At 32.6% G+C, this 101,221-nt stretch overlaps 18 protein-coding genes across 26 annotated transcripts; 9 read left to right on the forward strand and 9 right to left on the reverse strand.

Moving 5' to 3' along the window:
- Nucleotides 1–12,486: 12,486 nt before the first annotated feature.
- On the reverse strand, nucleotides 12,487–15,764 carry LOC114193154 (probable alpha-amylase 2). The gene is made up of 13 exons (XM_028082860.1): nucleotides 15,593–15,764; nucleotides 15,450–15,509; nucleotides 15,336–15,363; nucleotides 15,110–15,147; nucleotides 14,883–15,009; nucleotides 14,549–14,775; nucleotides 14,320–14,465; nucleotides 14,113–14,225; nucleotides 13,799–13,887; nucleotides 13,527–13,649; nucleotides 13,243–13,278; nucleotides 12,967–13,065; nucleotides 12,487–12,878 (listed from the first exon to the last, which is right to left on the reverse strand). The coding sequence occupies exons 2-13, from the start codon at nucleotides 15,462–15,464 to the stop codon at nucleotides 12,684–12,686; spliced, it is 1,236 nt and encodes a 411-aa protein (XP_027938661.1). The 5' UTR covers nucleotides 15,465–15,509; nucleotides 15,593–15,764; the 3' UTR covers nucleotides 12,487–12,683.
- Nucleotides 15,765–17,956: 2,192 nt separating this feature from the next.
- Nucleotides 17,957–19,319, forward strand: LOC114193192 (glutathione S-transferase-like). The gene is made up of 2 exons (XM_028082910.1): nucleotides 17,957–18,296; nucleotides 18,372–19,319. The coding sequence occupies exons 1-2, from the start codon at nucleotides 18,089–18,091 to the stop codon at nucleotides 18,821–18,823; spliced, it is 660 nt and encodes a 219-aa protein (XP_027938711.1). The 5' UTR covers nucleotides 17,957–18,088; the 3' UTR covers nucleotides 18,824–19,319.
- Nucleotides 19,320–20,600: 1,281 nt separating this feature from the next.
- LOC114193292 (24-methylenesterol C-methyltransferase 2-like) lies at nucleotides 20,601–22,230 on the reverse strand. The gene has a single exon (XM_028083025.1). It carries the CDS (start codon nucleotides 22,110–22,112, stop codon nucleotides 21,039–21,041), a length of 1,074 nt encoding a protein of 357 aa, XP_027938826.1. The 5' UTR covers nucleotides 22,113–22,230; the 3' UTR covers nucleotides 20,601–21,038.
- Nucleotides 22,231–23,862: 1,632 nt separating this feature from the next.
- LOC114193551 (thioredoxin-like protein CDSP32, chloroplastic) lies at nucleotides 23,863–24,957 on the forward strand. The gene has a single exon (XM_028083392.1). The coding sequence runs from the start codon at nucleotides 23,943–23,945 to the stop codon at nucleotides 24,840–24,842; it is 900 nt and encodes a 299-aa protein (XP_027939193.1). The 5' UTR covers nucleotides 23,863–23,942; the 3' UTR covers nucleotides 24,843–24,957.
- Nucleotides 24,958–27,426: 2,469 nt separating this feature from the next.
- On the forward strand, nucleotides 27,427–33,078 carry LOC114195497 (general transcription and DNA repair factor IIH subunit TFB2-like). The gene is made up of 15 exons (XM_028085987.1): nucleotides 27,427–27,970; nucleotides 28,284–28,451; nucleotides 29,016–29,084; nucleotides 29,362–29,455; nucleotides 29,652–29,752; nucleotides 29,865–29,910; nucleotides 29,994–30,053; nucleotides 30,132–30,200; nucleotides 30,350–30,433; nucleotides 30,544–30,627; nucleotides 31,149–31,234; nucleotides 31,501–31,591; nucleotides 32,319–32,399; nucleotides 32,480–32,554; nucleotides 32,640–33,078. Exons 1-15 carry the CDS (start codon nucleotides 27,858–27,860, stop codon nucleotides 32,772–32,774), a joined length of 1,356 nt encoding a protein of 451 aa, XP_027941788.1. The 5' UTR covers nucleotides 27,427–27,857; the 3' UTR covers nucleotides 32,775–33,078.
- Nucleotides 33,079–38,836: 5,758 nt separating this feature from the next.
- On the reverse strand, nucleotides 38,837–40,874 carry LOC114195274. Of its 3 annotated transcripts, none has more exons than XM_028085689.1 (3): nucleotides 40,787–40,874; nucleotides 40,170–40,293; nucleotides 38,837–39,200 (listed from the first exon to the last, which is right to left on the reverse strand). In XM_028085689.1, exons 2-3 carry the CDS (start codon nucleotides 40,261–40,263, stop codon nucleotides 39,058–39,060), a joined length of 237 nt encoding a protein of 78 aa, XP_027941490.1. In that variant the 5' UTR covers nucleotides 40,264–40,293; nucleotides 40,787–40,874; the 3' UTR covers nucleotides 38,837–39,057. The 3 variants fall into 3 exon arrangements, with proteins under 3 accessions (XP_027941490.1, XP_027941488.1, XP_027941491.1); XM_028085687.1 differs by having other exon boundaries at nucleotides 40,746–40,834; XM_028085690.1 differs by lacking the exon at nucleotides 40,787–40,874 and adding an exon at nucleotides 40,599–40,729.
- A 2,528-nt stretch (nucleotides 40,875–43,402) lies between these two features.
- Nucleotides 43,403–44,467, reverse strand: LOC114193546 (uncharacterized protein At1g76070). Its single transcript, XM_028083386.1, has one exon. It carries the CDS (start codon nucleotides 44,344–44,346, stop codon nucleotides 43,612–43,614), a length of 735 nt encoding a protein of 244 aa, XP_027939187.1. The 5' UTR covers nucleotides 44,347–44,467; the 3' UTR covers nucleotides 43,403–43,611.
- Nucleotides 44,468–45,770: 1,303 nt separating this feature from the next.
- On the forward strand, nucleotides 45,771–48,567 carry LOC114193547. Of its 4 annotated transcripts, none has more exons than XM_028083389.1 (2): nucleotides 45,771–46,431; nucleotides 48,430–48,567. In XM_028083389.1, exon 1 carries the CDS (start codon nucleotides 45,956–45,958, stop codon nucleotides 46,421–46,423), a length of 468 nt encoding a protein of 155 aa, XP_027939190.1. In that variant the 5' UTR covers nucleotides 45,771–45,955; the 3' UTR covers nucleotides 46,424–46,431; nucleotides 48,430–48,567. The 4 variants fall into 4 exon arrangements, with proteins under 4 accessions (XP_027939190.1, XP_027939191.1, XP_027939189.1 ...); XM_028083390.1 differs by lacking the exon at nucleotides 48,430–48,567 and adding an exon at nucleotides 47,400–47,625; XM_028083388.1 differs by lacking the exon at nucleotides 48,430–48,567 and adding an exon at nucleotides 47,386–47,496.
- On the reverse strand, nucleotides 46,568–49,498 carry LOC114193545 (calcium-dependent protein kinase 29-like). Of its 3 annotated transcripts, XM_028083383.1 has the most exons (8): nucleotides 48,682–49,498; nucleotides 48,461–48,604; nucleotides 48,047–48,199; nucleotides 47,718–47,833; nucleotides 47,374–47,541; nucleotides 47,134–47,261; nucleotides 46,837–46,936; nucleotides 46,568–46,756 (listed from the first exon to the last, which is right to left on the reverse strand). In XM_028083383.1, exons 1-8 carry the CDS (start codon nucleotides 49,346–49,348, stop codon nucleotides 46,703–46,705), a joined length of 1,530 nt encoding a protein of 509 aa, XP_027939184.1. In that variant the 5' UTR covers nucleotides 49,349–49,498; the 3' UTR covers nucleotides 46,568–46,702. The 3 variants fall into 3 exon arrangements, with proteins under 3 accessions (XP_027939184.1, XP_027939185.1, XP_027939186.1); XM_028083384.1 differs by lacking the exon at nucleotides 46,568–46,756 and having other exon boundaries at nucleotides 46,836–46,925; XM_028083385.1 differs by lacking the exons at nucleotides 46,568–46,756; nucleotides 46,837–46,936 and having other exon boundaries at nucleotides 47,169–47,261; nucleotides 47,358–47,541.
- A 703-nt stretch (nucleotides 49,499–50,201) lies between these two features.
- On the reverse strand, nucleotides 50,202–55,248 carry LOC114194320 (calcium-dependent protein kinase 29-like). 2 transcript variants are annotated; one of them, XM_028084459.1, is made up of 8 exons: nucleotides 53,684–55,248; nucleotides 51,758–51,901; nucleotides 51,517–51,669; nucleotides 51,323–51,438; nucleotides 51,018–51,185; nucleotides 50,789–50,916; nucleotides 50,585–50,684; nucleotides 50,202–50,496 (listed from the first exon to the last, which is right to left on the reverse strand). In XM_028084459.1, exons 1-8 carry the CDS (start codon nucleotides 54,354–54,356, stop codon nucleotides 50,413–50,415), a joined length of 1,566 nt encoding a protein of 521 aa, XP_027940260.1. In that variant the 5' UTR covers nucleotides 54,357–55,248; the 3' UTR covers nucleotides 50,202–50,412. The 2 variants fall into 2 exon arrangements, with proteins under 2 accessions (XP_027940260.1, XP_027940259.1); XM_028084458.1 differs by lacking the exon at nucleotides 53,684–55,248 and adding an exon at nucleotides 52,386–53,607.
- Nucleotides 55,249–55,616: 368 nt separating this feature from the next.
- LOC114194321 (4-hydroxy-tetrahydrodipicolinate reductase 2, chloroplastic-like) lies at nucleotides 55,617–59,534 on the forward strand. The gene is made up of 8 exons (XM_028084461.1): nucleotides 55,617–55,994; nucleotides 56,108–56,345; nucleotides 56,925–57,058; nucleotides 57,166–57,240; nucleotides 57,913–58,014; nucleotides 58,771–58,880; nucleotides 58,989–59,076; nucleotides 59,239–59,534. The coding sequence occupies exons 1-8, from the start codon at nucleotides 55,773–55,775 to the stop codon at nucleotides 59,305–59,307; spliced, it is 1,038 nt and encodes a 345-aa protein (XP_027940262.1). The 5' UTR covers nucleotides 55,617–55,772; the 3' UTR covers nucleotides 59,308–59,534.
- A 5,217-nt stretch (nucleotides 59,535–64,751) lies between these two features.
- On the reverse strand, nucleotides 64,752–65,651 carry LOC114193683 (E3 ubiquitin-protein ligase ATL23-like). The gene has a single exon (XM_028083574.1). It carries the CDS (start codon nucleotides 65,471–65,473, stop codon nucleotides 65,084–65,086), a length of 390 nt encoding a protein of 129 aa, XP_027939375.1. The 5' UTR covers nucleotides 65,474–65,651; the 3' UTR covers nucleotides 64,752–65,083.
- A 7,633-nt stretch (nucleotides 65,652–73,284) lies between these two features.
- On the forward strand, nucleotides 73,285–77,668 carry LOC114194675 (ribonuclease P protein subunit p25-like protein). Its single transcript, XM_028085038.1, has 9 exons — nucleotides 73,285–73,481; nucleotides 73,647–73,769; nucleotides 74,546–74,626; nucleotides 74,719–74,807; nucleotides 74,921–74,995; nucleotides 75,994–76,055; nucleotides 76,124–76,183; nucleotides 76,524–76,706; nucleotides 77,285–77,668. Exons 2-9 carry the CDS (start codon nucleotides 73,647–73,649, stop codon nucleotides 77,362–77,364), a joined length of 753 nt encoding a protein of 250 aa, XP_027940839.1. The 5' UTR covers nucleotides 73,285–73,481; the 3' UTR covers nucleotides 77,365–77,668.
- A 1,149-nt stretch (nucleotides 77,669–78,817) lies between these two features.
- On the forward strand, nucleotides 78,818–83,541 carry LOC114194138 (probable 26S proteasome non-ATPase regulatory subunit 3). The gene is made up of 9 exons (XM_028084212.1): nucleotides 78,818–78,950; nucleotides 79,033–79,165; nucleotides 79,258–79,454; nucleotides 79,765–79,905; nucleotides 79,997–80,133; nucleotides 80,266–80,320; nucleotides 80,397–80,507; nucleotides 80,677–80,916; nucleotides 82,691–83,541. Exons 2-9 carry the CDS (start codon nucleotides 79,087–79,089, stop codon nucleotides 83,201–83,203), a joined length of 1,473 nt encoding a protein of 490 aa, XP_027940013.1. The 5' UTR covers nucleotides 78,818–78,950; nucleotides 79,033–79,086; the 3' UTR covers nucleotides 83,204–83,541.
- A 934-nt stretch (nucleotides 83,542–84,475) lies between these two features.
- Nucleotides 84,476–86,010, forward strand: LOC114194139 (expansin-A11-like). The gene is made up of 3 exons (XM_028084213.1): nucleotides 84,476–84,867; nucleotides 84,969–85,290; nucleotides 85,389–86,010. Exons 1-3 carry the CDS (start codon nucleotides 84,729–84,731, stop codon nucleotides 85,693–85,695), a joined length of 768 nt encoding a protein of 255 aa, XP_027940014.1. The 5' UTR covers nucleotides 84,476–84,728; the 3' UTR covers nucleotides 85,696–86,010.
- Nucleotides 86,011–87,483: 1,473 nt separating this feature from the next.
- Nucleotides 87,484–89,244, forward strand: LOC114195253 (peroxidase 64). The gene is made up of 4 exons (XM_028085655.1): nucleotides 87,484–87,721; nucleotides 87,912–88,100; nucleotides 88,404–88,566; nucleotides 88,683–89,244. The coding sequence occupies exons 1-4, from the start codon at nucleotides 87,518–87,520 to the stop codon at nucleotides 89,081–89,083; spliced, it is 957 nt and encodes a 318-aa protein (XP_027941456.1). The 5' UTR covers nucleotides 87,484–87,517; the 3' UTR covers nucleotides 89,084–89,244.
- Nucleotides 89,245–90,028: 784 nt separating this feature from the next.
- On the reverse strand, nucleotides 90,029–91,661 carry LOC114194043 (UPF0496 protein At1g20180). The gene is made up of 2 exons (XM_028084076.1): nucleotides 91,549–91,661; nucleotides 90,029–91,419 (listed from the first exon to the last, which is right to left on the reverse strand). The coding sequence occupies exons 1-2, from the start codon at nucleotides 91,589–91,591 to the stop codon at nucleotides 90,314–90,316; spliced, it is 1,149 nt and encodes a 382-aa protein (XP_027939877.1). The 5' UTR covers nucleotides 91,592–91,661; the 3' UTR covers nucleotides 90,029–90,313.
- A 4,566-nt stretch (nucleotides 91,662–96,227) lies between these two features.
- Nucleotides 96,228–98,058, reverse strand: LOC114195578 (probable cinnamyl alcohol dehydrogenase 6). The gene is made up of 6 exons (XM_028086094.1): nucleotides 97,887–98,058; nucleotides 97,688–97,801; nucleotides 97,382–97,609; nucleotides 96,995–97,283; nucleotides 96,760–96,913; nucleotides 96,228–96,643 (listed from the first exon to the last, which is right to left on the reverse strand). The coding sequence occupies exons 1-6, from the start codon at nucleotides 97,979–97,981 to the stop codon at nucleotides 96,444–96,446; spliced, it is 1,080 nt and encodes a 359-aa protein (XP_027941895.1). The 5' UTR covers nucleotides 97,982–98,058; the 3' UTR covers nucleotides 96,228–96,443.
- Between the last annotated feature and the right edge of the window lie 3,163 nt (nucleotides 98,059–101,221).

Here is a 101,221-nt window from a genome sequence, read left to right on the forward strand (position 1 = left end):
GCACGCGTTTATTATAGTTGCATGCGAAAGCCATGATCATTTGATTTGGTAGCTCATAAAAGTGTGTGAATGAAAAGGTTGTGCAAAATAAGGTGCGGTGTGTGATCTTTAGGATGCATGATTGCCTGCAATGCAAAGCAAAGCAAATGCAAAGGCAAAGAAAGAAAGCCTCGTATCCATGTTGAAGAAAAAGGCAATTCAGTGAGTAAACAGTAATAAAGATATCTGATTTTACTTTTCACCAACTTCCTCAATCCTTGGTCCACCAACTCCAAGTCCTGTGAGTTACTAGCCCCAGATTTCAGAACCAAAACAAAATCCTTTGGGGTCTTACGTTCTGCCACTGTTACCTCTCATTATAGCATAGCTGTGGGAGTAGTGGAAACCCCAGCTCCATCATCCATGCCATAATAATGAAATGGTCCCATAATTAACATAAATTCCTAGCACACTGTGCAATCGTACACACTTCGAACCATTTTCAAGCTGCGACTCTCTGAGATGCATTCATCTACACATCGCACCTCCCAACTCTGGGGGGCCATCCCCTCTCTGTCGCGTGTTTCAACTACACTATTAATCGCACCCATGAACTTCAAAATTTTCAAACAACAAAGGGTTTTGTTTTGATGGGAAACAGACAAGAGGTACTACTACTGACTCTGGATGGAGGTCACGCGCCATGGGAGAATGAGCTTTTGCATTGAAACAAGAGCGAGGGGGTTTTAATGTCAATATGCAATCATGAGCCTAACTTAACGTTCAGAGACCTCGTGGAGCCTAGAAACAAATCAACTAGACAGACACTAGGTTAGGGAACCCTTTCGCATCATTTTTCAAGTCCTGACACCCATCTGTCTCCTCTCATGCTGCTTACTACATATGCTGCCTATTATCTGCAAATAAACACCATCAATCACCCAAACTACCTTCTTTTTTCTCAATCAAAATGCCAATAACACACCCATGCATGGAACGGAACTCAAACCAGACATCTCTTTCATATGCAGTTACTTGTATTCTATCTAACACCACCAAATGAACAAATCCAATTATATTATAACCTTGGCAGATGAAATATCCCCCTGAAATTAAATGTAAAAACGCTTCTGCTCAAAACCTAAGAACATGTCATAACTCCCTGCACATGATGGATCCACGGTAAAAAGAAAAAAATGAAAACTTTCACCATTAACAGATCGAATGTAAGAAAAAAGCGATTAGGGTTTCCATCTCCCAACCCAACCAACGGATATTCAGTAAAGAAAGGACGCAGCACAACTTAACAGAAAGAAGCAAATTAGGGCGTGTTGGGATTACCCCACTCCCTTTATATCCGATTGAATTTCCATAGCAAAGTTGATGAAAGTAAAAAATAGCGCAAACACATGAAAAGAAAAATCGACAAGTTAACAATAAGCGTTTAGGGAAAGGAGAAGGGGGTGGTGATATGGATATGTTAGATCCATGAAGGTATTGTATGGAGAGTTGCAATTAGAAAATGAATAAGGGTTTAGGGGGGTTTGGTGGTTGTGTTGTGGTGGTTGGATCTCTTACCTTGTGGAGTGAAGAAATGATAGAAAGTGCAGATCGTAAACGGCGTAATAAATATCATGAAGGATTTACAAAGAGTGACTAACAGAACTGAGTTGGCAGTATGCCCACCTCCAACGGCATGGATGGATAGTTAACGTGTGTGTTTGAGAGAGACAGAGAGAAGAGAAGAAAGTGGAGGTGGACAGAATGCCAATAAACTCTGTTAGAAACCCTTTGCGAATCCCGCATGAAGAGAACGCCATGAATGAAATCTGTGCAGAAACACTCTCAGAAGAAGAAGAGGATGTGAATTGTGATGCTTTCAGACCTGGATGAGGCAGCTATTTAAGATGTGATGGAGCATGGACGAGAGAGAGAGAGAGATTAATTTATTAATTAATTAATTATTTATTTATTTAATAAATAATAATAATAATAATAATAATTAATAATTTGGGTTATGGCATTAATGAAAAGGAAAAAGGAGAAGACGTAGGTGCAGGAGCAAAAGATTGAGAAGCGCATATTTAGAAGGATGAAAGATCATCATAGTTATTCCATCCCCTCGTTCTCGATGCATCCATTCTCCTCACATTTCTCTCTCATACTTCTTACTCTTCCCAACCCTACTAAATCCTATATTTTAGAGCACATCAAAATAAATACTAAATGTCATCAAAAATCATAAATAATTTGTTATAATTTTTAAATACTAAAATTTTCTATTTTTCTACATCGAAGAGAAAAAAAGTACTCGTTGCCATTTGAAAATACTACCATCCCACTCACCTGATGCGACGGAAGAAAAAAATCTCTCCTACAAAATCTTTGCAATGAATTAAGCTATAACTTTTATTTCTTATGAATCCTAGTATAATTATCTCCTTCTCTCTGAAATTAAGATTGATAAATGTGTGATGATGTTGTTATAAATATTTAAACCATCATGTTTCAAAGTTGAATTATTTGTTATTGCATTAATCCTTGATGCATATTTTGAAGGTTACGTGTAAATTTTCAAACCTGTCACCAAATATAATGGTTCAATTTTGAAGGTGACAATTTTGAACAATGTTTTTTTTCAAGTGTACCATAAATCTTTTCTTCCTCATTTTTATCATCATTCGTACTCGTGTCATTAATCCTACCATTTTCACTCAATTCTATTTCACTTCCATCATACATGTCCACATCAAAAAATTCCTAGAAGAATATCTATATATGTTGCAAACAAAATAATAAAATACTATTAAAAAAATAAACACCCTCCTAGAATAAAAAACCATCAAAATGCAACAACAAACAGCATGACAGGATTCCTAATAATTCAACATTGAAACATGTTTTCAAATATACATTCTACAAAATATTTGCATAATTATATTTGATGTAACACTAGGTGAAATAATCATAGTATTTTTTGTCGCTTTTGTGTTTTCCAATGTAATGAATCATTATTCACACTTGTATTGCTGTGGTTAACAATTTTGTTTCGTATGACAAAAAACGAACATAGATTCAACACTTAAATAAACCATGTCACAATTACAATTTTAGAGTAATCTTATTGTAATATTTAAGCTTCTCTAATTTTGTTATTTTTTTTCTACAAAAGCTTAATTTATAATTTTTTTTAACTCGTACAAAGGGGAAAAGGGAGAAACGTTAGATCATTTTTATTTTTAAATAAAATTCGTTAAGAACAAGCAAATGACTCTTTAACAATCAATTTTAATGATAAAATATTGTTAGTCCCTGTAATGATCAATTTATATATCAATTTATAAAATAAAAAAAATTATTAGTTAGTAAAATAATTATTATTATAATTAAAAAATTATAATTAGTTGTTAAATTGACTACTAATTAAATAAAAACTAATTTAGAAACAAAATTGTGTGGTAACAAAAATTTTAGTAGCTAAAACTTAGACAACTAAATTTTAAAAATTAATTATAATTGTTTATTTATAACAGTGACTATTTTAGTAACTAATAATTTTTATTTTATAAATTAATATCTAAATTTGTGTATGTAGTGACTAACAACTTTTTCACTAAAATTTGGTGTTAAAAGACATTTTGTTATAGTTTTAATTCATAAATGTTTACATTAAAAAATTGTTAGTTTTATCTAATCAAATCATAATAATTTATTTACAATCTAGTTGAAACCTTAGACTAATCTAAACAATTTATTTAAGTCAAACAAAGCATTTATGCATTGGAATTTAATGAAAAAATATATTGATAGAAGTATCTCTTTATCCCCAAATATTCATAAGAGACTAATTTGGGAAGAATGTAGAAATATGTGAAAGTAGATTTTTTTTTTAGTACACGTAAGTATTAGGATTGAACAAAATATCATTTTCTTAGGAGACATGAATTCCTCTTACTTAGGCCAGTACATAGATTCGTAACTAATTCTAATTGATAATTAACACAGGGAGTCAATTCATTAATCATTTCACCTAAGCAATAACTGATTATAAATAACATAAAGATACGAATTTTTTTGCGTCGATGAGTATCCATAAAATTAGTCACCGTTAATTAGTAGATAGTAACTACTTACTTTATAAGCATAATTGTATGAGTAGAGGTAAGCAATTTTTTTATAGAGTCTGCAATCGGTATGCAATTACATATATCTTAGTTATTCATTTGACCAAAGTAGTGCTTAATTTAATATTTTTTGATGTTCTATTTTCTGTGGCCTAAAAAAAACAAAAATATGCGAAAGATTAGTCTTTATGAAATTTTGGTGAAGACGTAAAATAACCTAATATTTTGATTATTAATTTTGACTTTATTATTAGAACAAATTACTGAACGTATATAATATCTTACTTGATTTTTTCATAATATAATATTAAAGTTATGAATTAAAGTTTATATAATTAAGTACATTATTTGTTAAATTTATTAGAGATACTATTTGTTAAAGTTATGAATTAGAGATGTGTTACTGAAACTCCAAACCTCGAAATTAATGAATTTGTTGTTGTTGAAGTTTGTTGTAACTTTTATTCAACGTCTAAAGATACTATTTATGGGTAGTATAACAAAATACGGATCATGTCTATGGTCAACTTTTTTTTTTCTCTTACCAATAAAAGTGACGAGAGTTATATAAGTGTGAGATATATTTAACATATATTTACAAGACTGACCTTTTCTCTATTAGTAATTAGAAAAATTGAAAAGTCGTTATTTTTCTCCAAACATTCTCTTAACATTAATAGGATTGATTTTATGAGCACAATACCACATTAGTCTTTACAAAATGTTTTTTTTTATGATCGAATGCACATATTTTGAATTACGAATTAAATTGGACATATAGGGTAGTTATCGATTAAACTTCTTACCACTAAAAACATTCATATTTTTTATCAATTTTGTTTTAATTTTTTTTAGAAAATACTTATAAATTTTGTTATGAAAAAAAAATTATAGGAAATTGTTGTAAATTTTTTTACAAAATATTTTGTGTAAAATACTTTTCATAACAAATTTTGTAAGAATTACTTGCGAATTTTATAATTTTGTATGAAATAATTACCCATGAAGGAATTACCTATCAATTAAAATTCTTAGAAAACAATAGTAGGAAAAAGTCTTTTCTTGTAAATCTTTTTAACAAATTTGCAAGAAAATTCCCATATATGAGAATTTTTAGTAATATTTATAATTCAACTTAATATAATTTAGATAATAAAGTAGATTGAATATAAAAATTAAATTTATTTTAACTAGATAAAATTAACTTGATTTTTTAATTTAAATTGGAATAGATTTTCTCAGTGCATTGGATTAATCTTTTCGTATTAAAGTTAAATTTATATTTGAATTGAATTAAGTTTTGTTCAACTAAACCAAGTTTGACATAAGTTTGTCTAAGGTTGATCTAGATTGACCTATGTACAACATAAACCAATTAAACTTGAAAGTTTAATCCAACAAGCTAGACTTAGATTCAACCTAACCCAATGAGACTTAGAGGTTTAACTCAACCTAGAGTGAGACTTAGGGTCAACCTAACCCAATTTATCTAGATTGATTAAACTTTATTCGGATCTTGCTCAACTTGATCCAACTTGGGCAAATTCTTCATGTACTTCCACTTTTTTTTTTTTGCTTGCAACTCTCTAAAAGCACTAAAATATCAATATTCCTTTAATAAAAAGCAAATAAAAAACTAATTTTTATTTTCTACCCTTGTTTCTCCATAAACGTTGCATGACTTCATTGTATTCTCCATCAACGTTGCACCCTTTAATGATTCGATTTCTCCATTTCTTCTCACTACATAATCATTATGAGAAAATACACATTTAGTGTCTGTCAAATATAACACCACATTTAATTAATAAACATAATTAAAATAAAGCATCACACAAAAGATATAATTGCGCAGTCTCGGAGTTTAAACTTAACTCCTTACAGTTATCCAAGGCACACCACGATGCCAAAACTAAACTGATACAAAGTTCATTAAGAACAAAATAGTAAAGTAAGAGTTAAACTGGTACTAGGGCCACAGCCTAACAAGAAAGCCTAGAGAAGAAAAATCTAGAGAACTAGGCAGCGAAACCATCACCTCCCTGATGACCACAGGTGTTCCTCGCATCTGCTCACATCAATAAGTCGATGATCATCGCAAAAGAGAGAACCACATATACAAAACACACAACAAACAACAGAAGGGTAAGCTAGAGCCCAAAAGTGGTTTTATCATGAAGTCCGTCATACTTTCACAGTCAAATATACATTTATCATCCAAGCATGTTATGACCTTCCAATCAATACACTAAGACTCGACTCGACTCATCCGGATACAAATAACCTGGTCGGATTCAGCGAATACTTGCACTTGTGGTGGATACCTCTGCTCACCCCCGAGCTGTTCAACCCCGAGCTATGTGTTACAAGTGTTACAATGAATCAATTCCCTCACACACAAGGTTAGCCCTTAATGAGTTTTAGGCCTCCTGCTACTCTCACCATAAGAGTCAGTCCGCTCTAAGTGAGACTAACTGACTCCTTAGAGTGTTAGGATGCAATCCTTACCTTGAATCCTTACCAAGTTATATAGATGGGGCACCACCATGGACTTCCACTAACAAGGGTCATGGAATTACGTCCCGACCATTGAAGCACTACCATGGGGTCTCACCTAGAGGCTCATGGGATTACGTACTGACCACAAACGAATCATACTCAATCAATCAAGTAATATTTATCATGCACATAAATCTCATGTCAACCTCTATAACCAATCCTCATTCCCATCACATGTGGAGTCCATACCAACTCATCCTTCCCAAACCATGAATATAGAATTTCATCTCATACCAATACCATGCCACTTTAATTACCAACCATCTCATACATGCCACATGCCAATGTCATGTTAAACTTATCAATCACAGACCATAAACCATTATACTCATACCCATTCGCCCAATTCATGCTTTTAAAAGTAATTGAATAAATCCACAAGTTCAAGTTAAAGTAAGGAATTAAAATTCTGCAACAATTCTCGCTTAAGCTAGACTGATCTCGCTTAAGCTAGACTGATCTCGTTTAAGCTAGATTGGTCTCGCTTAAGCTAGAAATTCTCGCTTAAGCTAAAATCTCTCGCTTAAGCTAAACTGATAGCTTTTCACTGGTTTCAACATGTAAGAACACAAAATCCCAAACAACAAAAATTAAAGAAAACACAAACACGTTGCATAAAACGTTGGCATCATATTTTCATGCTTTAAAAGGGTAAACAAATCAATCATGGGAGCATACAAGTATTTAAACAACTCTACTGTCAATCTCGCTCAAGCTAAGGAGCTCTCGCTCAGGCGACAGGGGTCTCTCGCTCAAGCGAAAAGCTTTCGCTTAAGCAAGATTGAAAATAGAGAGCACTTCGAGGTCTTGCTCAAGCTAGCCTATCTCGCCCAAACGAGAGGCCTTCGCTCAGGCGAGCACTCGAAACCAAAGGGGGGGAGTTACTGTCATTCTCGCTTAGGCGAGAGCTTCTCGTTTGGGCGAAAAACAACCCGCTTAGGCGAGCGTAGCAGATCTCACCTGCTCTCACGCATGCCAAGCCAAAAATCCATCCATAAACAATACACAAATTATTTTCACACCATCAAAAGCACATCAAATCATCAAGAGCACCCAACAGAACCAAAACAGACACATTATTTATAAAAGCATAAAAAAAAGTCATAGCTTCCCTTACCTGAAAAGAGCTAGCCAAAAGACTCGGATACCCAAACAGTGAGCACCACAACTCTGGGAACAACTTACTAAGCTGGAAAAAATGGTAGAACAGAGGAAAACAAGGTTACGAAGAGGGACCCTTGCTGGAACCAAGACAACAATGCTAGAAAAAAAAGGAAGTACGAGATGGGGCATAACTTACGTGAAGAAGGAATGAGTTCCAACTAGCTTGACCATGGTAGTACTAAGCCCTAGCAGAGTTTCTGTGGAGAGGAAAGGTAAGAGTGAGAGCACTTATTTTGGCAAGTGAGTGCAAAATGAAGGACCTTTGCTGCTTTAGGGGCCTTGGCACCCTATGGGCCAGCCTTTAGGCCTAATTGATTAGGGTGTGCCTTTAAAAATAAGGGCAGAAAATAAAGTTGGTCTTACATCAAAAGTCAACACTAATAAGCAATAGTCATACCTAAAAAATTGTTAGTATCAAATTTGCATCACACATGCATGTGACTCTAAAATCGTATTCGCTACTTCATTATCGTTTGCCTTTAAGGTCAACTATAACTAGCATCGACTTAGCCTATTGATAATGTTAATTTTTACCATTATTTTACTCATATTTTATTAACAAAATCAAATTTTCTTCAACTTTTAAGCTTCTTAATCTTCAATTTTATCTTGCTTTTGTAGAGAAATACATTTTGGGTTACACTGATCTAATTATATCATTAATCCCAAATTTTTGTGTTTAAATTAATGATAGGAAGCTTTGTTCCAAAACCCAGATGAGTGAGTAATCCTACGTAGCAAGAAGAAGAACTAAAATGTGAAATAATGGAGGAACAACAACGTTGAACGTTAAAAAAAGTCAAACCCAGAGTCAAAAGATCAGAGAACAAGGTGCTCCATCAGAGAAACTAGCATTGGGAGGTACACAAATGGCATTGGGCGCCACAAAGTCAAAGAACTTCTCCATTTTTTCATCCTTTTTTTTTTCTCTTCTTCTTTTTCCTCTTATCTCCCCATTCACCTTCTCCTCTCCCCATCCTCCTCCTATCTGTCGTCTCTTCCTCTTCCTTTACATGTTCTTCCTCGTATTCCTCCTCTAAGTTTGATTACCACCATTGATGACTCGACGTTGTGACACGACGTTGTTGTCACCTCCTCTTCTTCCTTCTTGTTCTTTTTCTCCCTTCTCTTTTTCTTCTCACTCATATGTTCTTAATATACAAAAAATAATCTCATTAGACTTGATAAAAAAATTGTCGTTATTTTATCGATAAATTTACCAATGATAATAATTGTTGGTAATATAAATTACAAATTAATAAGAGTCATCAACTTAAAGATATGTATTCAATCATGAAAATCAAATTAAAAAACATTTTCCAATATTTAGATGCGAGAAAATAATAATAATCAAACCATGCAATGAAGCATTAAGAAAGAATAGGAATAATGTATTACATTATATTGCAAGAGAAATACTATATGTAAAAAAAAAATCATTATATCCAACCTATTAGGGAATTAGTTATTCCTATATATTTAAAAGTAAAAAAAAATGGTTAAGTGGAATGAGAAACTTGAAGCAGGAAGCTCTTTTAGAAATTTTTTTTCCTTTTGTTAATATGAATTTTCAATTTCTATCTTCTATTTCTCATGTCATGATTTCGTTATTCTTATATAGTGATTCGTTGGATAATGTTTTATAATTTGTGATTTTAAATCACAAAATGATACACAATTTTTTTTTATATAATTAATTGAAATTAGTGTTTTTTAAAATTTGACGAAGTAAATTTTGGTAGTCCGAACACATGCAGACATTATTATGGTGTATATAAAACGGTGAAAAGGTTTACAAATATGTTTACTTAAGCTGAGAACCAAAATAGGAGTGGTCCAACCTTTTTATGAATTGAACAACAAAGATGAAAAAACGACAGACAACAATTGGATTGGAGTGCCATGCATTTATGAGACCAACTCATTTTCCTTCCTTCATTTATGGCTACCCATCCAACCCTTAAATCACTGTCTACATTTTCAAAACTCTATCAATTTGATTTCATTTTAGTTGAATATCTAAGAGAAGAAGAAGATGATTTTAGTATAAAGTGTTGAATTTCCCATGCTATGCTATGGTATGTAGGAGGATATATTATTCACCAATCATACATACAGGCACCATCCAACGCGGAGAAAAGGTGTTGAAAAAGCTGTCACAAACTAAAGACCAGATCTCATAATCCATCTTTTTTTTTCCCCTCCCATGCATGCCAGCACTTTTCCTACATAATAGCCACCAATTCAAAACCCCCATTATTATACAACTAATTTCTTGTCTTCTTCACCCACAACATCATGTGGCAAAAGAAAAAAGATCGACACACACACACACACACAATTTGATGAACCTTATAATTACGTGTTTTTCAAGCTTTCCGTCATGAAGGAAGAGATTTGATTAAGAAGAAAGCATTGTTTATGAAACTGAGATTAGGGTGTTTATGCAGATTTGATTGAGCAAGTGTTGAAAAGTAAAGTAATGTTAAGTGGGGAACCACAGTAGGAAAGAGAGGCAGAAAGAGTTCATCATCTTCATCATTATGCTGAGATTGGTATATCCAAGTGCTTCATCCATCAACACACAGAGATTATCGCAAAGAAGAATTATAATATTGTAGTCAAAGTAGGGAGAGGGATCTATGGTAGGAAATAAATGTAGGTGTAATTTGAAGTGGGTTTTCAAAGAGTAAATGATGAAATGTAAGACTAATATTGTATTTGATGGTGATGTTGATGTGTGTGAGTCCCTTTCCAGCCACAACTCCATGTGACTCTCTGTTGCTATCTCTCTCTCTCCGTATCTGGTAAGACATGTAAAGCTAGATTATTGTAAAAAAGAGAAACCATTTCTGCAACCATGTGCTGCTTATTATTATTATTATCAAAATGTTTAAGATCTGCACATTAACTAAATAATCTTTCAATAATTTCACTGCTATTCAAACTTTTTGTTCAAATCCTCCTCATGTGTACCACATATCTGCTGCGTCTCAAGTACAATCAGTACACCACTCTGGTTTTCATCTGTACATTTTTTTTAGCCCAGTTCTCTATCAAATCACAACCTTCTTAATATATATATATATATACTTTTTAATGCGGGTAACTCATGGTCTTTTACCATCTTACCTAATTCTTCTACAAATGGAACAAGCTTAAACTTAAACTTCAAATCCTTTCATCAATTTAACTAAAGGTTATAAAAATCAATTTAATCTTAATAAGTATTTGTACTATCAATCACATAAAGTGTATCATTAAGATAACTTTTAATTTAATTATTTTAAAACATAACAATTTTATCTTAATCTTACATTTATTTTTTTTGAAAAATTTATAGAAATTGATAGGTTTAATAATATGTATTTTAAAATATAACTGCATATGTCGTAATTTACTTCAAATTTATTTATTTTATTTAAAATAGCCTAAAAACACAACAACAAAAACCTTAAACATAGTACTTCTTGCTTATTGCCACGTATTATTTATTGACACAAATAGCTAAACTTTATAACATTTTAATACTTAAATAAAAATAAAGTGAATACTAACTACAAAAAAAAAAAAATATTAGTGTTAGTTAAATTACTATATTGTTATATTATTAAAGTAAGTTAACTTGATATATAAAGATTTTTGAAAAAAAAAACTAAAATGTAGATTTTCTTAAAATGATTTAACTATTATAACATAGTCAATTTTAATTAACTTCAAATCGATACTAATTATTTTAAGTCAATTTAATTAATTTGAAATCGATACTAATTATTGTTAATTTTTTAATAAATAAATATTTATGTAGTTTTAGATTAATATCGGCATAGTTGATACTAATAGAGTCTCTCTAGTGATGATGCTAATATAGCTCGCTTAGATAATTATAAGACAATACTAACTATTTTAAATTTTCTTAATAAGTATTAACATTTATTATAGTATTATATTCACATCGGTTTAGTTAACACAGACTAAAATAAATAAAATTAATGTCGGTACAGTATTTTTAGTATTTATATCCATTTAAACGGGTACCAATTGATCTGATAGTAATTTATATGTTATGAATCTATATTATATGTATCTCAAGATAAATAAGAACCATATATTATTTCTAATTTAAAGGTTCAAATTTAAATATAACAAATATTTTTATTCAATTTTTTTTTCTCACTGTCCATATAAACTCCTCCCATTCATATTCTTTGTTCACACTCAACTTTCGTTGACACCCATCTTATCACACTTATCTCTTTCACCTTCATCTTCATCTACTTTTATTTTCTTCATTTACACTTGTATCTTTCGTCGACTACAATATTTTTTCATTTATTTTATTAAGTACGGGAGCAAATATTTTTCTAAAAATTATTATCATCACCGTGGGTCAAAGCGGCTAAAGTAAATTAATATTAAAAATAGATTTTATTTAGCTTTTTTTTTCACCAACACTAAATTGTCTTGATTAAAAATTAATTTAATAGTGGTGATGGGTTAACATCAACTTATCATATAATAATTGAATTTTAATTATTTATTCTGAATATATTAAAGTAATTGGTTTCTCTTCATATATATTATTTTTTTAAACATTGTTTAAAAGTTTGTATACACGAATGCGATAATGAGAAAAGAGTGATACTTAATAAGACTGCACTAATTATAGGTACCCATATAAACTTATGCTTATTCATTTATTTTATACATAACATAAACAAAGCTGCTTATTTTTGTTGTTACATATATATTACATAAAGAAAGCAGCCATTGATGCTTGATAATAGAGATACAATGGAAAGGGTTATTAATCATAATTTGAAGGAGACCAGAAGCACTTAATCTTGTATCAAAGAATCAGTACTTATGCCACACTGCATAATTGTGGCCAGAAGTTGACAGTGTCCATTCCCTTCCAGAGGGACACCATGAACCACTTCCAATCTTCATGCACAGTTTTTCGCCGATGATTGCAGAGTAGAGGTCGTGTTTAGCCTCCAAAATCCTTATAGGCGATCTACTTTGAACACCATGACGCTTGCGAATATCAATCTGCAGTAGTTTGAATGTAAATTTGTTACATGTTCTTTTATGAAACAAAAGAAATGGCTATGTTTCTGGTACTAGTTATGTTATATACCAATTTCACTATCTGATCTCGAATTGAGTTGCCCCAGTCATAGAAGTGATCGTAGAAGACTGTTGGTACTCCAGGATGAGTCAATATATATGCGTATCCCTGTCATAAAACATGAGTTTAAATATGACTATTCTAAATATATGACAGAAAGAACAACATATACATTCTTTTGTCTGACAGAAAAAACACAGAAATGATGTAGAAATAGACTGTCAAACTATTTACATAATGGCAATACTAGTAAGATATGATACTAATGCCAAAGAAATAAAATACCTCCATAATATGGTCTTTCGGGAATGGCCAATGACCCTGCACACAGTGAAGAACACAAGTTACAAGATGTAGTAGAACACAATTTTGTGTTTCTTTGCATACCTTACTCCCTTTTCTTTATTCAATAAACACCTTGATTCAATTTATGGATAAGCCTTTAGATAACATAATTCTTAACAGAAACACCAATTATTAAGAGTTAAGCACCATAAAAGAATTCAATTCAAAAGACTGATATCTTTTAGGTGAGAGTCCATGGCACTTAACTAAGAAATGAGTTTTACCTGAGTTGAGCCTGTGTCATGATTATCAATAAATGTGACAGATCTTGATGGCCACCACCCCATCACACCTGGTGGCTTTCCTTGAGTATCACGTAGCCGCCAAAACTCTCCTCTCACAGCTTCCTACAAATTAAAACCAGAACATCAATTCGCGTGTAAAAGGATTTGTTGTATGTGCTGAGTGTAAACAATAGGTAAACTTGGTTATGCAGAAATCATCTTGTTCAATAGGATTGATTCACTAACAACTAAGTACAAAATATGTGGGATACCTGAAGAATTCCTTTGGTTGTAAAATCAAATGCAGTTGAAAGTTGTCCGGTGCCATCTATCCAATTCACTATTCGTTGTCTATGACTATCTGCGAATCATGAAAAATAAGTAGCAAGCTCAATATTCATACCTTAACAAAATCTGTGAATCATTAATTTGTCATATCAATATAAAAAGTTCAACCCTTATCCAAGGGAAAAAAAAATATTTGAGAGCTTCTTTCTGTCATTTTCTCCCATGTAAAATTTGTGTATTTGAAGTACAACATATCCAAATTCTAGAAAATTCTTTACTTAAGGTTTAATAGATGTACCTTGATTATAGTCCAAAGAAGAACCCTTGTAGTTACAAGTATCCCAGTACTCTCCAACAGCAAACAAAGGATTTGCTCCCTCAATGTATTCTCTTACGTATTTGGCTGAAAACCTATATAGACAGCATATAAAAGATATATAACATGATAAAGAAGAAAAAAAAAATCACAGAAAACCCAATACTCTAATGTCAGAATATGTCTTACCCCTTTGCAAAATCAAATCGAAAATCTTGAAAACCCACATCATAGCGCAACCAGCGAAGCCAGTTAATGATATCTTTTCTCACAAAGTCCTGAGTATGGTCAATGTTAGGAAATCCTTGAAAAACAGCTCCAGTGCTTCGATTTCCCTGAAATAAAGAAGAAGAAGTAGAACTTTAGAATCAATATCTAACACAAAAATATATATTAGAACATAAATTACTTTTCTTACCAGTCCTCCAGTACATGATGTCACTGCACGTTCATCCCATGCTAAAGGAATTCCATCAAATCGATTATACGATCCTCCATGTCCTTGAGTGGTTCCAGTACGATGATTGATAACTATGTCAGCCATTGCTCTGACTCTATATTGTTTCATCTTCTGAAGCAAAGCTTTTAACTGACGCTCAGAACCATATTTAGTATTGAGGGAGTAAAGGTTCTGCGGAGTGTAACCTGTTTTAGAGAAGAAGTTAAAAAAATGTTGCAGGAGGTTTGAATGAAAAAGATAAAAACATCACAAACACATTACAAACTGTCTGGTTATCGTAAAGTTATGTAACCTTCAGGTGAAAATGAATGATATGGTGGTGGCAACCACACCGAAGTAAATCCAGACTTAGCAATGTCAGGAACTTTAGTTTCTAAATTATTCCACCAGTTGTATTTGTGAGACTCCCAGTTGAATCCCTGCAAAAAGAAATTGTTAAATGTTAATTCTAGTCCGTGCAAGTTCTTCACAGTTACAAATAATATAAAGTGTAGGTGGACCAGAGTGATTAAAATATACCTGAAGAAGAATTTCTTTTCCATCACGTAAAACTGCAGCTGCTCACATGCACCAGAAATTAGATAAATTAGATGAACTCAGTACTAAAATACGATCTCCATAGAAGAAAGACAAGTCCTCTAATTAGAACAAGGCATTCAATGCCATGATCTATACTGAGATTACGTCCAAAGCACATTGGTTGAAATTGTGTTGTGAATGAGGTTTATGAGGAGTGAAAGCATACCTGGATCAGTTTGTTGATTGATGTGTTCCTGCTCGTAAGAAGAAAGAGACAAAGAAATGAGATAGAGAGAAATATAACAAGAGAAGATAGGTAATGGTATAGCAGAGAAGGAACCTTCAAGTAGCCCATGTTAGGATTGTGAATAGTGAAGTTGTTTGATCAAGGAATTGATATCTGCAGGAAGAGTAAGGAAAGAATTGATTATTGAAAGGGAAAAGAGGAATGAGAAGAAGAGAATGGAGAAGAGAGGAACGCACAAGAGAAGAGAAGATTGATCTGAAGGAAAGAGGGAGTGAGGCATTGGTATTAGTAGAGAGCGAAAAAGGGATAAAAAAATCTGTGGAATTAGAATCAGAGGTGAAATTAGCCGGGAATTTGGAATGTGAGGATAAAGGGGAATCTGCTTTTGAGACAAAATTCATATTCAATGTGTTCCCAATTGGAGGAATAGAGAGGCATGGGGAATTAATTCAACGCTAGCATTTCATTTCAACAAGTTTCAATTATTTCTAGAGCCGTCTCTTCTCCGCTACAATCTACACAGCTTAGATCGCAAGCAAGCTACCACCACCACCACCAATCAATTAATATATGCTTCTGAAAATGATTTCTCAAACCCTGCATTGTTTTTCCTTCTTCTTCTACCACCACCACCACACACTCAAAAATTAACTGCATCTTTTTTTCACATTACCAATCCTCCATTTTCATACAATGCACATTCAACTTACCCTCTCATCACAATCGATGTTTAATAATTAAAAAAAGGTTCTGATGTGTAGAAAGTCCCAAAAAGCCAGAACCAGTAGCTCTGCTCTGATGTGCAGAAAGTCCAAAAAATCTAGAACCAGACCCTCGTGTCCTGTTTTAAGAAGTTGATAACCCGTTAACGGAATCTGGGGGTAAGAGTTTGCCAAAACACGACAAGGTGTTAAGTTTATTTTTTTTGTCACTATTATCGTATGAAAACAAACTTAAGAAAATGAGATTTATCCATTCACATGTAAACTATCAACTTAGAGGGCTACATGACGTCAAAAGAAGCCTTTCAGGTTGGAGAGCCTCACAACTTGGGGGACTCTCCTTCATCTTTTGCTTCCACTCCTTCATTTCATTTCATAAAAAAATGCTTTAAGTAAAGGTGTTAAATATGCCACCAACCTATAATTCTTCTTACAACATATTAAAATATTTCTTATCTTTCCTAACTTTTAATGCTACTTGTTCTTTCTTCTTTATCTCTTACCGTCTCGCATTATTAGTTTCTTTCTTATGTTGTTCTGCTCATTTTTTCTGTTCTGCACATGTATGATTTATTACATGTGCATACTTGCTTCAATAGAATATCAATAATGTCACATATATGTCACCATGACTCGTATGAGATCAACACAAATAGTTCTTAAAATGTAATTATGGTTCTTGAAAAATATTATATCTTATAAGAGTAAACTAATCTGTTTTATATTAATAATGTAATTTTGTTACTTTTTTCCAAACCGATGTTTTAAATTTTATTTTTAAAAATATTAGTAAATATAGAATTTCTCCATTATATGATATTTGTAACTTTTTCTTTTGGTGAGACAAAAAAAAAAGATATGAAGTAATAATGTAAAGATAGACTGTATATGTACACAATACTCAGTAAGCATCAAGTAATGATTCTTATTAAGTGGTTATACCCATATTCAGATGGCATCTGGAAAAGGTTAATTTATGTGATGAGCAACGACAAAATGAATAAAACCTTTCGGTAGGATACGGTAATACTTTTGAAGAAAAAGTTGTAAAGAATCACTTTTTCTTGCATTATAACACTTGTAAAGACATAAAGAAAAAGAAAAAAAACAAAACTATGTTGTTGAGTATTGCTTTCAAATTTATGCTTTGGATTGGGAATAAGATGAAAAGAGAGATAAAAATGGAATAACAAGAATAAAAGATAAATAGTGTTAAAAATTTGTATAGTTTAGATGAATAAAAATGAATATTTTTTATTTCAAGTATTTGGACAAATTAAAAAAGTAGAAGAAATTAAGTAATTTAAACGAACAATATTTTTTGCGCTATTTAGAGAATTTATTTTCTCTTATTATTAAAAAAAATATGTAAAATATGCTTTAAAATTATTTGATTTTTTAAAAAAAACGAATTTATATCAAATAATGATGAAACCAATTCCGTGTCTAAAGGGAGAAGGAAGCCATTTCTCCGCGTTCTACCTAAAACATTGTTCATTGCCTTACATTTTTCAAAAGATAAACGAAACAATGCATTATAATAGAAAAACAAAAAGAGAAAAAAAAATAGAAGTCAAGTGTTTCTTTTATTAAGAGAAACAGAGAAAAAGATAAGGAAAGGGATAGCGAAATTAATGAGAAAAAATATAAAACATTATCATGAATGGATAAATTTCTAAATTATATTTTCATATAAACTAAAACATGATTTTCATTTATCCAAAATTATTTTAATCCGAAAAACCAAACAAGGCATCGAGACTCTACTTAAACGAGAGACAGAAATGAAGAAATAATAAAATTAAAAAAAAATAGAATAGATAATATTGTTTAAAGAAAGAGAGAGGTTATTTAAATTAATTTATTCGAGTGGATAAAGAAAATAAAACATTGACTATAGTGTATTAGGAAGTGTGGATGAGATAGGATAAGAGTGAAGAAAGATAAAGCAAAGCTGCACAAGTAACTGTTCCTTCCTTCCTTTCTTTCTTCCTTCAAGCAAAGCAAGACATGGCAGCGCCGACAGTGAAAGTGTACGGTCCACCCATGTCCACTGCCGTGTCCAGAGTCTTGGCCTGTCTGTTGGAGAAAGACGTTCCGTTCCAACTCATTCCCGTTAACATGTCCAAAGGGGAACACAGGACCCCTCACTTTCTCAAGCTTCACCCTTTCGGACAAGTACCTGCATTTCAAGACGCCGACGACATTTCCCTCTTCGGTACGTTCCTCTACCTCCCCAAAGCTCTCACCTTTTTTCCTTACTTCTAACCCTAACATCAGAGATTGAAATCAGAGTCCAGAGCGATATGCCGCTACGTATGCGAGAAATACGGCGACAGAGGGAACAAGGATCTCTACGGAAGCAACCCTCTGGCGAAGGCCTCCATAGATCAATGGGTGGAGGCAGAAGGTCAGAACTTCAACCCACCTTCTTCCACTCTGGTCTTCCAGCTGGCATTCGCGCCCAGAATGAAGATCAAGCAGGACGAGGGTGTGATCAAGCAGAGCAAAGAAAAGCTGGCGAAGGTGCTGGATGTGTACGAGAAGAGGCTCGGAGAGAACCGGTTCTTGGCGGGGGATGAGTTCTCCCTCGCCGATCTTTCACATCTCCCGAACACCCAGTACCTGCTCGCCGCCCCCGACGCTGCTCCTCTCTTCAGTTCTCCCAACGTCGCCAGGTGGTGGGACGAGATCTCCTCCCGCGACTCCTGGAAGAAAGTCGTGGACTTGCAGCGAGGTGCCTGAGTTTGCTTCCTGTGTTTGAAAATTTAAGTTCGTTTTTGTTAAGATTAAGGTAGATCTGGATTTGGATGGTTGGTTTTACTTTTAGCGGTGTTGTTTTCTGACATTGTAATCTGAAGTGAGAACTCCGATGGTAGTTGTGTAATTTTGAAGGGTTTGGATAGGGAAAACGGAAGTGGGTAGGTTTTGACTTCACGAGAAGTAAAGTCAAACATAAACATAATGTTTGGAGGTGGCCATCTCTATCGAAATAATACCGAAATGTTGACATTTCCAACTTCCAAGTTCATCGTCACTTCAATTTTCTCGTGTTCTGCCACTCCCAACTACCCATAGATAACAACAACAGAGGAAATGTCTGGGAAATTTACAAATGTGGAAATGTCTCCTGTGCGGAGGAAATCACTACTACTTCCCGTCAATTCTAATCTTTAAAAGGAAATTCAATTTATTAATATTTTATATAATATTTTAGGATCTCTAGGATACTGTTTCTTTATATCTTCCAAGTACTTTTTTTTTTTTGTGTGAAATGTTTATTTAAATTTCAAGCTTATACTATATTGCGTAGATGCCATTTATCATTTAGCTTTATTTGAGTAACATGATTTCTGGTCCAAAACAGGTCCATGTATCTTTAGCTTTATCATTTAAATTTTTTGATGTTCTAGTCTTTTAATTTTACACAATGTTACGGTGGTGTTAAAGTCAATGTTGATGTTAAGAGGACTCTGTGATGATAGATTTTAAAGTCGATTAAATCAGTAGGTCAAATATTAATATAATAAAGAGGTTTAATGTTAATTAGGTAAGTAATTTTTGATGGGAAGAGTTACGTAATGAAGGAGCGATAGGAAATGAAAAAGATCGTGAGGTGATCAACATAAAAGAACATGAAAAGAAGGCAGATCATAATTTTGAATATTTTGACTGATCATAATTTTACCTTTTAGTCAGACCAATTACTTTTATTTTTTATTAGAAAATAAATAACCAATGGCTGTGCGTCAGTTGCATCTTGGAGTGAAGTGAAAAATATTGATATTGCGAGGTGTCGCATAAGTTGAGTTAATATTCGATTAACAATGTCTAATCTTAAAGACTAAAATTGATATTTTGCACAAATAGAAAGACTAAAAATGAAAACTTTTAATTGAAAGGCTAGAAGAAATAATGCCTCACAATCCCAAGGACTAGTGTCATCTAACTTTAATATTTAAAAATAACATTTTACAAAAATCAAAAGAGCAAAAATTAAAAATTAAAAATTGAAAGACAATAAAGAAGATAATATCTTAATTTAAAGAAATAAAAACATACTTAAATTGTATTTATATAAAAAATAATATAGAAAAAATGAATTATGTTCTTATGTCATTCTCTTTACCTCATATCAATTACTATACTCTGTGTACTTTCTCACCATAAAAGTATTAAATAAAGTAATTGTAAAAAACAATGAAATCAATTTCTCTTTCCAGAATACCTCAGAGTCCAAATACGTCCATAACAAGCTAGGCCGAGGTCTTTCGTTTTTGTTGGATTAAAGGCCCAAATCTGGAAGCCCATCTACAGAGTCATAGCATATAGCAGAAACAAAAAAAAAAATTCACAGATGTTAAAATTGCATAGAGAGAATAAATTAGTTCACCATTAACTGTACACTTTAAGTTAAGTTTATCCAACATATAAAACTTTACAAATTGGTAACCAATGATTCAACAAATATTAGGTATCTAGCATTTGTGTGTGTGTTTGGAGTCAGAAACATGATTAAATATAGTAACAAAATTACCGTAGGTGGTTTTTTTTATTCCGGGCGTTACGAGTAATGAGAAATATAGATCCAAGCGCAACGTGAGTAAAAGGTAGCATCAGACATAAAAAAATAAACACAAGAGGGCTGAAGATTCTGATTCCACCATGCATGGCACGCGCAGCTTCACCGCACCACTTCCCCCTTTACTTTAATTTACATCTCAGCGCAGTACGTGATCGAAAATTTTAAAATAAGAAAAAGGAAAATGAGAACTTTGTAGATTCCTGGATCCGTGAGATTTGAGGATGAATAGGACAGTATACACAGAGTGAGAGCTATCCAACGAAAAAAAATAGCTTTGAAAACCAAATTGCATGCATGCAGCAGTGGAACATGGAATTAAAAGCAATTACAGTAGGAAAAGGAAAGGAAAAAGAGAAAAAGGAAATGATGAATGGATCAGGAGGAGATGGGTTTTCGGCAGAGAATCATGTGCATGGGAGAGAATATTCCGGTATCACCGCCACGGGTGAGGTGGTCAGCGGTCTGGAAGAGCATTTGATGAACGTCGAGGGTACCTTTGGGGGCAATTCCTACGGCGGAGAGAACAGAAATGAGAAGGTGGTTCCGCCAGTAGGCGACCCGACCCATCTTCAAGCGGGTCCACCACGGGTGAGAGGGTGGAAGAGCGAGATCGCGTTCCTCCACCACCTCAAACCCCACCCTACGCGCGCTCTCCGCGATGTCAGCGTAGCTCCTCAGACCAGGGAGAGCGTCCCCTCTCTCGATCCCCTCAATGGTCTCCACGTGTTGCGCCTCCGACGCTCTGAATTTGTCAGTGGTCACCCACTCGTACGACACGTACAGCGCCCCCGGCTTCAGAACGCGAAACACCTGCGCGTACACCTCGTCCAGCTTCGGCGCGTGGCAGGTCGCTTCGATGGAGTAGGCGCCGTCGAAGCTGTCGTCCGGGAAGGGCATGTGGAGGAAGTTGCCGCACACCACCTCGCAGAGGGACTCCAGCCGCGCTTTCTTGTTGTGGAACCTCGCCCGCTGGACCTGGTACTCGTTGATGGTGATGCCCACCACGTTGGCGCCTGAGTGGGCCGCGATGGCCCGCATGGGCCCTCCTACGCCGCAGCCCACGTCGAGGATCCGGTGGCCGGAGCGGGCCTGGATGAGATCCGCGGCCATCTCTTCGTGGAGGCGCGTGGCCTCCGCGTGGGACTTGCCAGGAACGGAGGGGGAGAAGTGGAAGGATTGGCCCCAGCCCCATTCGTAGATGTCGGTTACGAGATTGTAGAATGTGTCGACGAAGTCCGGCACTTTCTCGGCGGTTTCGATCTCCTTGGGCCGCAGGAAGAAGGACCAGTACTGCTTGTATTTGTCTTGGACTTTCTCCGCCGAGATGGAGCCGCCGGATATGGCGGTGGCATGTTTCCCCTTCTGCTCGGCGGGACCCAGGATGCAGATGAACCAGTAGAGACCGGCGGCGAGGAGCGGGACGGTCCAGAGGAGGGACAGTGAGTCCATTTTGGGTTGGTTTATGTTGTTTTGTGTTGAATTGTGTGTGTTGTGTTTGGTTTTATAGAGGACATTCCTCCACTGAGTTGTGGTGTGTGTGAGTGTGGCTGGCTGGTGCTCACTCCATGTGTGTCGCGCGTGAATCTCGGCTCCCTATTCCCTAGCCTAGCCTAGTACTTTCTTCCTTTTTTTAATTATCCTAGTCGTTTCGACGACTTAGCCAGACACAAACTCTCTAATTCTTTCCCTATCATTTCTCTTCTTTTTTCTTTTTTTTTCTTTTTCGTTTTCTGTCATTATTGGCGACCATAGAGTGCTAATACCAGTATGTAAAGAGTACTTTGGAAATCAATATAGTCATCAATTCATAATTAAATAATATTTTAACGTGATTTTCTATTTCTTTTTTTGCAACTTCAATTCCAAGGTCTCTCTAGTGTATAAATATTCTTTACCAATTTTAGAACATTGTGAAGTATTGTGGTATAATTTGTTATATTTGTTTATATCACTATAAGATTTTTTTTTTCAAACAATCCTAGTTAGAGTTCAAATTATGAATATAGTAGAAATCGTAGAAAATATATACATTCATGGTATTTTCGGTAAAAGTTTTAAAAATGAAGTGTCTAGCTATTAAAATTAAAACAAAAATAAGAAGAAATTATACATTGTATTTTTCTCGTTTTTTATTTAAATATTATGCATAAACTACCAGTTTATAGTAGTTCATATCATTATTCTTATCTGTTTAGTTTCTCAAATGCCTCCAAATTTACTCAACCCACAGAATAGTTGTCTAAGAATATTATATTGCACAACACATGTATAATTGTGGAAAATGAGTAGCATACTATGACGATAATTCTAAAAATCAATACAACAGTAAAGTCTTCGGCCACTAACATGTGGTAGTCCTCATTTGAATTTGAACCATACCACTATATTCGTGAGAGACGTCATGTCATAATTCCAAACCAACATTATTAAGTATATATATATATATATATATATATATATATATATATATCTCGTGGTGCATAAATTTATTTATTTTCTATTTTAAATGAAATTTAATTTACCCAAAATGTATATTGTATTGTTACAAATTAATTTTTAAAATAAATAACTATCATTTGATAATTGTTACAATCAATGCAACAAAAAAGTCTTCGGCCATTAATGGTAATCCTATTTGGATTTGAACCATACTACTATATTGGTGAGAGGTGTCACATAGTAATCTCAAACAAACATTATTGAGCATATATTTAAACATTTGAGTTTCAAAAGTATTTAAAATTAGTTTTATTTTAACTATGTGAATTTTATTAATTGTGGGATAATTATATCGTCGTGCATAAATTTATTTATTTTCCATTTTAAATGAAATTCAATTTGCCCAAAAAGTATATTGCATTATTAAAAATTATTTTATAAGAAATAACTAAATAAATCCATTATCATTACATCTAAATAATAAGTCCATATAAATTGTTCAAATGAAAAATAATAAAAATAAATAAATTATATAAATGATGATAGAAGACTGAGCTTAATATCTAGAAGGTAGCTTTGAACACCAACATGGCAACATGGCAACATGGCACTCAACCTTAATCCCATTAATATGGACCAGAATAAATTGGAAAAAAAAAAGTAAAAGGAGAAGACAGGTGTCAATAATATAGACCACATGCAAAGGAAAGGGATATGAGATTTTTATTCAGTTCCATTCTTCATAATCTCTTTCCTTTTCCATTTTTACTCTTATCTTCCTTCTTCCTTCTTCATTCTGCATTTTTTCTTTCTTCATTCTTCATTCCTCATACTCCACTCATGGCTACACTCACCAACAATTTAATATTCAAATCCCCTGTCTCTCTTTCCTCACACCCAAAGCTTCTTCCCCTTCTTTCCGATGCCTCTACTCTACCTTTTCTACCTAAAATCCCCTCCTCCAGGATATCAACCACCCCCAACCATAATCGAGCACCGTTAATCCCCAGAGCCACGGCGGCTCCCGGCGCCAAGAAGACAGAAAAGAAAGAGAGAGTTCAGCGGGTCCACAGCATCGAGGAGTTTGATTCAGCGCTCGAGTCCGCGAAAGAGAGGCTGGTGGTGGTGGAGTACGCGGCGAGCGACAGCGAGGAGAGCAGCCAGATATACCCCTTCATGGTGGAGCTGAGCCGCAGCTGCAGCGACGTGGAGTTCATCCTGGTAATGGGGGACGAATCGGCGAAAACAAAGGAACTGTTGAAGAGAGAGAAGGTGGAGAATGTGCCTCACTTCAGCTTCTACAAGAGCAGGGAGAAGATCCACGAAGAGGAAGGTATCGGTCCGGACATGCTGGTGGGTGACGTGCTCTACTACGGCGACAGCCACTCCGCGGTGGTGCAGCTGCACAGCGTGGAGGACGTTCAGAAGCTTATAGAGGATCACAAGGTGGACCACAAGCTCATCGTGCTCGACGTGGGACTAAAACATTGTGGACCCTGCGTCAAGGTTTATCCCACGGTGGTTAAGCTGTCGAGGCAGATGGAGTCGGTGGTGTTCGCGCGCATGAACGGCGACGAGAACGAAAGCTGCATGCAGTTCTTGAGGGACATGGAAGTGATTCAGGTCCCCACTTTTCTGTTCATCAGAGACGGCAACATCGAGGGCCGGTACGTGGGTTCCGGCAAAGGGGAGCTCATCGGCGAAATTCTCAGGTACCAGGGTGTTCGTGTCACTTATTAATTCTAATTTCTCAATCACTGTTATCAACTTCATTTCAAGAGACATATTCGACATGTATACCTATGGGGAATCTCGAGTGTTATAAATTCATAATTCTCCAACATTTTCTTTCCCACATCCTTCGGAACCATATTGTGTTGTTTTTTAGAACACGTAATTTATACAGATTTCGGATAGAGACCAACGGTAAAGTTTAAGTAGAAGAAAATAGTAAATTATAAACTTAACTGGAATAGTTAGAAATTATGAAATTAAAGTTACATATAAAAGTGTTCAAGATTAAAGCCACGACTAATTTTAATAAAGTATACTGGGCTCCATCGGCCTGATTGAGATTTGGGCCTTGGGCAGTGGGTTTCGTTGAACTTGTTTACATGTGGGCCTATATTATGAAGAGTTTACAACGTGGTGACATGTGATTCTCATAAACGTAGAAACATTATGAGATTTCAGATCACAGATTTTTTCCTTCTTCATTTGTAGTATGTAGCGACAACCCGTATTCGCTGTCATTATCGCTCCATTCTGCGGTTTCAAATCCCAATGTTTTAACAAACCAACAAACTAATTATTTTTCTATATTTGTAAAGACTCAACATAGATTAACTTATTTACATTCTCGTCCACTTTTTTTTTTAATTAAGGGGAACATCTATACTTAAAAAGTTATACTATCTAAATCATATAGATTAAAATATTAAATACTAAGAAATCAGTAAATATGTTTGCTTGTCTATACAATTGTTAATAATAGTTTCTAAATACTTTATTTTTCTTGTGTTCATTGTGTGATTTTTTTTGTCATAATTATGTTTAATAAATAAGCAAATAATAATAGAAGTTAAAAGATTGCTCTAGATATATAACCTTTTTTCGGAAGAAACCTAAATGATATTTTTTGTTATCTATATTCATGTATATCAATATATCTTTATTTATCTTTTAAATTACATTGGTTATATAAGTTCCTTTATTCGGATATCTCCTTATAATGATAATTTTTTATGTATATTGCGTAATATTTAGAATTAGCTTAAAACTACAAAAAAATGAATATATAATAAATTATTTAATAAAATCTAATTACACACATTTTCAATAACTAAGAACATATAAATTATATATAATTAAATTTTAAGTAATATTTGTGTAAAGTTTTTCTTACAATACATCTGTTACATTTAAAAAGAAAAGAGTTCTATATCAATTGGTTTACAGCAACTTATAACATAGCGTATGCATAAATTTCAGTATCATATATAATTTTTCCATGGTACACAAAAACGTTTATTTTTCCGGTATAAAGATTTTACGAAAACATTAAATACTGTAAATACTTATTATTTTGTAGGTATTATTATCTTTAAATATATATTAAAGAATTAAATATATTTTTATTTTCAACATTTGGATATGAAAAATTGAAATTCGTCGATATTTCCATTTAATTTTTCTAATTTTGAAATCAATGAATGTGATTTTGTTATCGCAGTCAATTATTGTAAATAACTTATACGTTAACGTAAAATACCATTCAATATGTAAAAAAAATTAATTAAATTAGATTAAAAATATTATCTATTTAATTTTAAAATTTAATAATCAAATTGTATCAAAATTTGATTTATTATCAAGTTCTAAAAAAAAGGCATTTTAACGATAAAATAATCGGTTGTTAAAAGACTAAAATCAATTGTAAACTTCCTTAGCGATAAAAAATATATATAGTACCAAAATGATTAGTTACCCATTTTAAAATCCATCACTAAATTATTACAAAAAATTTAATTATTAATCGATCACTAAAATACTACAAAAATTTTAATTATTAAGTGATCACTAAAATACTACAAAATTTTTAATTATTAATCGGTCAGTAAAATATTGGTCACCTCTAAATATTAATGACCAATTTAGTAAAAAAAATTATTAGAAAATTCAGCTTTCCATTCAATTGTTAACATTTTTTAAAATTTTAGAAGTATTTATCAAACTTTATTAAATTTTTAAAAAATATTGCTAATTGATCATTAATGAAATAACATTTAATTAAATTTTAAACAAATCAGTCACCAATTCCATCGATTATGAGATCATTTTATTAAATTTAAAAAAAAAACAGATATTTGATATTATTTTTAAGTGAACTAATTAAAGTATTAAAGAGAAAATTGAATATAGTTAACCATCTTGACCAATATAAGAAAGACCCTTGTGCTTCTGTCTTTGCCTGGTCCAAACTTCCACTGTGTAGTAGTCCACCATGGATTTCTACAGTTAATCAACCAAATTATTAGCTTTAATTCATATCATTACTGTTGCTACTTAACAGTTACATGCTTCATAACATTCACTATGTTTCACATCAAAACATTTTTCTGTACTATCAATAATATTTTAAAGTTTTTCAAATACATAAATACAAATCTCAAATCTTCTTATTTTTTTATTTTATTTTCTGTTAAAATTAAAAAAAAACATATAAATTTACTTGTATATACATAGCCAATATTTTAACCTGACCTAAATTTTATTGGTTTGTTTCAAGCTACTTTAGTTTATATTATCGATAAACCTAACCAATTTGACTTGATCATAGTTAATTGGTTCGAGCATTTTTTCCCATTAACTCAGGTACTAGCGAAGCGTTTCAAACTATGGAATAATTCCCCGGCGGCGACGAGCGTGCGGCGGACGGTGCAAAGCTCTCGGATGGTTAGCAAGTGACCAGAAGTGGCGACACGGAGAATCGCCGTCAAGTCGTGGGTGCCGGAGAAGTCGAGCGACGAAGAGTCTCTTTATGCTCCACCACTCGGTCAAGTCGTGGATCCTTCAATTCCACTCTGCAAAGTGTCTCTTTATGCTCCACCAGTATGGAACTAAGCGAGGCTTGTGAGGGGTTGTCGTAAAGTGGCTTGCTTTTTCTTTTCAATTTGGTTGCTTGAGTTCTGGATAAAGACCCCTTTAATCAGAATCCGATTAAAGAGAAAGAAAGGTGGTGGTGTTCGAATCACAATGCCAGAGGTTAGGATTATTGCCAAAAATTTCATGGACATGGTGGCTTCCATGCCCGCCATGAAGCTGGATAAACTTTATGAAAATGGATTCATCTGTGAGGCTATTCTCAGGTCATTTTATTTTTCTAGCTGTTTTTTTATTTATCAGTGTCACTAATTATTTTGGGTGAAAAGTTTCCTTTTGTTCTATTCTTTTGGTAAACTAGTTGAAGAAATGTAGCAAACTGAGAGAAAAGATTATGCATCTTTGTTTGCCTCAGTAACAAATTCTGACCCGTTCACCCTCTCTTCATATTGGGTTTAATTTTAACTACTTTTGACCTTTATGGAATGCAAGTGCAGAGTTAAGTTAGTTAGAGAAGTGGCATTTAGTGTCATGAATATGAGTTTGTGACTATAACTAGTATATAACTTCAAATATCAGGTCTCTTCCGCCTCTTGCAAAGAAATACATCATACAGATGCTACAAATTGATGTGCCAGTGGCAGCTAAATTGTTGGAAGAGTGGGTGCTTCCGGATGGAGTTTCAAAGCACAGAGTAGCCATTGATAGACTGGTTCAGTTGAGAGTTTTCCTTGAAGCTGTTGACAGGTACATATTTATTCACTGATGAAACGTTTTGATTTTTTTCATTTTTGTGAAAATGAGAGCAGACATTTGAGCTTCTGAATGGTTTGAACTCTTGAACTCATTCAGTTAATTTCAAAATAACATTTAGATGAATGTCAGCCCTTATTGTGAAGGATGCACACCTTTTTTGCTTCTTGCAATGTGTTTAAGGGTCTTTGTGATTATATCATATATGTAGTTCAATGGAAAATAGTGCTTATCTGATTTGCATGCTCCATGACATGCATGGTATTTGTTTGCTTTCTCCTTTGCTTCTTTCTGAAGACAAGTGTAAAGTCACAATCCCTTCACAGCAAATGGCATTTAATACTTAGTACTTGTCACTTAAGTCTATTAATTTTGTTTTTCTTTTTCTGACAAGCAAGAGGAATAGATATCAATTACGTTGGCGTTTCTCTGGATTGTATATATTCTTCTTCTTCCCTGTGTGTCTAGCTAAGTTCACATAGTCATGGTTGTCACTTTTAAAACTTTGGAGCCTTGCCTTATCCAACTTACTTCAGGAAGTTTTTCTCCTTCTGGCAGGAAGAATGAAAAGACATACAAAGTTAATCCAACATATCAGAGGAGTCTCCAAAAGCTTTTAGTACAAGGGTGAGTGATACATATTTTCCCTTCATTTTCTGTTCTTGAACCATGGTACAAGTTAGCTTGTCTCTCACTGCTATGATGAGGATGTGATATACAAAATTGTTTATTTGAGGCATATGATAAAACTATTCTACTTTATGCATATGGGCTACTTAAACGACCAGAGTCACTCCTCCTTTCTGAATTTTCAAGAAGAGCGATGCAATTGTTAATATGTAGACTGTACTACAAATTCTTTTTACTTTAGTTGGTAATATTTCCATGCAATTAAATATGGCAGTGGAACTTTGCCAAGGGAATCAATGCCTTCCAATATTACTGTGAGGCTTCCAACCTTAGAAAATCTCGAGGCTTATGCTCTAGAGCAATGGGAGGTACAATACTCGATCTTATCATTCCACTTCTTTTTTCTTTTTCTTTTTTTTATAAAACCTCTGCATGATTTCTTTTATGCTTAACACTATTTGCTATATAAGTTACTGTAGTCGTTATTCAATATGCAGTACCTTACTTATATTTTGACTGAAAAGACTCCTAACTCATCTGGGACTTCGTTTTGTGATGAACTAGTGTTTCTTATTGCAACTTATAAGCCCAACTCAGGTTGATAAGCCTTTAAATATTAGCTCTTCTTTGATGAAAGTTTTCCAGCGACGTCTCCTTAGTCACAGGTTTTGTTTCCTTTGCAATAATACTTCTCATTTGTAGCCTTTGCCTGAATGTGTATGTGGGTGTTTTAAACTGTACCTCTTGTTTAATGTCATTTGCTCTTGTGCAATACAGAGACAAAGAACTTCCAAAACTAACTGAAAGTGGTTTCCAGTTTTTGGTATGCATCAAATGATTTATAAACCAATTGAACTTCTCTAATGCTTTTCCTAAATATAAAAATTGTTTCCTTTCATATTACAGCTGATGGATACAAATGCTCAGCTTTGGTATATCATCAGAGAATATATCTCTAATTCTGAGGTAGCTCTAACTTTTTTTGTTCAATAATATTTTTGTAATTTGCTTTGTACATGCTCTCTTCATCCACATTTGGTGCAGGAGAGAGGTGTTGATGCAGCTGAGTTGATCTCATTCATGCTGGAACTTAGCTTTCATGTCATCGGGGAGGTAAGACATTATCATTCCCTGAATATTGTGGTATTCCATATTATTTATATTTTTTGTTCCTTTTTCTTTGGTGATGTTTACTGAAACTGCAATTTTCATGTAACTGGAATGTAATGCGACTTTGACACTTGATATTTTCATTGCACCAGGCATATAGTATAAACACATTGACTGATTTTCAGAGGAGCATAATTAATGACCTGGCAGACCTTGGACTGGTCAAACTTCAGCAGGTTATAATATTTCTGTGCTCATTTTAGACGTGATGAGGTTCATGATGATTGTAATTGTATATTTATTCATCAGAATTTGTCTCCCTTTCCTTATTGTGATAACTTTATAGGGAAGGAAAGGAAGTTGGTTTATACCTACCAAATTGGCAACCAATCTTTCAATGAGCTTGTCTGATTCATCGGCTAGAAAACAGGTTTGTTATTTGTTTTGAGAATGATTTATTTGATAGAAAATTTAGCTTCTTTTAGGAAACTCGTTCACATATGTGCTGAATAGTAGAGGATGCTCTATAGCATCAATGTATTTGTCTCAGCTGCATTTTTACCTTTGTGCCTTGTTCACATAGGGAGGTTTACTTTTTTTTGGCATACTCTATATTTTTTCAATATTAATGTGGTTTATTTAAATTAATATGTCGAATTTCTTTTTGCTTGTTCATACGTGTGAGTATACTGTTGCTGTTATTGTTGTTTAGGTGTTTTGGTTGCTTCATCTCAATCATTCCAAACATGCACACACTCATGTTCTTCAGAGTTTTCAAGTTTTACTGGATTTCACGTGGGAGATATCTTGACTCGTTCAAGAATCTTTTGTTGGCTTTAATGATTGGATCCTTTTCTTGTATAGTGACAATATATAATGCCCTTTTAAAGAATGTTCCCCGTACATATTTATGAATATTAATGAAACTGTCGTTCTATTTAACTTTTTCAGGGATTTGTGGTTGTGGAAACAAATTTTAGAGTTTATGCTTACTCCACTTCTAAGTTACATTGTGAGATATTGCGGCTATTCTCAAGGTATGCCACAAAATACTTTGTAAAATGTTATATTTTGCAACTTTTGTCAAATAGACCTCTAATCTTTTCTTACTTTTCCCTGCCATTTTATTTTAAAACCACTTATAGATATCAGAAGTTGTTCTTCCCGGACGCCATTTTTTGAATATCTTTAACGTTTCTGAGATACTATTTTTATATGAAACCATTATTAGCTATTCATTTTTGAGCTCTGCCTATTTCAACGAAATATTCTTGCTTATTATCGTTACGGGTGATGTATCCAGGGTAGAGTATCAACTTCCAAATCTTATTGTTGGAGCTATTACAAAAGAAAGCTTGTATAATGCTTTTGAAAATGGAATTACAGCAGATCAGGTGAGCATTATAAAGTAGAAATTTTATGCTGTAATATTTGTTTTTAATTATGGTACTTGGTTTCTGCATGTAGATGGTAATGCTATATTTCTTGCTATGCTTTTTGTTTGGAATAAGGGGTCTAATACAGAAGCGTATTCTTGAAGGAATAGGAAGATAGCAAACCCAACTAATCCAAGAGTCATTTAGTTGGTAGTTACATGAGCCTGTTAGGTACCTGAGAATTGATTGCTATAAGTAGAAGTCTAGTAGATACTACACAGGTAGTTTTTGGGAAAACTCATTGTCACAATTCTCACTAGTCAACAATAATAACAGATTTCTTTTTTCTCTTTCTCTACTTTTGAGTATTGTGTGAATTCTTTTATTGTGCATACTATAACAGTTTTAGTTTTGCCTGTTTGCTCCCTTAACATTGTTTTTGTAAAAAAAAGCCTTTAAATAAGTAGTTCTTCAGCAAGAAGTTACTAAGGTCATCGATTTTAACTATGATATGCGGGGACCAGCCTCAGCCTTAACCTTCATTTGAATTACCTACATTGATGAATAGATGCATTTCTTTACTATTATACACTTCCTCACCCTAACATGCTTGTAGTTGTTGTAGTCACTATCACTGAAGATTTTGGTATCCTTTTACTATGTTTCTTGGTTAGTCTTTATTAAACATTAAAAGTTTACAATGAGCAATCTCTTACACAGACAACCATTTGCATTGATGTCACAGATAGTCACTTTCCTTCAGCAAAATGCTCATCCTCGTGTTGCAGATAGAATACCATCTGTGCCTGAAAATGTCACAGATCAGGTTTTGGATCTTAGTATCATGATTTTGCAAGTGTAATGTTTGCTTTCATTTTCTGACATGTAGCTTTGTGATGGCAACAGATTAGGCTGTGGGAAGCAGATCTAAACAGAGTTGAGATGACAGATGCATATTACTACGATGAGTTCCCTTCCAGAGTAAGCAACTTGGCATCATTGATTTGAGTTGGTGTCTTAAAAACATGGCCTTGTGTGTGATAATTTGTGTATGATTTGTGAGCAGGATGTATTTGAAGGTGCATGTGACTGTGCTAGAGAATGGAATGGTTTGTTGTGGGAAGATTCAAAGAAAATGCATATGGTGGTTAAGACCGAGGTACATCCCTACGTACGAGATTATTTACGCCGCCAAAAGTAGGAGCAAAGCCATCAACATGCAATGGAAAAACCTTTGCTTCATAATTTTCTCCCTTTTAGAACTAAAAAGGAAATAGAAGATCTTTAATTCAAATCCATGTAAATGTTTCAGTACTGTTAATAATTTGTTTAGTATTAGTTCGTTATGTACAATGGTAATTATTGTTCGCAATTGTTGTACGTTTTGACATTCAAAGTCACATTAACATCAACACTAGCATTGGAAATTTTGAACCTTCTCAAAAGGTTTGTGAAACACTACATTCTCTGTGGATAGGAGGTTACTAAGAGCATCATTTTGGTTATCTTCATTTTTTAATTCATAATAAAACACACACTACTTGGTGTTTAATCATTTTTCACACTCATTTCCTTGCCCATAATAAGTATAATTATGTAGTAAGTAGATTTTCGAGTATTATAATTAATATTTTGAATAAATTGCTAAAGGTTTCAATGACTTTCAACTTGCACCCTTTTAGCAACAATTACGCTGCAAGGATGTTTTGCTAATTAAATTCAATTTTTTTTTTTTATGAAAATGGCCGAGACAAACATAATAAATATTCTTTTTATTGTTATTTATGTCAAAGATGCATATTTAATATAATATACATTACTTTTAGCGTATTATCATGTTTATTTTTAATTTGCCCATTTCATATCCATATTTAATATAATATACATTACTTTTGGCGTATTATCATGTTTATTTTTAATTTGTCCATTTACAATGGTTACAAATATAAACTTATATAGTTAGGTTAAAAACATACTTTTTTTAAAACCATATACACATTTGGTCAGTTTTTTTTCCCTCGAAGATTAGTTTATAATTTTGTAGTATGCATAAAATTGAAGGATTTCACATCATAACTCGAGTTCAACCACATTTTTCAAGTAAAGACTATTGCAAATTGCATTCATGAAACCTTCCATTTCAAAATAATATTTTGACATATTTCAAAATTGGATAATATGCATGAAGTGATCAAAATATTATATATTTTACAATAATTAATTTCTGGTATAAAAATATTATTAATTATTGGTATTTTATTTAAAAATACAAGCATTAAACTTAAAATAGATAAAAGATTAATGATTGAAAGAGACAAACAATTAAGTTTAAAAAGAATATATATCTATAACTACGTATAAAAGACATTTTCCTTATTGATGTCCACATTTATTTTTTAAATTTATCTTTTTAAATTAAAATATTTATTTTATCAATTTTATCATTTTTTTTAATTTAATCATGTTTTCAATTTGATCATTTTTTTTAAACTTAATAACTTTTTGGATTATAAAACTATCTATTAAATAAATAAAAACCATTTACAATAAAATAATAAAAATTATTTATATTTAATTTTGATAATAATAATAACAATTTAATTATTTTTTATTATTATAAAAGAAAGTAAACATAGATGAGCGCATATATTTTCATTAATATTAATAACGATAAAAGACCAATTTAATTAATTCTTCTTAAACTACTAAACTAATTATAAACATTTAACATAACCATGATATATTATGAAATATGTTGGTGATATTTACAAATAATATATTGTTATATTAAAATTTTTCCAAAATATTATTATATAATAATTGTTTATATAATACTTTCAATATAGTATCATATAATAATTTATTATATAATATCTTAAAAATATAATATTTGATTATATTCAAGTAATATAATCTGTTTAATAAATTTGTTTAATGGTGTAGGAAGCATACAAATAATTACTCCTTAAATATATGTTTTTCCTTTTTAAAATGTAAAAATATAAAGCTTTTCTCACGAAGTAGTATTTTAATTAAAGATCACAATACATGTCAGTTTTGGTCTCTTTGGCATACACCAAAAATACATTTAGCTAATAAACAAACAGATGCATTATTTTGTGTTTTGGAAGCTTATATGCGAGTTTAATCAAATATTTTGATTGAAATATTCTATTATCCTAATATATATATATATATATAATCAATTATGTAAAGTAAAATTTTATCTCAATAAACAAAGAATTATGTTTAAGTGAGTTTGAACATTTAATATATTGTTTCCAAAGTAATTCACTAAATGCGACACCTCGAACTAATAACAACGTTATGATTGATATAATTGATTATCCAATCACTTAATAGAGTGTGTTATATTTAAACTGATTTTATGATTTTGTTTAATAAATTACATCTACATCTAAAATGTTTACCAGTATTATATATTACTATTACTAATAGATTAAGGTATTAAATATATATTTACATGCAACTAATTTTTGATTTTGAGTATTCAGCTCATAAAAATATTAATAAAATAAAAATAAATGTGTTCTATTGTTAAATGCCTAATAAGATTGAAAGTTTAAATTTTATTAGAAGAGTTAGTGCTTGAAACATCCTTAAGTGCATACTTGAATATTTAATAAAAACTTATAAAAAAAATTGTATGCATAGTGTAATTATTGTAAAAGACCAGACCTTACACAAGAAAAAATAATATGGTTTAAACAATTATACCCACTAAACAATATTCAAGATTTTGCTACAGTAAAAATATAATGTTTTTATATTGTAAAATTAGCCAGATTTTGCTACAATAACATATTCTTTTATTTAACACATTACCGATCTAAAAATATTCCAGATATTTTTCTACAAAACTGACACTTTAAATAATTACATTAAAAAAAATTCTTCGAACTTTATCAAGTTATATTACTGCATCCTTTCATCTGGTAAGTACAGCAAGAGATAATATAATTTAGACAAAATATTATCTATATTATTCATAATGAATTTTAGTTGTTATATAATTTATATCTTTAAAAATATTTTGAAATAGTTAACTTATAAATAACTTTTTTTACTAATGTCTATAAAAATTATAAATTTTTAAATATATTATTAATCTCAGTAAACGAGTGACTTTTGATTTTAATTCCCTTTGTTTAATAGTTTGTGATATAATGTCAACACGTAGCACCTCAAAATCTCTTGAACCATGAAATGATCGTTATTTATTTATCTTAAAATAGTGACTTCAAATTTTTAAGAATTGAAAAAAATATTGTACTACTGAAACCAAAATTTACATATTTCACATAGATTATAGATTGTCATTGAATGAAAATTTTAAGAAATTATGGGAAAAAAACAAACAAAACTCAATATAGTCTCTTCCATTAAACTTGCATTATTTGAAAATATCACATTGTCAAAATCTTATAGTCTAATATAATTCAAAATTTCGATGAACTTTTACTTTGAAGATGTTAGAAATTCCAAAATAAAAAATGACATAAATTTTAATACGTGACAATTTAGATTTTGACATACAACATTTTCAAAAAAATTTAGACTTAATTTAATAGAAACGACCATATTAAATATTTTTACGAAAATATAAACTGAGTAAAAAACAAATATAAAAATCAACATTTGTCCAACAAACAAATTTAGCGACAAATGTTATAATATGAGGAAAACGTTTGTTTAAAAGGTTGAAAAGTCTTTCGTATGGAATCTCAAATTTATGATTTTCATCTTCTTCTTCGATCACTGTTTGCCAGTAAACTCTGACTCCATCACGATAAATGGGTTCCTTGAGCTTCACGTAACGTACTCCAACTTTCTTCAATGGTAACGATGGTGTATTCCATGGACGCAATGGCATCAACTCCTTCAACTCAATCAGTTTTGGTTCATTTCTGGGAACTGAAACCATATTAACAACTATGATGTGTCTTCACTCTATTCAGCTTTGCAATTTAGGAAAAAAACAATTGGTGTACACTATTTATAATCAGTTCAAAAGATAAAAGTTAAAAATGACTTTGATATAATATGATAAGATAAAAAGATAAAAGAAAAGTAGATATAAGTCTAGCTATAATAAATTATATGATATCATAGATAAAAATAAAAGGGATTAGTTTAGTTATAATAAATGGTATGATATGATAGAAAAAAGATAAAAGAAATAATAATAGGGTTAATGAGTATTTTAAGCGAGGAAAAGTTGATCATTAAATAATAATAACTCCAACTCTAGTTATCATATATTCTATATATTATATGCTTAGTTATCTACATTTCTGGATATGATATAAAGTGACACTTGTCCTAATTTTATTTTTCATGTTTCGATTTTAAACAACTATTTTTTTTATCATATTATCATTTTAATTTTTTTTCCATTATTTTTCTTATAGTATTTTATTTTATTAACTCTAGAGATATGGTATGGAGAAGACAAAATTGACAATTCTTAGACTAGCTTTTTTATAATCTTAAAATTATAATGAATAAATTTTTTAAATTATTATATTTTTAAAATAATTGAATTAATAGTGGTATAAGATTATTATTAATTATTAGTAATTTATTTTAAAAATATAAGTATTTAACGAAAAAGAGATAGATGAATGATTAAAAGATATAAACAATTAAATGAAAAAAAGAGTACGTATATTAAAAAAGATAAAAAACACGTCCCCTTAATATATTATGAAATATCTTCAGAATATTTATAAATAACATTTTATTATATTTTTAAAATATTATAATACAATAATTGATTTTCTAATATTTTTAAAATATAAACATTTAACTAAAAAGAAATAAGATGAATGATTAAAAGATAAAAACAATTAAATTTTAAAAAAGAGTATGTATATTAAAAAATATATAACACACATATCATTAATATATTTTAAAATATCTTCAATAAATTTACAAATAACATCTTATCATATTATCAGATTTTATTATATTTCCAAAATATTATGATATAATAATTAATTATCTAATATTTTAAGATATTATAATATAATAATTGATTATATAATAATTTATAAATATAATATTAATTACCTTCAATTAATAAAACTTGTTTAACATATTTCTTTACTCATAACTTAAGAAATATACAAATCATTATTCTCTTAAGTGACTTAAACATATATTTTTCTTCAAAATTTAAAGCTTTTTCATTGAGGAAGTATCATTTTAGGTCAGAATGACAATGGGTTAGTTTGTCGTTTTTTGATTTTTATATTTGACCCACAAAAATAATTTAGGTGGACATTTATAAATTTCTTTTGTGATTTGAAAACTTATATGTGAGTTTAATCAAATATATTGAGTGAAACATTCTATTATCCTTATATATAATTAATTATGTAAAGTAAAAATTTATCTTAATAAATAAATAATTATGAATGAGTTATGAACATCAAATGCATATTTAGTATATTGTTTCTAAAGTAATCAACTAAATGCATATGGAGCTAAGAACATGCTTAGTATAATTGATTATCCAAAGTGCATTATATTTGAATGTGATTTTTGTTTAATAAATTTCACATATTATATTATGTCTTAAATGTTTACAAATAATATATATTGCTATGCATAATAGAATAAGGTATGAGATATATATTTACATACAACTACATTTTGATTTTAAGTAATTTAACTTTCAAAAATATTAATAAAATAAGAATGAATGTGTTCAATACTGCCTAATAAAAGTGAAAGTTTAAATTTTATTAGAGGAGTTAGTACTTCAAGCATCCTATATAGAAAGGATTGTTCGCATAATGCGATTATTGTAAAAGACCGGACCTTACAAAAGAAAAAAAAAAGGTTCAATACTCACCCAGAAGAAAAAAAAAATTTAATACTCGACCAGAACAAACATAATAAATATATAATTATTATCGTGTGAATTTAAATTAAAATCATATATATCAAAATTTCAAAACATAAAATATTATAAATTAAGTAAAGTATGGACGAATACGTAACTCAGATTATAGTATCACGTAACTCAGATTGAAACATCAGGATATCATATATCAAAATTAAATTTCACGACATCTTAAGAAAGAAACATATCTGATTGTAGCCGGGAGGACAAGTTCGAACCTTACTCGCGGGTTAAGGGAAGGAGTTGAAAAGCTTATGACTTTGTCTTGTATGCACGTACAATTCTTTAACAACATATATACAGCGGAAAGAATAGTCAGGACAGGATTGGTATAACGCCAATATAAATAGGATTATATCAAGTATTAAATCAAAAGATTGTTAGTCTTAAGGAATCCCTGTAGAATGTAGAAAGGGACAATCATCAAGCAAAGTTATTAATCAACGGAGAATTTAAACCATAATTTTACAGATACCATATCATTCATGAACTAATTTGATTTTTTGCTCTCCTAACAAGCCGAGGTATTTGATCACATTCACATACCACTCCATCAACGGTGACCTTGCATGTCAAGCATTTCATCCAGTCGGTTCAGTCTCTCCAATCCCTCACTAATCAAGAAACGGATCCTTTGCTTGTCATTGCAGTTTCTATTATTTTCCATCTCTTGTCTGATTGTCTGTCTCAGTTCAGCTGCACAGTCCATTACATCAACCAATGTCATAAAACTTACATGCATGTATCAATGAACTGGAAATTTTTTAACACTCATTCTTAACACCAACAAGTAATTTTTGGTGTAAAAGAAAATTAAAATAAAGTGAGGATATCCATTCCTTTGGACCAACCTGAAACTAAGATAGATAAACTCTTATACATGATCCACGTGTATATATTATTTGTGCCCACAAGTAAATTTATCTTATTTAAGAAGAGGCTTCTTTACAATTCCCTGGAACATGCATTGAAATATTCTTCTGGAAGACTTCTACCCTATTGTCCGTATCCTACTGTCTCAAACCAGAGAACATCAGGACTCATGCCTTGATTTACTGACCAGGTACCGAGTCTGTTTAGACAGGTTTTGAGAGTTTTTCAACTGAAAAAGTTCTGTATTCCTACTAGAGAGGCTCTCAGAAACTCTTTTAGCTTTGTTCCAAACAGACACTAAATAAGTGATAATACATTTTTGTTAAGAAAATAAATAGTATTCTATATGCAGTTCAATTGTTATACTAGTTTTTAGGAGATTTTTTCTTCAAGTAGCTTAGTTGTTTTTAAACGCTATGAAGGAGGTTAGCTTCAGGTTATAGTACTTGGTTTGTTCCTATTGATATGGTCTGTTCTTTTGTACTAGCTTATCTAATTATCTAATAAGCATGCAGTCGTTAAATCTGAATAACAGAGGTTCGCACTTCTCATAACCTTTTTATTCTCAGTTATAAACAATTTTGCCTGTGTAGACAACAAAACGGCACAACAGTCAGAAAGTGTCACTGAAATTGTAAAACTGTGGACCAAAATTATGCTTTCAATTTTACCAACTTCAATTCACAGTTCAGAAACACATCTTCCTGAATATTCGTAAGTTTCATTATAAAACTATAAATAATCGTATATAACATCAGAAGAATGTTGAGCCATATAATTAAGAATATTCACCTCTGGCAGAAGAAGGGGCTCGACCAGAAATTCTCAATGCTTGTCTGTAAAGCCTCAAGACTCGAGCACGGAGAAGGAAGTCCTGCAGGTCCATTGAGAGAGAGGGAAACTATCCAGCCTCTTCCTAAACGGGTTGACATTTCAGAAAACAACAAAACAGTTATGATAATAACACATTCAGATGCAGAGTATGCATATTTCTTCATAACTCATCACTATTTTCATATATCAATTACAAAGTATAACCTGCGATGGCTACAGGTAAGATAAGAAACTAGATAGGGGATGAAGAGTTAATGACAGAAACTGCACTTAGTGAATACAGAGAAAACAACGTTTATATAATTTTTCAAATCACAGTCTAAAGAATTGGAAAAGCATCATTAGCACACTTTCACAAACACATGGTGTGCGTTTCAACTATCGTACATGGCAAAACGTCTTAATGCTTGAAGGGGAAACAAAAAAAGTGGTGCAACATTCGTTCATTGCGCTGCGAGAAATGGTCGCATGAAATTGGCGGCAAGAGATAAGCCACGAAATTAGAAAATGGAAGAGAAAGGTAATGTAACATACGAATTGTTTTAATGTAAGTTTTTACAGAAAATACATGCAACCTGTTCTCCTCGCATGCGATAGCTCTGTCATTCATGGAAGAGTTGATTTTCTCGGTCTTGTAGATGCCCATTTCAAATGTGGACTTTTGCTTTCTGCACCCCCATAATTACCATCTGCACCTCCAAAATTTTTGAAATGACATTTTATATTTCATGCTTTATTTCATCTAATAATAAACATTGTTTTGAAATACTTATTATCGGAATACCTATCCTAAAATATCTGTAGAACAATCTTTCTAATATATATGTATATATTAACTACACTATTACAAAAGATAAAATATGTTTTGAATTGAGCAATCCAATAACTTTTCATAATAAGCAGTCCAGAAAGTTAAAAAAAAAAAATTAAATTACTGAATTTCAAAATTTGTTTATTATATAGTAAGGAGGACAAAATTAGGATCACAACAAAATTTGGAGGTACAGGAAGAAAACAATAAGGTGCATGAAGAAACCCCGGTTTAAGGTGTTTTATGTTGGGTCTATATTATGAAGGGTTGATTTTGATTACATTAATTTTGAGGGTTTTGAAAATGTAACAATGGCAATGAAAAACAAAAAGCAACGTGGTGACATGTGATTCTCATAAACATAGAAACACATTAGATTCAGATCACAGATTTTTCCTTCTTCATTTGTAGTATGTAGCGACAACCCGTATTCGCTGTCATTGTCACTCAATTTTCGGTTTCAAATCCAATAAACTAATTATTTTTCTATATTTGTAAGGACTTAACATAAATTAAATTATTTACATTGTCGTCCACTTTCTTTTTTAAATAAAGGAAAACATCTATACTTTTTTTAAATTACTCTTATCCCCCATTTGAATCAATAAATAACTTAATATATCACAAATCTAATCCAAGTTTTCTCTTCTTCATAGTCAATGCCTTCCAATTTTTTATTCGTTATGTGGCGGCTACCACTTTTATACTACTTTGATTTTCTATGTTAACACTTTTGAGAAATTTACATTGGTTTTGATTTTTCTTTAAATAAATAAATAAATTGCTTCCTTTTATTAATAATGGCATAATTCCTGAGGTAATATTTATTTACTTAACTTTCTTTATATATTTAGTCACATTTATGATTCCAAATATGACGTCTTAATTAATGGTCAATAGAAAGTGGGTATTGGTTTGTTAGGTTGGAAAGGAGAAGGGCTGCATTCACTTCCACTTGATTAATCAAAGAATGTTTATGAATGCACCAAATTCTAAACTCAAGACAAATCAACATCATGCTACAAATGAGTCTAGATTCTTTTTGTTGATGTTACAAATGAGTCTAGATTCTCTTTGTTGATGTTTTCTTCTACTGAATATTTTTATATACTATGTTAGTATTTTAAATATCATTATAATATATTTAAAATGTCAAAATTAATGATAATTAATATATTTTGAAGACATAATAAAAGAATAACATAACAAAATCCAACAGAAAATCCAAATTCTATTACAAATACAATAGTCTATTAGAGAAGGAAAACTATTAGAGTTAATAAATTAGTCATATATATATATATATATATATATATATATATATATATATATATATATATATATATATATATATATATATATATATATATATATATATATCCAACTTTCCACCCAAAACTTCAAATGAACAACTCATTGCTTCTATATTTTATTTTTCTCTAAAATACATAATTATAGTTTTCTAATTTAAAGGTGCAAGAATCCATGGGAGTTTACTGCGATATTTATTTTTTATATCATAAAAGGATCTTAAAATCTCTTTCTTTTCTTTTATATTATTTTAATGTTTGAAACAAACTTAAAAAGGAAAAGTAAATTTTTTATATTATTTTCATGTTTTGTTTTAATTGTGAATAAATTGTACTGTGATTCTGGTATTGAGGTAAACGAATCGTAAGTTTGAAAACCTTAGCAGACACATGTTCAACCAAACAGAAGTAGAATAAACATTAAATGACTTGACAGCATAAGCTAATCAAACAATATTTTAGATTTGCCGTTCTGAGATTATAATAACAATCAATTAAGTTAGTCTATAAAATTAACAAAATAGTCTCTGGATTGCGCATTAACCATCAACGTCATCTTTTAAAATATAATAGTAGGTCAAACTGGCTACTCAAGTTTAAAGAAAACTTAATTGTAAATCACAACAATGTCCTCTTTTATCAATTATAAAATAACGTGCCTCCTGATTTTTAAATAACTAACAGTGAAGAGATAAATGTTCAAAAATTATACATGAATTTACTGAAAACAATTAAATGAAAAAGAAAATAAAGGAGTTATTAGTATAAAAATAGTAAAATAACAGTATAAATAACCGATAAAATCAATATTAATAAAGGGGGTACAAGTTCTGAGACGAGTAACGTTAAATCCCGAAAAACAAAACATAAATGAACATCATTAAAGGAATGGTCGTAGTGATCGAAAGTGTCGGTGGACATATTTAAGAAATTGCAGCCACCAACCACGTCCTTTTTATTTTTCATTAATTTTTGTTGTTTTGAAATTTTCCCAGCAACCACCGTGGCTTTGAATATACAATTTTGTTTGCATATTTTCTTCGTACAAACAGTAAATAGAATAAGTAGGATAAATAAATCAAATCCATGATTTATGATTAACCATGTTTTCTATACACGAGGATGGGAAGAAGAAGAAGAAGAAGAAGGAAACAAAATACGCGTTCATGGATATGGTGGCAAAGGCACCAAGAACAGTGTTTGTTTGTAACCTAATTGTATGATGATGTGCAGTTTAGAGAATGAAAGAAATGAATGAAAAGAAACCTAAAAATGTGAATCATTTGGCCGTGAGCACAGGATTCAACTGAAGAGGCCTAGGTGCTGCCATGGTTCTTCTCTTCCACAGATTAATCTCTTTCCGAGGCTGCACACTAAGCAAAGGAGCACCACCAGCGCCGAGAGGAGCAGAGAAAGGGATCACCACATCATCCTCTGCATCGCTCTCCACTCTATCATCGTTGTCCGAATAGCAATCCCTTTCCTCGGGCGCAATCTGGGCCTTCCAATCGAAATTCGAAAAAGTCTCACGCCCACTTGCAAATCGCCTCATGTGACCCAACGGCGGCGCTCTGTCGTCGCCTGCATCAGATTGTTTCCTCGCCGCCGCAGCTTTCGGTTTCCCCGCGGGGAACAACATCCTCTGAAACTTGGTACGCTGTTTCTTTTCGTCTCTGGGAGTGGTGGAAGACGCGGTTTCTGTGGCGCGTGTGGGCATGGACATGGTCTTTGGCCCTCCCTTTTTAATGTGCTTCTTCTTGTGCTTGATCTGTCCCATGCAGGAGATTTTGGGCGATGTGGGCTCTTGAGTTTCGGCGCCGCCATCCCTGGGTTTTCTTCTAGCCTCGTCGGGAATCATGGGGCCGGAGAAGAAGCTTTTTCCGGCATGGGTCTTGAACTTGTGATCCCGGCCAGGGCTGAAGGGAGGGTTCTGGAATGTCACTGCTGCTGCAGCTTTTGGCAGTATCTTCAAGATCCTGCTCTTCAGCTTTGACTGTTTATTCTCTTTCTCCATGGATTCAAATCTGCGAGATGTCAAGAAAAAAATTGTTTGAAATGGAACCAGGAGGAACTGTGTTGTATTTATACGCGCTGAGGGAAATTAGCAGGGAAAACCGTAACTTGTGACATGCGTGTGGAAGTAGGAAGGGAGGGTTTGGTTTTGGTATTATGATATGCCTCTGACGTTAGCGTGTTTTTGACCTTGTCAATAATGGTGGGAGAGTAAGACAGTGAAAGCGCTTGGTCAAATAAAATCGCTGTGACTTACTACGTAGGAAACACATACGAAACACCGTTTTTGGTCTTTCGTTTAAGTCACATGTATCAAATAACATCATGTGACTTTTACTGTCTCGTAACATATGCAAACACAGGTTACTGTTAACGCAGATTGTATATATTTTCTTAATTATTTTTGGTAAATATTCAATTTCGGTGTCATTTGAATTTCAGCACTCTAATCCTTGGAATAATTATAATAACTATGGTGGATTTTTTTGCTTAACAAATATTTGTTCATTTTTAACTTACAAGGTATAGTCTTCAATTACTTTCAGAGAAAGGTATCTCCTTCTATAAATTACTCATATGAGTCAAATCAAATCTCTTTACACCAACAAAAAATAACTCCATGTTAATCCGAGTTTATTTGGCTTCACACGACAAGTTTTGGGTCAAACATTAGATAGCAATGAACACAAGGTTTTGGTGAAATAAGACAAACTTTGTATTTGCCATCGCTGCATAAACGTGGCAGGAAAAGTGGAACATGATATGTTAAACTATTTTTCTAATTTCGTAATGGGTTGCAAGTAAAATAAATGTATTATAAATTTACAGATATATTTATTTTATGTTTAACTCATTAGTTTAACCTAGTATACTTTTTAAATACGAGATTAAAAATTCAGACGGTTTGTAATTTTTCTATCGTCAACTTGTGAGTGTGTATATATATTATAAAGATAAAAAAAAAATAGTATCAGAAAAGGTTACCAACCTCATGCTGTGTCAGTTGACGAGGATGATAGGGACGTGGAGAGTTGAAACAATTGTGCATGCCAAATAAGACAGTTTATGTTATATAAACAACAATAATAGTAGATACTAACAATATTTTTTTCCGCGGTAGAAGTGAAACTTTAACAATAAGAAAAATATAAACACGTTTTCTTCAGTTCTATTTCTTTAAAATATTATTTGTAACTTTTAATAAGCACTACAAGTATTTCTTTTTCTAATCTACACTGGTACAAACCGTGTATTCTGACTGTAAAAATAACTTTTAAAAGACAAACGATTAAAATAGATTAAGTGTCATTTTAAACACTGAAAATTAGGCAAAATTGTAATTTCCTCTGTACATTTTAATTTTTAAATTGCAATTGGGCCTTTAAGACAGATATGGAAACCACATTGTGATGCTGTTGCTTCCAGCATCCATAATTACTACCTATACTCACACTGCCAATGTTTTCTAAATTGGGCCGAAAAGCCCGAATATAAGATAAATGTGTCGAGTGAGTTAGATAGAATTAATATATATATATATATATATATATTTTTTAATTTAATGAGAAATAAATAAACAGTGTGTTCCGAGGGAGAAAGAGCGAAGAGAAATGGTAGGAAGGGTGCAAGAATGGCGATGCGTTTGGAATTGGATTCATCGCCGGAATTGGAGATGCAGTCAGCAGCGTCTCTTGCACGACGGCCCAGACACCGTAGAGGAGCTACTCGACAGGCACCTCGTCAAAACCAAAAACAAAAACGATAACGATCACGACGAGTTCGAGAATCGGAGGAAACTCACCAGCACTCGCCGCGAAGCGCTCAGTCTGTACCGTGACATTCTTCGGGCCACCCGATTCTTCGTGTGGCCCGATTCGAGAGGCGTCATCTGGCGCGACGTACTCAGACAAAATGCCCGAACGGAATTCGAACAGGCCCGCTTCGAAACCGACCCGGAAATCGTAACCCGTCTGCTTATCGGGGGACGCGAAGCCCTACACTCCGCTATCGACAAGCTCGCCGAGAAGCATAGACATCACATTCAGAAAGATAATCCCTCTGATTCCCATCCACGCTGATTCATAAGGTAGTCAAGTTACGCAATTTTTCACTTCCGAATTTCTGTCAATTTTATTGTACCTTAATTACCCGGGGTTGCACGTAATATTGTATTGTTCGAGAATCAACTTGCAAAGCATAAGTGTGTACTGAAATTACTTTTACGCCTTTTAGAAGAAAAGCCATACAAGGTTTTGCGTTTCACAAGTGATTCTATCTGGTGCAGCAGGGAAACTAGTACAAGACGTAACAGAATATTGTTAGCGATTAGCTGAACTTTAGTTTGTCATAGTTATTATTCAGCATTTGTTTCTCATCATGCTCATAAATTCCTCATAGCTAATTTTCCCATCCTGCAAAATCAAGCCCAATCTACTGTTAGTCACAATTCACATGACCAGCAGAAATAGGAGAGAGTAACCTTGCTACTCACTTTGTCAGAATCTACATCCTCAAATACTCCATCTATCGCAGCTTCATCTCCCATTTGGTGTTCTGTGATAGCTTCCCTAAGTTCATCACCTGTTATATAACTATTCAAATGGAAACTTTATTTCAATTAAGCAAGAATTAATAAGATTCAAAACTAAAAGATAGACGAAAATCTTGTATCTGTATTTTGTGTACCAGACCAACTTCCGCTTCCTTTCAAGACCTTACTAAACTCATTAAGTGATCTAATTGTATATATTAGGATTAAGCTTGTAAAATTAATGAACTGAAGACTAACCCCTTGTCATCCTTGTCAAAGTATTGAAAAGCCTTGAACAAATTCCCCCCCTTCTCCAGTTTGTGTGGATCCATGGTTGCAGCAATGAATTGACAGTAGTTAATTGTTCCACTTTTGCCATCACCAATCTGACAGTGTTCGTGAAGAAGAAAGATTATATAGCACAATTTAGTCTTGCTTAATAAATAGAAAAAAAGCTTTAAATATTTTATTTTTCTTATTACCGTGGATTGAACTTACAGCATTCAATAGCTGCCTTATTTCAGATTCACTAGGCAGGGAACCCAATCGGGATAATCCAGATTTGAGTTCTTCAAATGTGATAGTGCCACTGTTATCAGTATCCATATTGTTGAACATTTGTCTCAGGCCCTTTGTTTCTTCCTCTGAAAGATTTTCTGCTATTACCTTCCATGTTCAGAAATAAAAAATTCTATTAGTCAAAGTGTATTTTACTCTTCACCTCAATTTTTGCCGTACCAAGAAAGTGTAACACGATTTTTTATAATAAAACTTTCACTTTTGCGTGGTATTTGATCATTTATTTGATTAAATTTGATGCATGACTGAAAAATTTGACGGACCTTCATGGCAAGCTTCTTCATCTGGTTCATTGCTTTGAATTGTTCCATCCTATTTAAAACAGCATTGTCTTCATGCTTTTCTGATGCTTCACCACCTTCTTTCAACCATGGATGTTCTGGTTCAAACATATAATGTGATTTACTTGAATATTTAAAGTTGGTAATACTGTTTGTTAATTAACATGTATATCTGAGAGATAATAGTTAAAACTCTGCATTGCCTATTACAAAAGACTTCTGGTGTGAGAAAAGGGGTGATGAAAGAATCAATCACTGTTATCTGAAACTAGTAAAACTACCAAAACTTGGCAACAATAACACAAATTTACCAAGGGCCTCAGCAGCTGTGATCCGTTCCTTAGGGTCATAAGTAAGCATTTTTCTGATCAAATCTTTTGCAGCATCTGATGTAGAAGGCCATGGCTCGCTATCCATATCTAACTTACCACCCAAAACTTCAACAAACACGCCTTTCTCGGTTTCTGAAACCCACACACAAGTCACTAAATCAAGAAAAACACAGCTAAAACATGTGCTTATGTACTAATCAACGTTTCAGAATCATAAAATCATGAACCAGAGTTAACATACAGGGAACAAAGACTTGCATAGTTTCATAATCTTTACTAAATTTCTGTCAATGACTTGAATCATAAACAAAATTTCTAAATGTTGTAAATGATGATTTAAATTTCTTGGTGCTACTGTGAAGCAGATCAGAGTGGTGCATGCGTTGTACTTACCAGCCCAAAATGGAGGCACCCCACTTAAGAGAATGTATAAAATGACTCCTGCATTCCAAACATCTATCTCCTTTCCGTAATTCCGTTTCAAAACCTCTGGAGCCACGTAATATGCATTTCCAACAATATCTTTATACACCTCACCTGTGCAATTATTTAGTATTATCAGGTAAAAAAAGTTGTGATGATAAAGAATGAAGAGAATGAATGTGCATGATAACCAGTGTGAAAGAAGACAGAGGATCCAAAATCCGTGAGTTTCAAAGGGGCATCCTCGTCCTTGGTCGCGAACAAGAAATTCTCTGGCTTGAGGTCTCGATGCATCACACCCATGAAATGGCACACGTGGACCACCTTCACAATCTGTCTCATCACTGTGGCTGCTTCACGCTCCGAGTGTCTTCCCTTTGTAACAACACGGTGAAAGAGTTCACCTCCACTGCACAACTCCATCACCAGATGCACCTTCTCCCTGTCCTCATAAGCTTCCTTGAACTCCACTATGTTATGTTGCCCTGAAAGATGCTGCAGAATCATAACCTCTCTTCTAACATTCTCAACTTCTTGTGGACCCTTCTTTGCGATGGATTTGCATGCATAGGCAATTCCTGTGGCTTTCTCTACGCACAGATAAGTCACGCCAAACTTGCCTCTTCCCAGCTCTTTCTTCATCTCGTACATGTGCTTTATTTTAACGTAAGGCTTCCCGAGAACGGGTTCTGTTTGTGAAGAACATTGGGTTGGCATGGCAGGAGGAAGAAGCGGACGTGGAAAAAGGAGGTTTTTCCGAGGTTGTTTGTAGGTGAGTTGAGGAGCAGAATCTGTCGAAGAAATTGGAATTTCATCGTCCGTTGTGTGTGTTAACACCTTTGAGAATCCCACTCCCATGACTCTATCAGGAAAAAGAGGGTTTTTGGTTTTTCTTATTCTTAAGCAAACTGAAGCTGTGTTTCTGCCTTCAGACCTTACATTACATGTACATGTTCTTTGCTGTAATGTGATTATTTGGCCTTTTCACTTTCTGCTTTTCTTCTTTACTTCCATCAGTGGCAAGAATATCAGCATCCATTCCAATCTGGATAATCAATCAATTATAGCATAACCAAATATGAAAATAAATTAATCAAACTTCTTTACTTGTTAAAATTAAATTATACACTTTTTTATAATTTATGAAAAATTTATTTTTTATATTTTTGGTGAATAGTTATTGAATTTTTTATTTATATGTGATATAAGTATGCTGCTGAGTCTCTTTTTAAAATTTTAAACCTTTCTATATTTGTTGCCTAGTTTTATAAGAAATGTGTTTAATAATTCAAATACAAAATTTAAAGAATATGATAATTTAAAATAATAAGCGTCATGTTAAATTTGTCAAAATTGAAAAAAAAAAATAGTATTCCGTTTTCTCTGGCCATGTATATTATAATCAACAAGAATTTAATGGGTAAAATTAACATATTTAATGTTTTAAAATTTTCTCCACTGTTTTTAACTATTCCTTTGTACTCAATTTTATATATTATTTTCACCGAGAAATAACATTAATACTCTACTATATAAGTATCTTATAATTACATATAAGGGTATGGTTGTTAAAAAAAACAGCACACATACGTATTAAAAAAAAAACTGAATCAAGAAAAGTTTTGAAATAGAAGAGGCTTTTAAACTTCTTCTTTTTTCTAAATATTTCTTGTACCAAGTAACGATATATAAAGTTATGAATCGCAGGAACGTCTTTGGATTATAGTTTTATTTATTTTCCACATATTGCAGTTTATTTAGAACAAGCTTTACAAAGTTTGGCATAGAGTGGGAATGCCATAAAATTTTGACATCAAGTAAATACACACATTCACACATTCAAAGGTGATTCAACCATCAGCAGCAAGCAGCAAGAAAAATCCAGAAACAGCTTTGTTTTGAGGCCTCACAACACAACACAACTATCGTGGTTTCTCCTTCTCATCAATATCCAGAATCCCCTTTCTCATCATTGCCACAAACTCCTGGTAATTTATTTTCCCATCCTGCAAATGGAAACCTCAACCATTAGTCCCTACCATTACATCATAATAACACAACGTTTTAAGATAACCTATGTATTTAACATCGTACGTTATCAGTATCCACATCATCGATCACTTCATCTATAGTTGCCTCATCTCCCATCTGATATTCGGTCAATGCTTGTCTAAGCTCTTCTCTTGTTATATATCTGATCAAATTCACCAAAAACCATAGAAAATACGCAATTCAAATACACTAATAATGTACTAAAGTTAAACAGATCAAAATCAAAGTAATGAACTTCATACTGACCCACTGTTATCCTTGTCAAAGTATTGAAAAGCCTTAAACAGATTCTCTTCCTTCTCCAGTTTATGCCGGTTTATAGTGGCAGTGATGAACTCTTGATAGTCAATAGTTCCACTCTTGTCAACATCGGCCTGTTAAGGAAAAATCATGTATCATTGTTTGTTATGTCTTGATGGATAAGAAAAAGTATATATTTTGAAAAGATTATTAATTCGTATGAGACTGAGCTTACAGCTTCCATTAGCTGCTTTATTTCATATTCACTGAGCTTGGATCCCAATTTGGTCAATCCAGATTTGAGTTCCTCGTATGTGATTGTGCCACTGCGATCAGTGTCCATATTGTTGAACATTTGTTTCAAGCCCTTGATTTCCTCCTCTGAAAGGTTTTCTGCTATAACCTTTCATATAATAAAACAACCAAATTCTATTACTACAACAATAGTCACTTCTACTTTCTACCTTCTCATTCTATGTTTGTTGTGGCAAGCAAGTGCAACAGTAACAGACTTTTATATTTGATTCAAATTTGAGGTACCTTGAGAGCAAGTTTCTTCATCTTGTTCATTGCTCTGAACTGTTTCATCCTAGTTAAAACAGCATTGTCTATAGGCTTGTCAGATGCTTCACCACCCTCCTTCATCCACGGGTGTTCTGGTTCAAATGAGTAAATCGAAAAACCATGAGAATGCGAGTGGCTAAAACAGAAAATGCAGCAGTGACATTACTTACCAAGGGCTTCAGCAGCTGTAATGCGTTTCTTGGGGTCATGGTTCAACATTTTCCTGATCAAATCCTTTGCAGCAGCTGAGATAGAAGGCCATGGTGCGCTCTCCAGATCAAGCTTTCCTTCCAAAATTGCATCAAATATACCCTTCTCGCTTTCTAAAATTCTCCCACAGATAATGTTACTACAGCAATCAACAATACTAAAACAATGTACCTTTTTCACAGAGTCAGAAATTATACTTACCAGCCCAAAATGGAGGAACTCCACTTAGAAGGATGTATAAAATTATTCCCGCACTCCACACATCTATTTCTTTTCCATAACTCCTCTTTAACACCTCTGGAGCCACATAGTAAGCACTTCCAACAATCTCCTTGTACACTTTATCTGTAGAATTGCATATTGTTTAGTACACTCCAATTAATAGATTCTCACACACAAATTTCAAAATGTAACTCTTGTCAAACATGTACTTTTAAATACAGAATATCATTTTTACTGGCTCAATCTGAATCACATAACCCAAAGGTGACTTCACCTCTTGTCTATTTTTTTTGTTTTTTTTCTGTTGCTCCTTTTTATAATGTCCCCTTTAATAATGGGAAACCGTTTACTCGGTTGACTTGTCTTGTCATTATCACATTGGAGATGGATGGTTTACTTGGTTGACTCCATGTGTCTTGACTCAGTCTTCTTCTTCCTCTACCTATTGTGTTACGGCAATTATTACTTTTTCATTTATACGTACACAAACTCACACGGCAACGTTTGGAATTTCTTTAGTAAAGGGAAAAAAAAAGAAAAAGGAGAGGTTGAATCGTGGAGAGAATGAAAACACAGAAAATAAAGGAATTAATGAGTAACGCATGACCTTCTTCAATGAAGACGGACAATCCAAAATCGGTGGCTTTCAAGGGTGCCTTAGGATCCTTACTAACAAGCAAGAAGTTTTCTGGCTTAAGGTCTCTATGCATGACCCCCATAAAGTGACATGCATGAACCACATTCACGATTTGTCGGAATATGGAAGCAGCTTCACTCTCGGAGTAACTACCCTTTGCAGTGATGCGATCGAAAAGCTCGCCACCCAGACACAACTCCATCACCAAATGCACATTCTGCCAATCCTCGTAAGCACCCTTGAACTCCACGATGTTGGGTTGACCCGAGAGGTGCTGAAGGATCAGAATCTCCCTCTTCACATCATCGATTTGCTTCTTTTTTGTTAGCCTCCGCTTTGGAATGGACTTGCAGGCATATTTCCTTCCGGTGGTCTTCTCGGTGCAAAGACGAGTGATCCCGAATTGACCCCTCCCCAGTTCCCTCTCCACCGCGTAAAGCGTTTTCATGTCGAAGTACGGTTTATCCAGAATCCGTGACTGATCTCCGAATGATGATGAAGGGCCGATGGAAAGAGAAGGGTCCGAGTTTGGAGCAGAGTAGGGATAACGAGGTCGAAGATGAGGCTGGTTTTGAGGTCTTCGTGGTCGAGGGTGTGGACGAGGCTCGTAACGATGATGGGGTGGTGAATCATAGTTGATTGCTATTTCGTTGCTGCGGGGTTTGCTGAAGCAGTGCCCCATGTGGATGGATAAATAACGTTTGTTTGTGGAGAGATTCTGATTGATTGATGTGTGAGATTTTCAGCTTCTGAGTTGAAAACACAAGCAGTAGCTACTACTACTCTTGATTTATCCTTTGCTTTTGCTTTGGGGTTGGGATATATATGAGATATGGAATATGGGATGAGATGAGATGCTACTCACTTCTCACTCACACAACATAAAGCACCATTCCTCACTTTTTTGCATCAGTACGCAGTACGCAGTACGCTTTGTTAGAGAGAGACAGAGACTTATGTTGTTTATCATGTTAGTGTGTCTGTTTTTATCTTACGCTAAACTAATGTTAGGTGTTGTTGTTACGTGTCTAGTGGAATTTGTTTGATCTTTTATGGCGTCATGCTTTCTCTCACTCCAGGCCCACACCCACACCCAATACCAAATCAAAGAAAGAACCGATCTTTTTATCACTGAACCTTATTTTCCCCTTATTTTTATCAAATAAAAATCCAGTGTCAGAAAAGAGGTTCTTGATGTTTGTTTGTTTGTTTGTTTAATACTCTACACGCATGTAATAAGAAGAAGATAAATGAAGGAAAAGAGTGACCTTCCTCGATGAAAATGGAGAGTCCAAAATCGGTGGCTTTGACGGCAGCATCGTCGGTGTTGGTGGCCAACAAGAAGTTTTCTGGCTTGAGGTCTCGATGCATGACGCCCATGAAGTGGCAGACATGAACGACGTTCACGATCTGCCTCATCACCGTCGCCGCCTCACGCTCTGAGTAGTTTCCTTTGGCAATGATGCGGTCGAAGAGTTCGCCTCCGCTGCAGAGCTCCATGACCAGGTGCACGTGGTTTCTGTCCTCGTAAGCCCCTCTGAACTCCACGATGTTGGGTTGCCCCGACAGATGCTGCAGGATCATAACCTCTCTTCTCACGTCCTCAATCTCCTGCGCACTCACCAGCTTCGTCTTCGCAATGGACTTGCATGCGTACTCTCTCTGCGTCATCTTCTCCACGCACAGATAAGTCACACCCCATTGTCCGCTTCCTAGCTCTTTCTTCATCTCGTACATTTGCTCTATCTTTACGTACGGTTTTCCCAGAATAGCTCCCGATTGCGGCGTGCTCCTCTTCTTCTCAACAACACCATCAACTGATTTCCTTTTTCCACTATCTTCTTTCGAGCTATGCTCCGGAGAGGACTCCCATGACTCCTCGATTTCAATTTGACGGGCCTTGCTGCAGCAGAACAACGCCTTGAACAACCCCAACCCCATTTTTTTTATTTTCTGATATCAGACCTTCTTTTTGATCTTGATCTTTCTGGGTACGTGGTGATAGTTTTGCTTTGCTTTGCTTTTATATCAGACCAATTAACTATTCGTTTCAATGGGGTTGATTACAATTGCCAATTTTTTTGGTGCTTTTCTTCTCGGAAGAACAAGAATATAACCTTCTGTACGCTTGAAGGTGTTAAGCTTTGCGGATTAGAACCGATTCCATTACTCTTCTCTTGGTATTGGTACGATCGGAGGAGAAAGAACATGAACGCTTCGCATCTATGTATGGGTTCTTGCTCCCCACGACTCTTTCCATAACAATATTATCCTTCGTTCATGCTCAGGAAAAAGCTGAAAAGTATGAAGAGTACTGTTACAACTCTACAAACTTCATCTGATGCTTCATCTGGTTTAAAGGATATACAAAAAAGTTCAACTCATACAAACCACTATTAAAATTAGCTGCATTAAAAACTAAAATGTTTAAAAAATCTAGATTCTTTTACTGTTTTTACAAACTGATCAAATTTCTGTCTTGGACTGATGTTGAAGATCAAGTAACCTGTACAGTGAGGAATTTGACACTAATATTTCTTAGAACATTCTGTTTTATTGTTTTTGAAAAGAGTGATTTCATAACTTAAAGATCTTATCTTTTCTCCAATTTAGTTTCTTGCAAGAGTAAGAACTTATCTGCTGTATTCCACTTTAATTTCTTGTTAGACTGGAGGAAAATGACTTGTGAAAAAAAAAAATCTTTTCATTTTTTCAACCAGTATTTGATGCCTGGAGGTGTTAATTCCCCTGTTCGTGTTCTTGACGTTGTTAATCAACAGAGTTTTTTTTTTTTTTATGCTAACCTATTAATGTTAGACAACTTAATACTATTTGGATGATGGAGAATTTTTTTGAAGTAGTTTATTTTTATAAATAATTTTAAACATTTTTATGTTACTTAGATAATTCTAAAAGAAATTGAAAATGAATTTAAGAAAGTAGTTTAGTTACTTAAAACTGAAATAATCTTAAATTCTACATATGTTGTTTTCAGTTTATATGTGGTTATTTTTAGATTTAGTCCACAATTGTTTTTGGTTATGAGATGATATAACTGTGTATTTTATCAAATAATAAAATTATTTTTATTTAATGAAAAATATCTTTTTTCTGCATAAAAATGGAAGAAAGAATAATTTTTTAATCAAAATGAAAATGTAACATATAGTTAAATCATGAAATGAAATGAAATTAAATTAAATTCAAATACATTTGACTAGGCTAACACCTTCTCCTTCCCACGCTGCACCTCCCACATTCTCCTTCCCAGCTTTTGCACCTCTTTCCTCTTTCCTCTTTCGTTCGAAGGTACCCTAGAACCCCAAATTGAGCTCAGATCCTCACTCTTCGTCTTCAATGGCAACATCTTTTATGAAAACTACACCCAACGTGTTCCAGAGACACCAAAATCCTCTTGCATTCGTCGCCAATGGCATAAGTGCAAGAACAAGTGTCTCCGTTTCGCAGAAGAGAAGATCGCGTTCTTTCGCTGTTGTGTCAATGTCAGCCACGCCCGTTGAAACTTCTCTCGTAAAGTCTGCACCATCTTCGTCCCAAAACACGGGTATTCCAATAATGGTAATTCACTATGAGGACTTTTGTAATTGGATGTGGATAAGTTTATTTGAACTGGGGTTAGTTGCAAAACATAGTGCAATTAGCTTACGTGCATTTAACTAAATTTTGTTTAGGTTAATGCCTGTACTGGAAAAATGGGAAAGGCCGTGATTAATGCAGCGGAAGCTGCTGGACTGTATGTTGTTCCTGTGTCATTTGGGAATGAAGAGGAGTCTGGACAGACTTTTGAGATAGGTGGAAAGGATTTTTTAGTGCATGGTCCTTCTGACAGGGAGAGTGCTCTTGTATCTGCCCTTGAAAGATATCCAAATTTGATTGTTGTGGACTACACGGTACCTAATGCGGTTAATGGTATGTAATGTATCTTGAAGCATATTTATAATTGAAGTGAAATGAAGGAGAGAGGATAGAATTAATGTGGATTGTTTGTGGGAGAGAGAAAAAATGGAATTAATTTAAAAAGTTGTGTGGTATACCCTTCTACTATTTCTCCTTTACTTTCCTACGTCCCTTCATCTCTGAAGATACTGTCTTTACTGAGCTGAATCGTGTCTTGAGATTCCTGTAACTGACTTCTTTGGGTGAAACAAGGCATTGCTGTTGTAGTATTTATGAAGTAATTTATGAAATCTTACTATCAGCAAAGAAAACATTGATGTTTCAAATTCACATATCTTTCATTGTTTTTCTTATTTATCTTAAAATGAAACCTATTTTAGGGTGCACAAATCCACACTTGAGAGCTCAAAATATATATACACAAGCAGCTCGGTGACCATTGCACGTTATGGATCTAAATTCCAGACACGTGACCTGATTTTAATGATATAGACAAAATTGATCTTTTTTATTTTATGATCTATGATTGGGAATGTTTTACGAAGATTGTAATAGTATTGGAGCTATTTTTGAATTCATTCTCTTATGCAGGCAATGCTGAGCTATACTGTAAGGTTGGGGTGCCCTTCGTGATGGGAACCACTGGTGGAGATCGGGTCTTGTTGCATAAGTCTGTTGAAGACTCAAAGAATTATGCTGTGATATCCCCGCAAATGGGAAAGCAGGTGTGTGTGTATATACGTATTATAAGGAGAGAACCTTGATCAAACTTCCATGTCTTTAACAGTCCTGTATTTTGTCATCCTTATGTTGCTATATTTTTTCCCTTTAGGTTGTTGCTTTTCTTGCAGCTATGGAAATTATGGCAGAGCAATTTCCTGGAGCCTTCTCAGGGTATTCCTTACAGGTAACTCTTGCATTGTCATTTTGGGGTTTGGAAAAGTTTGGTTCGGAACACTTAGATACCTTAGTTCACCATGTTTGAATTGTCTCTGTTCAGCCTAACGCGGAAGTACAAAAATATTATTATTTTGTGTTTTTTGGGGGAGGGGGCACTCATCTTTTTCCTCCACGTGTGTCTTTCTATTCTGTTTCGAGTGAAACTAAATCACAAGTCACCAAAAGAGGTCCAAATAGTCATATTGTACAAATAAAACAGCAATGTTTTTAAAATGATTGAAACTTGAAATGACTGCGCTGCAACTAAATTAGGTGCTTAAATTGCTAATTAGTAGGACTGGTAATCCTTGTTCTAGAGAGTAATGTGCTGCTGTCTACAATTGGAAAGAGAGTTACAGTAAAGCTGTACTTACAATCATATGTATTGACGATACAAAAGAATTCAAACAGATTTATCTCTGAACAAAAGTTGGTATATCACATTCTACATTGCTACTAGTTTGTGACAGGAATTTCTCAAGGCATATTGTTTTATTTTGAATAAAAAAATGTTAGGATTAGTGATTCTTAAGTAAAATTCTCGTTTAGTTTTAGAAACCGTTTAATTTTAATGACGCTTCTCTTTTAAATCTTCTATTTGATGTAATATTAAAATCTGATGCAATCGTCAAAGTTGTAGGTACTGGAGTCCCATCAAGCAAGCAAAGTTGATGCATCTGGAACTGCGAAGGCTGTAATTTCTTGCTTCAACAAACTGGGGGTGTCTTTTGATATGGATCAGGTGTGTTAGATGAAATTGCATGGTTCGTCCCTGTATAGCCATGTATACTCTTTACTTTAGCTAAACTCCTTTCTGGTTGAACTGTGTGCGTCTATGTGTGGTTTGAGTTTAGCAGACTAACATGTATCTTGGTATTACCGGTGTAGTTCACTGGGAATTTTTTCTAGTTTCTAATCATTTGCTACTTGTAAGTGAATTTCCATTTCTAAGTTGTCTTATTACGTGAACTCTCAGTTAAGATTAGACTAGCGTGCGTGACTTTATATTTCCAACAAGTTGCCTGTTGTGGTCTTCATATTATAAGAAGGGTTAAATATGTTTTTAGTCTCTCAAGTTTCAGCGAAATTTGGATTTAGTCCCTCATCAAAACTTTTGACCAATTTAGTCCTTCATCTTTCAAAATGCGTGAATTTAGTCCTTTTAACCAAATTTTGTTAAGTTTATCTGACGTTTCAAGTTATTTCATGATAGTATTTAAATTATTTACACTGTTTGACATATTTTTGCTTCAATATTAACTTAAATACTATCATGAAATGCGTTTGAAATGTCAGATAAACTTAACAAAATTTGGTTAAAATGACTAAATTCACGCATTTTGAAAGATGAAGGACTAAATTGGTCAAAAGTTTTGATGAGGGACTAATTCCAAATTTCGCTGAAACTTGAGGGACCAAAAACATATTTAACCCTTATAAGAACTACAAATTCTTATTGGATTTTGTTTTCCTCTTTCCTTTTGTGAATTATCTTTAGATAAAATTGATCAGGGATCCCAGGCAACAACTTGAAATGGTTGGAGTCCCAGAGGAGCATTTGTCCGGTCATGCATTTCATATGTATCATTTGACATCACCGGATGACACGTATGGATTAATATTTTCATTTTCTTTTATTATATGTTTTGACATATTTCGACTTGTCACTAACTACTTATTCTTCTTATATTATGTTTCTTTAAAACATTGTTGCAGGGTTTCTTTTGAATTCCAACATAATGTTTGTGGTAGATCAATATATGCAGAAGGCACTGTGGATGCTGTATTGTTTCTTGCTAAGAAGGTACTATATTTCCATATGATTTAACCATCTTTTCTGACTATCCATCTTAACCTATGATTGAGAATGCCCTTCATCTGTTAAAACAATTTTAACTACCAAAAGTTGTTCTTGCTCAATCATTCTCTGTATACGATCCTTTATTGGGTTACTTCATGTATGCAGATTGAAGCAAAGGATGAGAAGAGATTGTATAATATGATTGATGTCCTGCGAGAGGGTAATATGCGATGAAATTTTCATTGAATCTGGACCAGGATGTCAACTGTAGAACATATAATAAACAAGATTTGGCATTTTGGTTTTTGGGCCAAGCAATTTTCCGAGTTTGTTTTTGTTTAGCTTACAGAAGGTTAGTGTATGTATTATTTATGAATCGATGAGAACTGTGTAAAGCACTCTTATGGGATCAACACAAACTATGATTTTTCTCTTCGTAACTCCAACAAGCTTTCACTCTCTCAATGGTAGTCACCCCTTATTCACCCCAAAATTTAGCTTCTTGTGTATGATGCCCTGGCTTTACTTCGCCCTACTGATTGTTGCATTTGAAAGTTGAATGTGATTATACTCGATTGTGTTGTAATCTATAGGGTACTTGTGGGTTAGAGAAGGTCAACGAACGATTAATCTGCATTTTCCAGTTGTTAGTTACTAAAATTATCACTCTTGCATGATTGCATCAAACTTCTGTCTTGGACTGATGTTGAAGATCAAGCAACCTGTACAGTGAGGAATTTGACATTAATATTTCTTAGAACAAACCTATGATGGTTAATTAAAACTTTGATCCATTAAACTATCTTTAGGTTCTTTTAAATCTTTATATATATATATATATATATATATATAGGAAGGAGAAGCAGTCCATGGATGCAAGATTTTGTGGTCATTGATCATAAGTTCAAATATGAGAGTAATTAGATTCTGTTTCATTTTGGAAACATCCTATTAGACATTATCCTTTTCTTTTTCCCTTTTCTTTGCACTAGTTATGTTACTAACAGGCTATTATGTCTTTTGTTTGACTGCAAAATGGAGAACGGAAAATAATCATTCTTCATATTTTTTTCTCTTACTAAAAAAAATTCTTCAAATCTATTCAAACTCTAAACTCTGATATTATTTCAATTTTTCAAATATTTATTATAATTATCTACACATCCAAATTAATACTCTTTTAACAAATTTATTCTTAGAGACTAAATGTGTAAAATAAAACTCTAAACTATCATCATACGAGTGATGTGTTTTAACATGGAATAAAACATCACGTTTCATATACCTACCATCACTAACGTCTATTTCTTTTGTCAACAAATAATTGTTCTTTTCCTTGAGTGAAACTTTAACATCTATGTCTTTGGCATCACCTCACATCAATAAATGGCATATAAAGTACATACAAAATTTCATTAAACTATTTACAAGTAGAAAAATTCATATAATATACATATAAAAATATATGCTTTCAAATTTTTTTATAATCCCTCTATTTAATTTATCAATATCAATGTGCCCAAACCTTTAAATAAATTAGAAGCACAACAACTCCGACATTAACTATAACTAGCAGAACACAGGCGCTATCGCACCTGTGTGTATGTATTTTTTAAAATGCGGGATATTATATTAGTAGGTGATAATATTATAATGTTATTAAGTTAATATATATTTTAAAATTATATTTATTAAAAATAAAGTGAAATATATCAGAACAGATAAAAGAATAATCATTGATAAATAAAGAAGAAGAGAAGAAGCAGAGACATCTGATTTTATAAAAAGTTTGTAGAAGTAACGCTCAATTTTTTAAAATTTAATAAATTGTTATATTTAAAGGGTAAAATCGGTATTTTGAAAAGTGGACACAAAAAGATAAATTCCCTTTATATATTGTTATAGATTACAAATGTGTTTGTTGTTTTTCATGCTAATAAACCTTCATAATAAATTCAATAACCAAGACATTATTGTCCTATTTATGTTGATTTATTGAAAGGATTTCCTTAAGATTATCCTTCATATAAGCTTAAGAAAAATATTTGACCCTAATCCTGGAAAAGGGAGTGATATAAAGCATAATCACATCAAAACTCAATTAGGATTTGGAAGAAGATAAAAAGTTGGGTGCATGGGGCCATAAATAGGAATCACACTTCTAAACCCACTCATCCCTCCACAGATTCTCATCTGTTGCTAGTAAACCATTTCACATTTCTTTAATTAAACTATCATCAACTTTGTAATTGGTTACAAAACTCTCAACTTTCGTAACTAGGTCATCTTAATTATACAAGAGTATGAGAATGTGGTAGAGATTTCACATTAATTAAAAAATAAATAAAAATTATAATTTGATTATATCTCTCCCACAAATATTAAGAAAAATGATGAGAATATAAAAAATAAAGGTAATGGATACTTTAAAATAAAAATGTGTTAAATGCAAAAGTGAATTTTTTTTTATTGGAAACAAGTAGCATCGCATTTTGATAAAAGTAACATGTTGTGAAGTTGTCGGGAATAGTTAGAATCTTGTTGCATAGCTCTGCACGATACAATACAACTTTCTCCCTTGCTCTTTCTATCGTCAAACCTTACTTTATATAAAAACAAAAAAACAAAAATCATTTTATTGTAATTTAAACTTTATTAAAATTAAAAAATGAACAAGGTGGTAATACAAATTATATTTCTTTATATTTTACAAAATATACATAATATCAAATTATACATACATATAAACGAAACATCTAAAAATTATATTAAATAAATTTATGTATATATATCTTTGAAAATTTTGTAATGTCACAGTAAATTTTTAAACAAATATGATCCAATTAAAAGACACCAAACCTTTTAATATTTGATAAAAATTATATTAATATAATTTAATTTCTCCCATATATATATAATCCAAGAAAAATATATTTCTCGTTGTGCTTATTGTATAAAAAAGGAAAGGCTTGTTATGAAATGAAATGTGGTAGCAATGTCATAATAATGGAAATATCTTTTATATCTGTGAAACTGTTGCTACTACTATAGATAGTGTATCTTTCCACGTCAATGTCAAGTCATAATTGATGCAGTAGAAGTTCTTCCAAATTCATAATATAATATTTTCTTTTATTTTTATTTTACATTAATTCTTGTTCTAGGTGACATAAAATGTATTGCTTTTCTGTATCAATTATTAACAACGTAGAAACATTAATTATTCCAACTTTCTATAGTAGTAGCAACAGTTTCACAGCCAATATAAAATATTCAAAATAACACATGTAATTTGCTATTATTATAGTAATGGAGTTTTGTTATTATTTTAATTATATAATTGAAAAGTTAATATATTCGATCCTAAGAAATTAATTTTTTTTAAGTTAAAATAAGTTTTGATAGACTCTGTACTGTATAAAAACATTATAGGTAATTGAGCTCATGTTATTATATCAAATAAAATTATATTGGAATATTAATTAACGTATATTTAGACAGATAATTCACATGTTCCACACTGAAGAAATAATTATAATTTAGAATCAACTTTGAATTGAATCTTTTTTTTTTCATTTGATAAAAATATTACTATAACTTACTTTTAAAATAGATTATTTCACTTCAAAATCAATTTTATTAAATCTTACCCAAGCATATAAACAGTGATGACGTGATGAGTTATCCATGAATGACTATAAAAACGTTGGCAAAAGAAAACAGTATTTGTCTTTATTTTTTTTATATATATTGACTTAATATCTTTTTATAATTGCGAAATATTATATCTTCAACTTTATATTGTTAAAATTTTGTAAGAACTAATAAGTTAGAAAAGGTTTAATAATTTCATTACTTTTTTACAAGTTTTCGTAACCTAAATTATGTTTATAACATTGTAAACAATTTGAACAACAATGTTGCAAAAAAATGTTGAGCCTAGTTATATGTCCAACTAAAAACCATATTTTTTGTCTTTACTTTTTTTTTTTTAAAACAAAAGGAGGGATATGAAGATTAATGAATTTGAATTCTCTCTTAGGTCTTTTTTGTATTGTTCCTCCACTATACCTTCATAATACACTGTTTATCATTAATTTTGACATTTTTAAATATATTAAAAAAATATTTAAAATACTAATACAATATACTTTTAATGTTAAGCAGATAACAGTATAAAAAAATCAGTAAACAATCTAAAGTCAATATTAACTATAGTAATTATTTTGAAAGAGGAAGAAGAAAGAAGAAAGCAAGCACTTTGAGTTCAAATTTGTCTCTTTCTCGGTTTGTATTTGGTTTTGTGTGCTCATAGCTGGATCTCATCAACTTCTCATCTTTATCCTTCCTTATACATTAACTACCAACTTTTTAACAAAAAGGAAAGATATTTAGCAACTTAAGATGATTAAATAAAATCACTAACCAAATATTATTTAATTTAATTCACTCCACTTTTGAAAGAGAAACAAAAACAAACGAGGAAGAATTTTAATACATTTCTCTTTCACTCTAAACAATTTTCTTTTATTTTTTTTAAATCTCTTTCTTTTTCCCTCCCTTCCCCACTTGTGATCAACCAAATGCTATTTGTGAGGACCACATAGCAGAAAATTCATTATCTCATTCCAGTGTAGGGTAGGGGTCACTGATTAGTGGATTTGTTGCCAAACCTTCTCATCGATAATCATACCATCACAATTATTGTTTAATATCATTCATCGCATTGCTTTTTTAATGTCAGTTTATCGTAGATAAGATAAAAAAATTATGAGGGTTCATTACAGAGTTGTTTTACATAAAAAAAAAAATCACCTTTTTGATTATAAATGTAATTAGGCGATAATCTTTTAATTTATATATACATGCATACCCTCTTACTCATCTTATCTTACAAATCAAGTTTAAAAATGAATGTCTAATTTGAATTGAAGAGTTAGGGTACTGATCAGAGATTCTATGAGAAATAAAATTTTATATAAAATTAACCAAAAAAAGAAAAAGTATGCGTTGAATTGATTTGGATGATAAAATTAAAATAGAAAAGGTGTTTATTTTTGTTTTAAATTAATTGTGAAAAAGCAGTGATTAAGGGTTAAGGTGGCATGGGAGTTGTTGTTTCCTTTAAGACCAGAGGGGACACTGGGTTGATTGAGATAAGAATGTCCCAACCACATTTTATATTCATTTGTTTGTTTATGTTATTATTTTTTATGTGTCATGTCATTCAAGGTATGGCTTCATTCTAATTATAAGTAGGACAACAAAATAATGTTGTTCTATTCATTCATTACCACCACCTGTCTCAATATGCGTGAAAGACCAATGTTTGTTAATCAACACAAAACAAAAAATCTCTCCACAAACCGCCATTTTCAGATATTAATGCTTCTGTTCATTAATTCTTTTCGTTACAATATAAGGTTATACTCAATAAATAATAATAATGTTTAAAAATTATACAATTATTCATTTTATTTCTCTAAGGAAAAAGAAAAAAAAAAAACACTTTCCCTTTGTGCTCTTTCTCTATATGTGTATAACTCAATTTTCTATGTCACTGTGTGTTGGGAAAAACCACTGAAAAGATGATTCAACCCCACAAGAAAAGGAAAGCATCATCCCTTGCATGATTCAATCAATTGCTTCTAGCAAGAACCCATACTCTTCTCTCTCACTCAATAAAAAATTGAAAATTCATCTTTTCTTCTACGAAAAAAGGTTCCAGAGAATGCTTCTGAGAAGAAGCAAACAAACACATTTCACCCATCCCCAAATTACTGGTAATAATTAAAGAGAGAGAAGAAGAAGAAGAAGAAAGAAAGGCTCACTCCGGTGCTGCATGGAACACACTACTCGCGTGTTCAGAAACAAAGCCAAAAGGATCTACCATCCAACAATGCGAGATGAGAGATGAGAAACTGTACAGTGGCGAAGAGTTTGAATCTAATTAAGGAAACAAAAACACCATGATTTAGGCTTAGGCTTAGGCTTAGACTCGCTCTGTCTCTCAGCAAGGATTTTCTTCGGAAGAGAAAAGCGCGGTGGGGTCGAGTTTGGCTCTGCAGAGAGGGCAGAGAGGGTGCTTGGAGAGCCAGGTGTCAGCGCATTCCACGTGGAAGGCGTGGTTGCAACCGGGAACCAGTCGAGCGGGTTGGTCGCTGGCGATGTCGTCGAGACAGACGGCGCATTCGGAGCCCGTGAGAAGGTCTTTCCCGGTGATCGAGGGAAGCTTCTGGAGCTGCGACGGCGAGAGGCCGCCGTCGGAGACGGGCTTCGCCGGTAGCGGGGGATCGGTGTGGTGAGTGGTGGCGTACCATAGAAGACACATGTAAACGATGAAAACGGCGGTCATGCCAAGGCATGGCAAGAACAGCGCCAGCAGAACGGAGTCGAGCATGTCCAGCTTGTTGAGCTTTGGGTGGAGAAGACACCGTTAACGGTGATTGTAACGGTAACGGGAGAGAGGAGAAGAAAAGGGTTTTTGATTGATGATGAAGTTGCGATCTGTGGGGTTTTAAACTTTTCCTCAAATCGTATACTGTTTCGTATGTGACAAGGAAAGCTCTCATAAAAGCCTCACCATTTTTTCTTCTTACTTTACACATTAGCATTGGTAGTGTTGTTTTAAATCATAAATAACTATTTTTTTTGTTACCTTTAATAACTTGTCTCTTTCGTAACCCTCAACAAGTAACTCAATTTGATTAATATAATATTAGTTTTGGATATGGGTTAGTTACGCATCCCTAGTTCTCTGAAGAAATATAAATGTAATTTCCATTTCGTTGGTGATGATAATTAAATAAAAAATGTTATGAGAGTTCATTTTTACTTAGATACATAAACCAGACTCGAAATTTATATTCTATACTATACCTATTTGACATGTTGTACGATGTATTCTGATGGAATTTAAACAGAATTTTAAAGGTTTTTTCTTTATGAAAAGGATGGTTGCGTTGTAATTTCCCATATAACTTTTACATGAGTATTGTTCATTCCATTATGCATATATTTAATTACATATATTTTTTAAAATATTTCATAAAATATAACTTTTTTATGAAGAATTTAAAATATAAATATATACATATGATTATACTAATATGTTACAAATAAAAAAGTTTTTATAATCTTTCCTCAGGTTGATCATCTTCACTTAAAATATGTTTTACACTTGTCTGACATAATATTATCACAAGTTAAAACAATAAAAAAAATATAAAGAGAAAGTTTCTTTTAAAAGTATAATATATTTATTAAGTCACGATTCTTATAATCACACATTTTAAAATATAAATATATACATATGATTATACTAATATGTTACAAATAAAAAAGTTTCTATGATCTTTCTCCATCTTCACTTGAAGCATATTTTATACTTGTCTAACATAATATTATCACAAGTTAAAATAATAAAATATATATATATATATATATATATATATATATATATATATATATATAAAGAGGAAGTTTCTTTTAAAAGTATAATATATTTATTAAGTCACAATTCTTATAATTACACATTTTAAAATATAAATATATACATATGATTATACTACTATGTTAGAGATAAAAAAGTTTCTATAATCTTTCCTCAAGTTGACCATCTTCACTTGAAGCATGTTTTACACTTGTCTAACATAATATTTTCACAATTTAAAACAATAAAAAAAATATATAAAGAGGAAGTTTCTTTTTAAAAGTATAATATATTTATTAATTCACAATTCTTATAATCACACGTTTTTAAAATCACATCCATCATTTGATTAATATTATTTAATAAGAAAAAAAATATTTATTTATAAAAAACTTATTCGTTAAGTTAGACTTAAAAATTTTACATTTATCATACTACTTTTACTCACACATAAATTAGATTTCTTGTGACTTAAAAGATAAAATTATTTTTTTATAGTCCAAGTCTGGTTACAAGAACTTTCACTTACTTTTATCAACTAATATATTTTTCTATATAATTCAAATATTAGTAAAATTATTTTTTTGTGACTTATAAGACAATTTTTGTTATACTGCAAGTTAGGTTACAAAAACCTTAATTGACTCTTATCAACTAATATATTTTTCTATGCAGTATTTTGATATTAGTAAAGTTAAAGATAATTTCTTTTCGAAATCCTCATTCAATATACGATCTATAAAATGTTTTAACATATTGTTTTCTCCTTGAAAATAATTATGTTAACATTACACAAATATCAAATCAACAATTCACAATATATTTCCACAATATTAGTAAGATCATGACCTGATAAGATTATTACACTCTACCATATATTCTTTAAGATGGACTATAATATTCTAAAATGTGAATAAATATACGAGAATCTTAAAAAAAATGTTAGTCTTTATAAAATAAGACTTAAATAATTACTTTTTTCTATTTATAAACTCAAGATTTTAATAATAGAATATTCAAGTTTCGTTTATAAGAACATTTTTACTTTAACTATTTTAGGTCTTTTATGACATTAAAAGAATTTTTTTTATATTTTAATTGAGATTTTAAAAATTTAGAAACAATAATATAATATTTTTAATTATACAAATTTCAATGAATTATTTTTGCTTATTGATTTTTTTTTTTTGTATTACGTGTAACTTTTAATTTGTATATACAAAACAATTTCATCTAAATATATTAGTAAAATATAATAATAGTGTTCCTCTCATCAAATTTATAATGTTTTAAAGTAATTATTTTTATCATGTTTTTCTAGACTCTTACTTTCTACTATTATTTTTTAGGCCATTGTCATAGTTAAATAATAAAAAGAGTTTTTTTAAGTGTGAGTTAGCATGATCAAGTCCCCAATGGTTTACAACGATGAAATATACACTTTAACTCACTACTTTTTATCACATTTCTCATACTCATCTTATCACTGCTAATGAAATTATTATAATTTACTATATTTTTAAACATTTTCGTTTATCAAAAGTTTCAATAACAACTATTAATATGTGAAAAAATAATAAGTGAAAATAAGACAAAATAGAAGAGAAACACTAAAAAAATGAATTTTTGAACAAGGTTAGAGTATTAAAAAGAATCATTAGATATTTATGTAAAAATAGATACTATGCAATAGAGGAGTTAACAAAAATATTACCTTTAATTGCATAAGACAAATTCAATTTTCTGTATTTTTTTTTATATTTGTCTTTATAAAAAAGTTATGACTTAGTAAAATTCGTTCTTCATAAATCATTGAGGAAGTGTTTTTATAAATTATATCAATTTGAATGAAAAAGATAACGAGACTCTTTAAATATATGTTTCTTTTGTCTTCTTGCTTTATAACAATTGTACATGGCTTTGCTTTTATTTATCTCTATATATTTTTTTAGTAATTTTTAAAATTTTCGGTTCACAACATTAGTTTTGTATGATAATATTATTATTTAACAATAATTTCTGTTTTTGCCAAGATAAAAATTGGCAACAAAAATTATTAATTTTTTTAATATGATAGGATAATATGTAAATAAACATATTACCATAGAAATATATAGTATTTATGATGATCTTTTTGTTTACATGCTCGGAATCTTCAAATTGTTGTAAATTTACTAAAACCTATCAAAATATAACTTTTTTATTTTAAAATCCAAGTTACAAAATTGTATTCATAAAAGTCTTCTAAAAGAGGCTTTAAAAAATATTTTTTTATAAAAATATATTTTAAAATCTTATTTAAATATAACTCCAAATTAAAGATTAAAAATGTGTATTTATCTCGATGATTATTGAATATCTTAAAATCAAATACGTTAAAACAAGTTCATTTAATTCTAAAGCAAAAGTGGTCACAAAGGTAATGAATTATAATTTATGGTACTGTGATCATAGACCAACAAACATAAATATGTTTAGTGTTATTCTCTCTATATTCAATGGCCCCACACAGAGCAAAAAATGTAAAAGGATAAGATTACAATAGTGTACACCACGCATCTCATTCTCATTTTTCTTTCTTTGGATTTAAATTAGAAAAAAAAATAATTATAATCCTTCACTTACCTACTATTTTATATATTATCTTATTTTTCTATTTTTCTTTAACTTTATATGACATCACTTATCAAATTTATTAATAGTTTACCTCAACCATTTCCATTCCAATTCACCAAAAGACGTATTTTCGTGAGTCATATTATAATTAGAATTTACAAAAAGAAGTTAGATTTGATCTCCACAAATTCTTTTGGTTTCTAAAGTAAATTTCAACATATTAAAAAAGTAGTAAATTAAATTAAATTTGGTTAAATATGTTTTTAGTGCCATAACTTTCAGTGAATTTTAAAATTAGTCAATTTCAAAACTTTAGACCAATTTAGTTATTCATATTTTGAAATACGTGTATTTAGTATTTTTTAATCAAATTTTGTTAGGTTTATTTAATCATTTGAGGATTGTGTTTGAGTTGTTTATATTGTTTTTTTATATTGTTTGACACATTTTTGCTTTAATGTTAAGTTAAATACAATTATGAAACGCGATTGAAATGTCAAATAAATATAACAAAATTTGATTAAAATGACTAAATCCACGTATTTTGAAAGATGAAGGAATAAATTGGTCCAAAGTTTCGGAATAGACTAATTCCAAAATTCACTGAAAGTTAAAGGATCAAAAATATATTTAACCCAATTTAATTTAGTAACATTTAATATATTTATACATTAATTATTGATATAAAATTTGAATATTATCAGAAATTATGTTAGATATTATCTTTAAGATAACTCTTTTAAAATCAATAAATTTATCAAATATGCCACATTATTATTTTAGACTAATTATTTAATTAAAATAATAATAATAATAATAATAATAATAATAATAATATATGTACAAAAATTGCAATTGTATCACATTATCTTCTTTCTGCTGGATGGCCCATTAACTTCACCAAATCTCACCTGACTTGTCTATTCTTCCTTGTACTTTTTTTTTCCTGTAGAAGTGTTTGTCATTGAATTGATTCATTTGCATTTGAAAGGGTATATAGTAGAGTATGTGATATACTAAATTTTTCGATGCATAAAGATAGATTGGACATAAAAATATTATATAAAATGTTTGCATTTTTTTACGTATATATATAAATTATGAGTTGTTCTATGAATAATATAGCTCAAAATAACTTTTTAAAAAGTCAAAGGCCAACATGCATTAGGATAGTACTTTTGAGAAAAGTTCTAATGTTGCATCTATTTTGAAAAAAGAAGTCCAATAATGGATTAAAATAGCAAAGTACAAGATGATAATATATTAGCATGATCGATCTTGATTTCATTATGAACACTGTAATTAGAAGTAATTTATTTATCTAATTAGAAATAATTATATACAATATTTTTAACCTCTACACTAATCATGTTAAATCTGTTATATATATACACGAAAGTAATTTAATAATATTTATGAACTTTATGTTATGCGGTGTGAGTCAGCGTCGTGTCAAGCTTTAGAATTTAAGGTCCCAACCTAACTCCCAGATATTGGTATTACTCTATCATCTCTCTGCAGTCAACACTGAGGTTCCTTTGAAGTTTCTCTTTCACAATGCTTTCTCCAATGCTAATTATTGCTTATTAGACACTTTTTCATTTCATTTCTATTCATCTTCCTTTCTTCTACCTTATGATAGCCAGATGAATCTTGGAAGTAACATGTTCTTCACTTAATTTTTCTTCACCAATTGAATTAGAATCCATGAAAATAAAGTAACATCCACAGTTGCAGGTAGATATTTTTCCGTGTTCTATGCATTAGATTTACTTTTATCAAACATCATTCGCTAGTTTGCAACTTGCAATGCATGCATCATATTCTCACCGTAATTTTTCTTATGTTCCTTTAAAACCAATCGAATAATATTTATCGTGTGTATTTAAGTAAGCAACTTTACCCTCCAAAAATGCACTTTTTCACCACTTGCCATTGAATATGGGATGAGGACAGTTTTGATCCATTGATGGTTGTTTGTTGCTAGCTATGGCTGCCCAGGAATTTTCAAAATAATACCATTTGCAAGCATAAAATCTGTGGGTTTATTGATGGTAGGGTCAAGGAATTGCCGTAGGATTTAACCACAGTCAACTTGGATTGAAAAAATAAAAACTACACAATTCATGACAAAAATTGTCTTAATCTAAAGCATACAGATTCCATTATTCTAAAATCATGTCATGTCATACTAAACACTTCAGGAAGAAGGGTTGTTAAATTTAGATTGAACGATTTTAATTCATAAGTAGAATCAATAACTAATAAAAATGGTTATTGTAGGATGAAATTGTATTTTGCCTAGTTTTTAATTCTTTTGATAACCGGTCTTCTAGTTTGATTATCCTCTAATTTCAATAGACGTTGTCTAAGATGCAGAGGTGTCTGTAAAAGACATTTATATGCTTAAGTTAACACTAGTGATGTCAGAAAATTTCAGAAAATAATAATGATGTGATGAATACATAGAACAATGTATTATTTATATCTTTTTACTTGTAGGTCCCACTTGAATGGACTTTTAGGTCCAAGAAATTTTTTTAGTTGTCTTTGGGATCCGGTGACAATGCTAAAATTATCACAAAACCCCTTATTAGTTGTTGGTCCTCAACATTCGGTCTCCTGGATAAGCATTGGTTCAAGACTTAATGTGTATAGCTTCTGAAGTAACTAATATACAGTACTCGACCTTAGTGAGATAGGATTGGGTTCGGGTACTATAATATATCTTCTTTGGAGTAACCCGTACCTAGTACATGGCCTTGGAGTGTAGGGTCAAACACATGTACTATGAGAATAATATGTCTTCTTTGGAGTAGTCAGTAGTACCCTTGGTGGAATAGGATCAGGTACGAGTATTATGAGAATAATATATCTTCTTTGGAGTATTCAGTACCCTGTATATGACCTTGGTGGGATAGGACCGAGTATGAGTACTATGAGAATAATGTCTTATTTGGAGTAGCCAGTACAGAACCTTGGTGGGATAAGGCCAGATACATGTACTTTGGGAATAATATCTTCTTTGGAATAACCATCACCAATTGGTGAGTTAGGGTCAGATAGAGGTACTATGAAAATAATTTCTTCTTTAGAGTAATCAATACCATGTACCCAACCTTTGAGAAATAGAATCGGGTAAAGTGCTAATATATTTTTTAATAAATATTGATAAATATTTTTTTTGCTTAAAATTAATTTAATTTTTTTGGTTGTTGTCACTCTTAAAAATATATTTTTAATGATGAATATATTTTTTTTATTGTAAATTATAATTTTTAACCAATATTTGTATGAATTAGTTTTTAATTATTTTTAAGTATGCAAACATACGATGATTATATTAAAAATGATTGATTCAATTTTTTTTATTGAATAAATTACTTGAATTACATGTGATAAGATCAAATCATCTATGTTCTTAAATAAACATCTTAATTTTATATTTAAAAAGATATGATTCAAAAAATAAAATATAAATAGTATTGTAAAGATAAAGATTGAAGAATTATCCGTTTATATGTAGTTGTTTTTAAACTGAGAAGTTTCAGAATTGCATTTGGTTAATGAGATGATGTGATAATGTATTTGATCAAATAATTAAGTTTTTTATTTAAAAAGTTAGAATTTTCTATATAAAAATGAAAAAATAACAATTATAAAGTTGTATATTTTATATGTAATAATAAAAATGTTACATATAGTTAAATCATGAAATTCAATTAAAATAATTTTTAAAATAAACAAGAAAATTATTAATACAATATCATGTTATGTAATTTTTATTTTATTTTTTAAAACATAATAATTATTATACTTATACTTGTTAAAATAATATAAGAAATAAGAAATCAACACAGATTGGAATCAAGTAAATCATAGTTCAAATTCCTCGTCATAACTTCAGATAACTTGTTTCAGTTTTTTTTTTTTAAGGAAATAAAATATTTATCAAAAGTTAGTTGCATTGATTTTTAAATTTAAAATAGATTATTTAAGCAGTTGAGTTCTATTATTCAACAAAACACTTATTAATTAAAAGAAATATATCTGTACAAGGTTGTGCACTATTGAAAGATTACGCGGAATGAGAGAAAGATGGTTTATTATTATGATCCATTGGGAATGGGCTCTTGGCCCATTAAGTAGAGGTTTGGGTAGGGGTTTTGGAGAAGAGTCGGAAAAAGAGTGAGTTGGTTAGGGTAGTTTGGAGAGAGAGAGGGTGTCGGGTGTTAGGAGGTATATAAAGTGAAACACATCGCAGCAACCAGGTTAGGGCGCAATAGAAAATACAAGCCGTAGAAGAGGGCTTCGTTCTTTGTGTTCGTTCGCAAAGGAAACTCTATCCTTAGATATAGCGGTAACTCGCGGATCAATTCTTCCTTGTTTTTTCCTTTTCACTGAATTTTCTTTTCTCTACTTCAGTGGTTTTTGTGCGGTTTTTTCATTTTGATTGTTTTTATGCATGCGCGATGTTGTTGGTGATGCTTTTGATGTGTTTTGTGTTATTTGTTCGGTGGCGTAGATGGATCGGTACCAGAAGGTGGAGAAGCCGAGAGCTGAAACTCCAATCGATGAGAATGAGATCCGTATTACTAGTCAGGGGAGAATGAGGAACTACATTACTTACGCCATGAGCTTGCTTCAGGTAAGATTTGTAAAGCCTAAATTAAAATTTGCGTGAGGTCTTACAAGGACTGAGGAAACTTGGAAATTCTTACTGATTGTGTGCATGCGAATGTTGTGGTAATTACCATGCCTCTATACTGAAGTCTTGAACATCATAACAATGAGTCTGACCTCTTTTTATTTGGTCGTTTGTTTAGACCTCTTTTTGCATTTGTTTATGTTGCAATTTTATCATTCTAAATTTGGAGGGAATGGAAATGGATTAGTAGTGTGTGGTAGGTGGCCTATATTACCCTACTAGCTTGTACTTTTTTTTTACATTTTGTGTGTACTTTTTTATTTTTTTTAAATTAAAGAATGCATAGTGTCTACTAGATTTATTACGATGAGTATATCTATGATTAATGTAAGGTTTTGATTATCAGAATTTAATTTAAAGCTTGTGGTGTGACAACTCCTCTCTAATCTCCCCCTTCTCTTCCATTTTTTAAGTGTTTGTATTGGAATTGTGTGTGAGTGGTGGGGTTCAGTGCCACTGTTCTTTTAATAGGGAATCTCCCAAATAAGGAGTAGTGTGTGTTTCCTTTTATTCTGTCTGATAGCATTCTCTGGTGGCTGAAAAAGTGAATATTATGAATCATAAATTAGTAAAGTAAAAGTTCAGTGAAGTTAAGTCATGAAGATCTCCCTCATAATTGACAAATAACTTAGGTTGGGATTTTCAGTTTGTGTGTGAAGTCTTTCTTATGTTCAAATTCTTAAAGCTCATCTTAACTTGCCTATGTGTTTTCACAGGAGAAAGGTTCTAATGAAATTGTTTTCAAAGCAATGGGGAGGGCTATCAACAAAACCGTTACTATCGTGGAGTTGATCAAGGTCTTTTGGTTACCTGAGCTGACCACTTTTTTGGTATTTTGTTTCATTTAATGAGGATTTTATATTATGTATATGGCTTGGTGTTAATGCAGAGGAGAATTGTGGGCCTCCACCAGAATACAGCAATTGGATCCACTGATATCACTGATACTTGGGAGCCCCTAGAAGAAGGCCTCCTTCCGTAAGAGTCTCGACTAATTGTATTTTAATTCTAAATGGATTAAGTGTTAAACATTCCAATCAGGTGGATGCTGGATCTCACTAACATAATTTTTAACATTGTCCGTCTTGAAGTTTGGAGACAACAAGGCATGTGTCAATGATAACAATAACCCTCTCAAAGAATGAACTTGATACATCTTCTGTGGGGTAAGTTGACTTTCTATCCTTTATGCCGATTTCATCACCAATATTATAGTCTGACTCAGAGTTAGGGTTCCTAGTTTTATTTCAGTCATGCAGTATGAAGAGAGTTTCAGTTTTGAAAATAAGTTCAAACCCCTGCTTCAGTACACGAAAATAAGTTCTCTTATATGTATTTAGATTACCTATTATAGTAAATTAGTACTGTGAATCCTGCGAAGTCTGATATGTTGGAGAAAGTTTTGTTTGAATTGGAAGGAATATTGAAGCGAAGTGCACACAAATTAGAATTTCAGTGAATGTGAGGTTTGATTACATTACCCAAATGATTTTCTTTTCCATTTGGATGAGTTTGGTATTACATTTTTGTTGCTAAGTTTCTAGACATGCAGCGATATTTGTATTAAAATGTTAGAAGGAAGAACAATTATAGGCTTTGTTTCCGAATATCAATATCAATGAAGAGATATTGATTTCTTTGTGATCTTAATGATTTGTAGTTCCCTCAGTAAGTGCATCTTTGCTTAGTGATTCTGTGATACATCTTTTATTGAATTTTTTTCAGAAGTATTGAGAGTGAGAAAAAGCTCCAAAACTATTTTTGTTTCCTTTTCGGTTTTTATTTATTTTTTATTGAAACATCTGTTAATTAAAAAACCGCTTATTCTTCAAAATAAATTTAAACAACTGGCCTTATAATTCCATCTTTCATAACAGGTATGCATTTGATATTGTTTCACATTTGATAATGACATGAAGATCATAGATGATATGATGATTATAGCAAATCTTAATTTTAAAAGGTAAACTCAAGTAGGGAAAATAAAAGAAAATTTTGTATGGGGATAGGAAATTAGAGAGTATATATACCGACACATGTACTTTAGCAGGTTTCAAGATTTTAGATATCAAAATGGAGAAGCAAGTCATATCATTATTATGGATATTATTATTTTTGAATTATGTGAATTTAAGGAAATCTATAATTTGTTGTGTTCTCTTAGGTATCAGCCTCCATTACCAGCTGATCAGGTGAAGGCTGCTACAGATTTTGATTATGAAGGAGGTGGGTACATGTAAGTTGCTTCCCCCCAGTTAATAGTTTACAACTGTTTTAACTTGTCTGATCTGCAGATGGTTCACCTAATGGCCGTGTTCGAGGTCGTGGTGGTCGAGGAAGGGGAAGGGGCAGAGGTACGTGTGTGATTGTTTATTCCTATGGACTGTGTTTGTTGTGACCAGGATAAATTTTCTGTTTTGATTGATATGGATGATCGCTTCTGAGAAAGTTTTGCCTCATGCTATTCAGATATGTGAATACATTTAGATTTTTAATTTGATAGCTGCTTGATTCCTTTTAATAGGAAACCACTTAAATGTGTCCGTAGTCCCTTTCAACGTGTTTAGAGTTAGCAAGGCATCTTTTCCACAATTAAAAAAAAAAAAATCTTGTTTGTAGGCCATCTGAACCCTAATGAAAAGGTTGAAGAATTGTTATCCTGTTTTCTTAGATGGCTGCTGAATTTTATTTCAGGGAATGGTTTTATTTCAGCTGATTACGAGGACGGTGGTTGGGATCGTAATAGGGGAAGTGTCAGGGGCAGGGGTAGAGGAAGAGGACGCGGTTTTCGTGGTCGTGGAAGGGGAGGATACAATGGGCCCCAATTTGATGTGCAGCAAGATGGAGGATACAACCAAGATGTTCCTCAAGGCCGTGGTAAATAATTAATTCCTTTTTTATGTTTGTTCATTTATGTGTTACATCTGTTTACATTGGCTATCAAATTTTGCTATTGATATTCTGGAAGTGTTTGAACTGGTTGTGTATGTGTTGATGGATGTATGGCCTGTCTGCCAGTATTAGGCTATTGGCTTTTACAGTTTTACTTGATATTTTGGAATTGATTGAACTTGTGTTATCTGGACATTGGTGCAGTTTCATATGTTGCTTTAACCTTCATGTTTTACTTCATTTCCAATATCATACTCGTTCATTCAAGGGTACACTTAAAGACCGGGAGATATGTTCTGTTTTTTATTTAGGCTTTGTAGAGCTGATTGGGAAGGGGAAATATTCTATCATCTTGCCCAATTCAACCTTTTGATATTTTTCACCCAGTACTTTTTAATGTTTAAGCTTTATTGAGATGTGCTCTATATGGTAATAGTTTGTGTTATGATTAATGAAAGGTGTACTTGTGACTGATATTTTGACAATTAGTCACGAGGGTATTAAATTAATTAATAGGCTTGCATTTAATTTTATTTAACAATTGTAATTTAATTTTGTTGTAGGTCGTGGCCGCGGCAGGGGTGGATATCGTGGAAGAGGGCGTGGCTTTAGATCAAATGGACCAATCCAAGCAGCTGCCTGAGGCAACTAGTTGGCTGGCATTAGTGCAGTGCAGTTGACTTGATTAGTGAAGCAAAGCCAAAGCCATGTCTAATTTTATGTTTTCTTTTATTTGTTCAATTTTCTTCATTTCCCCCTTCTTTTTCTCTGGGGCCCGAAGAACTGTAGGGCATTTTCTTCTTACAGTTTTATGTAGACGTTTAGTTTTGAGACTGCTGCCACATAAGGCACCCTTTGTTTTAGACCTTGGTCAGTTGTACTTCTGTTTTGGCCCTGAATCTCATTCTTTTATTTTTATTTTCTAGAGAAGTGTTTAAATTCATGCCTTTTCCTTCTCTCATATTTTTGCTTTTTTCATGCTCCAGGGGATGTGTGTTATGATTTACCTGGACAATTTTCTTAGTTTGGGTACTTCTATTTCATGAGCTGGGATGTTGAAAGACTTGGTTAACATTCTATTAACATAGGTTTGCGTAATTCGTAATTAAATTGATATGTTTGGTCCAAACTTTTATTACTGTCCACTGCAGTATTTGTGGTGACCGATTTTTGAACTTCGTGTCCGAGATGTAGCTCTAATTATCTACTAATTTGGCCTTCTTGAATTCAAGAACAGATTTATTGGACCATACCTAAGCATTAATATCTTTTTGTATATCTGATCAGTCAACGACCAACATTAATAGAAAGAGATTACTTGTTACCTATCACTAATCCTCATAAATTTACTACATCCTTTACAGTAATAGATAATCGATTACCTTGTTCAAGTGGTCACATTATTTGATTACAAAAATAATTTAAATTCAGTTTCATTAAAAATGTTCATTGTTGTAAAATAGAAAGTATTCTTGATATAAAGGTTGATAGATACCAAAAAAAATATATTTTTATATTTATAAGACATATTGCCATCATTATTAAATAAATCACTTACCATTTTATATAACAAAGGTTATTCCGCACCAATTTAATCACTCCTTTTTCTACGGACACGCATAAATTGAACTCGAAATGTTCTCAAAAGATTTTGAGAAGGATTCAATTAAAATTTCAAAATTAAATTTAAAATAAAATGGAAACAGAATCAATTAAATTTTTAAATGTAAATTTAAAATAAAATTAAAACAGATTCAGTTCAAATTTCAGAATTCAATTAAAGCTAAAATTAAAACAATCCATTAAAAGTTACATAATTAAAATAAAATAAAAACAAATTACTAAAATTATATAATTAAATTCAAATTAAATAATCAGTTAAAGTAACAGAACTAAAAATTAAAATTGTATAATTACGTTTAAAAAAATCCATCATATGTAATTTGATTAATATGTTCTTGTAATAACTCTAATTGGCATAATGAATTGAAAAAATGGATAAAATATAGACAGAAAAAAAAATGGTGATGTGGCTTGACATTGAGGGGGCTTGGTACTTTGGTTTTTTTCTACCCAAACTACAGTTTGAATGATTCAAAAATTCCCATATTATCTTCATTAAATAATTGTACATTTTGTTATTGAGATTAAACTTGCATTAATTCTCTTTTTTAAAATAGAAGTGTGGAGAAGAAGTAAAGTTAGGTGCGTTCAACTTCGGAAGAAGAGGTGATAATTTGTGATCGAAGTTTCTTAGTTCATCGAATCTATTTATCGTGCTCTTGAGTTCTTCTTCTTCCCTCTGTGTTAGGGTTTACGTAATTTTCAGATCGACAGACACTGATAGATTGTGTGGTTGAGGAAGATGAGTGAAGACGTGGAAATGAAAGATCAGGCAACGCCTTCACAGTCGGTTTCTTCAGCTCTTCCATCTGCATTGCAGCGTGAGTTTCTTCTCCCAACCGCACTATTCCTCTAGTTTTATCTCTGAAGCGTAATTCCATTTAATTCTACTGAATTTTGAGCTCACCAACAGATTTGAAGGGAATATCATCAATCATTGAAAGCGGTTCGTACTCAAAGGAAGTTCGTCGGATTGCTCGTGCCCTGCGCCTTACATTTGCGTTGAGACGTAAACTTACGGCACCGCTCCTCTCATCTTTTCTTGATTACGTTCTCGTGCCCGCTTCTGAACTTCACGCGAAGTTATCCTCTTATCTTCCTAGTCCCAAGGTAATTATTTTTGTTTTTGAGCTTCACTTCAATTAACAATACTATTGCAAACATTATTAGAGCACGCTTGTACGAATTTCTCCATAAGAACTTGTAGGAGAGAAAAATAAGAAAAGAAGAAAATGAAATGAGCTTCAACATAAACTAGCATAAGTTAAACACGAAAATTTAGATGAGAAAGACTCTATAAACTAGCATGTACATAAGCTTAGCTTGTGGAGAAGCTAATATCAATTTTCTTTCAACTTATGCTAGTTTTCTTGCAATATTTTAATGGAATATGGTCTTTGTGTTTGAAACTGCTGTATAGGAGGGTGATCGAGAGATGGAAGTGGACAGTGCAACATCTGCCATTCAAAACCCGGTGGCCAAGCACTTGTTGCCTGAGCTAGAAATCTACTGTTACCTCCTTGTCCTACTTTTTCTAATTGACCAGAAAAGATATGATGCAGTTGAGTCCTATTTCTGTATGTTTGTATTTTTACCGGCTATGCCAATAGGCTGCACCTTATATGCTAAGGTTGTTTATATTTTCTTTCTAGGCCAAAGCTTGTTCCTCAGCTAGCATTGTTCGGCTGAAGAGCTTGAATAGAAGAACTGTCGATGTTATTGCGTCTAGACTGTACTTTTATTACTCGTATAGCTATGAGCTTGCGGGAGATCTTGCTGAAATTAGAGGGTGAGTTTGGTTCTTATCTATGCAATTAAAGAAGGATATTCAGGTGTAGATTTTTATACTGTTATAACATTAAGGGGATTTACACCTAATTGATATTTCCTTTATTCAAACTGAATATCTTTTTTATTTCAGCAACCTCCTTGCATTGCATCGGATTGCTACCCTGCGCCATGACGAGCTGGGTCAGGTTTGTTTTCTGTTATGTGTTGTTTTATAGGTGTGTCATGTCTCGTACAGTGTACTTACCCGGTGACTTGTCGCAGGAAACACTTCTTAATCTGTTACTTCGTAACTACCTACACTACAACCTATATGATCAGGCAGAGAAATTGAGGTCCAAAGCTCCACGTTTTGAGGCCCATTCAAATCAGCAGGTATGGGGATTTTTTCCTGTGGCTCTGAGAATTTTTTGCAATGATGCCCTCATGTTAAACCTTCTCAATGATTCTGAGATTTATATATTCAGTTGTCCTGTTTAAATTTCCTTTTGTTTCTTAGATTCTTTTTATTTGCCATCTTATCCATGTGTGTTGTGTTTTTTAGTTTTGTCGATATCTCTTCTACCTAGGAAAAATTCGGACAATTCAGCTGGAGTATACCGATGCAAAAGAGTCTCTCCTGCAGGCTGCTCGTAAAGCTCCCAGTGCAGCACGAGGTTTTCGAATTCAATGTAACAAGTGGGCTCTGATAGTGCGTTTATTATTGGGAGAAGTACCTGAGAGGAATGTCTTTATGCAGAGAGGAATGGAGAAAGCTTTGAGACCTTACTTTGAGCTTACAAATGTAAGTCCACAAATTATAAACCAGAATTTGATATTTTAAGGTCCATTAAAAGTGATTTTCTGATTCTAGATCTGATCGTATGATTAGTTCCTATAGTTTCACTTCTTATGAAGTAGGAGGCGCACTACTACACTTTTGTTGCATGCCAATTATGTTCCTTGATGTCTTGTCTATTTATTCAACCATCCTATGTTATAACTCTTTAAAAATTATGGTGTGGCAGATGAAATGCTTGACACATGGTAGGTTCTGTGTGGCTATATTACTGACACTAACACCTGACCCTATAGTTATCAGTCCAGGACAATTAGTTTGTAGCAGTTAGCCCGGAAAATGTTATGATAGGATTGCAGGAGACTGGATAGCCACTATTTTAAATATCATAATACAAACTAAATAACTTATATTACCTGTGTAATTACCAAAAAAATGTTTTTGAAGGGATTTATGATAGATAATAAGTCTCTACACTCACAACCATAAATCCAGGAGCGATAGGAACAGAGGAATTGAAAAAAAAAAAGAGGAGAGAATAGTTAAACTATTAGAAAAAGTTGCATTATAACTAAATGAACTGTGAGGTCTAAAGAAAGTAGAAACACAAAACACAGAAAAAGAAAAGAACATACACCTGTAAAATGTGAAGGTACACAGGTCAACAAAAGTAACGTTTTATTTTGTAGATGACTGAGGAAGAAGGGTCTAAAACCCTGTCATGTTTCTGAGGCTAAAATACATTAGAAAATGGATGAGAATTCATACTTTTACCTCACAGAATTCCTGAACAAGACGTTTGGGTGGGGGGGAGGCGATGGATTTTGAATCCCATCACAGCAATGCTGTTATACCACATGAAAAACTGCAATTTTGGCTTTGAACAGTATGGGTTCACTTTGCTCTGCTATGGAGAAATATTTGACTATATTATACGCCAGGGAAATGATATACTTACGCTTTGTTTAACTGAAATTGACACAGAAAAATATCAAACCATTGTTATATACTAATTTTACTTTGATTTTATTGAAAAAAAGGAAAAGTCTATGTCTGCGGGAAGTATCATATACAATAAAGAAAATTGACAGCTGACATGGGGAAACTTTTTGGCAGCTTGGATGGGTCTCTACATCAAAGTAACCTACAACTACCGAAACTTTTGAATAAGCTGTAATCAACAATTCAACTGCCTATCATGAAAAAATCCAATGAACTTTGGAATGAAAATGCCGTGTTGATTAGAGCTTCAAATGAATAATGCACTTAAAGTGCCGTGATCTTTACGGTTTTACTTTTAACTAGTTAAACTATATTTAGCGTTGAACACTGATGACTATCTAAGGAGCCATATATAAATATTTCTGTATTCTATGGCAGGCTAAGGTTCTGTTTGGAATGCCATGACTTTTTTATGTTTTTTTTTTTTTTACAGCAGAAGTTACAAATGTGTTGAGTAAAAAAGATCATTGTTCAACTTCCAGTTCTTTTCAGAAGTATCTTATCAGATGATTTAGAAAGTTTACAATTATGAAATACCTTAAAGCAAGTTTACTTTTGTTGAAATTCAATAATATAGAATGTTTTATGCATTTGCATGTGCAAATGTTCAATTGATGCTTTGCTAGAAGTTGTTTCGTGTTTCTAAATCATGATCCAGTGCTTTTCACATGATTTTGAGCCCTCCTCCAAATCCAATAGAGTTCGTTCTGTTAAGTCAACCATAAAGTTGTTGTGGTGCTTTTTTGTGGTAGTGTTGAATCATGTTATGGAATTTCAGGCTGTTCGGATTGGTGACTTGGACTTGTTTATGAATGTTGCGGAGAAGTTTGGTACAACTTTCAATAGAGATGGAACTCATAATTTGATTGTTCGGCTGCGCCATAATGTCATCAGGACTGGTTTACGCAACATCAGCATATCATATTCGCGCATATCGCTAGCTGATGTAGCTAAAAAGTTGAGGTTGAACTCTGCTAATCCTGTTGCTGATGCTGAGAGCATTGTAGCAAAGGCCATCCGTGATGGGGCTGTTGAGGCTTCATTGGATCATGCTGATGGGTGGATGGTATCGAAGGAAACTGGAGATATTTACTCTACAAATGAGCCTCAGTTTGCATTTAATTCTCGGATTGCCTTTTGTCTTAACATGCACAATGAGGCTGTTCGAGCACTGCGTTTTCCGCCAAACACCCACAAGGAAAAGGAAAGTGCCGAGAAGAGGAGAGAAAGACATCAACAAGAGCAAGAATTAGCTAAGCATATCGAAGAGGAAGATGATGATGACTTCTGATATCTTGGCTAAGCCTATCGAAGAGGAAAAGGATGACAACTTCTTATAATGATTTGCTCTTTTAATATTACCCGCCCGGGTGTGAGGTTCTTTGTTGCCCGTAGTTGCCTATATCTCTATGGGAAAACTTTCTCTACCATCTGTTTTCTCGACCATGAAGTTTTATTTTGTACACCAATTTATTTGGAAATCCTTTGCCATATTGAGATATTTACTGGAAGTTACAAATCATGGCAACACCAATGATCTGTTTCCTTGTTCTGGGAACTTTATTTTAGCATTTGAGTAAACTGATCTATCATTTCCATTTTAGTGATTCAATTCAAAAGTTTGACTATTGAAAATGATCTGTTATTGGCCCCAAAAAAGAGGTATATAAATGGTGGAGTAATAATTAAACTACACCCTGCCTTCTTTTGTTGTTTGAGTCGGATGTAGAATTGAAGGCCATATCTAAAGCCGTAACACTTGTTATATTTATTTTTCTTGGATATTTTGGAGCCTATCAAAAGATGGGGGAAGGGGTGGGGAATTAGTCATGTTTATAGAAAATTGTATTAGTGACAAGGGAAGAAATATAATGTAAAAAACTTTGCCTTTGGCTGGGTTTGTAGGCATTCAGCAATTTCAGATTGCTTGACGGTGCTGTTACTTTGCCCCTTTTCTTTGGTCTGCTTTACTCTAATTCCCATGGCAAACTGCCTTGCCCCTGTTCTCTTCATCTTTTGATAGCTTGACGGTGCTATTATGGCGTAGCATGGCCCGTGTGATGTGATTAATTTTATAATTCATGAACAATCGACTTAAAAAATGAGAAAAATTCAGTGTCCAGTGTACAACTGGATAACTTATTTACTTTATAGATGTTCAACATCTCATGTATTATCGGATTGAACCAACGGTGACCATTTGCGTTGCTAGCTAACAGACGACTGACAACAATCTGCATAGGCGAAATGGGACATGTGGATGTAGCTCACAAAAAACGACACCGTCATCATTTCCATGTGACCCTGTAAGTTACGATCTGCACCGTTTGTTCCATTTGATATATAACCATTGTGTCTTTTTATCCACAAATGGAGTTACAAACCATGAGATCCATGCATGTGAGACGAGAGAAGTAGACATTGGGATCTGTGAGGGGCTAAAATTAAATAATTGGACGACCAAATGGGGTTTGTGGGTTTTGAAACATTCACGGCTCTTATGTGGGCATGTGCGTGTGAGTGGGTTAGAAGGGATGTACAAGAGGAATACTGAAACAGAACGTGGGAATGATTGAATGGTGTTCAGACTTGCACAGATAGATTTAATCTCATAAACAATAAAAATTGTTTCTTGATTTCTCTTATCTTGCAGAACCTCACATGTGGCATCGTTGCCTAAGCCATTCTAGACTCTTATTTAAACACACATCTTTTGTACTTGGAAATGTCAATAATTGCAAATACAATTTCTACTCTCATATCCTTCAACCTCATCATCTCACTCGGGGTCTTAGGTATTCACCAAGCTAAAAAAAATGGGCCAAGTTATGTTTCTTTTGAGTAGCCTCATTGCATTATGCAGCTTCACAATCACTACCTTTGCTTTCTCACCTTCTGGATGGACCAATGCCCATGCCACTTTTTATGGGGGTAGTGATGCTTCAGGCACTATGGGTAAGCAACTGTAACCAAACATGTGAATACTAGATTCTGTTTTGTACCTACTCTTCAAACTAAAATTCAAAATTTGACACATAAATTGTGTATGGCTGCAGGTGGAGCTTGTGGGTATGGGAATCTGTATGCAACTGGTTATGGAACTAGAACTGCAGCTTTAAGCACAGCCTTATTTAATGACGGAGCTTCCTGTGGCCAGTGCTACAAAATCATATGTGATTACAAAGCAGACTCCAGATGGTGCATCAAAGGAAGATCTGTCACCATAACCGCCACAAACTTTTGCCCTCCCAATTTTGCTCTTCCGAACAACAATGGAGGCTGGTGCAACCCACCCCTCAAGCATTTTGACATGGCCCAACCTGCATGGGAAAAGATTGGTATTTACAGAGGAGGAATCGTGCCCGTCTTATTCCAAAGGTTGCAATTTCTTCCATACCTTGGTATTATACAAGAACATTAATATTTGTGAAAAACATCCTTTGAATTAGTTTGTGACATTGATATGATCGGTGCAGGGTTCCATGCAAAAAGCACGGAGGGGTTAGGTTCAGTGTGAATGGGAGGGACTACTTTGAGCTTGTGTTGATCAGCAACGTGGGTGGGGCCGGATCCATCCAATCTGTGTTCATCAAAGGATCGAAAACTGAGTGGATGGCTATGTCAAGAAACTGGGGTTCTAATTGGCAATCGAACGCATATTTGAATGGTCAATCTTTGTCCTTCAAGGTCACAACCACTGATGGAGAAACCAGAGTTTTCCAGAATATTGTTCCAGAAAGTTGGAGTTTTGGCCAAACTTTCTCCAGCCCAGTTCAGTTCTAAGCTTCACACAAAACTCAACGGCAGAGGCGTGCTTTTTATTTTAATGGAGCAGCCCGCCACTCCTCTCTCTTCTGGTTTTTATTATTTGGTGGACTCAACTCAACCCATCAACTCCAACCCCATAACGCCTTAAATAAATTGTTATCAATAGGAAGCTCAAGCTTGTAGAAATCAAATAACCATCTTTCAGGTTTATATTTATACCATAAATAAATTGTTATAATATGAATACTATAGTTCCCTCAATTTTTTCGATGTAATGTTGTCACTGTCGTGTGTTTATTTCATCAATAGATTAATTTTAGTTGATTCGGATTGAAGTATTCTCGGATTAAGTTTTTACTTTCAACGCAACCTGATTATAAAACGTGAAATGTTTAAGAAAAATACTATTCAATGGGGTAACTTGAATTGGTTTGATTTTGTTTCTGTGACCACTTCTAGTAACGAGAGTGAAAGAAAAAGCTGTTAAGTTTTTGTTTGTAGAGAGATGAAAATGATAATAAAAGGGTGAAGCATAGCGCGTAAATCTGAGCCAATAGGAGTCAGCAGAAGTGTTATTACAGCTAGCAGAGAATCTAGGTGTGTTTTTTTTGTTTGATTAAAGCAGATGCAAATGCAAATGCACATGACATGAGTTAATAAAAGTGAGACACAAGACATTAGCTGGAACCATCGCAACTGATGTCTCACCCAAACTGAATCTGGACAGTCACACATGTTTACTTCTTTATCCTTTTAGACCAACCCAAACTCATCATCAACCCTTCTCTTTCTGCACCTACTATAACTTCATTCAAATTTATATAACTTTTAAAACTTAATTTACAGATTGAAATTGCTTCCAACAATATATATATTTACGTCTCTGCTATAACAATTGAAAATGATTCGTTATAATAACCTCATAGCTCGAAATGGTAAGTTGACCCCTTATGTAATGTAGGGACAATTTATGCGGTATAAATATACACGTATTTACCAGGAAATGTTCAATGTTGACTTGTATAAATATAGCCATTAAATCAAATTTTGATAAATTATTAGACATACTAAAATGAAAAATGCTAAGAAGTAGATTTTAAATCTAACTTAATTCTACAAAATCAGTTTGTAAGGTGAGATTTGCACTCACTTATATATATATATATATATATATATATATATATATATATATATATATATATATATATATATATATTAAACTGACCTTATCACTAGTTAATAAGAGACTTTCAAAACTTTTCTCATGATATACATTTTGAGCGTGAGATTATACATTAATGAGTGATTTAGTAGTAAGCAGAACAATAAGCTCAACAAAGAACAAATGTGGCTTGGATATTACCCTGATACCATATTTTAGTCTTACAAAATGATTTGTAAAAAAAAGTTTACACTTACTTATATATTCTAAATTGATCTTATTTCTAGTCAACAAAAAGACTTTCAAAATTATGTTACTATGGTGAACATGTGAAACTAAGAAGAAAAAACTCAAAGGAAAGAGGTAGCTGGCAAAAATTTGAATCTAAATATTATGGGATTGCTTTTGTAATAATAACGTTGGATTTTTAAGGCAACAGTACCAAATGCAATGCAACTTTGATTATTTAAGAGAAGGTGGTTGAAAACACTACTGCTCCACTAAAAGGGTCGTAGATCACCAAATACGCTTAACAACCACAAATCATTAACAACTCCAAGTCATATACAAAGTTATTCCCGTGTCACCACCACCTCCTATAAATACCGCAGTTATTCTCGTTATGTTCCTCACAAGTCATATACAAAGTTTTTGAATTAATCTGTGGTTTGAAATATGGCAGGTTTTGCTACAGTGATGATGTTCATAACTACTCTGCACTTGGCTTCTCTTGTGAGAGCACTAAATGTAAATTATTATGAAAATACGTGCCCTCATGTGGATTCCATTGTAGCTGCTTCTGTTCACAAAGCCACCATGAATGACAAAACTGTTCCTGCTGCTCTCCTTCGAATGCATTTTCACGATTGCTTTATAAGGGTTCGTAACCTTTTGCTTCTCCTAAAATTCTCCTAAAATTCAAATAATATTCATTTTCCTTTGCGTGTTGGTTCAATGCATAAGTTTTAAAAGGGAAAATTATTAGAAGAATTCTCTTCATAACTTGCATGCACTAACATTATACACACACACGTCTGAAAGTGATGATATTTTCTCTTTTTTTTTCAAGGGTTGTGATGCCTCTGTTCTTCTGGAATCAAAGGGAAAAACCATAGCAGAAAAGGATGGACCTCCTAACATTTCATTGCATGCATTTTATGTCATTGACAATGCTAAGAAAGCACTTGAAGAAGTATGCCCCGGAGTGGTTTCTTGTGCTGATATTTTGGCTCTTGCTGCTAGGGATGCTGTTACTCTGGTTAGTGTCTCAATCAAACAATAACTTACACTAACCACATTTTATTCATTAATTCATGATTGGACGATAATATTGGAAGTCTTGCATCGACTAGAAATAAGACAATTTCATAATATATATAATATACAAGTGAGATGCAAACTTCACCTTCTAGACTGATTTTGTAAGGTTGTATTAGGCTTAAAATCTATTCCTACAAAACGGTTGTTTCTTGAAGATTAAGGTTTTTTCTTTTTTTCGTCAATCTAACTTCAACAAAACCATTTGTAAGTTATATTTTACTTATTGGCTTTGTTGGGTTAGTCCGGTGGTCCCACTTGGGATGTTCCAAAAGGAAGAAAGGATGGAAGGATATCAATGGCCACTGAAACCAGACAATTGCCAGCTCCTACATTCAACATCTCCCAATTACAACAAAGCTTCTCTCAGAGAGGTCTTTCCTTGGAGGATCTTGTAGCCCTCTCAGGTACTTTTGAAACTCCTTTACAGTCACTTAGTTATTATCATTTTTTGTTGAAAATTTGTTGGTATAAGGTTTTGTACGTAATATATGATGAGATGATGATGTTATGTGATGTGCAGGAGGACACACACTTGGATTCGCTCACTGTTCATCTTTTCAGAACAGAATCCATAGATTCAGCCCAAAACAAGACATCGACCCTTCTCTGAACCCTTCATTTGGAAGCAGACTCAGAAGCATTTGTCCCTCTCATAACAAGGTGAAAAATGCAGGAACCTCATTGGATTCCAGTTCCACCTTGTTTGACAATGCTTATTACAAGTTGCTCCTCCAAGGAGAGAGCATATTCTCTTCTGATCAAGCTCTGCTAACTCATCCCACCACTAAAGCTTTGGTTTCAAAGTTTGCTTATTCTCAAGAGGAATTTGAAAGGGCCTTCGTGAAGTCCATGATCAAGATGAGCAGCATCACCAACGATGGACAACAACAAATCAGGCTCGATTGTAAATTCGTTAGATGATTAATTCATAGTTTGTATTTGAATCAATTGTGTTTGTGCTGTATCAATGCATTGAGGAAGCAAGGGCGATGAAATATAAAAGGAAAATGTTTATGGTAATCCATGACTAGTGGCCAAAGCAAGTGTTCAATTTTTCTTTGAATTTTCAGTCTTTGTTTTGATGTTGTGGGCTTTCTATTCGAATCCTAAGAATTTTGTTTGTTCATATGCGAATACCAGGAGTTAAATTATGACTTTTTCAGGATTTTATTTTTTATTTTCTAAATTGAAGTTGTATATTTTGAAATCGCAACTTTTCTAAAATTAAAATAAAAGGTAAACTTGTGTCTTAAAATTCATATAATATAACTTTTTTTATTGTTGTTAAAAGATATCTTTTAAACCACAACTTTTTAAACTTATCTATTTTTGTATTTAAAAAAATAAAAATCCTATAAAAGTTGACTTATTTCTGCACTCAAATTGGAAGTGAAGCAATTAAGTCGCTTATCTCTTATTTTCTACTTATTTATTTAAATTCAATAATTCTCTCTCTACATAATTCTGCTACTTATATCAATTAGATTTAGAATATCAATCATTAAACCGGTAAATAATTGTCAATCATTAATAATGAAGAGTATGATTAAACAAGTTTATCCGTTTATGAATTTTTGAGAAGGAAACAAAGCATTAACTGTCAACTTTAAAACTATGTACAAAGTGTTTACATATTATTTTTCCAGAAACAAATTATTTTATACTTAAGTACATTTTAATTTATGAAAAGAAATATGTATTTTTCTCCAGAAGCTTTTAAAAAAAAAAAAAAAAAAAAAAAAAAAAAAACTCATCCAGAAATGTTACAAAATATACATATACATACATGTGTAATATTTAAAAATATGCACTACTTAACCAACCGAACAATATATGAATGTACGTACTATGAATAAACTTTCAAACTTAACCAAAACAAAGACAATCTATAATACATGTTATGGTCTCAAAATTGAACAAAACAAAACCATTTGAGGCATCACTAAGCTCTCATCAAAAGCACCATGCCATAAAAATAGATCAAGTCCTGCATGAGAAACCTTAGTTCCTCCATTGCTCTGTGACAGCTACAGAAGCTTCATATACATGAACATAACTAAGCTACTACTAACTCTGTGAACATTTTTCTATATACAACAAGGTGGAACTGATGATCAATGAAGATAGAGAAGTGTGTTGTTTTTCAATGTTTTACTTTTTCTCTGTGATTGTTTGCAGCACAAGCCTCCTGGATCTGTTTGTGGTGAGAAAACACAAGTAGATATGTCCCTCAAGCTCTTCCAACTGCTCCATAAAGCTCGACTCACGTTCATGAAACTCTCTCATAACCTGCTTCAGAATCTCCCATTTCCCATTCCTGACACAAACCTCTGCAACCACTTTCCTATGCTCCACCTCGTCCTCTAACCTCTTCACCATCCTACTCATCGTGTCCAAATCATTGATCACAATATAAACCCCTTTTGCAGCCAAATCAAGTTCCTCACACACCCTCTCATAAGAACTGCACCCTACCCTTTCACCACCCCTCTTCACCAACAAACCCACCAAGCCACCCAAAATACCAGGTGCCACCACCACCCCAACCACACTATGAAAAGCAAACACTAGCAAACCAGCAAGAACCACACAATGTGAAGCAACAAGAGCTATTCCACCAACCTTCTTGCACCAACTTTTCATTCTCAATCTCCTTCTCATCTTCCTTCTCGTCTGTTTCAGTCTATCCAGAAGCTCCACGCACTTGTCGTGAATGTCACGGAACTGCGCGGTGCCAACCGCAGAGAAAGGGTTGTTTTGCGAAGCAAATGAAGAAAGCTCTCTGTAGATGGCATCCTTGTGGATTTGTTCGTCATTGTTGGCATCAAGAACAATTTTTCTAAGCTTAGCAACTCTCGTGATTCGTCGGTAAGCAAGTCTTACTGAATGGATTGCTTCAAGGATCGTGTCACAACAACGACACGCTTCCAAGGTGGCTTCGAAGTAGTCCACAAGAGGACGATGAACATTCAACCTCTGCGTTATGTTCGCTATCATCTCTTGCCGCGGCTCGAGCAAGTACTCTGTAAGCTGCATGCACAAGGGAACCGAAGAAGAAGAAGAAGACGAAGATGAAGACGAAGACGGAGATGAAGATGAAGATGAAGTTAAGATTTTGGTGGTTGTTTTTCCAAGACCCCCTTTTGCTTTGTTGCATATTTCGATGTAAGACTTTGTTCTGAATGCTTCCAAATACTCTTCATTCACGCTTCGCTTCTTACACAATCTATCTTCCTCACATTCTTTCCGTGATCTACCTGTTCAATTAATTTGCACACAGCAACTTGGTCATCAAATTATTGGAGCCAGTTGTGGATATATAATATCACTTTATCAATCAAACCAAACATCTAATTGAATCAGAAATTACACATAAACTCATTTACCTGTTGTTTTTGGTAGAGAAGAAAGCCACCTGGTACATGCCATGTCGTAGGTATATATGTAAAGAAGAAAAATATGAGAGAGAAAGAGAGATGAAAGTGTTATGTTGTGTGCATTGGAAATGTAATAGAATGAATTGAAAGGAAGTATATATAGAGAGAGAGAGGAAGAGAGAGAAAAGGTGGTATGTATTGGTGAATTGAGGAAGAGAAGGAATCTAGTTGGCAGTTAGCAGTACCACAAAAGGTTAATGGCTTTGGTCACACGTTAGTGTACCTCACACGGTGTGTTCTCCCACGTCAACACCACACACCCTTTATACAAGACTATATAACTACGTCACAATCACATTTAAGCATTACTTATCTATTTATTTTACTTTTACAAAAACCATTATTTCAACTATCATTTTCTCTATCTAATTAATATACGATTCTTATTCAATCATTACCATATCCCCACAATCATTAATAGTGTTTGTTCAAAAATAAAAAGTAAAAATCACTACTTGATGATGCTACATTCTATGTCAGTATTTGTATATTTACTTGCAACCATAGCTTTCTTCTATGTCGTCTCTTGGTCAAATATCTGCAAGCATTAATTGATTAGTAAAGGATGATGTGGTTGGAAAAAAATAATTAATTTTTGCTTATACATTGAAGGAGGCTTTATTATGTGGTTGGAGAGAGAGATTGTGGATAAATTTTCAAAGAATCATGTTTGTTAAGTTTTCACCCCACATTAATAATTACTCATAAAACACGTTTTTAGCAGAAATTATTCTTCCTTTTTTATAATGAATGGTAAAAAAAGAATTTTTCAAATTTTATGAATAAGAAATATTAATAATGTTTTAAAAATAATTAATTTTTAATGTGTGATTACATTAGAAGAATGGTATGTGAAAGAGTGAGGAAATAATAATATTAATAATAATAATAATAATTGACAAAATGATAGGAACGCGTTTGTGTGTAAGATATGAAACACAGATGTCGCCAAAGCAAGATATTAACGTGGGGTCTTATGATTACATTTCCATGTATATCTGTTTGCCACGTGGACTTAGTAATGATGGCACATGTTACGTAGCAGTTTTGATGGAGGGTAAAAGATTCTTCTATATTGAAGCCCAGCCATGAATAATTAAAGATTCAGCCTCAGATAATACCAATTACATAAGGTGAGACACAAATCTTATCTTACTAAAGTAAGATTAGGTTAGGCTTTATTTTATTATTTTTATTTTAATATATAACCAATAATACATAAATCTACTTTATTTTGGAACAAACAATAACTTTATAAACTTAAAAACAACATAGAAATTTAACATTTCTATCAAACTAAAAAAAAACAAAAAAAGCTTGATCTAATAATGCCTATTTATTTTTATTATTTTTTTGTGGTAAGCTAATTGGATTGATGCAGACCGAGCATTGGAAACTCAAAATTTCATATTTAAAAAGTGTTTTAAAGAAAATGATATAGGTTTGTTAAAGGTTGCTATCTAAATTAAATTTATTAATTGAAGAATTCTCCCTACAATAATGACATTCTTCATTTTCTTCGTGTCTCACGTCTTGTTAGCAACTGCCACAATTTTTGCAAGCAAGATTTGATACAAGAAGCTCTTAATTATGGAAAAAGAGATATTTCAATTTGTTTAATCCATATTTTCTTTTTCATAAATAGCAAACGAACAACGTTCTTCTTAATTACAAATAAATAGATGATAGTATAAAATTTTTAAAAATAAAGTCTTTATTTATATTGAAATCAGCTTTTTTTGGTTCCAAAATTTTGACATATTTTCTTTTATGAGTATTTGGTAATAGATATTCCTTAAAATATTAAATTTTCATCTCGTAACATAACGTTACTACCATCATTTTATTTTAAAATTAAAATTATTAATCACTTAAATATCAAAGCATATTTTGTCTTGGCTACTTACATATTCATTTCAAGTTTTTTTTTAAAAATAAAATATACTTTTTATTAATTTAACCTGTATGGTTTCATTTATTTTTTAAATCAACTATTTGTATACATATCTGAGTAATTTAAAAAATGATTTAAATTATACATATGAGTGTATGATGCATAGAACCTTTCTAATTTAAGTTTCTTGGCAGTTCACGGCAAGGAAACCTTAATTTAGAATTAGGATTTATGAAAGAAGACGATTTTTTTCCTTCTCTGATCAAATAAAAATATCTAACAATAAGAACACACGTTAATGCAAATAATTGAAAAAACAAAGACATTGATCTTACAAGTTTTTGTTTTCATTTGTTTTAGGTTATTCAAAGATGGATGTATATAGCGGATATTCGAAGGCTTGGTGCGTAAATGGGGCCATTCAATGAAAACAAAATCAGATATTTTAGTGAGGTCGAATAGGTTGTTCCGTATGGCTAACTTTTTATTTTTAATTGGTTTTTAATATCTTTTTCACATCTAAGTTATGTTAATTTTGTTCTACAGTATTACGGTTTTTCAGTAAGTTTTTAATACAATTTTTTTTCCAAAAAATGTATAATATATAATATTTATCTAAATAGTACTATTTATTGATCGTAATCAAAATTTGATGATCAAATTTGTTTTAGAAAAATATGGTTACAAATTTATTAATAAGTATTGTAATAATGAGTTTAGTAAATTTATTGAATTGAGTTATGATGTGTTGTTGGGCTTTTTTGTAATTGGGGGTTCATTTTAATTTGAATTTGTAGAAAAGGGTCCTGAAATTTTTTGCGAAACAAGGTCAAGTCGTCATGGGGAGGACGACATTAAAAGTGAAATCGTTCTCTCCCTAACCGGTTTTTACCTTTTTTTTTTTAAAAAAAAGCAATGTCGTCAAGAATGAGTCCGGTTTCCGAAAATGTGCATGGTGAAGTCGTCTTTATGACTGACGACTTCACTTTAAAGGCTTTTTTTTTAACATGAACATTATGACTGACCGGTTTTAATTACATGGGATTGTGTAAGTTAATATTGTAATTTTGTATTTATTTAAATGTATTAGATTTTTTTAAATAATTGAAATTAAATTTAAATGAGAAAAAAAAACAAATGAATAATAAAAAACATATTAATCATTGAATATTTTATATAAAATTTATCAAAATAATAATTTAAGAGAAATTACATAATTATAATTTTTAGAAAATTTGGAAAAGTAAGTCAGAATTCAGTTCTTTTTACAATGATATGTCCAAAAAAAAATCTCAACCATGCACATAAAATATGAAAATATTACACATCACAATATTGGAACTGATAATTATAACTAGAATATGATATTTGGAATCCAAACAAATTCACAACATTTTCCTTCTGAATATTATAAATGGAAGAAAGTGACATATTAGAGATAATGGGAGCAGAGGAGGTGAGAAAAAAACAGAGCAAGTGGAGTAGAAGATGCGAGTGGGAGATTACAACATTCTTCTTTCTTTTTTCTTAATTTCCACAAACATATGAAGATTTAGATTTGTATAAACTGTTCCAAAAATGGTGAAAAGTAAAAGAAGTTTTCAAAGCTAGGAAGGTGGAAACACACCAAAAATTAATGTTGTTTGATTGAAGTGTTAGTAAACTTTTTAACCTCAATCTTGTAGTTTCTCTTTCAACTCAAACATTAGCTTCTACTCAGTACTCAAGAGTACATGATCCTATTTATTTTGAATTTGATTGGATGCTATAGGGGTAATGGATCAAAGATCAAATACTCTGTTTATTTTGAATTTGATTGGAGCAAACTGTAGAAACATAATTGTCTTGAAAGAGAGAAAAAAAGGGTCGTCTCTACGAAAAAACAAACATGTTCTTGTTTTTCTATGGAATTCCCCAAAAGGTGGTGACAAAAATGAGGAGTTTTTACATGTGATACTATATGATAGACATGATAATATCATAAAAACATAATTCTCTTTATTCGAATTTGCATAAAGGAAATAAAGAGTATAGATTAAGGCTAATTTATACTTTTCAAAGAAGATCTTATGATATTTCACTAAATATTAGTTTAGTAAATAAAGTTAATATTATTTTATATGTTGCGAATAAGGTATTATGTTGAGATAAAAATAATTGATACAGTGAGATATGGTATTGCGAGTTATAATAATATTTAAACACTGCTATTTTTATATCACATTTTTTTATTATTATTTTGTATTATTCTTCATAATTATTATCTTTTTACTAGAAATATAAAAATTAACAGATTAATTTTTTTTACGAGTTGTCAAATAGTATCAAACTACTTTTTTTTAATATTTATTAAGGTTTTTTCTCTGTTTTCTTACTCTTGTTATTTTACCCTGTCTTTTTATTTATTTATTTCTTAATATTCTCAGCAAGTTAAAATTTTTAAAAGAAGTTCTAGTATATTAATTTAAAAAATAGTTATGGATCAACTATAGTAAATTAATAATAATAATATTTTTATAGTAACAATAATATCTATTATTTTATAATAACAACTATTATAATTAATATTATTACAATAAAATTAAAATTAAAATTATGAAAAGAAATATCTCTTAAATAATATTATATTTAATTTCTTAGATAATATATCATAATATTATTAAAATTGTAATAATTATTATTATTATTATAAAGGGATAGCATTATTAAAGAAGAAAGAGACAAAAAGACAGAGTAAAGAAAAAAAGAAATGAACACATGTTAAATATGAGGATGGTAGTTATTTGTAGCTGTACCTAAAACTCAATATCTTATTCATAACTGAAAAACTGAAATGAAAATACAGCATGAAGGCTACCAAATGGCATCAACATAAATGAATGATTCAGTGATGGAGTTGAAGGTATAGAATCACTGCTTCTACATCAAAACACCACACACATATTCAACTCTACTCGCTGGAGGCAGCACCAATGTCAATCACGAAACGGTACCGAACATCATTCCTCGCAAGACGATCGATAGCCTCGTTGATCTTGTCTGGTGTTATTACCTCAATGTCACTCGTTATGTTGTACTTCGCACACAGATCCAACATTTCCTGTGTCTCTTTTATTCCCCCTATGATGCCACCTTTTACCGCTCTCTTTCCTGTCACAACCAAAATATATATATATATATATATATATATATATATATACTTTATAAATAACCAATTTCCCACGTTGTTAAATTAGAATTTCCGACAATAATAATCTTAAACTTACCAAAAATCAATGGGAAAGCCGGCAATTGGAGGGGCTTGTCGGGTGCTCCCACCAGAAATAAGGTTCCGTTCACTTTCAGCAATTCCAAGATGGGTAACAGAGGGTGGTCACCAGAAACAGTGTCCAATATGAAATCAAGGCTTCTCTTTGCATCCTGTAACCACGAAAACTAAGTCATTTCCTTACTTCCCATGGCCTAAAAACGAAGCAGATTAGGAAAAACAAAAACAAAAACCTGTAATTGCTTAGGGTTGGAGCTGATTATGAAATCATCAGCACCCAAACGTTGCTTCGCTTCGGCTTCTTTGGAAGGAGAAGTGCTGATGACAGTAACATGGTGCCCAAACGCCTTTCCGAATTTAACGGCCAAGTGTCCCAGCCCTCCCAACCCAACCACCCCAATCTTTTTCCCCGGCGTCGCCACCAAATCGTGGTCTTTCAACGGAGTGAACACTGTTATTCCGGCGCACAGTAGAGGAGCCGCCGCATCCATCGGTAGGCTCTCCGGAATGTGTACCACATACCTTCACATCAGATTTTCCAAAAGGTTTTATGAATAAATAAACTGGTATTAATTCATAAAAAAAAAAGTTTCCTTTTCGTAAAAAAAAAAGAAAAAAACCTGTAGTCTGCAATAATGAGTTTGGAGTAGCCACCGTAGGTTATGCTGCCATCCCAGAAGACTCCGTTGTATATAAGCACCATCTTATCACAGTAGTTTTCCTGATCTGTCTTGCAGTGTTCGCATTCCAAACATGAAGCTGCCATACACCCCACACCCACTCTGTCTCCTTCCTTGAACCCCTTCACATCGCTTCCTGTCTTAGTTACCACCCCAATGATTTCGTGCCTGCACACAATCAAACAACCTTTCTTAATTAACCACTCACTTAATTAACAGTGGAAAGTTTAATTTTTTATTACTTACCCAGGCACCACAGGGTACTTGGTGATGCCCCATTCATCTTTAGCATAGTGGAGGTCGGTGTGGCAGATCCCACAGTACAAGATCTTTATGGTTACATCGTTTACACCGTTCTCCCTGCGTCAAATTAACTTCCTCTGTCAACGATGATGTAACAGAACGAAGAAAAACACTGAGAATTATTAAACTTTAGCATCATTACCTTCTTTTGAAGGTGTAGGGGCTAATCTTCCCCGAAGTATCATGTGCTGCCCAACCAGATACTGTTACTGTGTGATTCGGTGTTGTTGCAGCCATTGATGGGAAAAAGAAAATGCACAATTTCTCTGTTTGGTAGCCGAGAGAGAGTGATGAACTTAATGCCAGCGAACCTTCGCATTTTATAGACGCAAAAAAAGTAAAATTAAAAAAGTTACAGTATTTTTTTTTACCGTTAAATCTCACCACATGTCGTGTCCCTACCACTTTCTCAGCCCCTTTGTTATTATTTGTTGCATGCTACCCATGCTCTTAATTAATACCGGATATTATTTTTTATTTAATATCAAATAAACAACCCTTCATTGCTGAAGTTTAAAGTATATTAATCTTCAAAAAAAAATTATATTTACAAGAGTTGTTTGTGTGTCATCCTCTAGAAAAGCATGGTGGGGTAGTTAAATGAAGTACTGAAAGACATGAAATAAAGAAAAAAATATTTTACTACTTTCTTAAGGAGAGAAATAAGCCTTTTTTTTTAAGAAAAAAAAAGTAAAAGAAAGCACTTTCATGGAAAAACTAGGAAGCTTTCTAAGTAACTTTAAAATCTTGGTTGTTGTCTGCAATATATTTATATCACAAAAGTCAGAAAAGACCTTGACTCAGTTCTTAGTAAACTGGTAGTTGACAGAAAGTACCCAGAAATTGCTAAATGGTGAGTAGGAAGAAAGACTCGTAATCTATGAACCTAATACAATAATTTTAATACATAAAAAATCAACCTTTTCTTTTATGAAAAAAAAAATATATATATATATATATATATATATATATAAAACATAATATGAGTTTAGAAATTACTGTCCTGTAATTGAAATTAAAATTATAAAAATGAAATAAAGATTTTTAATTTTGGTTTATGAAGAAGACAAATTTGTCAGTGGTCCTTTCACCACTAACGGCATGGCGACAAAGCTATGGTAGCTGGTGGTGATGGTTACGTCGAACACATAATATAACTAATGACAAAAGTTTTAGAACAACAAAATAAGATTAGAGTATACATAAACACTGTCAAATAATAAGAAACAAGCATGCGCATCCAAAATAAAAAAATAAAAACAAGAACATTCAAAGTAAAAAACTGATTTTATAAATTATATCTTTGTTAAAATTTTATTATTATCAAACCATGGAAAATTCGTTCTAAAACTCATTTTTGTTAGTATTTAATAATAATAATAAGTACGTTGTTATTAACAAATATTTTATGTATGTACTGTGTAACGTAAATTAGTTCACACAGTTAAAATATTTTCTAATTGATTCCATATCCTAATCGAATCAATAAATCTGATCAAGTTTTGATACCGTTTACTAAAAGTCAAACGAGAAAGATTAATATATAATTCTTTGTCTAACTTTGATACTTGGAAATTCCCTAGTCTCATTAATCCTCTGCCTTTAAGTAATCTTTGATCTTAATTTTTTAAGCTAACGAGATATTCTACCTGCATGATTTGTAGTGTATATTTAACTTATATGGTTAGTCATTCACTATTTGTTATTTATTAATAATTCTTTTCCATTTTTTATCTGTATATTTTTTTTTAAAAATAGGTTATTAGAATATTAAAAAAACAAACACTGGGTTATTTATTTAATATCTTAAAATTCAACTTGTATATTACTTCTATTATATATTCTCTTTTGAAAAATTTGCCAAATAAGATTCAAATCTTGGTGATGTCACTTTATATAATAGAATAAACTCTGTTGTAAAAGGATATATTTATTTTATATATATGCATTGAAGGTCCCAATTACATCAATCATTACTGTGAACAATAAACAATATGTATGAATAATATTATTAAAAGATATATTTACAACATGAAACGAATGTATGAAACTTAATTTTTTAATATTGTGAATACACTGAATGATAAACGAAGATATGAAAAAAAATGGGCATCACCCTGACACCCCTATCTCTTGAAACAACTCATACAATGTTCCTAATCTTTACCTTCAAAAAAAATTTTAACCTGTTTCCACAAGAACCACACAGTTGTATATATCCTGAAAATTTTGTAACCCGTTTCCGCAACCACACAATTAGATATCTTAAAGATTGTGTAACCCCTATCCACAACCACACAGTTGGAGTAGAAGCAGGAGACCATGTTTTTACGAGACATTTCATCGAGCATGTTGTGTGTTAGGTTTTTATTTCGTCACGTTTAACATAAACGAGGGAGGTTTTGAAAAAAATATGTGAGAGAGAAAGTTGGTAGGTTTTGACAGTGAGGGTGTGTGTGGAGGAGTGACAGAATATTTGGTTACTGATGGGGTGACATATTTGCGGGGGGAATGAATCGAATTGAATTGATGCAAGATAGGTTTAGAGTGTGTTTGGATAGATTATTTTAATGAAATAATTTTTTTTTTGAAGAATTTAGATTTCTCTGTAATCAAATGTTTTGTTTGGATAGAAAAGTTAAAAAACGTTTCAAATGCAAGTATTTTTTTGAAGGATTTCAATTAGTTAAATTAGTAGAAATTCAAATACCCTCAAAATAGGTGAAATTTGAAATTTTTCTCACTCAACCTCACATTCTAGACGGGCACGACGACTCGGACGTACCCGACGACCCGGACGGGCCAGACGACCAGAACGTGCCCGATGACCCAGACGGGCTTGACGACCCGGGCAGGACCAATGACCCGGACGGGCCCGACGACCCAGACTTGCCCGACGACTCAGATGACCCAAACGGGCCCGATGACCTAGACAGGTCTGACGACCCAAACGAGCCTGACGATCCAGACAGGCTCGATGACCCGGACGGGCCTGACCTAAACAACCCGAACGAGCCCGACGACCTGGACAGACCCGACGATCCAAACGAGCATGACGACCCAAACTAGCCCTTCCAAATCATTGGGCCCGACAACCCGGACGAGCCTGACAACTCGGACGTGCCCGACGACCCGGAAGTGCGGGACAACGCGAACAGGCCCGATGACCCGGACGGGCCCAACGACCTAGACGGGAACGATGACCCAGACGGGCCCGACGATCCAAACGGGCCTGACGACTCATACATGCCAGACTACCTGAACGGTCCCGATGAACCAGACAGTTTGAATGGACCCGTACGAGTTGTCGGGCCCGTCTAGGTCATCGGGCCTGTTCGGGTCGTCGAACGTGTCCAAGTCATTGGGCACATCTGAGTTGTCGGGCCACCCAGCCTGTCTGGACTTCCCAGCCTGTCCGGGTCGTCGAACATGTGCAGTATGGGCCATCTGGCCTCTAGATCATCGGGCCACCCAGCC

Source organism: Vigna unguiculata, chromosome 8 (genome assembly GCF_004118075.2).
Source record: "Vigna unguiculata cultivar IT97K-499-35 chromosome 8, ASM411807v1, whole genome shotgun sequence".
NCBI lineage: Eukaryota > Viridiplantae > Streptophyta > Magnoliopsida > Fabales > Fabaceae > Vigna > Vigna unguiculata.

What these genes read in the sequence shown, in the direction of transcription:
- LOC114193154 (XM_028082860.1), bottom strand. An exon ending in CAATCAACAAACTGATCCAG is followed by an intron (nt 15,148 to 15,335) that starts GTATGCTTTCAC and finishes GCATGTGAGCAG; the next exon opens with CTGCAGTTTTACGTGATGGA. An exon ending in TTCTTTGGACTATAATCAAG is followed by an intron (nt 13,888 to 14,112) that starts GTACATCTATTA and finishes CATGATTCGCAG; the next exon opens with ATAGTCATAGACAACGAATA.
- LOC114193192 (XM_028082910.1), top strand. Translation starts at nt 18,089, where the DNA reads ATGGCAGCGCCGACAGTGAAAGTGTACGGTCCACCCATGTCCACTGCC. An exon ending in CGACGACATTTCCCTCTTCG is followed by an intron (nt 18,297 to 18,371) that starts GTACGTTCCTCT and finishes GATTGAAATCAG; the next exon opens with AGTCCAGAGCGATATGCCGC.
- LOC114193292 (XM_028083025.1), bottom strand. Translation starts at nt 22,112, where the DNA reads ATGGACTCACTGTCCCTCCTCTGGACCGTCCCGCTCCTCGCCGCCGGT.
- LOC114193551 (XM_028083392.1), top strand. Translation starts at nt 23,943, where the DNA reads ATGGCTACACTCACCAACAATTTAATATTCAAATCCCCTGTCTCTCTT.
- LOC114195497 (XM_028085987.1), top strand. Translation starts at nt 27,858, where the DNA reads ATGCCAGAGGTTAGGATTATTGCCAAAAATTTCATGGACATGGTGGCT. An exon ending in TTCCTTGAAGCTGTTGACAG is followed by an intron (nt 28,452 to 29,015) that starts GTACATATTTAT and finishes TCCTTCTGGCAG; the next exon opens with GAAGAATGAAAAGACATACA. An exon ending in AATATATCTCTAATTCTGAG is followed by an intron (nt 30,054 to 30,131) that starts GTAGCTCTAACT and finishes CATTTGGTGCAG; the next exon opens with GAGAGAGGTGTTGATGCAGC.
- LOC114195274 (XM_028085689.1), bottom strand. Translation starts at nt 40,263, where the DNA reads ATGGACCTGCAGGACTTCCTTCTCCGTGCTCGAGTCTTGAGGCTTTAC. An exon ending in AGCCCCTTCTTCTGCCAGAG is followed by an intron (nt 39,201 to 40,169) that starts GTGAATATTCTT and finishes TGGACTGTGCAG; the next exon opens with CTGAACTGAGACAGACAATC.
- LOC114193546 (XM_028083386.1), bottom strand. Translation starts at nt 44,346, where the DNA reads ATGGAGAAAGAGAATAAACAGTCAAAGCTGAAGAGCAGGATCTTGAAG.
- LOC114193547 (XM_028083389.1), top strand. Translation starts at nt 45,956, where the DNA reads ATGGTAGGAAGGGTGCAAGAATGGCGATGCGTTTGGAATTGGATTCAT.
- LOC114193545 (XM_028083383.1), bottom strand. Translation starts at nt 49,348, where the DNA reads ATGGGAGTGGGATTCTCAAAGGTGTTAACACACACAACGGACGATGAA. An exon ending in CACAGCTGCTGAGGCCCTTG is followed by an intron (nt 47,834 to 48,046) that starts GTAAATTTGTGT and finishes TGTTTGAACCAG; the next exon opens with AACATCCATGGTTGAAAGAA. An exon ending in TGAAGAAGCTTGCCATGAAG is followed by an intron (nt 47,542 to 47,717) that starts GTCCGTCAAATT and finishes TGAACATGGAAG; the next exon opens with GTAATAGCAGAAAATCTTTC.
- LOC114194320 (XM_028084458.1), bottom strand. Translation starts at nt 53,097, where the DNA reads ATGGGGCACTGCTTCAGCAAACCCCGCAGCAACGAAATAGCAATCAAC. An exon ending in AGTTCCTCCATTTTGGGCTG is followed by an intron (nt 51,670 to 51,757) that starts GTAAGTATAATT and finishes GGAGAATTTTAG; the next exon opens with AAAGCGAGAAGGGTATATTT. An exon ending in TTTGACAAGGATAACAGTGG is followed by an intron (nt 50,685 to 50,788) that starts GTCAGTATGAAG and finishes GAATTTGATCAG; the next exon opens with ATATATAACAAGAGAAGAGC.
- LOC114194321 (XM_028084461.1), top strand. Translation starts at nt 55,773, where the DNA reads ATGGCAACATCTTTTATGAAAACTACACCCAACGTGTTCCAGAGACAC. An exon ending in GGTACCTAATGCGGTTAATG is followed by an intron (nt 56,346 to 56,924) that starts GTATGTAATGTA and finishes TCTCTTATGCAG; the next exon opens with GCAATGCTGAGCTATACTGT. An exon ending in TGTCTTTTGATATGGATCAG is followed by an intron (nt 58,015 to 58,770) that starts GTGTGTTAGATG and finishes AATTATCTTTAG; the next exon opens with ATAAAATTGATCAGGGATCC.
- LOC114193683 (XM_028083574.1), bottom strand. Translation starts at nt 65,473, where the DNA reads ATGCTCGACTCCGTTCTGCTGGCGCTGTTCTTGCCATGCCTTGGCATG.
- LOC114194675 (XM_028085038.1), top strand. Translation starts at nt 73,647, where the DNA reads ATGGATCGGTACCAGAAGGTGGAGAAGCCGAGAGCTGAAACTCCAATC. An exon ending in CTATCGTGGAGTTGATCAAG is followed by an intron (nt 74,627 to 74,718) that starts GTCTTTTGGTTA and finishes GTGTTAATGCAG; the next exon opens with AGGAGAATTGTGGGCCTCCA. An exon ending in CTAGAAGAAGGCCTCCTTCC is followed by an intron (nt 74,808 to 74,920) that starts GTAAGAGTCTCG and finishes TCCGTCTTGAAG; the next exon opens with TTTGGAGACAACAAGGCATG.
- LOC114194138 (XM_028084212.1), top strand. Translation starts at nt 79,087, where the DNA reads ATGAGTGAAGACGTGGAAATGAAAGATCAGGCAACGCCTTCACAGTCG. An exon ending in TCTTCCATCTGCATTGCAGC is followed by an intron (nt 79,166 to 79,257) that starts GTGAGTTTCTTC and finishes GCTCACCAACAG; the next exon opens with ATTTGAAGGGAATATCATCA. An exon ending in GATCTTGCTGAAATTAGAGG is followed by an intron (nt 80,134 to 80,265) that starts GTGAGTTTGGTT and finishes TTTTTATTTCAG; the next exon opens with CAACCTCCTTGCATTGCATC.
- LOC114194139 (XM_028084213.1), top strand. Translation starts at nt 84,729, where the DNA reads ATGGGCCAAGTTATGTTTCTTTTGAGTAGCCTCATTGCATTATGCAGC. An exon ending in TGATGCTTCAGGCACTATGG is followed by an intron (nt 84,868 to 84,968) that starts GTAAGCAACTGT and finishes GTATGGCTGCAG; the next exon opens with GTGGAGCTTGTGGGTATGGG. An exon ending in GTGCCCGTCTTATTCCAAAG is followed by an intron (nt 85,291 to 85,388) that starts GTTGCAATTTCT and finishes TGATCGGTGCAG; the next exon opens with GGTTCCATGCAAAAAGCACG.
- LOC114195253 (XM_028085655.1), top strand. Translation starts at nt 87,518, where the DNA reads ATGGCAGGTTTTGCTACAGTGATGATGTTCATAACTACTCTGCACTTG. An exon ending in TTCACGATTGCTTTATAAGG is followed by an intron (nt 87,722 to 87,911) that starts GTTCGTAACCTT and finishes TTTTTTTTCAAG; the next exon opens with GGTTGTGATGCCTCTGTTCT. An exon ending in GGATCTTGTAGCCCTCTCAG is followed by an intron (nt 88,567 to 88,682) that starts GTACTTTTGAAA and finishes TGTGATGTGCAG; the next exon opens with GAGGACACACACTTGGATTC.
- LOC114194043 (XM_028084076.1), bottom strand. Translation starts at nt 91,591, where the DNA reads ATGGCATGTACCAGGTGGCTTTCTTCTCTACCAAAAACAACAG. An exon ending in TTCTCTACCAAAAACAACAG is followed by an intron (nt 91,420 to 91,548) that starts GTAAATGAGTTT and finishes TTAATTGAACAG; the next exon opens with GTAGATCACGGAAAGAATGT.
- LOC114195578 (XM_028086094.1), bottom strand. Translation starts at nt 97,981, where the DNA reads ATGGCTGCAACAACACCGAATCACACAGTAACAGTATCTGGTTGGGCA. An exon ending in CCAACCCTAAGCAATTACAG is followed by an intron (nt 96,914 to 96,994) that starts GTTTTTGTTTTT and finishes TCGTGGTTACAG; the next exon opens with GATGCAAAGAGAAGCCTTGA. An exon ending in GGCTTTCCCATTGATTTTTG is followed by an intron (nt 96,644 to 96,759) that starts GTAAGTTTAAGA and finishes TGGTTGTGACAG; the next exon opens with GAAAGAGAGCGGTAAAAGGT.